Source organism: Camellia sinensis, chromosome 7 (assembly GCF_055761805.1).
Source record: "Camellia sinensis isolate YWXY chromosome 7, ASM5576180v1, whole genome shotgun sequence".
NCBI classification, from domain to species: Eukaryota; Viridiplantae; Streptophyta; class Magnoliopsida; order Ericales; family Theaceae; genus Camellia; species Camellia sinensis.
In genome coordinates this window covers 154,310,422-154,454,600 of record NC_138967.1, presented here as the reverse complement: position 1 = coordinate 154,454,600, position 144,179 = coordinate 154,310,422, and the positions used below count along the sequence as shown (strand labels likewise).

Sequence of the window (144,179 nt, the reverse complement as noted above, 5' to 3'; positions counted from 1 at the left end):
CACAAGTTTCTTTGGAAGAACTAATGATCAAGAAAGAGGAAGAACTCAAGTGTGCTATGGCTACTATTGGTTTTTGGAACAAAGGATCAAAGACTTTGGAGGATATCATTGGGTCTCAACAAATGAGTTGTGACAAGAGTGGCATTGGCTTTGGTGGTAAGAAAGAGCAAAAACAGAGTGCTTCAACATCTCACGATACAAGAACTCAAGGAAAGGGAGAACAAAAAATTCAACATAAGGATGGACTTCTTAAACTTTCTAGAGTTGGAAAGGTAAAGAAAAAAAAGGTACACCCTATACACCCTATTTTTATTTGTCATCATTGTGGTATGTATGGTCATATTCGCCCTTATTGTTATAAGCTGCATGGGAAAGTGTATTTGCCTGGACCTAGGAATAGAAAGTTGGAAACCATGTCGAGACGGGTTCCTATTGCAGGGGAAAGGAACCACAACGTCAAGACACCACCCAAGAACTGCAATTCTCACAACTTTGTTCGTACTAAAGCAGTTTGGGTGAGAAAACTTGACTTGTGTTAATTTGTTTATTTGTTTTAGCTTTTGGGTTTTTGTGTGTTGTTTTTAATGAAAAAAAAAAGAAAAAAAAATGTGTGCTTGTTCATTTTTTTTTGTCTTGCTTTATTTTTGAGAAAAAAAAAAATCCCAAAAAGATTTTCTTAGTATGGTTTTGCAAGCTTGAAATTTTTGAGTGGTCCTTAGTGCATATTGGATTTGATGAGAATATCCATTATATGTTAATATATGTGTGCTTTCTGTAGTCATTACTCATTTTGGAGTGTGTGTTTTTTAATTAATATGTCTCATTCTGTACACACTCTTGGATTAGCAAATTTTGAAGTCTTTCGCCTTAGTGATTTTTTTCTTTTTTTGGACTTCTGGCATTGTATCTTTTGCTTTTCTAGAGGAATTGACCTATACTAGCATATCTTGGGTGATGTTGAGTCTCTTAACCACCTACCATCCTTTTGCATCTCCATGGCTTTCCCCTTAATTCTTTGTAGTCTAGCCATGAGGAAAAGGCTACCTCAGAGTCACCAACCAGGCTATCCTTATTATATCCATGCTTCTCTGGTTCGGTTTCCATACTCTTGAGCGTGTCAGCCACCAATGATTGTGCAAAAGAAAAAGAAAAAGAAAAAGAAAGAGAAGAAGACAAAATATGCAAAAGAAAGAAAAAAATGTGCAAAAGAAAGAAAGAAAAAAAAGAAAAGATTCATTGATTGAGGGGGAGCCTCCGCCTTTACTCACCAAATACCCCTTGATTCCTAGTGGTTTGACTTTCCTTTGTCGTGCTTAGATTCTCTTGTCGGATGTCCAGCTTTCATATCACTACTAGGATTGAATCTAGTTTTTGTCGAACTTCAAGAGTCACACACACACTTTTTATCATGGGATCTATGCTTTTCACATAATGCATCACTTTCTTTCATGAGGAATCTTCTACAGACTGCGCACATTGTGTTTTCTTGTAATGGTGCTTCTTGGATAATCTTGTGTGTTTTTAAGGTACAAATCTGAAATTCCTTGCTTGCTCCACCATAATTTCTGTCGTTTTCTTCTTGTTCACTATTTTCAGTGATTGTGGTTGCTTTTAGTGAGAGGGAGTTTGGTTCATCTTTTTTAGTGTTTGTGGTTGCTTTTAGTGAGGGGGAGTTTGGTTTATCTTGACTTGGGTTGGTTTATGATCTTACTTTTGTTGTTTGAGAGTTGTTTTTCATGAGTCTTAGTTTTCATCTATTCATGTTTTCCATTTCATGTTTCAAAATAATCTTGTCCTATGTTTATTGTTTTTTCTTATACTCTTGTGGGACTAATAGTTGTTTTGGAGATTGTGGCACTAATAGCTGTTTTGCAGATCATGACCTTGATAAAGAAGTTTGTTTTTGTTGGCTGTAATGGGTTGGGGTGTTTAAGATTTTATTTGTTTGGTGTGTTTTGTCACGGCATTGCCAAATGGGGAGATTGTTAGGTTTAATTATTGGCAATCCCGTTTGACAAAAGATTTCTTTAAGAAGTTGATTTTCTTTCAAAACTAGGATTACTTTTGGTTTTCTATAAATAGCTGGTTTTCTCCCAAAACTATTTAATTCCTCCGGATCTTCTTTTTGGTTATTAAGATTTACATCTGGGAATATTTTGTGAGTTTTCTTTGATGTTTTGATTGAGTATTCAACTCATGTTTTAAAGAGTATACATCAAAGGTTTTGTTTGTTCTACAAAAGAGAAAGTTGTTCTTCGGTGGATTCTGAAGAATTCGAGCCTGAAGCTTTAGTGGATTCTAGGGTGGCTCATCGTAAAGATAATTCCGAGGTGAAGACGGGTTGGAAGAGACACATAGAGGTTGGTTCAATTAGGCGTAGATTCGCTAGGTAATTGAGAGTATACCTGTGTAATTCCTTTAAATTTTCTTAGTGGATTGTTTTGTGGCTGTTGCCCGTGGTTTTTTTAATCACAGTTGGAGGTGTCCAATTGTGGTTTTTTCCACGTTAAAATCGTTGTGTTGATTTGTCTTGATTATTTGATTGGGATTGTTATATACTGCTTAAAATTGTTACATAATCACAAATCAATATCTAGGGGATTTCTAGATTTTTCAAGTTGATTTTTTACTTATTTATTTATTTATTTATTATTTATTTATGAAAAGATGTACATAAAGGTAAGTAGAATAGTTGACTTTTTGACTATTTTAGGTAGGGATGCAACCTGGATGGGCTTAACTTGAGCCAATTTTTTTTGGGACCTGGGTAAAAATTCAAAAGTCTGAATTAAATTTGAGTAGGCTTGGGTAAAGATATCAAATAGTCCAAGCAACTCAAAACTCTATAAAAAAAAATATTAAATATACATATAATTTATTAGCCATTTGATGATGTGAAAGTAATTTATATTGTTAGATTATATTGAATTTATATTATATACATAACTAACACAACAAAAAACCTTACATTTTTCGTTTTCTCCGAAATTGTACACAGCATTGGAGCTTCACATTGCGTTTTCAATTCTTAATTCTCTCACATTATATATATTAGCGGGTGATACATACGATACGTATACAATTTAGATAACTAATAATAAAAATAAATAATAAAGAATTTATAATAAAATAAATTCTTTATTATTTACTTGAGATTTTAATCATGGAACTCATATTTCATTATTTATTGCAAATTTTATTATTCAGATTAGATTTCAAATTCAACAAAATTGATAGATTTTTTAATCCTACGATTGATAACACAAAATATACATATAATTGAGATTATATATTTTTATATCTATTGCAAAACAAAGGTGGATAAAAGTAAATTATATATCTCACTAATTTAGCTGGACAACCAATTCAGTACTAAAGTTACGAATTATTAATCCCCTCACTATTAATCATACTAAGGCTGTTAGGCCTTATTTGTTTTGGGTTATAGAGGAGAGGACTCGATTCATAGGCATTGTTTGGAAAGTTGGCTATTTTAGTTGATTATTTGACTTTTTGATTATTTTAACTTAACTAAAATAGTTGTGTTTGGAAAGTTAGTTAGTTGATTTTATTTTTATTTTTTGTAATTAATTTGATGGTTGTGAAAGAAAAATTAAAATAATTTTGGATTAAATGTGACATTTTGTTGTATTGATTATTTTAGTTTATTTTGTTTTTTAGTGAATTATTTTAGTCCAATAATCTTTCCAAACACTCTTATAGCGAGTAGGGACTACAAAAATTCATGTTTATTTGCAAAATGGAACTTGATGTTAATCGTCTCGTCAAACTAGCATGGATCTTGGAGAAGTGGATTAGCAAACGCCTCAAAGGGTTGAGTTCCAAAACTAGTAAGAAAATTAATTAAAAAAGTCTATTTTACCCCTATTGTGTGTTTGTGTGTGATTTTTTGTTTTGGTATTATGGCATATATAAATATTAAAATAAAAAATATAATTTTTAATATTAAAATATATCAAAAATATCACAAGATATTTATGGTATTCATGTAGTTAATCTCCTTATTAAAATATATTACAAACAAATATAATTTTTCTTAATCTCTTCATTAACAAGCTCCACAAGATTGTTTGGGATAAATATATTTTTTGACTTTTTTACAAAAAAAATATACAAAAAAATAAAGAGATGATATGACTAAAAAAAATAAAAAGATAAAAAATTACATTTCTATAATGTTTCTCAAATACTCTTTAACAATCTCACTCAACTTAACTCCAAAAACAAATGAGCTCATATATGCTTGCCAAAACACCCCTAAATCAACAAAATTACCTAAAATCCTTATTATTATATAGCATTAAGCATAAAGATCTTATTAGTATCAATGATGTTACATATGTCAATTAATATATTAATTAATGTATAAATTATCAATTAATATTATGATATTATTATTAACTCGATTTATTATATAAATATTTAAAATCTCTAAAACGATATCTCATTACCTATTAATATATTAATTAATACATCAACACTGCTACAGACCCCACTTGGGGTCGACCCAGTGACGTGGCGCAACGCCATTCGTCAATTTTTTTTTTTTTTTTTTTTTTTTTTTTTTTTTTTTTTTTTTTTCAGCCAATTACCCACAACTACGTGGGCTGGGGATAGCTGGGAGTCGCCCCTTACTGGGTCCCCCGCATTTTCCTTAATACATATATAATATTATTCTATTATTACATAGCATTGTTCAATGACATAATTGCCGTGGCCAACCAAAATGAAGCAGCATTCATTCCATTCGTAAATGGCGGCCCTCACACGGACCGCGTGGAGTAAATTATGACCTAGACTAGTCCCATATGAAAGAAAAATTATGACGGTGTTTGGTATGAAGTTCTAAATATAATTTTATATTTATATTTAAGTGTGGTATTTAGATATAATTTTTAAAAATTAATTTCATATTCACTTTTAAAAACATGTTTATTTGATCATTTTTCCGGATGTTTCTTCGGACGTCTAATCAGTTGATCGAAATATATTTTTTAGATATCTGTTATTTTTATATTTTAAATAAAAAAATATTTTTGGATTTTTTTTTAAATTTTTTTATGAGTTTTGAATATAATTTTGGGTTATGTGTTTGGTTATGAATTGTAAGTTTTTGAATCAAATATTATATGCCACATCAAAAAATTCAAACTCAATTCAAAACTCATAGTCAAACAAATTTTCTACACTCAAATCATAATTCTAAAACTTACAAACTCAAAATACAACTCTATTATTAAATCATAATTTTAAAATTCTACCAAGCTTTACCTATAATTATTGGTTAGTTTAAGAGCATTACGTGATGATATTTTTTATCAATCATAAATTATAATATTATTTTATATTTTTTAATCATTTAATATAAAATCGTATCTCTCATTTCATTTATCAATGACGGGAAATTGTTTAATATTTTTGGAATAATACATGTCTATATACCTTAATCAATTATTATTTAATATGCCATCATATTCTCCGATTACCTAACACAATTTCACACTTACTCACATTTTTCACCAATTATAATATTATAAAATAAAATAATACTATATATATTAATTAATGTATTAACTAATATACTAACATATAATATGACATAATTTTAAAATTTTTAAATATTTATAATTTATATAATAAATAAGATTAATAATAATAATATAACACTTATTAATACATTAATATATAAATTAATTAATACACATAAAATATCACATGTCTCTCTTACGATCAATGACAATACCGTTGCCGACCGACTAAATTATATTCTTTTACATTTTCGTCATTTCACTTCCTTCGCAGATGGCTCCCCTCAACTGTCTCCGCGTCCCTCTCTCTCTCTCTCTCTCTCTCTCTCCTCTCCCGGTGAAGGGTGAATAAACACGACTATTTCCGTGATGTGTTTCGTCAATGTAGCCTCTCCCTCTTAACTCTCTCTCCTCTCTTCTCGCTCTTCTTCAATCCTTCTTCTTCAATCATTTCTCTCTCTCTAGTCTCTTGATTTTCTTTCTCCAGTCTCTTCCTTTTCTTTCTCTCCTTCCTGTTTGATATTGGTCTCAAGACCCAATTCGTAAGTTGATCCAAACTATCATATCGTTTTGTTTATTTATTCTTTGCATTAATTGAATTTGTTTGTGATCTGGGTATTCTTCAATTAGTGTTGTTGACCTGTTTGCTTATACGGTCTTGTCTTTAATGCTGCTCAAACTTTGATTCATCCAAAGACATTTGCTTTATTTCACACAGATCTGATATGTATCAATGTCATTAAGTGTCGGATCTGATAATTGGGACTTTGATCTCCATGGTTGGGAACCATGGATTAATGTTTTTGCTTCCTGGATCTGATAATTATTTCTCAACTGTTTCAAATGACTGTTCGCTAATCTGCCTCTTGGATCAGTTAATTTTGTGTAATTAGATTAATGTTTTTGCTTCCTGGATTGGATTTTGAAAACCCAGTTCGATTTATGCTCTGATTGATTTTTTGTTGTTTGAGGTTGAAACATCTGAGTTACATGTATTTTTATTCCAGATTTGTACAAAAAAAATCTATACTAGTTGCTGTTAGGATCTAGCTTTGGAATGAATTGGAGATCTAATAGTCATGTTAAATATTTGTAATGGTGTATGATTTTGTACAAGTCTTTTTCTTTTTTCCTTTTTTGGGTTGCTTCTATTTTTATCTTTTGTGAATTGGGTTTTGTTTTATTATAGCATTTCTGCACTGATTGATACTTTGTTGTTTGTTATTGAAGCATTTGAGTAACATGTATTTATATTTATATGGAAGATTTGTACAAAAATTCTGTGCTACTTGCTGTTAGGATCTTGCTTTGGAATGAATTGGAGATCTAATAGTCATGTAAATTCGTAAGTGTAAAGATTTGTATCAGTCTTTTTTTCTGTTTTCTTGTTAGTTTCTGCTATTTGGTTCTTCAGTGAATTGGGTTTTGTTTTTCACAGCATTTTTTGGATTCCATATCATTTGATTTGTGGTTCTGATTTGAGTTGTGTAATTTGTATTGAATAGAGATTGCTCTGACATGGCTCCATATACTCCGAAGAACATCCTCATTACTGGGGCTGCCGGATTCATTGCATCTCATGTTGCTAACGGCCTGATCCGGAAATACCCCGAATACAATATTGTTGTTCTTGACAAGCTTGATTACTGTTCGAATCTTAAAAATCTAAACCCTTCTCGATCATCCCCAAATTTCAAGTTTGTTAAGGGAGACATTGGCAGTGCTGATCTTGTCAATTTCCTCCTTATCACTGAATCCATTGACACAATAATGCACTTTGCAGCCCAGACCCATGTTGATAATTCCTTTGGCAACAGCTTTGAATTTACCAAAAACAACATTTATGGTACCCATGTTCTTCTTGAGGCTTGCAAAGTCACCGGCCAGATCAGAAGGTTTATCCATGTGAGCACCGATGAGGTCTACGGAGAAACAGATGAGGATGCCGTGGTAGGAAATCACGAAGCTTCTCAACTCCTGCCTACAAACCCTTACTCAGCAACAAAAGCCGGGGCAGAAATGCTTGTTATGGCTTATGGGAGATCATATGGGTTACCTGTGATTACCACTCGAGGAAACAATGTTTATGGCCCAAATCAATTTCCCGAAAAATTAATCCCAAAGTTTATCCTCTTAGCTATGCAAGGAAAGCCTCTTCCGATTCATGGTGATGGTGCTAATGTGCGGAGCTATCTTTATTGCGAGGATGTTGCTGAGGCATTCGAAGTTATTCTTCATAAGGGTGAAGTTGGTCATGTCTACAATATTGGGACAAAGAAGGAAAGGAGAGTAACCGATGTTGCCACGGATATATGCAAGCTCTTTTCGATGGACCCAAAAACAAGCATTAAGTTTGTTGAGAACAGGCCGTTTAATGACCAGAGGTACTTTCTTGATGATCAGAAGTTGAAGGTTTTGGGGTGGTCAGAGCGGACTACGTGGGAAGAGGGTTTGAAGAAGACAATGGAATGGTATATCAATAACCCCAATTGGTGGGGCGATGTATCTGGAGCTTTGCTTCCTCATCCTAGAATGCTTATGATGCCTGGTGGAGCCGAGAGACATTTTGACGAGGCTGAAAAATGCAGCAATGGATCGTCTCATCTGTCTAGTTCTTCTAATCAGATCAAAATGGTGGTACCAGTTTCCAAAGGCAGTGGCTCTCCTCGGAAACAACCCTTTAAATTCTTGATTTATGGTAGGACCGGGTGGATTGGAGGTCTACTGGGAAAGTTATGTGAGAAACAAGGAATTTCATACGAGTATGGAAAGGGGCGTTTGGAGGATAGGTCGCAGCTCTTGGCAGATATTCAGAATGTTAAGCCGACCCATGTTTTCAACGCTGCTGGTGTGACTGGCAGACCCAATGTTGATTGGTGTGAAAGTCATAAAACAGAAACAATACGTGCCAATGTTGCTGGTACGCTAAACTTAGCAGATGTTTGCAGAGAGTATGGGCTTTTGATGATAAATTTTGCTACTGGATGTATATTTGAATACGATGCTGCTCATCCAGAAGGTTCTGGAATTGGGTACAAGGAGGAAGACACGCCCAATTTCACCGGTTCTTACTACTCAAAGACCAAGGCCATGGTAGCTTCACATTTCTAGCTTTTATTTCAATATCATTCTAAAATTGTGTTCTTTTTTTGGAAAATCAGACTCACAAATGATTATTCATAATGGTTTGTTTGATTTTGAACCAGGTTGAGGACCTCTTGAAAGAATACGACAATGTATGCACCCTCAGAGTCCGAATGCCCATATCTTCAGACCTTAACAACCCGCGTAACTTCATTACCAAAATTTCTCGTTATAATAAAGTGGTCAACATTCCAAACAGCATGACCATCTTGGATGAGCTTCTACCCATTTCGATTGAGATGGCAAAGCGGAACCTAAGGGGCATATGGAATTTCACAAACCCAGGCGTTGTGAGTCATAATGAGATTTTGGAGATGTACAAGAAATACATTGATCCCGAATTTAAGTGGGCCAATTTCACGCTCGAAGAGCAAGCAAAGGTTATTGTTGCCGCTCGAAGCAATAATGAAATGGACGCGTCAAAGTTGAAGAAGGAATTCCCCGAGTTGCTACATATCAAGGAGTCATTGATCAAGTATGTGTTTGAACCCAACAAAAAAAATTCCGCGATATAAGCATTTTAGAGCTTTAAACCACATGGCTGATATGGTTTTTGATTACCTTTACAATCTGTTTTGAGCCGCCATTTGTTCTCAGCTTTGATGCATTGTTTCTGTTATCGGTGAATTTAGATATAGCGATCAGGATTCAGGATGGCCCTTAGAAGATGTTTTTCTGTTCAATGTTTTGTGTTTTCATGAATTTAGATAGGCTCTTCATATATTTGTATCGTCTATGAGTTTGTTCGGGTGTAACTTTTAGATTCTAATATACAAATCTGTTTGTTTTTTGAACATTTGTATTTCACATTGCTTCATTTTTTTAATTAGACACTTTGCTCTTTTCTTCTGGCATTGGAGATAACTGAAAACTTGATTGAATTGATGTTTTATGTTGTGTTCATTAAAATCAAGAAAGTCATTTTTTTTTTGATAAATCGTTGAAGATTGATAAAATAGTTACCAAGTGAATAATGCTTGGCAAGATGGGGGTTAAAATTGCTTTTGAAATTGTCACAGTTGTTCAGTTGTGGGAATGTTTTTGGAATTTGAACTTGTTCTAAAGAGCAAAGAGCACAAACCTATGTTTGAGCATGTATATTGGACATCTTTTTGGAAGGAGTGATTGGGGAGGAAGTATAAAAAATAATCGAGAAAGAGAATTTTTTTTTTTAATATGTAAGTATTAATTTTTTTTATGCATCAATTTCCTATTAAAATAGTGACATAGTGGTATAAAAAAATTAAAAATTATTTAAAATAGTGGCATAGTGGTATGCATAAAAAAAATTAAAATTTATTTACATAATTCATAAATTTATATATAAACATATTGTTAGGGAAGAAAAATTTCAACTTCTTTTAGGCTAAGATCTGCAACAAGATAAAATAGCTAATAAGACAAAATATCACATCAAACACATAATCATTTCACTTTTTCTCTTACAAATATCACATTCAACTACAAAAAAATCCGATCATCTTTCTAAACACAAAAATTTTAGCCTACTTAAATAGGTAAAAACTAAAATAACTTACTAAAATAGTAACTTCCCAAACACCCAACCATAGCAATGTTTGACAATTAGTTAATATAGTTGAAAATTTTTATTAAAATAGTCAAAAAGTCATTAAAAAAAGTGAAAGATCCATTCTTATTCGTGTAATGTTAGAGATCCCAAAATTTTACTAAAAATTTTATCAAATGCCTCACATGGATGTGGGATCCAAACAATGTGAGTCCCATGTGGATCCTACACCTATATAAGACATTTGGTAGAATTTTTAATAAAATTTTTGAGACGTCTAGAGTATTTTTGTTCTTATTCTCTCTACTTTTTGAATGTTTATGTTAAAAAAGTCTTTCTCAAAAACTCTAATTTTTATCGCCTCATATTTTAGTCAAAAAAATTAAAAATCCGTTTCTCAAACCAACCCTAGAGACACTTTCACTTTAAGATACTTTTATCAAAAATGCTATAATCTCAGGAATTTTTATTTTATTTTATTTTATAAAAGTGTCTAAAATTTCACATTAATGATTAATATTCATTTAGAGTGACCCCACAACATTAATATATCATTGATCTAAAATTTATGATAATGCTTTGGCAAGCATTGCTATTTTAACTAAAAAATTAAACACACTTTTTAATAAGAATAATGTTTGGGATCCCATTTTAGGGAGACCCCACCACCCCCACACTAATGTGGATCAATGACGTGTTTGCATTATTTTTTTTATTTTCTTCCTCTTTTTTACTTAGAATCAAGAAAGTCATTTTTTTTTTTTGATAAATCGTTGAAGATTGATAAAATAGTTACCAAGTGAATAATGCTTGGCAAGATGGGGGTTAAAATTGCTTTTGAAATTGTCACAGTTGTTCAGTTGTGGGAATGTTTTTGGAATTTTGAACTTGTTCTAAAGAGCAAAGAGCACAAACCTATGGCTGAGCATGCATATTGCACATCTTTTTGGAAGGAGTGATTGGGGAGGAAGTATAAAAAATAATCGAGAAAGAGAATTTTTTTTTTAATATGTAAGTATTAATTTTTTTTATGCATCAATTTCCTCTTAAAATAGTGACATAGTGGTATAAAAAAATTAAAAATTATTTAAAATAGTGACATAGTGGTATAAAAAAATTAAAAATTATTTAAGAGGAAATTGATGCATAAAAAAAATTAAAATTTATTTACATAATTCATAAATTTATATATAAACATATTGCTAGGGGAGAAAAATTTCAACTTCTTTTAGGCTAAGATCTACAACAAGATAAAATAGGTTAAAATAGTTAATAAGACAAAATATCACATCAAACACATAATCATTTCACTTTTTCTCTTACAAATATCACATTCAACTACAAAAAAATCCAATCATCTTTCCAAACAAAAATTTTTTAGCCTACTTAAAAAAGTAAAAACTAAAATAGCTTACTAAAATAGTAACTTCTCAAGCACCCACAATGTGTACCATAGCAATGTTTGACAATTAGTTAATGGGAAATGTTTGGTAACTCTAAAAAAAGTCCCCCTAATCCCCCTAATTTCCAATTTTGGAAACTGTTTTCTTTTTTTCTTTCTTTTTTCTTTTTTTTTTTTTTTTTTTACCTGAAATGGAATTTCGGGGGATTCGGGCTCCCCCAATTCGGGGGATGAACCACGACCCTTAGTTAATATAGTTGAAATTTTTTATTAAAATAGTCAAAAAGTCATTAAAAAAGTGAAAGATCCATTCTTATTCGAGTAATGTTACAGATTCCAAAATTTTACTAAAAATTTTATCAAATGTCTCACATGGATGTGGGATGCACAGAATGTGAGTCTCATGTGGGTCCTACACCTATATAAAATATTTGGTAGAATTTTTAGTAAAATTTTTGAGATGTCTAGAGTATTTTTGTCCTTATTCTCTCTACTTTTTGATTGTTTGTCTAAAAAAGTCTTTCTAAAAAACTCTAATTTTTATCGCCTCATATTTTAGTCAAAAAAAATTAAAAATCCGTTTCTCAAACCAACCCTAGAGACACTTCCACTTTTAAGATACTTTTATCAGAAATGTTATAATCTCAGGAATTTTTATTTTATTTTATTTTATAAAAGTGTCTAAAATTTCACATTAATGGTTAATATTCATTTAGAGTGACCCCACAACATTAATATATCATTGATCTAAAATTTATGATAATGCTTTGGCAAGCATTGCTATTTTAACTAGAAAATTAAACACACTTTTTAATAAGAATAATGTTTGGGATCCCATTTTGGAGAGACCCCCATTACCCCCACACTGATGTGGATTAATGATGTGTTTGTATTATTTTTTTTATTTTCTTTCTCTTTTTTACTTGGATGAATCACAAGTGAGTGGGGGTTGTGGGGTTAATATTTTATGGGGATCTGAATCATTATTGTTTTAATAATGTGACATTCTATTAGAATATATAAAATAACTTTTTTTTTAAAAAAAATTTCTTTAATCATTAATTAATTATTTCTATTATACATTACTGAATTTTCTATATATATATATATATTTTTGATACAATAGACTTTTATAAGAAGACACTCTGCAATCCGAAGATGGGTTGAAAGTGAGACAGTTGTAGACGTGTGGAATGTAAAAAATTGCACATGCAAACGGGTATATATATAACATTTTGGGGAATGATTTGGGGAAAAGTTGGTACAAACAAACAAAGCTTGTGGATGACACCCTCTAATTTGGTATACGGCTTTGATGCAACTAATGCCGGGTAGTGCTATATTAAGCCCTAATTTGGTATGAGGTGTTTTGAAGGTTGAGGGTTAATTTAACTATAAAAAAATAAAATAAGTTAAAAAATTAATAAAATAAAATGTTATAATTAAATTATAATTATTTTTTTTTCTTTTACAAAAGTTAAAAAGTCCAACTCAAATTAACGTTTTACTCCTAGATTAAATTAGTCAAAAAATTAAAAAATTAAAAGCCAAATCATTTTTAAAACGAAGCTTTAATCAAAAAAAATTCCCCCGAATTAGGCCGAATGATATGGATGGTCTAACGTGGCTGCAACGTGGAAAATAAAATAATTATTACTATTATTATTTTATTTATTTATTTATTAAGATATTAAATCAAGTTATTGTTGATAATATATGGTTTCTTGTGAAATTTTTTTACTATTTTTTAGTAAATTTTATATCTTTAGCAGCACCTGTATTTAGTAAATTTTATAAAAAAAATTACATCGTTACTGACAGTTTGCTATTAGTATTACCACTTGATTACGATTTAACAATAAATCTTGAACATAAAAATGGTGATAACTACTCATAATTTTTTTTTTTTTTTAAAAAATTGTTGTTCTTGTCACTTCTTATATTTGTAAGATGCTTTGATTTTAGACTCACTGTACTTTCAAAATAAAAACAGAATCTAAAGATTTCGACTATTATTTGAATGTAGTCGGCGTAGGGCTCTGGCGTTGGCAAGTTTCTAGTTTACAAAGATAGCTAATCAATATTTCCTTCCTTAGATCAAGCTCAACATAGATCTGTTTCATTTCCTACCTAGACTGTGACTTTAGAAGTTGTTCCTTTGATTATGTAGGAGACCTAAGATTAATAACTTGACATATTGTAACGCCCTCAAAATTAACCCATTATATATATCATAAACATGCATTATTTAAAGAAGACAATTAATTAATTCATTCATCAGAGTATTACTAAATAAAGCATTACATGTAACATCGAATAAAATGCCCTACAGGCTTACATCTTTCCAAGCCAACACTTGGATTCAAAAATATGAGTTCTAATCTCAATACAAGAAAAGCCCTAGGCTTGAATGATTACATGTACAAATAAATATCAACTATTAACTAAAGATAGTCTTCTTCAATCCAGATGCCAAACCCTCCCAAGCTAAGTCCTTGGAGGTAGTTTATCGCCTGAACCTGAAAATGATGTTCCCATAAAGGGTGAGCCACAGCCCAGTAGAGATATACTAAACCACATATAAGCAATGAATAAAGCAATAGCATTCAACAGATGGTCAACCAAAATAATCAATTACTTCATTTTACAGACTCATGACACTATTGCCAAAGATACGTTTTACTTTCCAATTTTATTCATATGGCTCAGAACCTGGCCAAACTTACAACAGTGAATCACATATATCATATTCACATCCTTCCATTATCAACAACAAATGAGACTCAAGCTCATATCAAACACTTCATACTTCCAGATTGATACACATTTTAGTGCTGTATCAATAAAACACTTCTATATAAATAAGCACACATAAAAGTGATGCTAATGGAGTCCATCCCCTATCTCCTCCCAAACAAAATCCGGTTTAGAGGTCCATCCCCTATCTTCCCCTAAACCGTGGAGTACATCCCCTATCTCCTCCCACACAAAACAATATATGCAAATGCAATGCTCAATCAATACACGTATTTTCTGTATCAATGCAATAGTCAAAATTAATGACTTAACCAATGTGATTAGTTTCAGTTATTCCTAATCCACATGCAATGTCTACAACAATCACGACTATCCTCCACCGATAGCCCAAAACAGTTATTTCTAAACTGAAAATAACCATGTCAACAATTCAATAGACAAATGATACCAATTACCCAATTATGCCACTTAATCAATAAATTCCCCAATTCCATGAATTTTAACCCTCTTTTCCCAATTCCATGAATTACTTATACAAATTAATTCAATAATACAACTAGGGTTTTTCCCAAAATTTACCAAAGTATTCCCAACATATCAAAATACCAAAACTTAGAACAAAACCTATAAAATGGAGTAGGAAATCCCTACCTCAAAGAAAATAACCCGAATGGAGAAGATAGAGATAAATGCCCAAATTCCAATGTGCTCCAAATCACCAAATGTTCAGATTAGAATGAAGCCCAAGCCGTCCTCTATCTTTCTAATGAAGGATCTAGGGTAGAAACACACCATAAGTAGATCAAATCTAAGAGAGAAGGTGAATAGGGAGAGAGAGAAGTCGGACCTAGGGTTTGGAATCAAAAAGAATGTGAAAAAGACTGATCAAAATCCGCTGTTGCGTATATAAACTGGACAAGCTCGCTCGAGCGAAGACTTGGTCGCTCGAGCGACCAGACACAGAGATACTACGCTCGAGCCAAGGAAGCCTTGCTCGAGCCAACAAGCCAAAAGCTCGCTCGAGCGAAAGAAAGCTCGATCGTGCGAAGAACTCAAACCCTCAGGTCTGTAACCAGACACACGCTCGAGCGAAGGAACAATTGCTCGAGCGAAGAACGAACTAACTCGCTCGAGCGAATAAAAGCTCGCTCGAGCCAAGAATGCAAAGCTACAGGTCCAAACCAGAAACAAACTCTCGCTCGAGCTACCAAACCCCGGCTCGAGCGAAGAACCAAAAACAACAGCTCGCTCGAGCGACAAACTCCTCGCTCGAGCGAAGATCCAAAATACTGGACAGCAACACTTGATTTCCAAACCCAACCAACCTGAAACAAACCTGCCCAACACATCCTATAATTCCAAATGAGAAAAAAAGAGACAACAACAACCGTTATACAATGACAGAATCTACGGAACCTAAATCCGGATACAATAATCAAATGGGAGAAGACCGGGGTCGCTATACATATAGTAGTAACACGCTCTTTTCTGGAGATGATTTTTTTTTTTTTAATTTATTGAACAAAAATTTACAAGGAAAATAGTGCATCTAGAATGTTAGATTACTAGAATATTGTTTGTTCTATGAAGGCTTGAGAATCAGAATTCTTTCTTAGTTTCGAGTATACTCTCAGTAATTTGTGTCTCCTTTTTGCTCTCCCTTAAGACTTTTATATAGGCACTTGTGAACTTCAACCTAATCTATAAATATAAAATATTTTACATATTATATTTTATTGTTGATAAAAAACAAACAAAAAGTGGTCAAGTGATCACATGTTATTGAGGACAAACTTTCAAGTATACTCTCAGTAATTTGTGTCTCCTTTTTGCTCTCCCTTAAGGCCTTTATATAGGCACTTGTGAACTTCAACCTAATCTATAAATATAAAATATTTTACATATTATATTTTATTGCTGATAGAAAACAAACAAAAAGTGGTCAAGTGATCACATGCTATTGAGGACAAACTGGTGGAGTAATCACATGGTTGTGTAGTCTATTTAGCCATTGGTTATGCAAATTTGCCAATAATTTTGTTAATCCATTGCATTCTCTAGATTCCATACCCCTTCATCACCCACGACATCACTAAGGTCATAGTTCTCATCATATTCTTGAAACATTTCATCACATCCCTTTAGATCTTGCTCTATCAGATAAATATGTTCATGAATCTACTTGTTCCAATTAATCATATATTGATTCATAAGGCAATACTTGAACAAATATTTTTTCTATCAAGAATGGTGTTATTGCAAATATGGTCCTTTCATAATGAACTAATTTAAACCCAATCTGAACTAATTTTGTAGTTTTGTGAGATATTATGAAAAAACCCTCTTACCATTACTTCTATTGGATCAATCATAAAAGGTTCTTCCCAATTTTTAACCCAATTGCATTTGTAGGGGATCACGTCATTCTTGTCTTTTACTTTTATCAGATAATGAGTAGCATTTACACGTCTACCCTTTACCTCTTTTTGTGTAGTTGTAAATGTAATGGGTACCATACTTGGATATTCTTTATAGATTTCATAAATTTTCTTAAACATGAGTTATTGGAATTTGGTAAGTTGAAAGAACATGGTACTCTGTGGGTGAGATGGAACGTCAAATGTATTGACTGTTCCTAATTTCCACATTTAAACCAGAGAATCTTTTGGGTTGATGATCTTGTCTGGATCGAATGAAACCTTTAACATTATATAATTGTGCAAGGTTATTCGTTCATTAAAGTAGCACCACTGAGTTCACATATGTGTCACTTGTTTCATACCATTTGAGAAATAATTTAACAAAATTACATTCTCTTATTTTATTTTGGATATCATAAGAGAGTTGAAGAAACAAACATAATACTTTTAATCGTAAAAAGGTTTTGCCAACTAAATAGGCGGTCCTAATGAGCTCGTTCATGGAACGACTCTTCCCTGCTACTTGCATTTTTCTGATATTTTCAGCGTTGTCTTGTATTACCAAGTCCAACACTTCTTGAGTATCTACCAAGAGTGTTTCCTTTTCTGACAGTATGAGTCTTGTGGATGTGGAAGCCATTTACCAGTTCTTGAGTTAGAGTATCTGCTAAACTATCTATACTACCATTAATATGTTCTATATCAAAGGTAAATTGTTTTAACCAGAATTGACATCGTAAAAGCCTTCCTTCATGTTAGAAAAATTCTTATTTACAAAGCCTTTGCAATAAGTTCCTATTAAAAATGATTTTGGAACAAAAAATATTAAAAAAATTTCTATTCATTTTATTATGACTAATAATTCTCTTTCCATTGTGGGATAATTACATTCAACTTGATTAAAACTTCCATTATAATACCTACATAATTTATTATTATTTTTTTTATTTCTAAAATTGCGCTCTAGTGACTGTTACTTGCATCGATTTCTAGAACTAGCTCGTCAGTTTTATTAGGAAGAGTTAAGGTAGGTAAATCTTTATATTTTTCTTTTAAGAATTTTAGTAATATGGAGTTGGCTGAGTTCCAAGTCTAACTCTCATCCTTTTTTTCATTTCCTTTGTAATGATTTTCTTACTTTAAGTAAATCTTTTATAAAATCTGAGGCATAAGTAAAACATCCTAAAAAATTTTCTAATTGCTTTCTATTCGTTATTTTATGTGAAAATTTATTAATTTTTTCAAGAACATGATTTTGCATTTTTATTGACCCTACATGATTTCAAGTCCTAAAAATTCTATTTCCTTTTACGCATACACACATTTCTTTTCACCCAAAACTATTCCATGTTCCTCACATTTCTCTGATATTATTTCGATGTCCATTCTATGTTGTTCTATAGATCTATAGAAAATTAAAATGTAACGCCCCCAAAATAATTACCATAATTCAACTCCGAGCACCATCACAAAGTGGTATAGATACAATAAGAAGCTTCTATTTATCAGAGTTAATATATAAAAGGTGACACATGTTATATACATCCATAAATCGTTCATCTTGAATCTACAGTATGTGTTACAAGACGTAAATAAAGAATGAAAGCTAAACAATATTCATATGTCCTAATGACTCACATTTTTCCAAGACTGTGGTTGGTTACAACAAAATGAGTCATAAGCTCAGTACAAATAAAGCTCTAGGCTTGTACAAAAGGTAAATACAAAATAAACAAAAGTGAGCTTTCAGCTCTACAATCCTCCCAAGCTAAATCCTTGGCGGAGGCATATCATCAAAACCTAAAAATAGTTTTTCTTAAATAGGGTGAGCCAAAACCCAATAGAAATAATCTATAGCACAATATATGAATCTTAACAAAGATATAAGTATAATGTGCATATACAATGTCTGCGATAAGATCATTCATAATTTACAAGATCATAGTATGTTAAGTTTTATATCTCATTTCATTCAATCACCCAATACTGAGAATACAACTTATCGGGTCTCAAATCAATATAATTGTCATACGAACACATTCATTTGCCATTTTACGAAAATTTCGTCCGCGGGATCGGCACCCATGTATACAAGTGGTTTTCAGGACTTTTACTCTAGACACACAGGCCAACTTAATTCCATGGAGTCCATTCCCTTTCTCCTCCCAAACATAGAGTACATCCCATTTTTTCTCCCAAATATCATACATATACAATGTATTAAAATACAGTCATGTTCAATGATAACCAATAAGAGATTAATTTCAATTCACGTAATTCTCATGCAATTTCTACAACAATCATAGTTATCCTCCACTGTAGCCCAAAACAGATATACAATCTTCATGATAGATAAATTATCTAAATTTTCATAGTTGAGAGATAATACACATCCAACTCCACCATTGATATCAACATTCGTCTAATTTCAGATTTCCAATGCCAATTTCATTATTTATACAAAATAATTATTTTAAACATTTTAGGGCAAAACTCTATTCTTTCCCAAAACTAACATATGTGTCAAAATCAACAAATTCAACATAATACATCCTCATATCTATACCCACAGCCATTTTCAATTCATTCATTTGAAAACCCCTCTTTCGATTTTAAACTAAAACCCTAGGTTTGTCTAAAATCCTCTAAATCTCAACATTTTTTTACACAACAACAAATAACTAAGTTAAAAATCATAGGAGCATGTAAAAAGTCCATACCTCGAGCTTAGAACACCAAGGAAGAAGTGGAGGCACTTCGAAGACGTTAAAATCAAGATCTATTCAGATCAAAACGGAGCTCTTGAGATGCTCTACTTTTTCCCCCAAGACACTAAGGTAAGGAAACCAACAGATCTAGGTGAAAATATAGAGAGAGAGTTGGTTTTAAAGAGAGAGAGTCCCGATCTAGGGTTTAGAGTGAAAAAGTGATGTAGAAAGGTGCTGTTGCGAACTGATATACGTACAGTCCGCTCGAGCGTAAGAGTTGACACTCGAGCGTCAGATACAATAAGTTGTTTTACTTGAGCGCAAGAAACGACGCTTGAGCACAGAATGCACACTCCTAGTAGTTTTACAGACAACAGACCAACACTCGAGTGCAAAAAAGGCCGCTCAAGCGTAGAATACATTATCCCAATAGTTTGCAGACCTGCAAAGGTACTGAGAGTTTGTAAAGCCCGCTCGAGCGCAAGAAGTGCCGCTCGAGCAGTGGAGCAAAAATCTGGGCAACAAAAGTTTGGAAACTAACCAACCAACCTGTTCCAAACGCAACTACAACAACCAAATAGCCAAACTCAAGTAAGAATAAGGAGAGAAAGACATGGACAACGTTCATAAACTATAAAACCTGAGTCCAGAAAATCAAATGGGTCGGGTCAAACTAGGATCGCTATATAAAATATCATCTATATATACATAACAAATGTTATTTAGTTTTTTTTAAAGATAGTATCCATTCTTTTTTGAAATATTTAAGATGTATTTTTTAATCCAAATGGCATTACAAGCCATTTATAATGTCCCTGTGGTACACTAAGACTGTTAGTGGTATATTTTCTTTATCCATTTTGATTTATCAGTATCCTCTTTTACAATCCATTTTGGAGAATCAAAAGGCATCCTATATTCTATTAAAAATGACTTGCTTATTTGGAATATAATAACCATCTATTTTGATAATATCGTATAATTTTTTGTAATTTATTACCATTTTAGCTTTTTCTTTTTTAATTTCAACATGATTCCTAACCATAAAAGCTGGACTACTATGTGGATTGCTACTATCTCTAATTAGTCCTTTTCGTTTGAGATCTTCTATCTCTTTTTTGAAATCATCTATATCATTATAAGTATATAACATTTGTTTTACTCTAATAATTTTGTTAGGGCTGATTAGGTCTAATTTAGTTATACTTTTATCTTTGTGTCAAAATTTTAAGGGATCATCTCTGTATAAATTTTTACATCTTTCGTGTCGTTCTTTTTAAATTTTTTCTTGAATACTAATTCCGTTGAGAAAATATCATTTTACCCTCCAAACTTTCACGCATTTTTCAATTTGACCCCCAGACTTCAATTAATATTTATTTTACACCCAAATTTTTAAAATTTTGATCAATTTGGACCTAGTCGCCACATTCCGTCTACAATTGGATGGAATGTGCTGACGTGGCACTAAAGTTCATTTCAAATTTCATTTTATCCCCCAAACTATACCTTAAAAATCAATTTGCCCCCCACATCAACACATTCCGTCTAATTGTAGACGGAATGTGATTGTAGCGGCCAAATTGATCAAAAATTTTGAAAATTTAGGTGTAAAATTGATATTAATCGAAGTTTGGAGGTCAAATTGAAAAATGCATAAAAATTTGAGAGGCGAAAATGATGTTTTCTCAATTTCTTTAATACTTAGTGCAGTTTCGCACTTAGTTGGAGAGATTACCTCCTAACTACATTTGCTGTGGACGAAGTCAATACTATGATGTGTTGCTGCCGTTTTTAGATTTAAGACTTCAACTAATTTATTGTTATTTATAAAGATAACTGAGTGTAATGTTTGAGCACAACAGCTATATAATTGTTAAAAGTTATTTCCTGTGATTACATCATGTGATGGTTGATCGGTGGCCCAAAGTTTAGGAATGATAAAGTTGATGGAATTAATTTGTATAACTAAGTTTTCTATGTCATTATGGATCATTGTACTATTATTAGCTATTCAAATAATTAATGATGGATTTTACTTTTTTCACATATACTCAGAAAAGAGTTTCATTTTCTCAAAGCATACTGAGCACCCGTTGTCTAAGTAAGTACATAATTCGTAATTATTAAATCCCTCTATGCATATTTTTATGGGTATATATGCTATTAACATTAGTATATGTTAATGACATTTTATTTTCTTTACACTTTTTACTGTATATTTTTATAAATGTGTCATATTCCTTTTGTGCCTCTTCTCCATCTTCTGTTGTCCAAGTCATAAGATTTTCCTTATCTTCATATACTTGTACATTTGTAGTTTTATATCCTATTATTCTTTTACTAATTGAACTCTTACCGGATTGTATACTAGAATTATCTATAGAATATCTTCCTAATGACATACTTACATTATCCATTTCATCATTATTTTTTAAGGTGCTAGGAGTTTTTATTTTAATATTCTCGATATTATCACTTTTTAATATATATATTTTCTCTTTGTAATATTTTTAGGATTGTTAAAATTCTCTATCAATCAATTATCTAGTTTAATCTCATTAAGATTCATTCTTTTAGGAATAATTCTATCTATTGGTATTCTATTAGTTGGTTCAAATTTATCTGTTTTTGTAATTTTATGTTGCATTTTAGGATTTATGGTATTATCTAACTTATATATTATCTTTCAAAATATTCTTAATGGATATGTGGTTTCATGCATATCGATTCCTACAGTTTTTATTTTTAAAGTTAAAAATCTATTTATGAATCCATCTTTTAAACTAATATAATATCTTGGTCTGCAATTAAAATCTAATGGTCCTTTATATATATTACTTTTTATTTCATTGATTATGGATCATCCATAATTTCATTGTCTAATATCACACAAAAATGCATATATATATATATATATATATATATATATATATTGTTATTTATCAAACAATGGCGTAATTTGTATTTGTACACTTCCTATATGCATGCATATATTTATATTTATTATTTTTTAATATCTTTTCATATTTTATTAAATTTAGTTCTCCTACATCATATTCATAATCTTTAATTTCAATATTTCATTTTATTCTTTCACATATATATTTACTTTTTAATTTGAATATTGATTTTTGATATATTTCATGTTTTCATATTATTGATAATATCCAATATTTTTCTTGAGAATTTTCTATGACAAATGGTTCTCCTCTTAAGTTCTGTATACTTGTTTCTGTCATCATAAGGCTCAATTCTTCATCTTCATCGCTATAATTTTCATCTTCTATTTTTATCTCTTCTTCAATTAATTCTATTACTCCTTTATTATTTTCTAGAGTCAATTCTAATACTTCTTCTTCTTCTTCTACATAATTCAAACTTCCTAAAGCTTCTATCATTTTATTATTATTTTTATTTCTACATTGATTTGCAAAGTGACCTATTTCTCCACGTGCCCAACATTTACAAGCATTTTTTTTTTCTTTTTGGACAATAATTATTTTTTCTAAAAAATCTTCTTCTTTTGTTGAAATTGTAAGGCTTTTTATAATATTTTCTTTTATATTTTTCTCCTCTTTGTTTGTTAAAACTTTTTCATTTTATAAAATATTTTCTTTTTCTTATTATATATTTTTCTTCTTGAAGATTCACAACCCTATGCATTGGATGTTTGCCAGCAATGTAATATTATTTTTTTCATTTTTCTTCTTTATTTCATTTTCATGCATTCTTATTCTACCCATTCTCTTAGATATCTAATTCTATGACCCAAGGTATTGCTTATGGCGTCTCCTAATTCTTTTAATCATTTTTCTTATTTTTCTTCTATATTAACGTTTATAGGATATGGTAATTTATGAAAAAATATAGTTAAATGAATTTTATTTCTACCTATTTAATAGTAGTAATTGGAATATTCACATGTATAATTTTCTATATATTCCATATTACATATTTCTATATTACTTAGTTTTTTGACACATTCTCTTTTTCTTTTATCCTCATCTCAACATTTTCCTACGAATTCATTTTTAATATATTTTACAAATAAATTTAACATATTTTCTGGGATAGTCTCCGCCGTTAATTTTTCTTTGTCATGTTCCCTTAAGTTGTCGTACCAATTATACCTGCGAAGTTATATTCAATATAATTTATAAAACTTTGGGCGCTCCAGCTGTTGTTATGGATATTTAAGACATGATGCATCCCTCTTTTTCATTGTTTTATTACCTTACTTGTATTTGTAGCAAAATCAATATTTAATAAGTATCCTATATTACTTATTGGTTTTAGTGGTATTTCTTTTAAAAATACTTCATTTCTAGGGGTAAAGTTTGCATAATTAGACGTTTCCTTGGCAAATGATTCTTTATTTAGAAAACTGTAGTTTCCCGTTCTTCTTCTATAGTCATAATTTCTAGTATCATCTTTCAATTGTTATCTGGTGAAATTCCTAAAATCTGGATGATTTGGATTAGGTAGGGCGAAAGAACTACTTCCTTATGTTTTTACTATTGTCATTTCAGTATCATTAACATTATTTGTTTCTTCGAAATCTTCTAAAACATTATTTTTTCTTTTTCTTTTTCAGCTTCACTATTTTCCATTATTTGTTTCAAGTCTTCAAAGGAAATGTATTCCATTTCTTCCAGACTAATTAACCCTAATTGTTTTTATATATATATATATACATATATCTTCTTCTAGTTCTATTCTATTATTATTTATTTCTCCTATTATTTCTTCATCCGCTCTATCTAATTGTTCAACTATTTCTAATATTATTTTATATTTTATTTCACTATCGTTTTCTTTTTTAGCCATTTCTTCTTGCTGTTTTAGATTGTATTTACTTAACTCCATTATTTTTTTCATTTTTAGGTGAAACTAATTCGAATGGTTTTTCTGGATTATATCTCTTATACGGATAAGGATATAGATATTAGTTTTTTTGTTTTTTTTCAAAAATAGCTACTTATTTTTCTGGATCTAGTAGCAAATGTCTAACTTCGTTTATTGTTTCTAATTGATTATTTCTAAGATTTTCACTAATTTCTTTTAATAGCCTAATTAAGGTATTATTTTGTTCTATTATTATTTGTAAAGAAGTATTATTATTTAAGTTATCATATTCTACTTTTCACTATATTTAATACTCATGCAAATGTTATTGACAAGGCCAAGAAATCGGGATCTGATACCAATTTCAATTGTGGATTTTCAGATTTAAGTTAATAGTAATTCTTGCAAAAACTTTCGTTGGTAATCTACACTTCTATTTTTCAAGGATATTTTATTTTTAGTGCTAACAATTTTCTAGCTATAATTTATTATAAATTATCCGGACGCAATAGTAACTGAGAATTTAGTCAATTTAGCTCATTTTCTAATTCAAAAATATAATCTAAAATATTTTTTATTTTAGCTCTAAGTGTTGTAATTAAACACATATAATTTTTCTTAATATTTTTTTTTGTAATTTTTTAATTTTATAGGGGTTTATTTATAATTATCGAAACTTAAGGTTGATAGGGTTTGGTGATGTGGAGTGAGGTGTGTTCTACCTAGGATTTGGGGGATTTGGTCCTCGTGAAATTCGGTGGGTGAGGATTTATTGAACTAATGTCTTCACACGACAACATTCTAGAAGGGAGCACATGTTATGCACGTTCTATTTTTTATTTTATTTTATTTTATTTTATTTTTTTTAGGATGAATTACATTGACACCTTCTGAGATTTATGTTTATTACAGTTCATTCCCTCACCTTTTAGAAATTACATTCTTTTTCCTGAGATTTAAAGTTTCATTACAGATTGCTCCCTCCAGCAATTTAATTTTTTTAAATACCAATTTTGCCCTCACTGGGTAAATTACATTGACACCCCTCATATTTTAAAAATTACAATCCCCTCCCCAATGTTTGAATACCAATTGCCCCTTTGATTAGTATTAGTTGGAAAAAAAAAATTTGAAAAAAAATTTGTTAGTCAAATTTTTAAATTTCTGTTTAAAAACCAACATAAGATAAAAATTACACTGAAATTCCTTGAGGTTTATATTTATTACATTCGAAAAATAAAAATTATATAAAAATGATAATTATTTTTTATTTTTTATTTCTTAACCAAATTATTTTTAAATTTTTAAATTTTTTTTTTAAAATCAAACCATACATAGCATAAGAATCTTTTGATAAGTCATTTCTTATGTTGGTAACTTATTTAATTATTTGTTAATTTTACGACATTTTTACCATCTGAGGCCTGTTTGATAACTATTTCATTTTCAGTTTTAATTTATATTTACAAAAATTTTAAAAACTATCATAAAAACTTATTTGATAATTTTTTTGGTTTATAAATGGTTGTCTCAGTTTCTAAATTTGAGAAAAAAAACGTAAATTCAAAAAATGAGTTTACGTTGGTTTTTAAACAAAAATTAAAAAATTTGACTAACAAATTTTTTTTTTCAATTAATTTTTTTTTTCAATTAATTTTTGTCCAATGAATTTTTTTTTTTTCCAACTAATACTAACTGATGGGGCAATTAGTAATGCTACTTTAAACCTTGAGGAGGGGATTGTAATTTCTAAAATGTGAAAGGTGTCAATGTAATTTGCCCAGTGAGGGCAAAATTGGTATTTAAAAAAATTAAATTGTTGGAGGGAGCAATCTGTAATGAAACTTTAAACCTTAGGGAGGAGGATGTAATTTCCAAAAGGTGAGGAGGGAAACTGTAATAAATATAAACCTTCAAGGGGTGTCAATGTAATTTACCTTATTTTTATTACAAGAACAAGGGGGTAGCTAGGCTACGTCAGCGGGAGCTTCTATCTACACACACCAAATACCCTCTTTGCACACACTTAATGATATTTAATTTTATTGCAATTGTATCCCTAAGTGAAATTACTATTTTAGACACCATTGTTAATTCAAAACATCTCAATGCACACCTCCCTCTAGAGTTCACATTTGTTGCATCGTGTTTGTAGCTTCATTGAGCTAGAAGTGAAAGCAGAGTCATTCATAGCTTCTTCCAAGTTCATTGAGCTAGAAGTGAAACCAAAGGGCTTTGACATTTCCGTATTGCACATGCACTACAGCTTTTCAATGCACTCATTCATCAACCTTCGTCATTCGTAGGGAAAACATGATTGTTATGGAGGATTTGCCTTCTGAAAATCAGCAAATAAGTGTTCATGTGAAACAAAGCGAAGGAAATGTGAGTTTATTTTTTTTTTCCCAGCGTCGTTCGGATAACCAGGGCCGAATTGTGTTATTTGGTTCGGAAATCTACTACCGAAATAATTATTTATTTTCGGAAGTTGTTGTTCGAACAAAGTAATAAATTTCGGAAGTTGTTGTCTGAACAAGGTATTTAAATTCGGAAGTTGTTGTCCGAACAAAGTTAACTTTTACAACATTCCGAAATTTGAAAATAAATTCGAACAACTACTTCAGAATGAAGTAAATTTTTTTTTCCCCATTTTATATTCCAAATTTGCAAACTGCATACCAAATTTACAATTTCAAATTGCAAATTAATCTTTATAATGCCATTAAAAATTTGTAATGTTATACAAAACATGCAGGAATATGTGTCAACTCAAAGAAGTCAGGTTTGCGCGGATTTTGTGTTAGATTACACCACTCAATTCACAACTGAACAGGTTCACTCTACGAAATTATAACGATTATGTTTTGAATTACTCACCAAATGTAAATGTTTGATAATATTTATTTAACTTTGTAGGTATTCAAAAGTAAGGATGAATTGCTCAACTGGGTACGTGAAGTTGGAAAGAGAAATGGTTTGGTCATTGTAATCAAAACATCAGACTATGGTGGAGGGAAAAAAAGACCCAGGATGTATCTTGCTTGTGAGAGGAGTGACCAATATAGAGCAACAAAGAAGTTAAAACATGCTGGCAACAATACATCAAGAATAACCGGTACGAAGAAGTGTGGTTGTCCTTTTGATATGAGGGCTCACAGGTTTACCACACATGATAAATGGACATTGACCGTAGTATGCGGATTGCATAATCATCCACCTGCAGAGCACCTCGAGGGACATTCATATGCGAGGAGGCTATCAAAGGATGAGAAAATATTATTAATAGATATGTCAAAGAGCATGGTTCGGCCAAAAGAAATCCTAGTAACCTTGAAACAGCGAGATGCCCTCAATGTAAGCACACTTAAAACCATTTACAATGTACGCCATCGAAACAGGGTGGTACAGAGAGCTGGAAGATCACAGATGCAACACTTATTGGGTGAATTGACCAAGTATAATTACATTGAGCGCCATCGGTCTGAAGAGTCCACGATGGCTGTAACAGACTTGTTTTGGGCACATCCTACCAGTTTGGACTTATTTCGGTCTTTCCCACGTATATTAATTATGGATTGCACATATAAAACCAACAGATATCGGCTTCCTCTTCTTGAAATTATGGGAGTGACATCAACTGAAATGACATTCTCTGTAGCTTTCACATACTTACAGTATGAGAGGGTCGATAACTATGCGTGGGTGTTAGCTACACTGCGTGATGTCATGGATGGGTTTGTTGTGCCAACAGTTATTGTTACTGACAGAGAGCTAGCCTTGATGAATGCCATACTGAAGATATTCCCAAGTGCCAGACATTTATTATGTCGTTGGCATATCAGTAAGAATGTGTTGACCAAATGTAAGAAAATATTTGAGACACAACAGAAATGAGAGAAGTTCAACCATGAGTGGAACTCTGTAGTGTATTCATCTTCTGAAATTCAATACGATGAGCGTCTTAAATCATTACTTAAGGAATTCAGTAGTTATCCTGATGCAGTCAAATACGTCATGGATACTTGGTTAGTTCCTTACAAGGACAAATTTGTGACGGCATGGACAAACACGTGTATGCATTGTGGCAATGTTACAACGAACCGATAAAATTACTTTTCTTCAATATGTTATTAATAAGTGCCATGCACTTGATTTTAACTTGACTTACATTGAATTGAACAGGGCTGAGAGTGCACATGCAAAACTTAAAAGACAATTGGGTTCATGTCAAGTCTCATTTCAGGCATCATTTGAGAAAATACACAGTCTGCTTGAGTTGCAACACACTGATATCAAGGATTCATTTGAGAAAAGTCTATCTGTTGTGCAACATCAATTTAAACCTTCTCAATTCAGGGAGTTACGGGGTAATGTGTCTATCTCTGCATTGAAGTATTTGCTTGTAGAGAGTAAGAGAGCCAATTCTATTGGTATTAATGTTGAAGCTTGTGGATGCGTCCTTCACCACACTCATGGTTTACCTTGCCCCCATGAGATTGCTGACTACATCAGATAAGATCGTCCTATACCACTTGCGACCATACACTCACAGTGGAGGCAACTTCATATCTCCATATGCAAGAAAGAAGAGGAAACGGAGGTGACTTGTCATGCAGAAGTAGAGTTGTTTGTAAACAAGTTTAATGAAAGTGACAGAACTATGCGGTTGGAGCTTTTGAAGTAGTTGAAAGAGATTATATATCCGGGAAGCACTTTTCTTGTTGAGCCGGAGGTGAAGCCCAAAACACGTCCTCGGGATCATAAGAAGATCAATGTTTCTACCCGTCGTGACCCGTGTGCATTTGAGTTAGTGCAATCTGGACATGATTCCTTCTCACCTAGGGACACTCAAATCACTACATTAGCTTCTACTCTGCAAACCAAGAAGAAGTGACTTGTTAAGGGAAAGGAGAAGGTGAATCCGAAAGGGAAGGCATACATTACTAGAACAGTGAAACCTGGTGCATATGTTGATGCTCTCCCTGCTGGGTTGAAACCATACATTAAGTTTGTGAAGGATGTAGCTACAGATGAGAATTGTGGTTTTAGGGCTATAGCTGCTTCAATTGGTCATACAGAAAATGATTGGGCTCAGGTTAGGCGTGATCTATTGGGTGAGCTGCACACGCACAAAGAGGAATACATTACACTTTATGGGTCCTATGAAAGGTTTGAAGAATTGACAAGCATATTGTCATACTTTGAAGACAGTCCTGGATACTCAATTGGATGACTATGCCAGACATGGGGCATCTTGTTGCATTGTGCTACAATCTTGTGTTATACTACTTGTCTTTACAGCAATGTCTCACCTTTTTACCTCTTAGAACAGTGCCAGTACCTCAACTTGATAAACGTGAGATTGCCATTGGGTTTGTCAACGGAAATCATTTCGTCCAGGTATAACAGAAACTTATCAATTGGGTTTGTGCATGTACAAGAAGTTATGAGGTATGACCACTAAGTCAATTGATATTTGGTGCAGGTTTTGTTGCAGCCAGGCCATCCAGTTCCTCCTATTGCCACTAATTGGAGAAAATACCGTCACCCTTGCACTGTCGACTGGGATGATGCATATGTGCGTCGCATTCAACATTTCAAGGACATTATTCATGATAATGTAGCTACTCGAGAGACTTTTGATGTTGTTGATGTCGCATGACACATATATGCATTTGACAATGTTAGAAATATGGAAGAAATTAATGGATGTGTTTTTGATGTTGATGTGTTATGTTTTGCAATGTGGATTGAATGTTGTCGACCATTGTTACCATTCCATCAGAATAAGAAAATATCATTTACAAAATCAACGACCATTGTTACCATTCCATTCTAATAATAAAATGTCATTACAATGTCATTACAATGCCATGGTTGCCATTCCATTGTAATAAGAAAATATTAACCATTGTTACCATTACAACAATGTCATCTTACAAAAAATACCAAAAAAAATTCATCAACTAACAAAATAACATGTAACAAAATAACATGTCACGAATCAGCTGTATGCCTACGCCTAGGCCTACGACTGTATGTCAATGTCGAAGATGGAAAGCGACCTCCATCAGAACTAGGTCCAGCTTCGTCAATGTGCTGACCTTCAAGGACACCCGTCATACTCTCGATAGCCTGGTAAAGTCGATAAGGATGTCGAATCCCCTCCTAACAACCAGCGTCAATAATAGGATGTGAAATCTGCAGTGCATGTGCAATACGCTGCATTTGAAAAGAATATCACATTATATCAGAAAAAAAAAGTAAGTTACATATGTATGCATAAGAGAGGATAATAGATTACATCCGCCTGTTCGCTGAAATCCTGATGGTCATGGACACGCGGTTCATCAGTGTGCTCGACATATAGGTGCGTGATATTCTTATACCAATCCATGTAACTCGGTACACATTGCCAAGGCTGACGAACTGGTGTGCTCCTCCGTTGCTCAGATAACACGTGGTTATCCCAAGCCTCCCAGATCCTATCCAAGTATCTGTACATGACTGTATATCGTACAGATATGTTGCCTCGCGCACCACGACTGGGAGCTAGCGGTGCATTTGGGATGGTTTGAACCCTGCCAAACTGCCTCAAAACTTTATCTGGATGATAGAGTTCGACAACGTCTAAGCACTTTAAGCATCCATGGTAGAACGTAACCGGGTTACATGGATGCCGGTCTCTGCAGCTGTAGTATGGATCCCAAATAACCTGTAAACGTAAAGTGTTTTTGAATTAAAGTACATAAAGGGTAAGATAAATGGAAGTGTTAAAATTATTGTAGGATGAGTAAACTTGCATCAGTAGCTACCAAACTGTTAAGCTCGGTTCGAAAAGATTTCAAATGCTCAATGGAGGAACTCGCCTCTCTCCTAGATGCCCAATGGTACACGTGTGGCATGTCTTCATTGTAGCCCATGTTCTGATAAGGTCGGAATGCTCGGAAGTGCTCATAAATCCACGCCTCCAAAAGAGTCATATAACCATCCATCTGCTTAACCCCAAACCGGCTAGCATACCCCAACTGTCTGTATAAAAATGCTAATGCAGCAGCACCCTAGGCGTAAGTATGTATGGATTCCAAATCCATCAATAAGCCAAGGTAAACAACGGGAACCCTGCCGCCACTCTTGTCACTGAAGAGTGTACATCCCAACAGAAACAACAAATAAGCTCTAGCAGCGCACTGTCTAGCCTCCTCGGGGTCTGAATCTGTGACACCAGCAAACTGACTTTGCAACCATTCAAGCCTGACTGAATTGCCACCAGCAGAAGAAACCTCTTCATGTGCTGCACGTTCAGTAATCCCCAAGCCATAAATGAGTAATGTAACTCCATGATGATCTGTCACATTTGGTATGCTGACTGATTTGCCAACAATGGGAAGGCTAAGAATAGTGCCAACATCATCCAGGGTCAAGGTCATCTCACCAACTGTCATGTGAAATGTGTTCGTCGCAGGTTGCCATCTCTCAACAAAACTGGAGATTAGAAGCTTGTTGACGAACCGATAAGTGCAACGAGCTAACTGTGACAGTCCAGACTACTCAATAATGGCTTTGAATCTGGTGTTGTTCTTTACTAACCACCATGGCCATGCAAGGATCTTGGAAGAGTGATTATGACACTTTAGGGGCCCTCGTTCCTACAACACAAATGATATGTCATTACAAACTCCCATATAACACACAAAAAAAAAAAAAAAAAAACTCATATACAAATGAATTTCACTTTTACTGAAGAATGTTTACCTCCCCGTGCCAAATAGCTACAGCCACATGACTATTGAAACTCCGCAATATTGATAGATCAGTCGGTCCACCTGGAAAAGCATGAGTAATGTACTCTTCCTGGACAGGAGGAGAATCAGGTAAGGAGGTATCCTTCACAGCAATATCAGGCATATCATAACCTTTAACTCGTCTTTGGCTTCGGCTCCGACTTTGACTGGCACTGGGAATATCATATTCTACCGAAACTGGATCACGACCTCGACCTCGACCACGACCACGACCTTGACCTCGTCCTCGCCTACGCCCTCGTCCCTGTTCATGGTCTACATCCAATTCACGACGTCGTCTATTTGAAGCAGTAGATGGGACACGTTGTTGATATTCAGAATCCATATTATCTGCAAAAAATAATAAGTGTGTATAATGAGTGTGTGTGTAAATAAAGAGAGTGTGTGTAAAATTAATGAGAGTGTGTGTAAAATTATAATAAGTGTGTGTAAATTATAATAAGTGTTTTAAATTATAATAAATGTTTTAATTAAGTGTTATAATTAAGTGTTTTAATTAAGAAGGGGAGAAAAAAAAAAAACCTGTTCGGAAGTTCACAACCGAAAATACATATTCTGTTCGGAAGTTGAAATCCGAAACAAAAACATAATTTCAGAGGTTGAGTATTGTCCAAATTTAATTTTTTCGAAAGTTGACTATCGAAACAATGTAACATTTTCGAAAATCTACTAATGAAATTATTGATTATTTTCGGATTCCTACGTCCGAACACATTGTTATATTTCGGTTAACCAGTTCCGAACGACGGTTCCAAATCAAAAACTCTACATCCCAAGTGAAAAACTCTACATTACAGATGAAAATGAGGATTGAATAGGAATGATGATTCAAAAGTAAACTCACCTAATGAGGATTGAAAATCTGATGGAATGCTTCAATGGGATGTAGCTTCGTGGATGAAATGCTTCAATGTACTTGCACACCTGGGTTGCACACGGTAATGAGATGGAATGCTTCAATGTATTTGCACACGATTGAAGATGTGCTTCAGTTTGAATAGGTGCTTCAGCTTGTATGTGATGGAATGCTTCAAGGTTGAAGATGTGCTTCAGATTCAATAGGTGTGTGTATTTGGGGTCGGGTGTGTGTATGCGCGCGCCCACGTGTGTGTGTGTGTATGAGGGTACATTTGGAACTCACCGTGTGTGTACTGAGGAAACTAATTAAGAATTAATTTTTTCATGTGTGTAGTGAGAAGGATGTGCAAAGAGGGGATTAGGTGTGTGTATATAAAAGCCCCCTACGTCAGCCCCCAATCCCGGGCTAAGACCACGCTTTAGACGAAGTGCAAAGGCGTTGTCTGAAGGGCTACAGAGTGTTAAACCCGAGTCAAAACAGTTTTTGGACCAACACTTTACCGCTGAACCAACTCCCATTGGCAAGCACGTCTATTTTGTGCATTGAGATCTTTGTTTTTAAAAAATTAGGAAAATTACAAAAATAAATAAATAATACTTATTCAAAATAAATTTATAATTTTGTCAATTTAAATTTAGATTTTTTTTAATTTATTTTTAATTTAAACTATCTTGTCTATTTCCATTAAATAAAATTGATGAAAAAATAAAATTTTAAACTGACAGAAGTGAAATTGATCCAAAATATAAGTGACTTTATTTAAGAAATAAAAGTTGAATTGATTTTGAGTGATAATTTAGGGGTAAAATGAAATTATACCTCAATATTTTAATTCATATAACATTTAAATATTTTTTTCATCAATAATTTATTAAGCCGTATAAATGAAAAACAATATTATCATCTATTTTTAAATAACATATATATATTTATCTTTATTCATCCACCATCTACATTAATTTCCATGTAAATATGTTAAAAGTGTACCACTAACTATGTTTCCCTAAAACTCAACCGAGGTAAGTGTAATTACTCAAAAAAGTAATATAAAGAAAAAAAGAGAAAAAAAAAATGGAAAAAAGAAGTAAACTTTTGATAGATCGCATTTAGCATTTGGTATTTTTAAACTGTTATTCCTATATTGCATAACAGAGCTTTTGATCATTCGTTCAAAAAACAAAAACAAAAAAAACAAAAAACTGAGCTTTTGATCATATACCCAGGTTATGTGCTCTTCCCATATGCTAAAATCTAATTAAAATGCCTTTGTTAAGGTTGTGTTACAACTCCTAAGGGCCACCATGCCCTTCAAATCCAAACCACATTTCCTGAATTGTGAATTAGTTGCATATGACAATTTACAAACAAAGAGACCATGACATGTCTCAAAGCGACAATGTTGGGCTTGAGACAGATAGCCCAGCCAGTTCCTTCATAAAAGCGACAACATCACCTGATGAGTGAAGAAGATAGCGAGCATTGGTACGAGTCCGGCCCACAGAGCAAGAGAAGTAATTCTCTCCCTTGAGGTCGAGCACGTTCCACGACATCTTTTCTGGAGATGGTCGACGTCCACTCCCACATACATGGTTGTTGGTTTTCTTGTCTGAGTTTGGCAGGGGTCGTTGAGTTTTATTCTGAGATGATGATTTAGAGCCACTTTTGCTAGCTGGAAGCTTCAAAGGTGGCCTTCTCTCCCCAGATAGCTTTAGTGTATCAGTTATCTTGGTTCTTGGAATGCCTATCGTGTCGGAGGGAAGCTCTGGCTCAAAAAATGTGTAGACATCCTCATCCTGAAGCAAAGATAAAAATTGTAAGGACAAACGATTTAACATTATAATCAACTATCTTAGAACACAACCAATCCTTCAGATGCAGTTTATTGAGTTGCTTCTTGCTACTCTTAGCAATGCCCGGTTTTTTAGTAGGATAGAGATCTTTTGCTGTACAAGGATTGTGCACCCCCTTGGTGTTTTTTTGAATATAATTATAATTATCATAAAAAAATAAAAAATATAAATTGAGGAAGAAAATGAGGTCCACCTCCACTTTTCATTTTTCTTAGAAAGTAAAAACTAACTCTATATTTCAAACTCCAATTCTGTTACTGTAAAGCTTTACCCTAAGAAGCATGGGCACTTCTAAAAAAGTGGCGTATCGGTGTCGTGTCCGTGTTGGACACTTTCCCGACACTTGTTCGACGTTCATCCAAAAGTGTCCTATTTTTTTTAAATAGAATTTAGACTCTAACACTATTTGAAGACTTGGAAAACACACATGTTCATTACTTAAACACACGTATCCATTACACACGAAACTAATTATAAGTTTGAACGAAATAACTTAGAATATAATGATAAAAGAAAAACAATGTCAATTTTTAGAAATTAGTGTTATGTTATATTTTTTTTTATTATCTTAGATTTATTCATATAAATGACACATAATAAATATATTAAAATTATATATTATGTGCATATCCCCCACGTGTTATGTCATGTATTTTTTAAAAATTGTCATGTTGGCGTGTCCGTGTTATATTTGTGTCGTATCACGTGTTCGTAATTCTTAGTCTTTACCTAAGTCCAACAATATAGAATTGGATAAACAAACAAGTTTCCCATCTGGTTCATTTATGCTTTGTTTGGATCATGGGTTTGGATAGCAATTTAGAAAATGAAAGTGAAATGAAGAAAAAAATTTAGCTTATATTTCATTCACATTTCAATCACATGTTCCTTTTCCCTTTCCAAATTCTTTCCAAATCTATAATCCAAACACAACATTAGAGACATGAGAAACAAAATGCAAATGGAGAGACCTGAACCAAAGATTCTCCTAAATTGAACTCCGAAATCATGTTAGATCACTACTGGTCCCAAAAACTTAAGCTGTTAGGAATAGTGCCCATCAATGCATATCACAAGCTCTTCAACATCTTCAACCTAGGAACACCATGGAGCTCCCCCCCCCCCCCCCCCCCCCCCCCCCAAAAAAAAAAAAAAAAAAAACACTTTGGAACACTATTTGTTTCCTTTTTTCAATGTTGATTGGAGTTCTTAATCAGGAGTTCTTAATCAGCACATATCTGAGTGAGGATGTTGGGCTTGCCAGACAGCATGAGAAATAGAGAAGATGGGGTTACTTCTGGATTATGCAATAGCATCATAGAAACAAAGGGAGGCGATGCAGAGCATAAAAGGGAGATATCTGAAATTCCGTATGGGGCATTATTATGAACATTGTATAATTAATTTGTTTTAATTTCAACTAGTATGCTGCTGGATTATATTTATGCCTCAGTAAGTTTTGGGAGTCAAGGGTAGTTTGGTAGTTTCAAACTTCACTAGACATGGTAGAATGGATCTTATTAGATGCCAAGTTATATTCTTTGCCATCATTTGTAATCTTCACTAGGTCAAGGATGTTCTAGTTGATCTTTATTTTTATTGTTTTTGTAGCTTCCTGTTCTCGAGTTAGTGGAATAGAGAAAAGTAACCATCCAAAACATTTAGTCTATGTTTCGATTGGTAGATTTCAGCTATGAAAATTTGAAATCCCAGGCCCATATCTATAGTCCTTGTTTAGAGTAAATTTTAAGTTAATCATTTCTTTTCTTATCAACTCCCGTATTCTTCTTGGTCGTCTTCTATATTTCTTTCACCACTCCCTATGAAACAGACATAGACAAGGGATGCAGACACGTCAACAAAAAAAATTCTAAAAAAGTAGGACACAGACAAGGCACAGACACAAAATTAAATGTTGATATAATATTATCTAAGAATAAATTATATTATATAGTTATATATGTGCATAATATATACAAAATTAAATAATTACTTTATACAAAGTAAATCTTGTATCTAATTCTCTTACATGAATTTTTGGACTATTGAATTGGACCACAGTAGTTAAAAATTAGACAAACTATAGAAAATATATATAATTGTAACATTTCCCTCATCCTCCTAAGCCATATATTACACATTTTTTTAAACGAATTATACATTACGTTATTCTTAAGAATTATACATTGTTTTTAAGAATATAAAATATTTATGTCAATTTCTCAAACTTTGAAAATCATACATTAGCAAATGTCAGCATTGGTCTCATGTTTATATTTTTAATGATAAGACATGGATAAGAAGTGACGGACATGTAAAATGAGTGTCGGACACATGTCTGAAATTAATAATTTTAATTTTAATGAGGGACACAAAAAAGAGTATCGAACACGTGTTTGAGGAGTGTCGGTGTCTGACACGGACATGTCGCCTCTTAGAAGTGTCCGTACTTCTTAGACCACTCCCTATTTGGATCAAATCACTCCTTATAGGTGCATTCATTGATCCATGATTCACATGTCTATACTCTATACCATCACAAACGGTGTAGAAATTTAATGTATAAAGAGAAATAGAGAATTGTATTATTGATTGATTTATATTGATATCTATTACAATGATTCATGATTCCTATATATAGAAGAGGGTGAGTGTGTAGTAGGTAAGGAGTAGGTGAAGTGGAGGTGGTAGTGGTAGTGGTGTAGTGGGTTAGGTTTAGTGGAGTAGGTGAGGTGGTAGTGGTGTAGTGGGTTAGGTTTAGTGGAGTAGGTTTAAGTGGGTGAAGTAGGTGATAGGTTTTAACAGCCTCCCGCAAACTCAAGGGGGATAGGAACTAGCCAACTTGAGTTTGGAGAGAGTAACAAAACAAGAAAAGACATAAAAATAAAAGAGGATAGGAGACACTGTATGGTCGTGTCAGACCATTGGTGAAGACACTGGATGGTGGTGTCATAACGTTGTAGAAGACACTGTATGGGGGTGTCAGAACGTTGTAGAGGACACTGTATGGTGGTGTCATAACGGTGTAGAGGACACTGGATGACGGTGTCAGACCGGTGTAGAAGACAGTTTATGGGGTCATGTCGGACCGTTGTAGCAGATAATGCTGTGACAGTTGTTATGACAGTTTACGGAGTCTTGCTGGACCCTTGTAGAAACTAACCGGAATCAATGTCGGGACAGTTTACAGAGTCTTGTCGGACCCATGAAGGAGCTAACCGGAATCAATGTCGGGACAGTTTACAGAGTCTTGTCGGACCCTTGAAGGAGCTAACCGGAATCAATGTCGGGACAGTTTATAGAGTCTTGTCGGACCCATGAAGGAGCTAACCGGAATCCATGTCGGGACAATTTACAGAGTCTTGTCGGACCCTTGTAGAAACTAACCGGAATCCATGTCGGGACAGTTTACAGAGTCTTGTCGGACCCTTAAAAAGTCGCACCCTCAAAAGGTGTGCCCAATCTTTCAAAAGGCGTGCCATCAAAAGGCGTGCTCAATTCATCAAAAGACGTGCCTGACAGAAAGCGTCGAGCCATCAAAAGGGGCGCCTGACACGCGGCGATGCACGTGATTGACAGAGCGCGTGTCGGCCTCGTCGTCTCTGTCTTTATAAACCAAAGCGAAGTCTGAGGCTTGAAAGCATAACAAACCAGTTGAAACCTCTTCGTTCTCTGTAACATTCTGTAACCAACCCTTCTCTGAAACACTCAGCAACCCAAAAACATGGCTTCTTCTTCCCGTTCAGCTACCCAGAACATAGCCTCTTCTTCCCGTGGTCTGCTCACTCTCTTTCCCGACCTCAACGAGTCAACAAGAGAGATAACTGGTGCGGTGGCCTGTGAACCTCAACCAAACACCTCTGGTTTTGCTTCGTTGAACTTTCCGATGCGGTCGGTGGAGCAAAAAATGGCAGTGCAAACGGATATTGAAGCTAATCAGTATACATTGAAGTCCTGTGTTGAAACTATGACTGCGGTCACAAACTTGTCACACCGGCTGCAGAGTAGGACAAATGAGGTGCAGCAGTTAAACGCCCAACTGGCTCTGCTCCAACGCATGTATAAGGATGCGCGAGCAGAGATAAGTGTGCTAAAGGCGGAAAATAAGGAGCTGAAGCGGAAGGCAACCGTTATGTTCCGATTTGGAGGTCCGCCATATGCTGTAGTGGAGGAGCAGGGTGGAGTGATCGTGCCCAGTGGAGTGGGAAACACGGAGGCAACACCGTCAAGGGCCGCCCAGGACGGAGGCAAGAAGAAAAGACCGGCGGAATAGGCGAAAAAGTGAGGTCGGTGGGTGGCCGTCTGTAGAAAAGAAAACAAATCTTGTGGTGTTGTGGTTTGTGTTGTTGTGGTGGTTTTTTTTTTTTTTTTTTTTTGTTAAAATTGTGATCGGGGTTGATCCCTGAGATGAATAAAAGATGGTTTGGTGTGCAAAGCTATATGGTATGAATGGAATTTGAAAAAGATTAAAAAATAATGTGAAAGAAAAATAAAGAAAGAAATAATAAAAATATATTTGAAATCAAAATGAAAGATGGGGGAAATAAGGAAAGTGGTTTGGAGAAAATAAATAAAAATAATGGATTTTGAAATTAAACGGAGGAGAGAGAGGGGACAAGCCCATGTGAGAGAAAGAGGGGAAAAATGATAGCCGATGCACCCAAAAATAATCTAGCTGCTATCCACAGGCGCTTAGGGGAAGGAAATGGTAGCAAGAGACGGCCAACACCATATATGGCTATAGCAAAGAAATGGAGTATCAAGCTCAATGGGCTAGGATTTAGACCAGAGAGTAAAGCCACTGGTCCTGTTGAACACACACCTCCAAGGCTCAAATAATCAAAACATGCTTCACGCATTTCCTTCCTTGCTTGATCAGGAGATGCACAAAACACCTTATACAGGGCTCCAGTCATTCCTCCACCAGTTAAAGGATGACGCATGTTGAAAGCATCACCTATTAATAGTGCTCCAGGAGTAGGGTAAGGAGCAGCTGGCATACTTCTATTGGGCATTGTTCTAATACTTCCCTTATCAATTGCAGCTATAAATGAATCATGCAGCTCAGGTGGAACCTGGGGAGCCACCAGAGGGAAGCAAAGCCGAAGGCTGCTGCAAAGCCGAAGGCTGTAAAAGCGAAAAAGGAAAAGAAGGCTCCGGCTAAGACAAAAGCTGCTACGCCAAAAGCTAAAGCCGCTGTGAAGCCCAAGCCAGCGGCAAAGGCCAAGCCAGCTGCGAAGCCAAAAGTTGCTGTGAAACCGAAGGCTGCCGTGAAGCTGAAAGCTGCAGTGAAGCTCAAGGCTGTGGCGAAGCCCAAACCAAAGCCGAAGGCGAAGGATCCTAGCAAGAGGCAAATGAGCATGGAGGAGAAGCATAGATTGAGTGTTGGGTTGCAGAGTTTGCCCCAGGAAAAGATGTCACAGTTAGTGCAGATTATGAAGAAGAGGAATTCATATTGGCCTCAAGAGAGAGGATTTAGGCAGTGATGGGAAGGTATGTGTAGAAAATAAGCAGAATAGGTTGAGGTCCGGCGGGCGGCCAAGGCGAGGTTGCCGCCCGCCGGTGAAACGAAAAATACTAAGTGCTTAACTTTGCTCTGATACCATGTAGAAATTTAATGTATAAAGAGAAATAGAGAATTGTATTATTGATTGATTTATATTGATATCTATTACAATGATTCATGATTCCTATATATAGAAGAGGGTGAGTGTGTAGTAGGTAAGGAGTAGGTGAAGTGGAGGTGGTAGTGGTGTAGTGGGTTAGGTTTAGTGGAGTAGGTGAGGTGGTAGTGGTGTAGTGGGTTAGGTTTAGTGGAGTAGGTTTAAGTGGGTGAAGTAGGTGATAGGTTTTAACAAACGGCTTATCTTTAATTTGCACCACTTCTAACTTCTTCCTAATGGATTTAGTTTTTAATTTTATCTTCTGAGGACTACACTAATTATCCCACTAAACATTCACCTATAAAGAGATCTGCCTCGTAATCACCAGCAATGTTTAGAAGAGATGAAGTGGCAAATATCCATCGACGTTTTGAAGTCAAAGAAACAAAAACAGGAATAACTAGGCAAATGATAAGTGTCTCGTATAACTTTTATCATCACTTCATTAATCATGCCCTTTCTATTAAAATTTTGTTTCTGGAATAGCATGACTAAAAAACTCATGACAGTAAAATCCTAGAGTTGAACAAGAGAAATGCGTAAGGTTTAGAGAGAAGAAAAGTTATACCTTCCCTAGAAAATGCCCGATGCATAGGACATAATCAATTGGTGTAGAAATGGATTTACTGTGAACTATCTCTCCCAATATACGATCGATTGCAGCTCCCTGCAAAAAGCAGAATCCGTGATATAAGTAAACAAATACCTCAACTGCCAATAGACTACATAAATTCATACGATTTAAACATTTCTAGTATAAATTGAAATCCATTCACCTTTGTAACACCAACTGCTCGGACCTCAACAGAACGGCTACCTTGGACAACATCAACAGAAGCATTAGAAATTGGGCCTGTCCAGAGATGCTGCAGCATATCCCTGGCTTGCAGTTTTCCAAATTCAGGATCTACAAGTACAATAAGATGACATCAAAATGAGAAAGAGAATTAGAACTACTAATGCTTAAAAATTATTATTGGAAGCTAAGAAGCACAAACACGGATACACGACACAACATAGACACGCCAACACGAAAATTTCAAAAATGTAGAACACTATGTGGGAAATACGGGCAAAATATATAATTATATTTATTTATTATGTCATATATAAGAATAAATATTTATTTTATGTCATCTATATGAATATTTAAGTCAAATATAATAATTTTTTTTTAAAGAAAAAATAACTTCTTTTAAAGTTTAAAGGAGGAGAATAGGAATAAATTTATATTGTTTTTATTTTATCATTGGATTCTAAGTTATTTTATTCAAACTTGTAATGTGTTTTATGTGTGTCAAGTCATGTGAGTGTCCGACACAGTGTTGGACATGACACATTGCCTTATTATAATTGTCGGTGCTTCTTAGATTGGAAAAGGAAACTGAATAAAACAAAATTGAATTACCTGCATACTTGTAATTCCATACAAGTGAAGTTTCACGGGGTTCAAAATGTGACCGAGGTGTTCTTTCAGTAAAATACTCAAAAACATGCTGAAAAAGTGTGGAAAGCATTAGAAATGTGGAAGCTGGAAAAATATACAAATGGAAAGAGAAACAACAGCACGTACCTTAACACTATCAACCCATTCCATATTTAAATGCTCTGGCATTGTTGTCATCCATTCACCCTTTGTAAAGCGAAGAAACATTCCGTTTTCTGCTGCCAGCCACATGTTGTACTCACCAAAGTTCTGTGAAAGGATTCACTTCAGGATTGGAAATAGTAGGGAAAGAAAAGAAGACAGAAGTGGAGTTAGATGAAATACTTCATCTAAGACTCGTCTTCCACTTGCACTGAGGACAACAATGGTCGTCTTTGGATCACTACAGAGTGCTGTTAGGTATTCTTTTAGCTCCGGATGTAATTTAAGTTCCATTTCTCTAATTTGATCCCCCCCTCTTCTTCCTGGAGTATCCACTGTTTCAGTTAACGTTGCATTGAATCCCTGTAGACCGGCTCAGATGACAAAAACAAAATAATTAGAAACCAATGTCAAGTAAGATAACTGAAAGAATGCAAGTGCCGATAACCCTTCAAGCTTTAAGACACCACATCACTCTAAAGCCACTGAATGGATAAGAAGTGACAAACCTCAAATAGCACAAAGTAGCAATATTTGACAACTTGCCTTACAAAAAGAAATTATTGAATTAAAGTTATATAAACAAACAACCAGCGGTGAATGGTTTAATTTAATATGTGCCAGAAAGTAGCCATGATCAATGTCAATACACCTAAATGCCACGCAGACATTTATTCACTATCTAGATGATGTTCTTACTTGCAGCCCTTAATCAACTAGTTGCCACAGAAAACATTAAACATCATTTCTCAGCTAAGTAAAATTACTCTAATTCATTAGTCAGAATATGAAGCAAAACATACCAGTATAAGTAATCTATTATTGGATTGCAAGTAATGTTTGATTGCATCTTTGACCGGAAGTAGAGGTGGAACTTGTCTTATCCTTAGCTGAGCTTCAACAACAGTATCATTCAGTTCACTGCAAACACCAATAAAATGTAGCACATAATTCAGGTAAGAAAAAGGTATATTACTTCAAACTGCACAGATGTAAAACACAAATTACTTAAATTTTCTTTTCCAGTTGCTAGTGTCCTCATATAATTTGGAATAAAGAAAAAATCCGATGTGTGGGCGGTCATTGCTTACTGGGCAGACCCTAGGCCCTTTGGGAATTATGGTAGGCACTAAGATGGAGCAGGATCACTGAAGGTGTAGAGGGAGAGAGTTGAGGCAACCTTAGAGAGAGAGAGAGAGAGAGAGAGAGAGTGGCAGTGAGAGAAACCTTGAGCGTGGTATTATCTTACACACAATTCCCACCAAGATAATTGTCCAATAGTCCACAATATGTGCAACTCTCCCATTCTTAGGAACCAAGGCAATCAATGAAGCATTCAAGACTTTTTTGAATTCTTGCTACTCAAAATAATCATAAGAACAACCTACACATCATTTCTCACCACACTCCAACACTTGTAAAAGAATGCCTAAGTGAAGCATCAAGGCCAGAAGCTTTACCAGCAATTCAACCTACAACCTCTCATAAAACTCCACAATACCGACTCCTTTGGAGCTTGTTCCACCTCATCAAGTCACCAAGTCTCCCTTATGTGATTGCTCCTTTTGTGTGCATTTTCCATCTGGAGTTTTTTTTTTTTTTTTAATTTTTTTTTCTGTTTGTTTATTTATTTTGTGTTTTTATCCCCTGCTCAATGCCAAAAGGATCTAGCACGTTGCCTCCATCTAATTTCCTCCAATATCATAAGCATTCCCACCTCACTACTCACCCTCTCTTCTAAGGATAACTCCTCCCTGCATTCTCATCTAATTCATGATATCTTCAAGAAGCTTCTCAATCCTCACTTCCATCTTGCTTAACACTTCACAAAGTGCATAGAGACCTAAGTAATACGCCTCTCATCCATAAATCACCAACAAAACTATGAATTTTTGTTTTGTAAGTGAACATCGAAAAGAACGGATTGGCATTTCACTAGAGGCTGAATTCATCTACAATGATTCCAAGAGCCAACCTACTCAAACCATCCTGTTTGAAGCAGTTCACAGAAGAAACCAAGCCATGAATTGATAAAATATTCGCCCCAAACCTTATAAAGATTAAAATGGAGGCAGAATGGGAATAAAAACGCCTAGTAGAATTGAATTGCAATATATGCAAGACAGATAAGAAAATGAATCACATGCATATTAGTGTCCATGATGCCTACTCAAAACATGAAAAAGTTCAAGGCAATTCCACTATTTGTTGAGTAAATGTCTTTTTCACTGATATTTCTTTGCACTATACGATTATTTTCACTCTTAAGAAAATTGCATAGCATGAGTTTCAGATACGTACTTTGGCATAGCAAGAATAAAAGGCCATTCTTGTGGCAGTTTCACAAACACAAACAAGAAAAGTATGATACAATCATACAAATGCTAAGAAATTATTTATTCAGTTGCCAATTCAAATGCATATCATGATACTGCTGTATAGTTGTATACCTGACAAAAGTTTCAGCCCATTCTTGAGCAGTGTGGGTAGTCACATGCACAAAGTTATGTCGGTGACGCTTCTCTCTTTCTTCAGCTGACATGTTCAAAGCTTGGCCAATTGAAGAAGCAACTTCAGTTATATTCCAGGGGTTCACAAGAATTGCTCCAGCACCCAGAGACTGTGCAGCACCTGCAAACTACAAGTATGCAAAACAGATGATAATATGTGCTAAAAATGGAAAACAGGAACATCCCTCAATTAGGAGAAAAGATAGCACACTGTATTAACCAAATCAATTAAAAAAAACAAAACAAAACAAAAATCTCAAGTATCCAGGGTTGTCAGTATCGTACAAAACAACGAATATGGCAAAAACTTATAACTGCATTAGATAAACTTTTCAGCAGTATACAGAACAGAATAGTTTATTCAAAAAACTCCAATGGAACCAAAGATCTATATTTAAGTTTCGGCATTATAATATTGTCTAACATGCCACCAACTACAAGCCATTTAAGATAGGTGTAATTTCGGAAAAGATAATTGCACCACAAAAGTAACCACCACTTACAAAATTTCCTTTGTTGTGAAAACAGACAACATACTAGAGCTAGATTAATTGTGCAAAAAAAAAATATATATATATATATTAGAAACATTTCATACTTGGTTATTTCTAAACTAACAAAATTCTGTCTCAGAGAAAAAATAGAGGATCGGAAGAGTTTTCAACCTTGACCTGAAATTCAAGAATTTTGCTAAAGGTCACCTAGATGTGACATTTCAGAGTTGAAAACCTTTGTCCTGGAAATTCTTAAATCTGGACATATAAAAATATTTCCTATCCTTTAGAAGCAATAGGTGAGAGAAAATACGAAGAATTTTTTGACACTTAACATAGAAGCATTAAAAGCCTTTTTTTTTTCAATATATATCATCACAAGTAATATACCTAACCATTTTACCAATTAATCTTACAGCTTTTTTTTGGTAATTGAAATTTAAATTTAGACCAAGGAAAATATAGTAAAAGAGTAGTTATGCCTACGATATTTGTAGAGTTTCATCTTCAAAATCAACTATAATGGAATGGGAGTTGGTACTGCTCATCAGTTGCTTCACTTTCTTTCTTTTTCTTTTTCTTTTTTCTTTTTTTCTGTCTCCCCCTTTTTTTTTTAAAAAAAAAAAAAGTTGGCTTAAACTTTATTTGCACTCTCATCCAAAAACAGTTACATCAATAAATTTCCATTGCCTATGTATTTTCTAGTTTTACTTGGTCAAGTTTTCCAAATTGCCTCACGCTATTAAGTAGTAATTACAAGGATACCGTTATATAATCCATTCTTCCCAATCTGTCCTTGACATCAATTTGCTTTCCTCTTTATAGCCTTACCATCAAGTGATAATAACTATGATGCGGCTATGTAACTAAATTTTAACATTATCCAATCTTATCATTTAATCCTTATTATAATGCCTTTAGAGTTTCTCCTCGATATTAATATGACACAATTACATACTTCTTTCATAATTAATAAACAATTATGCTTAAGCTATCAGTTAATATGGTTGTTTTACTCCATCTTACCGTTGATTGTAACAAATAATAAAGCCATTAAAGATGCATGTTTAAAAGATTATTTCTATTCTTCTCCCTAAAATTAACAAATAATACTAATGGTGGTATATTGCCTATATACCATGTTTCCATCATTGCTCTTAGCAATAATAATCAAGCCAAGTAAACTTAACAAACCCCAATTGCTTTGGGTCAGTGGCATGGATCTGTTTCTCCAACTGGCTTATTCAAAGCATACTCTCAATTAAATTTAAGATGATTATCTCCTATCCTATCTCATCACTCTATGTCCTTGATCTTTCTCCTATTCTTTTTGGAACCTTCAACCTACATTAACACCGCTCATTAACACATAATTGCTACATCTACTTCTAGCTTCCAATAAATACATTGATTTCTAGCCACATCTGCTTTAAATCACCAATCATTCATCTCAATCTGTTCATTTCAATCATTCTCATATCCTAAACAAGTTAGTTATATAGCACTAAATAAAAATAGAGCCATTAGATATACATACAAGCATACACATATATACATAAGTAGATATAACAAGTACACATCTTTTACTCTAATGGACGAAGGGCAACGATGTGAATGGCTACACACAAAAACATGCATACAATGTCCATGCTGGCTTTTAATAGTAAACATCAACAACAATTGTCATTAGCTACTATAAATGCATACAACAAATGTTACTATAATCACAATTAGTATTGTCATATTATTTAAAATATTATTGGCATAATCATTATTCTGAGTGCTCATATTATAATAAATTATTTCATCAAACTATATCTTTACTCATTTTGTCATATTGATAACCCATAATTCAAAACATAAGGAATTCTCAAACACCCTCTCATAAAAAAGAAGAAAAGAAAGACGCATGCAGACACAAATTATTGTACATATATTATCTAACAAGCACGGATAAGGACGAGATAAGGGTATTACATGAAACGGATATGTCAATACAGCAAATTCTAAAATAGTAAGACACGGGTCCATCAAGGACATGACCATATACATTATGCAAGTACATAAATTAAATATATATAGCAACATATTTTATCAAACTATTTATCTTTATTTAGATACAAAACGTTCTTAATTTCAGATTTATAATATATTCACATAGAAAAAAGGCTATATTATGTGGACACAAAGTTGAACCTAATTTGACATGCATTAATCACAATATTTCCAATTTTTCTTGAAGAAGTATTCCTAACAATTACACTCTAATACTACCCATAAAAAAAATAATAATAATAAAAAAAAAAAAAAAAATGTCACATCTAAATTTTGAGATGGGTCGGGAAATGACCGTGTATATCCAAAAGTATACAATTCTTCAAAAACAAAGAAAATTAATTCTAAATTATGGAAATGTTTATGAAGTATCAAATGTGCATCCATCGGAATATGAAATTACCAATATCCAATTCATGAAGGATCCATACTTTACAATCTATTATACATTATTTTCTTTTTTTATGGTAAATATAGTGCAAAAATGTATGTTATGTTTCAATTATTGCACTTGACTTTAAATGACGATACCCAATGTCAATAACAATATATACTCTTTCATTTCAAATGAACCTTAAATTTTGGGTAAATTACACTGACCTCCCTTAAGGTTTGGAAAAAATACAATAAGCCCCATAGTTTTGCCATAATTACATTGAACACCTTAAAATTTTAATTCATATAACATTTAGTCCCCTTTCCATTAATAATTTGTTAGTTATACAGATGAAAAAAATGATATTGTCATCTCATTAACACAGAAATGTATACTTTACATTGTTTACTTTTGTGTTTTAGCACCATTTGTATTAGTTTTGGTCCATTTAATCTTCCTAAAATTCATATAACATTTAGTCCCCTTCCCATTAATAATTTGTTAGCTATACAGATGAAAAAATGATATTGTCATTTCATCAACACATAAATGTATACTTTACGTTGTTTACTTTTGTGTTTTAGCACCATTTGCTTTAGTTTTGGTCCATTTAATCTTACTAAAAGGGAGGTACGTGCAATTATGGCAAAATTGTGGAGCTTACTGTATTTTTTCCAAACCTCAGGGAAGGTCAATGTAATTTACCCTTAAATTTTTATAGACAAACTCAGTAATTCCCTAGCCTACATCAATAATAGAAATCACGTTTATTTTCTTTAATGTAGAGGCATTAAAGAAAGCATCAACAACAGTGATCATTGCCCCCTTTCTGTCTTCCTCGCTTAGTTCCCTTGATCCTTTAAAAAAGCCTTCTCATGCTCCATATGCCTATTATTTTTGTGTCACTTATGGCTCCTTGACTTTGCTATTATACTAGAAAGTAATATTACATTAGCCATCCATCCATGTTCTCTCTATCTTGAGGGGACTAATGTCCCTACATGAGGTCATGCTAGTACCCACTTCTACAAAGGCTGGGCTTAATAGTAGCAAGAGACATGGTGGCAACAACCAGAATAAAATTTAAAAAGAAGACTCAAAGAAAATCTTAGAAGTTCTATCTAAAATCGCTTAGTGGCTTATCCTAGTCTCAGTACCAAGCAACCTTACTAATAAGGGAAAAACCATTAACTTAATTAATATTACATTAGTATAAAGTTTAACTTAATTAATTTCCGCCTCCATTTGTTTGTGTCGCTATGATGTAATGTGTAGTCATTCTGAGTCAACAGAATGTATGGTATATCGAGCAACCTTACTAATAAAGGAAAAACCCTTTATTAATATCACATTAGTATGGTATAGCAGAAGGATTTTATTATAGTGTTCAGTCCTTGTTCTTAAAGGGAAGGAAACAAGCAATAGCACGATAGCAAAAAGAAAGTGCAAAGTACCATATAGAGCGGAGGAGTCCAAATGCAAGAAAGGCAAAGCATGAAGCTGCTTGTTCATTCCTTTCCCAACTATAGTTGAACGTGCCTGAAGGAAATCTTTGATCTTCTTGTCAAGAAAGAGTTTGGTTACCATAAGCGAAAGTGAAAACCTTGTATTGAAGATAAATAGGATAAATAACCCCAAGGGTTTGGCCTGGTGAATAAGGCCTGGGATTTGGGGATTTGCCCCCTCCAAGGTCTTAGATTCAACTCCCCTCACCAGCAAAACTCTTGGGACCACAGACCGCAAGGAATAAAACTTGTTTCAGAAGGCTTGTTCAGGTTTTAAGGATTTAGTCTGGTGTGCACAAGCCAGCCCAAGATACCCTACATATCAAAAAAAGAAAAAAGAAAAAAAATCCATTTGGGTAGATAGTATGGAATCCGATTTCCTTGACTATGGAATCCGATTTCCTCGCCATCATCTATCCCTTGAATCCTGGTTGGCAGCAATATTTTGAGCTATGGATCCTACAATTCCCTATGAAGCTCCTTGACAACCCCTTTAATCTATCTTCATCTTGGCTGGCAGCCTAGATTGAGCCCTTGAACTGATCTTCCAGTTCGCTTTGCTACAGCCAGGTAAATCCGCTTATTCTAGGAAAAGTTATCCTGCCCGATGCAAGGGGCGGCCGGAACATAAGAATATGAGTGGGATGGCTTGAGGGCAGTATCGCCATAAACTCCATCTTTATATAGAGGAATGAAAAATTCTTATGACATTGAATAATTAATTGCTACAAAAGCCACACACAAGTCTTGGCTGAAGCAAATATTGATTTTTAGTAGCCAGAATCGCTCAAATCCCAGGCTGTGGTCAAAATCCATTACTCAAAATTTTGTCACAGATTACACCAGATTCCACCATATGTAGACAAACTCATAGATGGCTCTCAAATCCACTTCTCTCCGGTTAGCTTGGGCATCCCACTAGTATTACTAGATTTCGTGCATCAAATCATTTGTGTTGTGTCATGTCCAGTGCTGCATAGTTTATAATAAAGAACTGGCACCTGTGTAAGTTCTACTTGCATTCTCCCTTTTCTCCACAGTGAGCAACGCAAATTTACCAAGTTTATGAGTTTAAGGAGAGACAACTTCCACCAGATCGTAAAAGAAATTCCGAGAAAATCTGGTCAAAGTCTATCGTGTCTTTACCATGAGTTATTTTCCCAGCTAAAAAATAAATAATTAAAGTTTTGAACGTGCTATTATTTATTAATTCCACTATAGCAATGCCAAGGAGACAGACTGAATTTTTAGATGATTTGAGGAATTCAATACATTGTTTTGTGACTCACTTCCATTTTCAGCCACAAGATGTATAAGACAGTCTGTATAAACCAAACATGATGCAATTGTTTGTGTGCCATCAAAACCAATAAATAAAGGATGAATAAATCAGTTGACATATACAGAGCTAAGCTTGTCAAATTGAGGTGATTCATCATCAGTTATATATCCTGTTTAATGTACAAAATTATTTCTTAACCAGTTAAAAAAAAAAAAAATCATAGTTAGCTATTAAGAAAAAAATATATGCTTTACTTAACAGCATCTAGATGAAGTTAAAAATAAAAAATAAAAAATAAAAAACTAAAATAAAAAAAGAAAAGGAAACGTAAAACATCATCATATCAAAGCTTATTTGACTTAAAAAATCAAATCATTTTATTTATCTTCTCTCAATAATCTTAAACCTTTAGTAGCACCAAAAACTAGTCTACATTCAGACAATTAAGTTGTAAGGACAAAACAGTTGCAAGGAATTGGCAATTACTTCACTAAGAATGAGAACCCCTTTCTTTGCATCTTGACAGGCCACAAACTCATAGCTGACGAGATTCATTCCATCTCGCAAAGATGTGACAAGTGCTACATCTGACCAGAAGAAAAGAAAATACCAATTACCAGTCTAAAATCCTCCATAAAAATTCCTGGCTATTTCAAAGAATTTTCAAGCAGATAATTCGCAAAATAAACTGCTGTTATAATATTGCTGGAGTATAATTGAAATTAAATGATGTAAATAAGAGCAAAATAGCTAATTAGGCAGAGTTTGCAACTCAAAATTTGAGGTCAAAAAATCTTTAACAATATTTACAGAATAAACTCCACTTAGGATCCTCCACAATTTAACCACTCCCAAAATGAAAATTGAACGACTAGATTTGATTGCAAACTGTTAAAATCCACCTACTCTCCACCTACTTCACCCACTTAAACCTACTCCACTAAACCTAACCCACTACACCACTACCATCGCACCTACTCCACTAAACCTAACCCACTACACCACTACCACCTCCACTTCACCTACTCCTTACCTACTACACACTCACCCTCTTCTATATATAGGAATCATGAATCATTGTAATATATATCAATATATCAATCAATAATAATACATACAATTTATTCTCTCTCTTTCTCTATACATTATTTCTTACATGGTATCAGAGCTGGTTTAAAACCTAGTATTTTCGCTTCCCCGGCGGGCGGCAACCTCACCTTAGCCGCCCGCCGGACCTCAACCTATTCCGCTGATAAAATCAACAAAGATTTGTGCAACTGTAGTCATGTGTGAGGCTGATGGAGAAGAATTCTTCACCTCATATGACGAGACAGTCTGGAACTGGAAACACTGCAACATTCTGCTCTGGAGTTCTGCAGCAGCTAGATTATAGCTTGGTTGAGTGCCAAGCTTTGGTTCTTCCACCCACTCTTGAACTTGCCCAGCAAAGTGTGAAGGTTCATGCTTGTGTTGGAGGGACTAGTGTGCGCGAAGATCAGCGCATTCTCTCCAGTGGGGTTCATGTTGTTGTTGGTACTCCTGGTCGTGTGTTTGACATGTTGCGGAGACAATCACTTCGCCCTGTTTACATCAAAATGTTTGTCTTGGATGAAGCTGATGAAATGCTGTCACGAGGTTTTTAAAAATCAGATCTATGATATTTTCCAGTTGCTGCCACCCAAAATCCAGGTTGGGGTGTTCTCAGTTGCTGCCACCCAAAATCCAGGTTGGGGTGTTCTCTGCCACAATGCCACCAGAGGCTCTTGAAATCACCAAGAAATTCATGAATAAGCCTGGAAAGAGAAAAAGCTCATGCTAGGATTTGCGAAGTGATTCGCTGCAGGAATTTTGGCTTTGGATGAAACCCTTACCATACTCCACTCATTCTCTCCAACTGTTCTAACTTTTTATTTTTATTATTATTATTATTATATCAAATAATCAATGCACTCATGTTCCCCACTAACAGTGTCCACTTTTGACCCAAACCATTTTCAATCCATCATTTCTCCTTCACCTTTTGCACCCCACTCACCGACTCTCTCTCCACTTTATCACATGGGTTTGTCCCTCTCTCTCCTCCATTTGATTTCAAAAATCACTTATTTTTATTTATTTTTTCCAAGTCATTTTTCCTCTTTTTTAAATACCCCACTTTATTTTGAAACAATCGCACTGATATTTTTCATATAATCCATCTATAAATATTTTTTATCTATTTTCTTTCTCCCTTGTTTTCTTTCATTTTATTTTTATTTTTTCAACAAAACACTCCCAAAAAAAAAAAAAAAAAAAAAAACAACATTTTACAAACTTGTCATTTCTTCATGCCGGGGATCAACCCCGATCAGCATTTTACACCATAAAAAAAAAATAAAAAAAAATAAAAAAAATAAAAATAAAAAAAACACAAAACAAAACAAAACAAAACACAACCAACATAAATCGGAACAGTGGGATTTTTCTTCTCGCCTATTCTGCCGATCTTTTCTTCTTGCCACCGTCTTGGGCGGCCCTTGCCGGTGTTGCCTCCGTGTTTCCCACTCCACTGGGCATGATCACTACTCCCTGCTCCTCCACTGCAGCATATGGCGGCCCTCCAAATCGGAACATAAAACTGGCCTTCCGCTTCAGTTCCTTATTTTCCGCCTTTAGCACACTTATCTCTGCTCGCGCATCCTTATACATGCGTTGGAGCAGAGCCAGTTGGACGTTTAACTGCTGCACCTCATTTGTCCTACTCTGCAGCCGGTGCGACAAGTTTGTGACCGCAGTCATGGTTTCCACGCATGACTTCAAAGTATACTGATTCGCCTCAATATCTGATTGCGCTGCCATTCTTTGCTCCACAGACCGCATAGGAAAGGTCAACGGAGCAAACTCAGGGGCGTTTGGTTGAGGTTCAAGGGCAACAGCACCGATTATCTCTCTTGTGGACTCGTTGAGGTCGGGAAAGAGAGTAAGCAGACCACGGGAAGAAGAGTTACCTGGACGGGAAGAAGAGGCCATGTTTTTGGGTTGCTAAGTGTTTCAGAGAAGCAGCGATTACCGATTGGTACTGTCAGACAGGGTTGGTTACAGAGTGTTTCAAGATTTGCAGCTCTTCGAGACAAGCTCTCTGAGAATGCAGAGGTTTCAACTGGTTTGTTATGCTTCCAAGCCTCAGCCTCCGCTTCGGTTTATAAAGACCCTGACGAAGAGGCCGACACGCGTTCTGTCGGTCACGTGCATCGCCGCGTGTCTGGCGCGCCTTTTGATGGCTCGCCGCTCGATGATTTCTGTCGGGCACATCTTTTGATAAAGTGGGCGCGCCTTTTGAGGGCGCAACTTTTGCGGGCTCGATATATATATCTACATGTATATCTTTTGGGCAGCCTATATACACACTCATACAGTCTTCTACAGCGGTCCGACATGACCCCATAAACTGTCTTCTACATGGGTCCGACAAGACTCTGTAAACTGTCCCGACATTGATTCCGGTTAGCTCCTTCATGGGTCCGACAAGACTCTGTAAACTGTCCCGACATTGAGTCCGGTTAGCTCCTTTATGGGTCCGACAAGACTCTATAAACTGTCCCGACATTGATTCCGGTTAGCTCCTTCATGGGTCCGACAAGACTCTGTAAACTGTCCCGACATTGATTCCGGTTAGTTTCTACAAGGGTCCAGCAAGACTCCGTAAACTGTCACCACAACTGTCACAACATTGTCTGCTACAACGGTCCGACATGACCCCATAAACTGTCTTCTACATCGGTCTGACACCGCCATCCAGTGTCCTCTACACCGTTATGACACCACCATACAGTGTCCTCTACATGGTTATGACACCCCCATACAGTGTCCTCTACAACGTTATGACACCACCATCCAGTGTCTTCACCAATGGTCTGACACGACCATACAGTGTCTCTTATCCTCTTTTATTTTTATGTATTTTCTTGTTTTGTTACTCTCTCCAAACTCAAGTTGGTTAGTTCCTATCCCCCTTGAGTTTGCGGGGGGCTGTTAAAATCCACCTACTCTCCACCTACTTCACCCACTTAAACCTACTCCACTAAACCTAACCCACTACACCACTACCATCTCACCTACTCCACTAAACCTAACCCACTACACCACTACCACCTCCACTTCACCTACTCCTTACCTACTACACACTCACCCTCTTCTATATATAGGAATCATGAATCATTGTAATATATATCAATATATCAATCAATAATAATACATACAATTTATTCTCTCTCTTTCTCTATACATTATTTCTTACACAAACATACGAAAAATATTCATAAACTCATTCCACTTTTGCATTGAATGACACATGATGTATTGCCACTTCCATCAAATGGCTGAAGAAGTAAACAAAGCCATAGATCCCACAACAATGAAGCCCTTTTGGTCCAAAGAAAAGTGTTCGCAGTAGTTTTAGAAGTCTTAAATAATTCTACTTTAAATTTAATATGCTTCTTGATAGATTTATTTATAATTTGTGCAGTTTTAGTAGACAATAATATTATGGCAATTTCTGTTTTGCTGGACAATGATTTTTTATTGAATGTGTGGGTGACTTTATGGATGAAGTTATGTTTTTGGTTCTTATATGTGGTTTATATTAGGTCTAGAATATTCTAACTAGTCACAATTTCTTAATTTCCTAATTTTGAGTTGTACTTTTTAGAAAATTAGAAGAAGTCTAGCAGCAAAAAAATATCTTTGTAATTCTTGTATTCAAGAGAATCAAGAGAGCGTTGAGTTGAAGAGAGTTTGAGAGTCTGCATGTGTGGACCTAACCTTTGCAAAGGGGAAGGGCTTCTTCTTCCTCTCTTCTTTTTCTCCTCCCCTGCACAAATTTAGCCCCTAAAAGCTTATGAAACAATCCCTAACCAAGACCAAACCTTTCACCTATTATTCGCCTTCAATTTAATAATTAAAACCTCAAATTACCCACCGTCCAGACTTTCCAACAAGCTGCTACTATTGAAGCTAAATTAATTATTGCTAATTTACGTTCTACTTACCATGGAATTTCTACTTTACCTTTTAAAACCTTGACATTAGAAGTTTTCCAAACCCTGAACTCACCACAAATCCTTATCCACTTAATGAAAACCTAGGCTAATTTTCCCAATCTGCATTACATCATAATGTAACGAAATAGTTGAAGACATAGATACTCAACCTAGCTATGAAACACAAACCAAAAGTTACTTTTTTCGTTTTTAATTGATGAAGCATAGGTCTTTCACTCTGTTAACAATTTTGTCAATTGAAATATATTATTGGAATCTAGGACATATGTTATTGAAACATGTTCAGGTACAAGTCAAAAAGCTTTCAGCTAAGAAAAAATTCCTGATTCAATCGTCTGATCTCAATTGCAGTGCACTGTTAATTTATATTGCATGAGAAGAGGTCAAGTGGGACACATTTTAAACAAAAAAATTCATAATATCCTTGGCAAACCAAAATTAAATGTTAAAGCATAAGAACTAGTACCAGTAACAGCATAGAGTGCGCATAATGCATAGAAATCGAGAGAACGATCCTGCAGAAATAGAATAAGTTGCTTTAGAAAAGAGTAAAAATATATAAAATATACAGTTTGACAAAAGTTTAAAGAGAGAGAACATGAAATGAAACAGACATTGCATGCCAACAAAAAAATATACAAGACAAAGCTGCAAATGTCAGTCACACTCCGTAATCCACCTGATATTGTATGCTTGCTTTTTGGAAAAGAAGCAAAGAATTCAGAACATCTGATTTGGGGAGGAAATTCTATAAAACACACCTTAAAACAGAGATGTACCATATGCCCAGTTATGACTTTTGTGGTTCTTGGTTATGACTCATTATGGTGTTGGTTATAACTTAGTTATGACTACAAATTGTGGTTGCTATTTTAGTTATGATCGAAGAGGTGTTTGGTTATGACCCATTTTGATATTGGTTATGGCTCATTGTGGTGTTAATTATAACCCATTGTGGTGTTAATTATAACCTATTGTGGTCATTATTTTGGTTATGACCGGAAAGGTCTTTGGTTATACCTCAACTGGTGTTTGGTTATGACCCATTGTGTTTCTTTCAATTATGACTGAAAGTGAATTAATTATGACATTTGAGGTATTAACACTACAAATTGTCATAAATTGCATATAGTACACACCCCAACGAGTGATGTGTATTGTAGAAGAACCCTGGATTGATCTACTTATCACAAAGGAAACATGATTTTAATTATGAGCAAATAACATCCTTCTCCCCTTCACTGGCTTTAAAACACTATCAAATGGATAAATCTTATTCGACATTGGTGGATTTTGGTTAATTGGTGTTGTGTATGTGATAGGGATGCGGACTCGGCGTCTCATCTTCTTCTTCATTGCTCTGTGGCATCTTTTCTACGTTTAGGATGGTTTGGGTACAATAAGGTACTGTCAACGATGGCCATGTTTGGTTTGGTTTTCAGAAACTTTTTCTAAAAGGCAAAAAATTAGTCTGGTAAAATAAATAAATCAAAAACACTATCATTTTTACATTATTTTATCTTTTGGAAGACTAGAAATAATTTTTAAATTTCGAGTTTTTTTTATATTTATTTTTATAAAATTAGTTTTTTATTTTTTCAAAAAAAATTCTGAAAAAGAAACCAAACAAGGCTGATGTTTTTCACAGCTGGAGAGGAGGTAGGCTTGGGAAGAGACATAAGAAGGCGTGGGCTCTTGCGCCTCTGTGTCTGATGTGGATGATTTGGCTAATCAGTGAATTTTCAAGGGGTGGCTAAACCTGTGGCTTATATGAAGAATAGGCTTCTGGTGATTTTGTATAGTTGGGTTATGGGAAGAGTGTCTCCGGATTTGTTTTCTTTTGTGGATTTTATAGATACTCTTCACGTTTAGAGGTGGATTTTTTGTGTGTTGATTCTTATCCTTTGTATTTGTTAGCATTGTCTTGATGCTTTTGATTAATAACATTAACTTTTATTTCTCAAAAAAAATAGGAAGGCTGTAGGCACCACTTATGACAGTGATTCAGTTGTTCCAAAATGATTTTGGACAAATACACATGCATTTGAAAAAGAGTACTGTTTGTTGAGGGCAAGACCAAGAAAAAAGAAGTACAAGTGTGCTGTCGGGACACAGAATCTTTCGTTGCATTTCTGTGTGGCGTCTCAACTCTGTGGATTGATTTTGCAGTGTTTGGTTTGTATTGGGTGCAACCAGGGTGTGTGGTGGATGTCTTGTGCAGTTGGAGGGGGGTTCAAGTGGGGAAGAGACGTCGGAAGGCTTGGGAACTTGCACCAATGTGTTTAATGTGGATGGTTTCGCTGGAGCATAATTGGCAGATTTTTCAAGGGGTAGAGGTCTCAGTGCCTCATTTGAAGAATAAATTTCTGGTGATTTTGCATAGTTGGGCGTCAGGTGGTGTGATTCCGGATTTGTTTTCCTTTGTGGATTTTATTGATTCTTTGCACATCTAGATGTAGGTGTGGGTGCTGCTGGTTGTAATTGTTGCATCGTCTTGATTCTCTTTTCCTAATAAATTTACTCTTTATTTATCACAAAAGAAAAAAGAAGTACAAATAAGATACCCTTCATACCAAATTATCAATTAAGCAGAATAATAACATATCAAACATATGTCAGGGATCTAGCAGATTAAGTAATGGACTATGAAATCAAAGATTCACCAGATGATGTATTGGAACAGCAGTCAAAGTCCCAAATCTGCCATTAATGCGTCCAACAATTTCATGAACCTGGCTTGTAAGTTTTTGATCTGTGAGAAAGTATATAATTCAAAAAAATTAAAATTAAAAAAATGAACTTCCATATGCTAGAATAAAATTCAAGTATGACATTTGCATGCACTAAGGAACACTGTGTTAAGTTATTGGAGAGTCACTAGAGATTGTCACTGGTTGTGCAGATATGCAATTGTTTCAGGTAAAAAAAATCTTCCTAAATGAAGCACAAATACTTTAGAAGAGAGTTATATTTGTATTGTATTCATATCAGAAACTCATGGTTAAGTATCAAATACTTCCTAAATGTATACATAATTAAAAATTAATTTTCTTTAATTTTGAATTTTAGTATCAAATACTTCCCAGATACTCTAAGTCACATAGCCCACCCATCTTAATTTTGAGATGTCAAAATATTTTTTCTTTTTTTTTTGAAAAATAAAAGGTAAATTTAATTAAAAGAAGAGTAGCAAGATGATGCTAACAAACACACCATCAACAATCAACCCCCACTCCTAGACAAATAAAGTATCTATAAAATCCACAAAACAAATTTAAAGCGGAGCCACCTTGCATTCTCATTAGAGACGAAAGAATTGGAAAATAGTGAGATTAAATAATGTCAAATTTGGTTCAAGTTTGTGTGCCACATAATATAATCTTAATCTTTTATTCACGTGAATATATTATAAGCTTGAAGTTGAGAATATTCTATAGATACTTAAATACAAATAGTTTGTTACAAATATAATCTGAAAAATTTAATTTTTAATACATATATACCATGTTTATATGTATATATCACCATATACTTAATGCATCCGTATTTTTGTATCTTACCTGTGTCCCATATCCATATCCATGCTTCATAGATGTCTTTCAATCAATGCAGCTAGACATGGCAAACTGAGATGGCATAGGCTTGTGTACAAACAAAAGATATTTAATCGGACAAAGTCACTTTCCGAACAAAATATAAGAATGCTAGATATTGTAATCTTTGTTAAACCATCAGATGAAGACATGTACACCAACTCTTGTAAGGAACTACAGCTATTATTCTTTCTCAGGAAGAAAATTAGGTGGGTTATCAATTATCATGAAGACTTTGGCAACATCATGATTTGAAATTGCATGTGAATTTGTCCTAAAATTCATACTGTTGAAAAAAAGATGCATATTTTCTCTAACCATCCCTCACGTGAAAACTATCATACATACACAATCAGACAAACAGAAAGAATCAAGTGAAATTAGGTAGCCAACAAGTATTAAATGCAAATGGATAACTTTACAACAAGACCTCCCAGTTTAGTGAAATCAAATGTAAAGCAAAGCTTCAGGTGGAGAATGAAAAGTTTATTGGATTGTAGACGGGAGAATATCAAAGTGAAAATTGTGCTTTGTTTGATAGCAAGATTGCCCTCCACCTAAGTTTAGATTCTCGAAAAGTTTCTACATTAAGGCCAGGGGCTACAGGGGCATTCTAGACCCCAAACAACACTAATAAGACACAATGATCAATTTTCTTATACATTTGTAAAAAATAAATGTATTATTGATTGATGAGTTGATGATTGATATTTGATTCTGTTTCAATTGATTGATTATATAGATGTAGGTTAGGTGGTGGTAGGTGAGGAGTAGGTGAGTGTGTGGTAGGTGATGGTAAGTGTGTGGTAGGTGATGGTAAATTCTAACAGCCCCCCGCAAACTCAAGGAGGATAGAAACTAACCAACTTGAGTTTGAAGAGAGGAACAAAACAAGAAAATACATAAAAAATAAAAAAGGATAGGAGACACTGTATGGTCGTGTCAGACCATTGGTGAAGACACTGAATGGTGGTGTCATAACGTTGTAGAGGACACTGTATGGGGGTGTCATAACGGTGTAGAGGACACTGGATGGCGGTGTCAGACCGATGTAGAAGACAGTTTATGGGGTCATGTCGGACCGTTGTAGAAGACAGTTTATGGGGTCATGTCGGACCGTTGTAGCAGACAATGTTGTGACAGTTGTTGTGACAGTTTACAGAGTCTTGCTGGACCCTTGTAGAAACTAACCGGAATCAATGTCGGGACAGTTTACAGAGTCTTGTCGGACCCTTGAAGGAGCTAACCGGAATCAATGTCGGGACAGTTTACAGAGTCTTGTCGGACCCATAAAGGAGCTAACCGGAATCAATGTCGGAACAGTTTACAGAGTCTTGTCGGACCCATAAAGGAGCTAACCGGAATCAATGTCGGGACAGTTTACAGAGTCTTGTCGGACCCATAAAGGAGCTAACCGGAATCAATGTCAGAACAGTTTACAGAGTCTTGTCGGACCCATAAAGGAGCTAACCGGAATCAATGTCGGGACAGTTTACAGAGTCTTGTCGGACCCTTAAAAAGTTACACCCTCAAAAGGTGTGCCCAATTTTGTCAAAAGGCGTGCCATCAAAAGGTGTGCCGGCCATGATGGCGAAGCACGTGGGCGCCTTGGCTTGCGTGCCCGATTGTCGGCTGGTGGCAAGAGGCGCGCGATGCGCGTGGCTGCCTTGGCTATTTAACCAAGGTTGATGCTGAGGCTGAGGCAGAGAAAAGCTGCGAAAAACCTCTGAAAAACTTCGTTGTGCTGAGAGAGAGTCTGAAAAAACTCTGTTGCGAGAGAAAATGGCCTCGTCCTCGTCTTCCCGTGGACTGCTCACCCTCTTTCCCGACCTCAACGAGTCAACAAGAGAGAGAACTGGTGCGGTGGCACTGGAAACTCAACCAAGCGCCCCGGAGTTTGCTCCGTTGAACTTTCCGATGCGGTCGGTGGAGCAAAGAATGGCAGTGCAGTCGGATGTGGAGGCCAATCAGTATACTCTGAAGGCATGTGTGGAAAGCATGACGGCGGTCACAAACTTGTCGAACCGGCTGCAGAGTAGGACAAATGAGGTGCAGCATTTAAACTCCCAGCTGGCTCTGCTCCAACGCATGTATAAGGATGCGCGAGCAGAGATAAGCGTGCTAAGGGCAGAAAACAAGGAGCTGAAGCGGAAGGCTACCGTGATGTTCCGATTTGGAGGGCCGCCATATGCGGCAGTGGAGGAGTATGGGGGAGTGAACGTGCTCGGCGGGGTGGAAAACACGGAGGCAGCACCGTCAAGGGCTGCTCAGGACGGAGGCAAGAAGAAGAGACCGGCAGCAGAGTAGAGACGAAAAATCCCACTGTTCCAATTTGTGTTGGTTTTTTTTTTTTTTTTGTGAAGTGGTGTAAAATGGTGATCCGGGTGAGCCCCGACATGAATAAAATAAGTTGGTGTGCAGTTGGTCTTCTGCCTCTTTTTTTTTTTTTTTTTCTTTTTTTTTTTTTTAATGAAAAAAAAGATGAAAAATAAAGTGAAAGAAAAATAAAAAAGAAAGAAATAATAAGAAGAGAATCACGTGGGTTGCTTGTAATGGAATCAGAGAAATGATGAAAGTGGGTTTAGTGGATAGAAAAAGGGATGAGAGAGAGAGGGAGTGGATGGAATTAAAAAATAAAAAATAAAGAAAAATAATGTTATCAGAAAGGGCATGTGCAAAGCTGTGTCGTGGGCCTTTAGAGAGAGAAGGTTGGGCGGTTGTCCAATGTGGAGGACAAACATAGTGGGTTATATTATATGCAGAAAGTGGGCGGTGAGATGAGAGAGTCATGGGATGCTTGTCGGAAAGGGTGCTGTCCGTGTGTATGATGATGGCTCTGAATCTTGCAGCGGTGGTGGAAAGATTGATAGGAGTCGGAGGTTGATCAGGTTGCTTCTCCAACTTAAGTTTCTCTATGGATGTGTTAGGTAGCCAAGAATGGAACTTTGAAGGTTCCGAATCTCCATCGCAAGATAGATCTGTAAATTTTCCAGAACCTTCTCGAAGTTCTGGTGGAGTTTCAAGTAAGGTTCCACAGGCTTTGAGAAATCTGCCCTCATCCTTGAGCTCCCTGTTGTTGTTGCCATGCTCTGGAGTCCTCAAGGCAGGATTTTTTTCATCCTGACATGGCAATCCTTCTTTATCATCGGCAAGTAGTAAGGATGACAGAGGATTCCGAGATACAACAGGTTTTCTGAGATTCGAAGGGAGTGGTTCTGTTCTTTCACACCCACGATCCATCGACACCATTATCTTTGGGGAAAGCTGTTTTATGAATCGAAGGAGGGAAGGAAGCACAGGAAGGCGATTCGAACAAGCCCAGATAGGAATACTCACGGCAATTGCCTCGTCCGGTGATCGGACAGGAGGGATTGAATAAGAGCTTGGGTCAAAAGCATCGAAATCGATGATATGAACACGGCCGCCATAGCCAAGAGCTTCGAGGATTGCTTGGTTAGAAGTGAAATTCATGAAATGGGTAACAGGGGAGGCTTCAGAGAGCAATTTATAAGCACCCATTTTGAACAAAGCATCAAAGGGCGTAGAAGTTCTAGGAGGTGTGGGTGAATCTGGACCGTTGATTCACGGGTTGGGTGATGAATCAGTTTGTTGAGGAAGGAGAAAGAGAATTAGAAAATTTTGGGTTTGTCCGGCGGACGGTCAAGGCGAGGCTGCCGTCCGCCGGTGAAGCGGAATCACTAAATTCTCAACCTTGCTCTGATACCATGTAAAAAATAAATGTATTATTGATTGATGAGTTGATGATTGATATTTGATTCTGTTACAATTGATTGATTATATAGATGTAGGTTAGGTGGTGGTAGGTGAGGAGTAGGTGAGTGTGTGGTAGGTGATGGTAAGTGTGTGGTAGGTGATGGTAAATTCTAACAACATTCTAACAAAGGTTGAATCCATGCGTCCTAAAATAATTCAAAAAATTTTATACAGCTAGTTTTCTTCTCTTTTAACGTCCACAATTGGTCTTGCGGCTTGATCCATGTCAAATGTTATCATATGTTAAGCCTGTAAAGCTCTGATTTTCTTTCCCTACTCATAATTGCTGTTGAAGGTAAATGTTGCTACTTCTGAACAAGGTTAATTGTTACAGCAAATGATAAATTTTGCAAGTGATCCTATATCAATTTAAGAAGAGAAATGGCATTCCGAAAAAATAATCCAGATCTCAGTCCGAAGAACTGTGTTGGTGTTGTGAAATGACTTCATTGTAAGCTAATGAATATGTGGGGCCTAGAGACAGTGATGCTATTAATCTCATGGATGATGCCAGCAAATTCAGATTGCAGTTTTGTACTACAAATTCGGACAGTATTTCAGTGCTCATTTAGAAAGGTTTTGACTGTTGAACTTCAGAATATAATTCATCACATCTTTCACACATACTACAGCATCATTAAGGGCTTAATAATAAACCAATGTGCCTAACGGGGGCATATATTTTTGTTGTTGCTGTCCACCCTGACATGCACACTTCAGATAGATTAACTTTTTCTGGCCAGCGGTAATAATCAAACTCTTTTTTTTTGGCTAACAATAAAATTCAGACCCCTAACCTCACCACTCCCTTCAGATGCCACACCCTCACTTTAACTGCAGTGCTGCAATGGCTTTGGTCCAAGTTTGATCACTCTAATAAGAGGAATGACAACCATGCTACAACATTCAATAGTTTAGTTGAGGCTTTTTCCAAGTAAGGTCCAAGACGATCAAGCTCAAGGGTCAGAGGCAAGCAAATTTCAGGGGTTCCAATACAAGGTTCTCCAAGAGCTCAAATCCCTTAGCATTGCATAAAAAATGATGTTTATCTTTGGAATTATGGCGAGACTGCTATTCTAAGAGTTCAAATTTACAAAAAGAACCTTCACAGAGGGTACCACTTATGGCAAGAAGTAGCCATATCTAAGGGCAACTTCATCAGGGCAGAAGGACTCAAGTAATATCTGACAAATATCTACAGTTGGAGAAACCATGGCATCATGTACCAGAAACTTAACATGTTCCTGTAAACAACTGCCACATTTAATCGTTAATTGTCTACATAGCACGGTGTATGCCAGTGTAAATCCTCAACTTTCACAAATAAAGTCCTAACTTCTCAATAAGACTCTTCTTTTTATTAAATAAATAAATAACGGACACACATCAGATCTTCTAGTCTGAAAAATATAAGTTAATTCCAGACAAGAAACTATTTGACATATAACGATTCCAATGATAAAATCACGTCAATAGAAAGATAAGATTGAGCTGGTTACGTAAATAGCATACATTCAGGAACATCTGTTCTCGTTGGCACAGCAATTTGCAGCAAAACCACTTTATCACGCCAATTCGGGTTTTCCTCAAGGAACTTTTCAAATGCCAGAATCTTTTGAGGAATTCCTTTGATCATATCAAGGCGATCAACACCTAACATCACCTGTAAAACAGCAACAAATCTAGTAAACAGAGCCAAAGTCTAACCACAAAATACTTACAAGCACAATAGATTGCTGTTTGAGGCTTGATTTTTTTTTCAAATAAAAGAATAAGAAAAACGGAACTATTTTGTCTATGCACAAAAACATCTTATGCATAGCAGTCCATCAATGAAAACAACAACATAATCACATCGGTGACATAAAAATAAAACACTCGAACAACATAAAGTCAATAGAATTATCTGTTTTATTTCTTTTCTTTTTTCCTTTTCGTCTTTTAAATCAAAGGATAGCATATATTGGTTGAACCTTAAATGCACTGAGGAAATTGCAAAATATTTAGTAAGCAAAATTGGTATTCATATCTATTCCCACCCAAGGACACTATCAAAGAACACGAAACTAAAAAATCAAAAAGATAAGTGAATGTTGTAGTATCATATACATCTCATATATGTGTGTTCATATCATAGTTGTCAAATCGGGATTCAAATCGAATCGAAATGGAATTGTACTAAATTACGAATCGAATCGTGAATCGTAAAGATTCAGTCATCTTTTTTAAAATTACATAGAAAAATATATCTACACACTTAGATATTAAACATATCTAATAAATATGAAATATTTAGACTTAAATCAATAAAAATATTGTTTTAAATGATGATCATGCGGTCTAGGTAAGAAGCTAACACAAGTTCCCATGTTACCACTTCACCTTTTCCCTTTTAGATACTATTTCTTATCAACCATTCTTAATAAAGAAAGCAAACAAAGACAAACTTTCAATTTTCAAGTACCAACAACTCAAACAACAATGTTTTTAACTATTTACAAGGTTAAAAAATCAAAATTTTCAAACTTTTTAAAAAATCTCACTTGATGCCTCCAAAAAATTCATTTTGTAAATGCAAGTATGTAGATAAAATTGAATATGTAAGCCTAGAATATTGTAGAGAGAGAAATTTCATTTTTTTTACTCTAAGGTTTGAGTATTTGAGAGTAAATAGGGAGGGAGAAAGTCAAAAGATAGCATATATTAACCCTAGAGACCTTAAAAAGGTTGTGTGAACCCTTTTCCAACATTAAAAAACCAAAAAAGAAAGCCAAACATCGATTTTAGTGAATTGAATCGATTCATGATTCACCGATTCAGTTCACCAATTCACTTACAATTCATAGCTATTTGCAATTCACACAACCTATTCGTATCGATTACCCCCTGAATCGAATCGAATCGTACGATTCGAATCACGAAAAGTACGATTCTAACAACAGAAGTTCATATCAAATATATATATATATATATATATGTAGAGAGAGAGAGAGAGAGAGAGAGAGAGAGAGAGAGCAATAGTTTGAAAATCCAATGAGTTATAATTGCAGCTCTTTGCGACTTCTAAGAAATGAATAACCAATCAATTACCATATAAGTAAAAAGCAAAAGCACAATACACAATAATTTAACTCAAAAATAAGCAAACATGCACAATTGTAAATATACTTGCACATAGCCGATACATAACCTTTAATATGTATCATCTTGTAATGAATGAATAATTAGGTCATCAAAATAGAAACGGAGGAAATTTATATCTCAACCTCTGTTATCAAGATCTTACAATTTGAGATTCATGCATAGATCAATATGAATCTGAGTGAATCTATTTTGGTATAAAACCTATTGTGATTTGCATGATTCACAATCAATTCACAATTCATGCAATGATTGAAATTATTGTGTCCAACAGATTCCGACTTCTTTTACATTTTTTTTAATTGAAAATGATATAATACAATTTCTGAGAGTGTTTAGTACGAAAATAACCAATACTTATGTATGATTTGTTGTTATTTTAGTTTGAACTGAGAATGTGCAGAGAGACACAGTAGCTCAAAATTTATCCAGAGGTTGTAAATTAGAGCTTTGAACTGAGTTTTTTACAAGTTAATGTAAAGTTCAACTCTAAAATTTAATTTGAGGTATTAATGTAAAATTAACTGAAAGTTCACAAGAATAAACAGCACCAAGGAATATAGCACCAACCTTTCTCCCAGCAAATCTATCTTTTAGTTCTTTGATGTGTTTCTGGACTTCAGTATCCTCAAGTGCACGAATGAACCGATCTGAATCTATCCCAATAGGAAACTGGAATTCAATGAACATTAAAACAAGAATAAGCTTAACAAAGTTGGCATCAAAGTAGTTCAAAATGGAATTTTAAACACTTAAGTATGTTAGCAAATTTATGCAATACCAATATATAAGAAGTGATTTGAAGAATCAAATAGAATGAAGAGGTAAGAATGCACAAAATGAACAATGTAGTTTTCAACATACCGCAGCCACACGAGTCAGCCTTCCTTGATCCTCTACTCCTTCAGGTGTGCCTTCAAGCCCAAGAATTCGAGTGCACGCACTAACAAAATGCCTAGCATAGTCATAGGTGTGGAAACTGAAATACAAAAATCAATTAATTCTCATTTTGCAAGTTCTAACATATGATGATCTCAGTAAGAAAATTGATTGTCGCAAATAAAATATGCAGAGATATTATGGTTAAAAAAGAAAGACTAAAGAGAGTAGCATAATAAGGATCAACTCATGCAAATTCTGCCAAGGTTTAGTATCTTAACCTCAAGTAGATAAAGATAGGAACACAAAGACATGCAAATGGGGGAAAAAAAATAAAAAATACATGTAACTGGGGAAAAATAAATTAATTGTCAATGCACAATAAGGGTTAACTCATGCAAATTCTGCCAAGGTTTAGTATCTTATCCTTCAATTACTTTGAGATGGTGGTAAGTAAATCCATTAGTTAATTAAAAAACAACGCCCAATTAATACACATTAATGTGTGTTTGGGAGGGAAAAGATTGAGTATACACCTAACCTTTGGCATAATGTACAAAGTGGTTGCCCCAAGACTTGAACCCATAACTTCAAGGTTATCAGGCCAAGGTTTTACCATCGAACCAATGGTCACCCCTAAATCCATTAGGTAATATGTGGATAAAAATGATAATAATTGCAGAGCTTCTATGAGAACTTAATCATGAAGAGATCCAATACCCTTAACATCATACTATGAGCAAGAGAACTGCATGGTATGTCATAGTTTTGGAGAAAACTATAATCTTGGTGGCAGAGATGGAAATTTTCACATACAAACATTGCCTGATTGAACAATAACGAAATAAAACTTTACTATTAATATTCCAGCATGCATCAAAAGTATCCAACTATTTTGGGCTGGCAGTATGGTATGAATCATTAAGGTTGAGAATTTCTCAGGTCATGATATTTGTATTCTCTTCTTTTCTTTTGTTTTTTCATTGAGTCTACAGAAAAGAAAAACTAAGGAAGGCAATATGAAAATTTTGAAATTTCTCAGTTTAATTCATTCTCTTTCTTAGTTTCATATACCAGTCAAGAAATAAACAGCTCATTAATTTAAATAATAACAAGGCCTAGTGAATTCTTGAAGTTTTACCATCTCATAATAGCTTCTATCAATATAAAGATTTTAATTTTACAAATTCAATATATACATAATGTCCAATTTAAAATATAGCAAATCTAAGGTGCAAAATAAATGTCCATCATTGAGTTGAAAGTTGGACCACACAAAAATACTATGTGTGAAACAGATTTATAAACCTCCCACATTACATACTCTACCATACAGCCGAAACCTCAAAAATTGGTTTGATTAAGAGAAGGTTAGTTTTTTTGAACTCTTCAATTGGCAGATTGAACTAAAGAATATACAACACTGGAAAACATGAAGAACAAGATCAAGAAAAACATGAGTGCAAATGGACACATTCAAAGACAGATCTCCCAGCTGTATCCTTCTCATGCCAACAGAAGCCAATGAGATATAGACATACAGCACAGTTGCACCTCAATAAATCTCAAAATTCAACATATTTGTCAACAGTTCGACATGAATAAATTTATATCAAAGCACATAGGCAGCATGATTCCATGTTATGTGAGTGATGATGCAAGATGCAAGTAGCTTGTTGCCTTTGACAGAATAACCCACATAGCTTCTGACTTTAGGAAATATTATAGATAGTTAGCAGGCATCAAGCATTTGACAGTTTAAAGAAGAAATGTGTTCTAGTGATTGAGAAGGCACTTGCATAAGTTTAGAAGTTTGCAAGAGATGCCAATTAATCTGAAATACTATTGCCAGTCTAATAATATTCACCATGTTAAATGAGGAAAAGTGCCATGAGATAAAATATTGGTGTAGAAAACTACAACTTACCCAACCAGGTCAGCAGCAAGAACTGCACGCAGCAGCTCTTTTCGAGATGGCAGCGTCCTGTGGATTTCAGAAGAAGGAAAGGGTGTGTGAAGAAACCAACCAACTTTCATTTTGCTATTGTGTTCCTTCAAGCATTTTGGAAGAAACATGAGGTGGTAGTCATGGCACCACACAACATCACCCTCTTCATAATGCTGGTTTACCACATCAGCAAACATCTTATTTGCTTTCATATATGCAGCAAACTGAGACTGAAAACTTCTGGTAGTGGCAAGACGATCTTCTTGCGGAAGTCCAAGATAATGAAAAAGAGGCCATAATATGTTGTTGCAATACCCATTATAATATTGATGAACAATATCTTCATCAAGAAATACTGGAATACATCTCTGCAGTGAACCCAAAAGGAAAAAAAAATCAGGAATTTAATGATGCTCGCAAGAATTCTTCATAAATCAAACTCAAATATTTAAAATATCGATGTCACAAGGCTAGAAAAGATTGTGGCCTGAAACTTTGAACCTTTTCAGCCAAAGCTTTAGTAAGTGCCCTCTGTCCAGCCTCATCTGGCACATTAACACCAGCCCACCCAATCCATCTTGCCTCGAACTCCTTCACACCTATAAAAATTTCAATTAACATGTATTAGGTTTCTCGATGAGGGTAGAAACACAATCTATATAACAAACCAAATGAGACCAAGTAGTAAATTCAATGCATAAGGATGTTGAGATAAAAAACAAGAAAAAGAACTCAACCTAAACTTACCCAGAAGAGCAGTGACTAGACCCCCGCCGCTTATCTCCAGTGACCAGGACTCCTCACCTCTTCTAACTGCAGAGACAGGTAACCTATTGGCCACCACCAACAGTCTTTGCCTGAAGGGTCTCCCATCTGGCCTTTCCCATCCTTCACCAAGCGCCTGTGCAGCCGAGGCCCCTTCCAAATATTGTTCCACATAGGAAGAAGCCCCAAAGTTATCGCCTTCTCTCGAGCGCAGTTCAATCCCTTTGTTATTTTCAGTAGCCTCATTTGAATGAGAAGCCTTGTTGCTCTTTCTTATCTCTCTATCTCTCAAGAGCCTTTCTAATCTACTTGTGGGGATGGCTGGGTTGCCGTTGTACTTGTTCCCAGGCATATGCTCAGTCTACAACTAAACCTCCACCACCAACTTTAGTATGAATTCCAGGCTTTCTAGAGAAAATTAAGTTTCCTACATTTTTCATTAGAGCAAATTAAGTCCAACAAATCTTGATACTAAAGCATACAAAAATTTATAATAGAACAATTTTCGAACAACGAGTAAATAGGCAATTCTACAGCAGTGGAACAATTTTACTTCAAATTCATACCAAATAGACTTGTCATCCTCAGTAATAAACACATCAAAACAAGAGAAAGGCAGTAAGGGTGTATAGAAAGAGATAATACAGATAATGGGATCCACACAGAAATGTATGGGGGAAATGAATGGGGTCTACCAATGAGTCCTGGTTATTTGTATTCAATAATTTTATAAAGCCACATTCTACACATTGAGATATGAAATAGCACAACCATCCTTAATGCCATAAAGCAAGAGAGAGAGACACAGAATGACATATGGGCAGAGAGAAATGAATTATAAATCATATAATTCTCTATATATATACATAGAGAGAAGCTGGATAATGGGTTAAATATAAATTCTTGAGGCGAAAAACTAGTTTCTGGTTCTGCCACTGACAACTACAACAAAAACTCACAACATTGCATGGGGAAATTCAAAGAGTTCGATTAAGTTGAAGCAACAAGACAGCTTTCGGCTAAATTCAGAGCTATATCACCTCCAAAAACTCACAAATTTCAAAAAAAGAACAGAACCAAGAAACAAGAAATCTAACAAGAAAAACAATACGGCCAATATGGGTTCACCTAATTTCGATCCAAATGTTGATTTCTTGAAATGGGTTTTCAATCAAAACATTGTGGGATTTCTGGGTGGGTAATGAAACCAATTTGGGTGCAGTAGGGAGAGGGAGAGAGAGAGAGGGGCAGAGAGAAATGTCGAGATTGTGGGGTTGGCAGAGGATTATGTTAAGGTAGTGAGAGAGTGAAAAAAAAGAAAAGAAAAAAAAAAGAGAGAGAGAGGAGCAAAGGAGACTTCGTGTCGTGTAACCTTTACAAGGTGCACGCCGCCTTACAGCCATGCAGGTAACACCAAGGATTTGCTGAAAAGGAAATACATATATATATATATATAATGGAATGCTTACGCAAGAAGAGAGAATCTCATCAAAAACCTCATAGATTATTTGTGTGTGATTAATAAGATTACTAATATGCAAATGCAATCAATGCAATTATTCTCTTTGCTCCGGTTGGCACCTTCCGGTGGACTCCGCTTCCGGTGGGTGCTCATTTCTCCTGGTTTTTCGTTCCGAATCATTTTCTCACCTTTCGTTTTTGGAGTTTTTGGATTTTGGATTCCTACATAATTTACCTAGGGCAAATTGCAAAATAATAATAATAATAATAATAATTACAAAAAAAAAAAATTGAGAAATGAAAATAATTATAGTATACATAAAAAGATTAAAAAATAATTACAAAAACACGATAAAATGTGGGTTTTCACTTAAAATTTTGCCCTCTAAACTTCTCTTTAGAGCATCTCCAATAGTTCATCAGATTTTTAATCAAATCTGAGTAAAAAAAAACGATTTCCTCTATTTGATATCGCTTGCTCTAACGGAGAAATTTGGCTTTTCATCAAACTACCGGCCGATTGGGCGGACGACCGGCCAGTCGACCAATCAATGCAAAAAAATGAAAAACTTGGTTCTGATCTCTCTATTTTCCTTTTCTTTTTTTTTTTACTAAGAAAACAAAAAGGTGATCAACCGAGGGGTGGACCGGGTGGTCAACCTCCTAGTGTAAAATTTTCATAAAATTTGGCTTAAGGTGGTCATCCGGGAGGACGTCCAGCCGACCATCCAATGGGTCCCACACTCAACGACTACGCATAGTAATTTGGTGAAAAGTGCAACACATCTTCAGTTTGGTGAAAATTTAGGGCTATTCTCAATTTAATATCAGTTTGATAAACCCATTAGAGCCAAAAAAGTTGTACTTATTCATCAAATTCAAATTTGGTGATACATTTGCTTAACTGTTGGAAATGGTCCTTCTTTTCGCCCTCTTTCTTTTTTCTTTTCCACCCGAAACCATCTTCAATCAGAGACCACCCCTCCATCATTCTTAGTCGCTAGCCACCTCTCTCCTTCTTTTCTTGACCCCAAACCCTCTGTGCCCACCCCTATTTACTTTCTTGTCGTTGACCAAACTGTCTCTCAACCCCATTCTACCTTATTTTCGTTTCTTACTACCATTACTATAACACCCGAGCGATACTCCAACCATTTCCTATATCCTTCGGCCCAACTCTAGCTCCTTGTTCCCATCGTTACCACAACACCTCTAACTCCTCCTTAAACCACCAAGCACTTCCAACCTCCCTCCTAGAACCTTAAATCTCTCATCGTTAAATCTCTCTTTCTCTATTTCTACCATGATCTATCTTATTGAGTAAAGTAAGGTAGGAAAGGGCTAGAGATGGACAGAGGGGGTTGGAAGAGGGCTAAGATGGTATCGACAACAATGAGGAAGATGGTTGATGGCCAAGATGGTTCGGAAAAGGCTAGGGTAGACATAGATGGTTGGGAAGAGTTAAGATAGGGTTGCGGCTAGGGATGGCAAAATGCCTTGACCTGCCAGGTCCCTGACGCCCCCTAACCCTAATAAGATGGGTTTAGGGATGGTTAAATAGACTAGAGTTGAATTTGAGAAAATTTTTAAAAAATCAAATTTGGTTTGGGCTAGGGGGAGAGAATTTTTTTACTCGAACCCTACTCGACCTGCAAATATAATAATAAATAAATAATAATATTACATATATATATGTGTGTGTATAATATATTATTAAATTTTTATAAAATATATATAATATCTATTGAGTTTTTATCATGTTATATATATATATATATAATATAATTTTAATATATATACAATATATTATATATTTTTATAATTATAAATAACATAATTGTTAAATTTCCTATTGTGTTGCGGATCGAGTAGGGTTGGAAATGGGAGTTATATTTGTACGTTTAGATGCAGGTGGAAGAGAGTTCCATAAAGGCCAGGTTGAAGGTGGGAGCAAGTAGCAAAAATAGGAGTGCGATGGGGTAGAGGGTCTCCGACTCATACCTAGCCCGATGCCATCTCTAGTCGCAGCAATTAGAAAGGGTGAGAAAGAGAGGTGGTCACTGCCTATAGAACATGGGACACAAATAATATAAATAAAAAAAAAAAAAGATGCAAATAAAAGAGAAGTTGCAAGGCAAAAAAAGAAATGACAAAAAAACAAATTTCACCATAATTTTGTAACTAGTTTTTAACTTTCCGTTTATAGCTATTATTTCCAATTGCCCACATTTAATTTCTTTTATTTTTCTGCAATTCTTTCAATTAATTTTATGCATTCATTTAATTACTTAATAAGTAAAATAATAAAATTAAACTAATGAATTGGCCTGATAAGTTAAACTAAGGTAGCCAATCCTTGGCCAGGTGTGATGTATGACAAGTTATTTAGTAGTGGAGCACTAATGTTCTATACCATTTAACACTGATACTTGTTAGATAATTTCTTAACATCATAACAAAAAGTAGAGAAAATTAATCTACGCTCTCTTTTTCATTTTTTAGTAATAGAAAAGATCTACAATATTATTTTGTGATATCTAAGGTCTTTCAACCCCACACTCATATATCACAGAAAAATTTGATTCTCTCAGATCATACCTTGAGAGACTAATGAATCGCCGTACTCGATGCCGTAGACGCAGGTGTTGGTGAAACAACGAAAAGCAAAGCTGGTGGTGAAGGAGAGTTGAGAGCTACAAGTGATATTGGTGCATGTGGATGAGAGAGAAGGATCGTAGATTGGTTCTTGTTGTTGATTGTAGGAACCGAGACATGACTAGCATTGAGTCCAGGTGAAATCGCTGTCGGTGTCAAAGATGAGGGTGAAAATTTTTTTCGGAGGCGGCGCTGTTTCTAGCGAATGCCAAGCAGACCTACCACATACTTCTGGCATAAAGTATCCCATTCGCGGCGAGAGGAACCTCGATGTTGCCGCCAAACAAGAAGCTGATCTTCGAAATTGACACCGTACTGTACTTGCTCATATCGTAGCAAGTATTGAGAATTGATAGAGGTTGAGTCATCGAATATTGCTTCATCTGTTGCTGGAGAGTTGACCGGAGAGGTGTGCACGTAGCTGGAGCGAGTCGAGTGATGACGGTGTTGTTCCAAATAGGGAAATTACTTCTCATACTGTCTTCTTTCAACAACGAGCTCCTCTGGATACCTAACTTTCAGAAACGGAAAAGGAAGCTCCACTAGATTATCTCTGCAATTCAGTCCATTGCTATCAAACTTGCAAGCTTCGTCGTGCTTCTTTGATATAATCGGAATCAAAGTTAGTGGCCAGACATTATCAATCTCACAGTCGGTGTTCAGGACCGCCGGTTCTATAATCAATTCCAGCACCGTTCAGCAAACCAAAGTCAGAGAAATTTTAATTTTCTTTGAACAAAACCAGAGAAATTTGTAAACAAAGTCAGAGAAATTTCAATTTTCTCTGAATTTCTCTAGTTTGAATTTATAGAAATTTCAATTTTCTCTGGTTTGAATCCAGAGTAATTCTCTGCACGTTATGAGTCAAATTTCTCTAGTTTGGAGAAAATTTCTCTGGTTTGGAGAGAATTTCTCTAGGAGGAATTTCTTTGAATCGATTTTTTTTTGGATCGATTTGAGAGACCATACAAATTATGAAAATATTAAATGTCCTTTATGTTATAAAATTTTAATACCAAGGACCCTTAAAAAAATCTCCCAAAAAGTATTGAGTCTTCTAATTTCAACTAAAAATATCAAATTAGAGTACCATATGATAATAGCCCTGTTTGGTAAGGCTTATTTTCAGTTTATTTCAACTTTTAGCTTAATTTAAGCTATTTTGGTGTGTTTGGTTCAGCTTAATAATACAGATTATAGCTTTTTATGAGCCAAATATCAGCTTTTTCTTTGAGTGAGATTGGATAACCTTTTCCGAAAAAGCTTAAGCGCGTAGCTGCCATTTGAGGAAAAAAGACTTAAATGCCCCTCACAAATTCAAGTTATTGCAAGTATGCCATGTATATAAACCAAAACACACTCATTTATGTCTCTAGCACAAATCAGAGAGGCAATTTCCGACGAATATAGGTGATTTCCAGTTTTGTCTATCTCTCTCTCTCTCTCTCTCTCTCTCTCTCTCACCAGTGCTCTCCCTCTCTCTCACACTCTTGAACTAGAGCTCTCTTTGCGATCGAGCTTCTGTGTCTGCGATCTCAATTAAGGGTTGAAACCCTAACCATCGTGATCTAAAACCCTAGAGTCATGATCGACTGCGCAATGATCGACGGTGACGATCAACCGTCCGTCGTCGTCCCCCATCTCCCATTGCCGCTGTGCCTTTGACGATGACGATCCCTCGGGTTTTCAGTGTTTTTTTAATAATAATAATAATAATTAAGCATTTTAAGCCATTAATGAAATAAATAAATTTTATATTAATTGATACTAATTAATAATTTTAGTGGTAACTGATACTAATTAAGCCATTAATTGATAATAAATTAAGCAGTAAAATGAAAAAATAGTGGGAAAAAATATTGTGTATATTGTATATTTTTCTAACGAATTAATAAATTAAAAAAATTAACAATTTTTATGTTATCAACAGAAGAGTGTAATTTACCCATTTTATTTTATTTTTTTATATTAATTTTGTTGGTTCATCTTTAAATAATTAATATGTAAGAAGAGAAGAACAAAAAATAAAATAAAATAAAATGAAATGAAGAAAAAGAATAGCAAAAAATAAAGATAAATTCAGTTTATAACTACCAAGGGTAAAAAAGACATTTACACAGCAAAAATCTACTTCACAGCTTATTTAATAAACGCTATTCAGCAACTTAAATCTATAATCCAATAATTATATCAAACAAATTAATAACTTCTAATTAAAATCATAATTTATAATTTACTAAATATAATCTATAATTTATTTTAACACACACCAAGGCCAATGTCCAAAACCACCGCATAATTTTCCGTGACGTATCAACAAATTTTATTGCATACCATTGTCACCTCATCTTAAATTCCAAGGAAATGGATGAAAAGGGAAATAGTTAGATTAGAGTCACTGTCATTGAATTTGAAAGATCATTTAGAGTGTGTTTAAAGAATAAATTTGAATAGAAATTTTAATATATATATATATATATATTAATGAAATATGAATTAATTTTTTTTTTTAAATTTTATATTTAAATTCATAATTTAAATACAACACAAATATAATTATTAAAAAATATCATGAAGCGAATCCGAGGAGGTGGTCAATTTAAGCTTTTCATGCCGTCTTTCCTAGGTCACTACAAAGGAAATATTTTATTGTTGAAGTTCTCAGACAAAAGGATGAAACTCCTCCCCCCCCCAAAAAAAAAAAAAGTACGATAGTTCCTCTATTTCATATTATTTATTTTTTTGGAACAATATTACTATCGTACATCCATTCATATAGTCCCCACCATGAAGCGTCAGATTCTCTTGTGCCCAATACTTTGTTGGAGCATTTCTAATGGAATTTCATAACTTTGGTCAAAAGTTAAAATTCTTCAAATCTTGAAGAAAAACAAACTCTCCTCCGATATCGTGTGAAATTTTTTGCCAAATCATTGTCAAATAATTTGACAAAGATCTATGTATCCATCTCTCTTACAATGGAGACCACAAATTACATTTTTATTTAACATTTTGTGAAAATAATAAAATAATAGTATTTATATCATTAAAATAAGATTGTCAAATTATACTCCATAGCATATTAATATTTGACTTTCACATTATCATTTTGACGTCAACCACATAAGCTTGGATGTTTTTACCACAATGGCTATTTTGCGGATATAATTGATTGTTGTCAGAGCAAAATATGCAATTCGATGTTTGTTTTGATTGGAGTAATAGAAAGGAGATTGAATGCGGAGAGAACATGTAAGGTCTATTGGATTATTAATTTTGTATTTGATTGTTGGATAAGAATAAAGGAATTAGAGGTGGAGATCGTATGTGTCCTGTTAGGTTTTATTTCTTGGCAATCCCGTTTGACAAAACTCCTTTGAGTTGTACTTTTATTCGCATTTTTAGTTCAGTGAGGCTATGAGTTGTTAGATGCGAATCCAACCCGAATCAAGCATTTCAGAGAAGTTTGTGATGATAAAGCTTTCAAAGTTGCCTGTCCGAGCATGTTATTTTTTTTCCAGTTTTCCAATTTTGGACTGTCCGCTCGAGCGGGGAAAGGGACGCTCGAGCGTGAATTGGAAGTTCTCAGCATCTCTGCAGTCGCCTGTAAAAATACTGGAAGGTGTGATTTTACGCTCGAGCGGATTCTCCTACGCTCGAGCGCATCTCAGTTTGTTCGCACGCAGTTTTTGGTCAGTCCGCTCGAGCGGGCTGTGTTGAGCTCGAGCGGAGATCGCGGGACAGATTCTATAAATTCGCGTGTTGGGTCAGATTTTAAGTATAACTTCTCCAGATCTTCTTTTTGGTTTCTAGGGTTTATATCTGGGGATACTTTGGGAGTTTTCTTTGATGTTTTTATTGAGTATTCAACTCATGATCTAAAGAGAGTACATCAAAGGTTTGTTTGTTATACACAAAAGAGAGAGTTATTCTTCAGTTGTGGAGTCTGAAGAATTCGAGCCTGAAGCTTTGGTGGAATCCGGAGTGGCTCATCAGAAAGACAATTCCGTGGTGAAGATGGGGTTGGAAGAGGCACATAGAGGTTGGTTCAATTAGGCGTTGTGGATTCGCTAGGTAATTGAGAGTATACCTGTGTAATTCCTTTAATTCTTCTTAGTGGATTGTTCTTGTGGCTGTTGCCCGTGGTTTTTTTATCACAGTTGGAGGTGTCCAATTGTGGTTTTTTTCCACGTTAAATCGCTGTGTCTCTTTGTCTTGATTGTTTGATTGGGATTGTTATATTCTGCTTAAAATTGATACATAATCACAAATCAACATCTAGGGGATTTCTAGATTTTTCATGTCCCATCCAATCCCCTATTTGTTTTGTATAGTACTAAATTTTAAATAATTTAAATGCTGATATGGATGATTAAATAGACAAAAATAAAAAAGATTAATATTATCATAGGTAGTGTGGTATTAGAAGAATGAGGCCTCATCGAATTTTTCTTCTTCCTCGTCCAATGGTAAAAAATAATTATATATTTTTATTTCATCCTAACCAAATATAATATCTCACTCATTCTATTCTTTTTTTCTTTTTCTTTTTTTTTTTTGGAACATGTAAATTGGAAAGACAGTAAGAACAAGAGACCACAAAACTAATAAACTTCTAACAGAGCTGCTAGAGAACGAGGATAGACAAACACCCAATCAAACGGAAGTTGACCTTTAAGATGTACCTGGGCAACCCAATGAACAACCTTGTTAGCTGACCTACGAATCCACGAAAAAACAAGATTTCCTTATGCGGCCAACCTTTTAACATCAAAGAACATAGCCGCACAATCCCATGGGGGGTTGATTTCAGAAACACTGAGCTGAATCACAGACTGATTGTCCCCTTCAATCACAACATCCGATAGATTGCAGGCCTTAGCCAACTGGCAAGCCAGACGACAAGCAAGAGCTTCGCCTTGAAGAGCCGAGGAACAGGGCACTATCATCACCCTTCCATCTACAAGCTTTCCTCCCCAATCCCGAAGAATAACTGCAATCGACGCAACTTGTGTACCTTTTCGAATAGCCACGTCGCAATTTGCTTTGAAACTTCCAACGGTGGGAGGATGCCACCGTGAACTATCATCAATAGTCGCTGCAATAGTCTGGATTGACGATACAGAGTGAAGGCTAGAAATGTTATCAAATTCTTCCTTTGCCACCTTGATCCGAAATAACATTGACAAGGGATCCACAGGCTGCTGATTAAACACAAACTCATTCCTCTCTTTCCAAATAAACCACCCTGTCTAAGCGACAATACTGAAGAAAATGTTATGATCCTTTGAGTTATCAAACCCCTCCATTAAATCACAAGACCACTTTAAGACCAAATGAATAGGCCGCTCCTCAATGTAGAAATTTAATTCCCCACCAAACCACATTACTTGAACCCACTCATATTCAAATAGCAAATGTTCAACAGTTTTCTCTTTCACATTATAGATCAAGCATAGTGCAGAAGTAGCACACTTACGATGATAAAGATTTGCCTTAGTTGCAAGGACATTCTTACACATCCTCTACCAAAAGTGTCGAATTTTCGGAGGGACATTTAGGAACCAAATAAACTTCCAAAAAATTTTGGGGAGTTAGAAAGATGAGGATAAGCGAAGTGCCAGAGATTGCGATCTCTCCAAACCAGCAATATGATACCCATATTTGACAGAGAAAACACCAATAGCTTCATGGTGCCAGACCAAAGAGTCTTCTTGATTTTCCATAGATACTGGGATCTTGCAAATAGCTTGACACTCCATATTAGAAACAACATTTTTCAAAGTATCCACTTTCCAATTTCTGGTAATGTGATCAACAACATCCTCTACCTTATGCACCATACTGTTATACAGTCGCACAGAAGATATTTTGAATCTAGGTAAATTAGGAACCCACTTATCTTTCCAGAATAATATGGATGCCCCATTATGGGCCTGCCAACGAACTCCTTCCAATAAAAGTCTTCTTCCTTGAATCAAGCTGGCCCAAGCCCAAGAGGCCCTCCGTCCCCGAGAAGCGTGTAGGAAATCAGAATGAGGAAAATAAATACCTTTTAACATTCTAGCGCAATAAGAATTTGGATATTTCATCAATCTCCAACCTTGCCGGGCTAAAAGAGCTAAGTTAAAGTCATTGAAACTCCTAAAACCCAATCCCCCTTGACTTTTAGACAAAGTTAAGTGCCCCCAATTGATCTAATGAATGCCCTTTCCCTCCGGGTCACCACCCCACCAAAAATTACTAATGTAGGAGTTAAGTTTTTCGCAGAAATTTTTTGGGAAATGCAAAGCAGGCCATGGCGTAGGCGGGTATTGATTAGACAACTACTTTAATCAAAATTTCCCTTCCCGCATGAGATAGCACTTTCATTTTCCAGCCTTGTAGTTTTGATAATACCTTCTAAAAAATGAACTCATAGGCCTCAGCTTTAAAACGCCCCAAAAGGAGGGTAAACCAAGATATCTGGCATCCACTGGCGAGATCTTAAGGCCTGAAATCGCACAAATCTTGCTACATAAATCCAACAGAACGTTTGAGGAGAACTGCACACTTGACTTCTCGAAGTTAACAACCTGACCAAAGGCTTCACAATAAATCTTTAAGACTGTCAGAGCATTCGCACATTCTTGGACATCCGCCTTAAGAAACAGAAGAACATCATCGGCAAAGAGTAAATGCGATAAAACGGACAAGTTCTCGAAATCCGCAAACCAGAGATCATGTTGTCTTGGAGACTCTTTGCCAACAATTTGGACAACACATCTGCTACCAAAATAAACAAATATGGGGATAATGGATCTCCTTGTTAGAGCCCCTGAGAAGGAATAAAAGAGGTTCGCTTCTCTCCATTGACAAAATTGAAAAACTGACAATAGAAACACATTGCATTACCCACTGAACCCATTGTGGATGAAACCCCATTTTCTCCATAACAGCTCACAGGAAATCCCATTGGATTTTGTCATAGGCTTTGTTGAAGTCCAGTTTGATTGCCATATGTCCTTTAGTCCCCTTCTTTTGGAGTTTCAAGAAATGAAAAGCTTCATGGGCCACTATAATGTTATCCTGAATCAATCGTTTTGGCACAAAGGCCGATTGATTTGGGGTTATTAACCTTTTCAGAATTTACTTTAGCCGGTTAGCCGGAATCTTGGAAATCACTTTCATAATAAAATTGCAGAGGCTAATCCGTCTAAATTGCGAAAGCTGCACCGAAGAATCAACCTTTGGAATCAAGACCAGATTTGTTTGGTTCAGTTCTTTGAGGAGAAAACCACCCTGAAAAAAACTATGGACTACACGACAGACTTGGCCTCCTACTAATCCCCAATATTTGTGGTAAAACACACCTGGAAAGCCATCCGGCCCTAGAGCTTTGATAGGGCCCAGTTGGAACACAACAGCTCGAATTTCAGCCTCACTGATAGGAAGCATCAGGGTTCTATTCATATCATCTGTAATCTGATGTTCCACAATTGACAAAGTATGTTCGAAATTTCACTGCCCACACTAGAAAAAAGAGTCGAGAAGAAACCATGCAAATGAGAGTCAATAGCTTGATCAAAATTAAGCCACAAACCAGACTCGGTCTGTAATCGAAGAATTTGATTTCTTTGCTTCCTTTGAATCAGAGTTGCATGGAAAAAGGTCGAATTTTTATCCCTATAATTCAGCTAGCGGACTCTAGATCTTTGGTGGAGAAACATCTCCTCTCTCAACATAGCATTTTCCAATTCAGACTTCACCTGGGCCTGTAGCAACAAATTTCCTTCCGAAGCAGATTCTGCCTGAAGCACAGCAAGCTCAGTCTGTAGTTGAAAAATTCAAGTTTGGTTATTCCCAAAGGCTGCCTTACTCCATTCCTTAAGGCTAAATTTACAGGCTTTCAGTTTCTTCACCAATTGAAACATTGGGGAGCCTAAATGATTCACGTCCCACTTTGCCTGAATAACATCCTCACATTCAAGACTAGTAGTCCACATAGTTTCAAACTTGAAAATTCTTGGAATCTTTTTCAAAGGATAACAACAATTAATGATCAGAGGACAATGGTTTGACCCAAATTGGAGTTCATGAAAAACCTGAGCACAAGGAAAGAGGGTTCTCCACTCAATAGTAGCCACCGCTCGGTCGAGTCTCTCCCGAATATTATCTGCACCCATTTGATTATTGGACCAGGTATAAGGGGCCTCTTTAAACTCCAAGTCTATAAGGGCACAATCCGACAATAGTAGAGAAAAGAATTGTAATTGACTCATTCGGCATTCCGCACCACTTTGTTTCTCCCAAGTTGAGCCTATCTCATTGAAATCCCCAATACAAAGCAAAGGTACTGACTTTCGTGAATCATCCTTTCAAACATATTCTAAAAACACCTTCGAGGCCCTCTCTGAGGAGGGGCATAAACAAATAGTACTGACCAACAACAATGGGAAACAAAATTCACAACAGTACTTCGAATTAGATTTCTAGATGTAAACCTGATATCCAAATGCACCGTGTCGGACCACCACAGAGCTAATCCACCCGAAATACCTTCAGGATTGACATAACATTTATTAGGAAAGTGCAAACCTCTTCTAATCCGTTCCAACCATGCTTATTTATTTTTTGTTTCCATAAGAAAAACCACTGTGGGTCGATGGGTTGAGACCAATCGTAGGATCTGGACTGTCAGAGGTCGACCCAACCCTAACAATTCCAGCTGAGAATTAGCATGGATTTTGTGGCTATTCCGGGCCAGCCACCATTACCCTCATTTTTTATTCTGCCGCAAACGCAGAATGACAAGAGTCAAGAATATGTGAACACCCATTATCGTCCTTTGTTAGGGATGAACAGTCCGCAGAATGAAGCAAAGAATCCTGAACAGAAAAAGATTTATCAGTGATTACCTCAACTTGAAACAGCTCAAACCTCCCTTGTACTCTTCATTTTCCTTTAGCTATCTTGGTCTGACACTTCGGAGTTTTTCTAGAGTCATCAAAGTGGGTTTTCATGGGGTAAGAGAACAGGTAAGTAATAGTTTTAATGCGTACAGAAGTCAACCCTTCCCTCTTAATTGTCTTTGCCCGATTCTTTGTTTCCTCAACACTGCCATAGGCTTTCATTTTCAGTGAGAGAGAGGTAAATACAATGGACATACATTCATCAATGACAATGGTTTTAAGATCACACCTTGGTGGGCTAGAGTTTGGGCTAACCTCTTCAATCCTAATTGGGCTAGTTAAAGAGTTGGGAGAATGGTTAGCACGGCCCATTGTTACAATGCCAGAGTATTTAGCCGGTTCAGTAACAAAATATTGGGGCCCAAAGGGAGTTCTGGGCTCAGATATCATTGGTCCAGCTACTACCCTTTTTTGCACCATCTGGTGTATCTCATCCAAACATAAGCTGAAAGAGGGATTTCTCTGATCCAATACACTACTCCTAGGAGCCTCTGGAAGCTGGTCCATGCCACTTGTCATCATCTCATGGTGCACATTCAGAATCACCCTCCAACTACTTGTTCAGTAGCACGTTCATCCGATCGTGGATGTATTACAATATCAGGAGCCGTTGCATGACCCTATACCTTTCCTGCATGCGCCCCTTCACGCACCGCCATAGGAGATTCTGGTGTGCAATGGGGCCCCTTCTGGTGAATCAATGGCTTAATTCTTGCTTCCAAAGCATCCACCAATTTTCTATAATGCTCCACCAGAAGCCCCGTACTACAAGCAATCCCTGTCCGCAATGCTGGTCCATAACCAAAGTTTCTACCAGCTTCCCGACTGACGAATTTGCAGGCGGTCCACTCATGCCCAATCCTCCCACAATCAAAGCAAAAGTCCGAGAGCCTTTCACATTTAAAAGAAATCCACAAATTCGATCCGTTCTTTAGAAGATGGCCTCCCCGATTAAGAGTAAAGCTCTAGGCAGTGGCTTAGAGACATCCACCTCAACCCTGATACGCAGAAAATTCCGATAGAGAAGTAAACCTTCACAATGGGCTTCTACCCTAATAAGCTTTCCAATCTTCCTACCAATAATTTCATTGTTTGCCTTTGTGAGCTTCTCCATAGGAAGACTATGGACTTGTACCTAAAAAGGACTCCTAGAGAAATCTATTTCTGCAACTGGAAGCCTTGTGACCAAAGGTTGAAAGATCAACAAATTTCCCATAACTGACCATGGAGCTTCTTGCATTACCCAACTTCGATCATCCTCTTCGTCAAACTTGAACAAATACAAATTATCATTCCAAGAAGAAATAGAAAAAGAGGCTCTAGCTTTCCCAGCCCCATGTAAGATTGATGAAACATCTTGTTTGTTTAGCTGCTTTGGAGCCAAAATCCTCCCAATCAGACAACGCTTAGACACATCATCATCAACGCCGCACCCATCCTCCAAAGAAATTTCATCCATACTGAAACTTGTATCCGAAGAGTGAGCGATCCACACCGTCCGCAGAAAATAGAAAACTAGAGAGTAAGTAGCCAAAACCAAGGTAGAAAAAAAGAGGGCTGAAGAAAATATTGTAAAAGAAAGAAAATCTGAGAATCAAGTAATATTAGAAAAGATCTCACTGAAGCTTAGACTTGGGATAAACCCAAAAAACAAACCCTAGGGCAGAGAAGCTCCCATTCTTGAGAGAGAAACTCCCATGTTAGAGGGAGGAAAATCTTCAATTTAATAAAATGAAAAAAAAAATTTAATAGCTCACTCATTCTATTCAATTATATATCCTATCTATTATCTGTGATATAATTCTATCATATATTCAATCATTCCTTTTATCTAATCCCATAGTATAATTTTATTCATCACAATTCTATGAATAATATCATCCTCAAATTAAACCAGCAACAATCGTTATTACTCCTACAATAGTGGCATCCTATGTCCATCTAGGGTCATATTTTGTTTATATTAACCTGAAACCTAACACTTATCTCAGCCACGGTCCTCTCACATAGTCCCCCTAAAAAAAATAAAAATAAAAAGACGATTTTTTTTTTTTTTGTGTGTGTGTGTGATTGATATTCTGGTGTTTTAAGCGTAGGGAAACCACACTAATCCATCTTGAACTTGATGGTTAAATTCTATTATGGTGACGATATTGTAAGGGAGGTCCTACAAAAAAATAACTCGATGCCATAATGATATAATAAATAATTTTACTAATAACAATGTTAAATTTTTTTAATCATTTAGAGATGTCTGACATTCACAATTCTAGACAATTGGGCTAAATCTTGTACCTCTTGTTCATTTACTCTACCCAATGATGCATCTAGGGGTGTAATGGGTGTTGCACTCCCTAAAAATGTTGAAAATTTCTTACATTAAACTAATAATTAGTGAAATAATTTTAAAATTATATAATTTCTCAACTCCAAATATAGGCAATTTTGCACCTCCAAAATTATAGAAGTTTGCACTGCTAAATTAATTATGTAACAAAATTTTTTAAATAAATTTTTAGTCATTTTTTTTTATCAATTATTAGTCACCTGTATTATTCCCAATTTGCATATATTGAGTCACAAAATTGTTGATTTGGTCTCAAGTTATGAAGTTTTTCGAAGTCCAGAACCACAGAGAGTTCGAAGCCTAACTTTACAAAAAAAAATTGCAAGAAAATAAATTTTCTATTCTATTCAACACAAATACAATTCTAACAATACACGTGCCTCAATTCTTAAAAAGAGAATTAAATGAAGACAACATTTCCATACAAAAGCAATCAAGATATAGCATCATAATCAACCATGAAAATAACATGCTAGCATATATAATTTACTAAATGCACAGCACAACTTTGAAATTTTTTAATATTTCTTAACACAACTTTGTTAGATGAGAAACGAGGTAACCTTCTTTTGTAAGAAATCCCTATTATTCTAATTATAAATAAATAAATGATCAAGATATAAATTACTAGTATCATAAGAATTATATAAAAATTCCAGCAAATTAACACAAACATGCAACAAATCCAAACAAACCCAAGAAACACCCTAAATATATGCAAGAGATAAAAACAAACATAGAGATAGTTGAATCCTTAACTTCCTAATAAAATGAAAAATCTTTGGACATTAATTTTTATGAGCAATGTAGAAATTTAATGTATAAAGAGAAATGATTGTATTATTGATTGATCTATTCATATGATTGATTAATTACAATTCCTATACAATCTATATATAGAAGAAAATGTGGTAGTAGGTGTAGTGGAGGTGATAGTGGGTTAGGTGAAGTGGAGTGTGTGGTGAAGTGGAGGTAGGTGAAGTGGAGTGTGTAGTGGAGTAGGTGAAGGTAAAGATGGGAAATTCTAACAGCCCCCCGCAAACTCAAGGAGGAGAGAAACTAACCAACTTGAGTTTGGAGAGAGTAACAAAACAAGAAAATACATAAAAATAAAAAAGGATAGGAGACACTGTATGGTCGTGTCAGACCGTTGGTGAAGACACTGTATGGTGGTGTCAGACCGATGTAGAAGACAGTTTATGGGGTCATGTCGGACCGTTGTAGCAGACAGTTTACGGGGTCATGTCGGACCGTTGTAGCAGACAGTTTACGGGGTCTTGCTGGACCCTTGTAGAAACTAACCGGAATCAATGTCGGGACAGTTTACAGAGTCTTGTCGGACCCATTAAGGAGCTAACCGGAATCAATGTCGGGACAGTTTACAGAGTCTTGTCTGACCCTTGTAGAAATTAACCGGAAACAATGTCGGGACAGTTTACAGAGTCTTGTCGGACCTTTGTAGAAACTAACCGGAATCTATGTCGGGACAGTTTACAGAGTCTTGTCGGACCCTTGTAGAAACTAACCGGAATCTATGTCGGGACAGTTTACAGAGTCTTGTCGGACCCTTGTAGAAACTAACCGGAATCTATGTCGGGACAGTTTACAGAGTCTTGTCGGACCCTTAAAAAGTCGCACCCTCAAAATGTGTGCCCAATTTTGTCAAAAGGCGTGCCCAATTCATCAAAAGGTGTGCCGGACATGATGGCGAGGCACGTGAGTGCCTTGGTTGGCGTGCCCGTTTGTCGTCTGGTGGCAAGTGACGCGCGATACGCGTGGCTGCCTCGGCTATTTAACCAAGACGGAGGCTGAGGCCGAGGCAGAGGCAGACAAAAAACTTCTGAAAATCCTCTGAAAAAACGCTTCCTTTGCTGAGAGAGAAACTCTGTAATACTCTGTAACGAGAGATATTCTGTAACACTCTGTTGCCCAGAAAATGGCCTCGTCTTCCCGGAGTCTGCTCACCCTCTTTCCCGACCTCAACGAGTCAACAAGAGAGAGAACTGGAGCGGTGGCACTGGAACCTCAACCGAGTGCCCCGGAGTTTACTCCGCTGAACTTTCCGATGCGGTCTGTGGAGCAAAGAATGGCAGTGCAGTCGGATGTGGAAGCCAATCAGTATACATTAAAGTCATGTGTGGAAACCATGACTGCGGTTACAAACTTGTCGAACCGGCTGCAGAGTAGGGCAAATGAGGTGCATCAGTTAAACTCCCAGCTGGCTCTGCTCCAACGCATGTATAAGGATGCGCGAGCAGAGATAAGTGTGCTAAAGGCGAAAAATAAGGAGCTGAAGCGGAAGGCCACCGTGATGTTCCGGTTTGGAGGTCCGCCATATGCTGCAGTGGAGGAGCAGGGAGTAGTGATCATGCCCAGAGGAGTGGGAAACACGGAGGCAACACCGGCAAGGGCCGCCCAGGACGAAGGCAAGAAGAAGAGACCGGCGGCAGAGTAGAGAAGAAAAATCCCAACTGTGAATGTGGTTGTTTTTTTGTTTGTTTGTTTGTTTGTTTGTTTGTTTTTTTTTTTTTTTTTTTTTTTTTTTTTTTTTTTTTTTGTAAAATTGTGATCGGGGTTGATCCCTGAGATGAATAAAATATGGTTTGGTGTGCAAAGCTAGATGGTATGAATGGAATTGGAAAAAGAGTAAAAATAATGTGAAAGAAAAATAAAGAAAGAAATAATAAAAATATAGTTGAAATCAAAAAGGAAAGATTGGGGAAAGAAGGAAAGTGGTGTGGAGAAAATAAATAAAAATAAGAGAGTTTGAAATCAAACGGAGGAGAGAGGATGATGTTTTTTTTTTTTTTTTTTTTTTTTAATATATAATAAAAAGAGATATATAGATATATATATATATATATATAAAATAAAGAAAATGGGGAACAAGGAGTGCACCAATTAAGCTTTAGAATAAAAAAAAAAGTTTGGGTGGTGGATGCAATGTGCTGATGGTGTTGGGTGGAAAATAGTTTAAAATGGAAAAGTATATATAGAATTAGAAGAAGAATAGTGAAGTAGGTGCAATGTGCTGATGGTGTTGGGTGGAAAATAGTTTAAAATGGAAAAGTATATATAGAATTAGAAGAAGAATAGTGAAGTGGGTGGACCCAGGAGGTTCAATGCATGTGCTGAAGTATTTATTTATTTTAGTTGGCTTCGGTAGAGTGGATCACATGGGTGAGGAATGATAATAAAAACAAAGGGGTTATTACCGAGGGAGGGCCATGTATAGTGCAAAATCCACCACTGGAGTAACAAATCAAGCTTCCTCTCCATTGGAAGAGATATATATGTAGTGAAATCATATCCTGAAAGGTTGGTTTCCAAAGCTGAACTGGTCTGTCTTCACTTTCTTCAACTTTGTCTTCTTCGTTGCAATTTCTTGGAATGGATTTGGTCCACCAAATTCTATCTGGGAGCACCTCACCTTCTTCCTTTTTCCCTTGTCGTATTCTTCATCCCATTCCTCGCCTATGTACCCAATGCTAGCAGCATCTACACCACTTGATCCTGTAATCCGAGATGAGGGCAGTTCAATCCCATTCATAAGAAAGCTCTCACAGCTTGTACAAATTTTCAACTACAGAGGTTTAGAGGAGACAATTATTGCACGTTGGGTTGCTGAGAAGCCTCAGGAGGATGCAACAGATGTCAACAAGGAGAACACTGCAAATGAGGCTGGAGGAAAAGAACCTGAGGATAAGGAGATGACACTTGAAGAGTATGAGAAGGTGCTGGAAGAGAAAAGGAAAGCGAAGGTATGTGTAGAGAATTTTAGTGGATTAGGTTGAGGTCCGGCGGACGGCTAAGGTGAGGTTGCCGCCCGCCGGTGAAGCGAAAAATATTAGGTTCTAAACCCGCTCTGATACCATGTAGAAATTTAATGTATAAAGAGAAATGATTGTATTATTGATTGATCTATTCATATGATTGATTAATTACAATTCCTATACAATCTATATATAGAAGAAAATGTGGTAGTAGGTGTAGTGGAGGTGATAGTGGGTTAGGTGAAGTGGAGTGTGTGGTGAAGTGGAGGTAGGTGAAGTGGAGTGTGTAGTGGAGTAGGTGAAGGTAAAGATGGGAAATTCTAACAAGCAACTCCTACAACGTGAGGCATTTGGCCTAACCAAAGTACATATTTTTTTATTTTACCTAATCATTTTAGCTAGTGTGTACGCTAATAAATCTTTTTATAATTAGTTATTTAAAGTAACTTGATCAATTATCAAAAGAAAATCATTATATATACAAAATAAAAAAAAATGTTACTTTTTTCGTAATATGCCACATAAGCACATAGTTTTGAAATGATTGCTAATATGAGGTTTGTGTCAGCTCGTCAGGCATAATGCCACGAATACTTAACTAGAGTTATACATTTTTTTTTGTCACTCGTTAAAATTTACAGTAGCCTAATCTAAGAGAAAAGATAAAGAGAATCAACCCAACACCCTACATGGAACTCGAACCTGCAACTTTTATGGAAGTTGGAGAGTATACTACTATAACACAAGGCTATGGCTGCTAATGTTGTGATTGGACAAAGTGCAAAAGTTTAATATGAAGAGTTTGTTGGGGAATTTTTTTTTTTTTTTTTTTTTTTTTTTTTTTGCGTGTATTTTTCACCAATTATAAATGCATATGCTGCACCTCACATAAATGTAACAGATTTTGCTATCAAGCCAATCATAGCAGAGAAGAGTATCACGTGGCATATAAAAAATATCCTGCTGGAGATACTCTAAGAAAGTTATGAAAAGAAGAAAAATATCTCAAAATTTTATCAACTTGAACGAGTAAGATGTCCATTCAGTGGACCTAATACAAAGAATAGGAAGGATGACAAAAAAATCCTACAAAATGAGACTAGATTTACGAATATATAGGCCACCGGGGAAAGTAAATTGACAGAAAAAGACCCTGATGTAATCTTGATCATTTTCTGTGCTGCCAAACAAAAAGCAAGTGGTGTGAAGGCATTATTTTTGTGGTAACAAATATAGAAGCTCAGAGTAACAGAACCCGTGAAGATGCCACAATGAATTTGAAGTTTAAGCAGAAAACAGAAACAAGGGGGCGTCTTTTTCTCCAAAAAGCCATAGATATGTCATATCCCATGCACAAGGGTTGGAGCCTAGTGCCCGCCTATAGGAGTTCGATTTTGATGGTGTGTGAACAAAACATAAATTTTTAGTAGTACGAAATAGTGGGATTCGCAACTTTCGACAATGTCAATACACTTTTTAATAGGATTGAGTTTTTTTCAAGCTCAAAATCTAAATTTGACAATCATATTTGGACTTGTGAAACCCACCATGGGTGAGTTTCAATTATCTGCGCCGTTCATTTTGTAAACATTCTGTATATATCATTGATGAAAAAAATTAAGTCTATCCGATAATTATAACCTCTTTATTTGATATTTGTCTCTGAAAAAATGAACGACAATTATATTATTAAAAATAGACATCCACTTTCTTGGAGACAAAAACGATAAAATAAAAATATTACAATTATTAGATAAATTTAAAAGTTTTTTTTGTTTTTAATAGAATCCACATTCTTTTAATATGAGGCTCACAATTTTGGATTAATCACCATCTGTGTCTTATTCAGGCAAAATGTAAGCAAATTAATTTTCGGCAACTAGTGATGTTCTTTTTGGGACGGTGATAAAGTTGTCAGCCCACCTTTTCATGTCTGGTTTGGCATGTAATATTTTTACTTTAAAAGTCAAAAAATTATTAAAAAATTAAAAAAATTATTTTTTATTTTTTGTATATTTTTTTGTAAAAAATTAAAAGATCATTTTAAATATATTAATTTTTTTACCTTACATTTTAACTAAAAAATTAAAAAATTATTAAAATAACTGGTTCTCGAAATCTTAGTATCCACAGGTGGAGAATACTTAAATGTTGTTTGGGATGACCTAAATAAGTGTACTTTTTATCTTTTTATGAAAAGATATACTGAAAAGTAGAGAAATGATGTGATAAAAAAAATAAAAAAATAAAAAAATAAAAAATGTGTGCTTATTTTGAATGGCTAAACTTGGCCTTACACTGGGGTTCTGGACTGTAGCTCCTTTTAAAGTGCAAGACAACCAGAAACAAAGGGAAAATATCTACCAATGACATCAACTATAACAGAACGTTTTGTCATGTGAGGTGCATTCCCACTGGACTTGCTTATGATTATGAGCAAATTTCATTTATACCTTTATATTTTTACATGATTTTTAACACCCTTTTAGACTATTCTTATTTTTACATATATTTTATACTATTTAAGTTACTATCAATTTTACCCCTGTCGTTACATTTAAAACAGAAAAAGTTAAAAAAAATTATATTTTGGCCTTAAATTTCAAAACAAAGATGTAGACCCATCATTTTTTACTAGGAAACCACCACCAACAACTCACCACTTCAAGCCCTTCTATCTCTTTCACCATAATTCATTTTCGCCTCATTTTTACGTCATTGGATTCAATTCACGGTCTAGTTTTCGTATCGCATCTCACATGTCTCGTTCTTTCTCTTTTTGCATACTATCGAAGCTTCGAAAGTTGATAAAAAAATAAGACTTTTCTTCGAGACATCTTTCAGACTTCATATCTTTCTCGATTCTTTACGGTTCTACTTCATTCTTTTGCCATTTTCTTCACCTCATTTCTTATGTCGCCCTACACTACCTCGCTTTCTCACTTCTTCGTGTAATGGGCGATTTTGGTATGCCGAAAGTTGTCTAAAAACTAATTTTGAAAATTTCAAAACATTCATCTTTTGTTTATTTCTCTTCCATCTTCCTCATTCTTCTTATTCTTCTTCACTTATAACATAATGTGGAACATGGTTCTAGGTGGTAATGGAATTGGTGATGGTGGTGGTGGCGGTAATGTAGTTCGGTGGCGGTGAAGTTGGTGGTTCGAGTAGTGATCTTCTTCTTCTTCTTCAATTATCCATCTAAGTTTTTTCTTTCTTTTAGTGGGAAAGATGAGAGAAAACACAATTCAATAATCATATATTTTCCACTACAAAGAGATCTAGAGAGAGAGAGATGGCAGATATTGCTATGTTGGTTACAGAGGAGTATGAGGGGAAGGTAAAGAAATCAAGACAAAATGAAAATGGGTTTGAAAGTGATTAAGTGATCAACTTGTTTTCTGTTGTATCAATCTTGGTTCATAATCGGAGGAGGCTACATGATGATGATGATGGGTTTTCTTGGATCATGATAACGATGAAGAATTTTGGGAAAGAAGAGAAGAAGAAGAAAATCATGGAGCTATTTAATTTCAATAGGGTTGTTATGTATGTATATATATAGAAAGATGATATATATCTCTTCATCAATTTCATCATCTTCATCAACTTCACCAACATCACCACCCGAACCACCAACTTCACTACCACCGAACTCCATTACTGCCACTATGAGCATTACCATCACCACCACCTTACAACACCAAACCCAACTTTTTCACAACCAAGTTCCATTACCGCCACCATGAGCATTACCATCACCACCACCACCACCACCACCACCTTACAACACCAAACCCACCATCATTGCCGAACTGCCACCACCTGTGAAGATTATGTATTTTATTGTATTTTATATTAGTCATTTAGGGTAGTTTCGTCTATTAGATTATTAGGGTTTATTTTATTTAGGTTATATATATTTGTACTCAAAGATTCATTCTATATACATAAAATATATGTTCTTTGTTATCATGGTATCAGAGCAGGTTCGGAGTCAAACCTCTAGAAGCCCCTGAGTCAACTTTTTCTTCCCTGTGGTTGTCTGGTTCGACTGAAGGCTTCTTGCAACCAACAGTTCTCTTGTAACTGCCTCTACCTGGCTTCGAGACTTGACTGCCCTGTCTCGCGACAACCTCAACCGTTCTTTTTCATAATTGTCGTTCATGGTTCTCTCGTCAATTTTAGCTCCAAGTCTTCGATGTCGTTCGTGGTTCTCTTGTCAATCGCGATTGCCTGACTCTGCTTTGATCTCTTTGGTCGTTCGTGGTTCTCTGGTCGTTGGGATTGGGACTCTCTTCTTCACACTTCCTCATCGTGGTCTCTAATTCAGTGTGTATCTTTCTGTCTGGTACTACTCTCTCTTTTTTTTGCACTTCCTCATTGTGGTCTCTGGTTCAGTGTGTATCTCTCTGTCTGGTACTGTTCTCTTTTATTTGCACTAGGTTGTTTGATTATAGCAATATGGCTGATGATAAATTGCAAGCTATCACCACTAAGTTGGATGGCACAAATTATTCTTATTGGTCTCATGTAATGAAAAATTTTATCATGAGTAAAGGCATGTGGAACTACGTTATTGGTGTGACTACTCGACCTATGGAATCCGAAGAAACTAAGACTGATGTTGCTAAATAAAAATGCATAAATTCTTACTTGGGTTCATAATTCAGTTCAAACCACCATTGGTATGAATTTCTCCAAGTATTCTACTTCTAAACAAGTTTGGGACTATTTGAAAACTATGTACCTTAAGTCTAACTTTGCAAAACAGTATGAACTTGATATGTCTATTCGCAGTACTAGTCAGAAAGATAAGTCTATTCAGGAATTTTACAATAAGATGACTACTTATTGGGATCAGCTTGCTCTAATGGAATCACCAGATTTGCAGTTACTTGACAGTTATACCAAGTATCGGGAGAAACAACGTCTTGTTCAATTTCTTATGGCCCTTTGTGATTAATTTGAGCCACTTCAGGGCGCTATTCTTCATCGTTTCCCCTTGCCTTCTGTCGATGGTGTTGTCTGTGAGCTTATTGCGGAAGAAACTCGGTTCAAGGTGACTCGTGGTACTCCTCATTTCCAATCAATTTTTACCACTCCTCCGCTCTTGCCAACCCCACTATCTCCTTTATTTCAAGTTACTGGTAAGCCCAAGCCTCGGGTTTCTATGGATGAGTGCAGCTTCTGTCATCAAAAAGACCATTGGAAACATGTTTGTTCTAAGCTGGTGCAGCCCAAGGGTTGTTCATCTGGTCCACTATCCTCTAAGCCGACATCTTCGGGATCTTGCTCATCTACTGCCTTTTTTGCACCAGTTTTTTAGAATGGTCCATCTTCCAATATGCAGTCTATGTTTGAGTAGTTCAAGTCTTTCATGGTAGCCAATCCAACTCTTTCGTCCCAAGTTTCCGCTATGACTACCACTCAGTTAGGTTTGTCTGGTTCATCCTCTTCAAGAAATATCCATACTTCGTGGATTTTTTATTCTGGTTGTTCACACATATGACCCCTGTTGTATCTCTCCTTAGTAATTGTGTCTCCCCTCCTTCTCCTATCACTATTGCTATCGCTAATGGTTCCTCTATGCCTATATCCTTTATTGGTTCTATTTTCTCTTCCCATTTGTCTCTTTCTCCTGTATTTTATGTACCTCACCTCTCACTCAGTCTTATTTCTATTAGTCAATTATCTTATTCCTGTTTTGATGTTGTTTTCTCTTCCTCTCATTGTGTTGTACAGGATCGGGTCTCCAAGAGATAGATTGGGATTGGGAGTAGAGTTGGAGAACTATATATCTTCAATAGCTTACATGTTCCTTTAGATATGTCTTCTTTTTGTTTAAATAATAAGTCTTCTTTATTTTATATTTGGCATTGTAGGTTAGGTCATTTGTTGAATGATCGTTTGAGGATGTTAGTTCAGTCTGGACATTTAGGCAATTTTCCCATTGTTGATATTTCAGAGTGTCGTGGTTGTAAACTAGCTAAAATGTCCACTCTTCCTTTTAATAAAAGTAGTTTTATTTTTTGTCTTTCCCATATAGTTACCAAGGGAGGTTCGCAATATTATGTGTCTTTTGTGGTTGATTACAGCCGATTTATTTGATGACACGAAAATCTAATTTTTACAAAATATATTCCAATTTTCACTCCATGATTTGCACTCAATTTTCCACCACCATTAAAGTTCTTCGTTCTGATTTAGGGGGTGAGTATTACTTGTCTGAGTTAGAGGAGTTTTTAGTTACTCATGGTATTATTCATCAGTCTTCTTGTTCAGACACTCCTGTCCAAAATAGTCGAGCTGAGCGCAAACATTGCCATCTCCTTGATACAGCTCGTTCTTTGCTGATCTCATCCTTTATCCCTTCTGTCTTTTAAGGAGAAGCTGTGCTCACTGCTGCATATCTTCTCAATCGGATGCCTACTCCTCTTTTCTTCGGCTTATCTCTATATGAGCGTCTTCATGGTGTTACTCCCAATTATTCTCTTCTTCATGTTTTCGGTTCTACATGCTTTGTGCTCCTTCCTAAACAGGAGTGCTCTAAGCTTAGTTCTCATTGTGTCCTATGTGTCTTTTTAGGGTATGGCATTAATCAGAAAGGTTATCGATGCTATGATCCTGCCACCAAAAAGCTTTATGTGTCTAGGCATGTCACTTTTTGAAAAAATGACCCTACTACACTATACCTTCCACCTTTGTCCCTATTGCCAAGGATGAATTAGATCACGTTGACCTATTTCCTTCTGATGTTTCTCCCGATGAGTTTGTTTCTGATCTTGAGTTTGTTTCTGATCTTGAGATCTCTACCTTGCCTCTTCCTAGTACATCTAATATCCCGCAAAGCACTTCTGAGCTCACCTGTCTCTAGCTCTACTGTCCCTTTAGCTGTTTCTTTAGATCTCGCTCCTCCTACACATCACTTTCCAACGCGTGACCATCATCCTCCGAACTGGTATGATTTTGGTAATACATGTTTTTCCCTTTCGTATCAGTCTTTTCTTTCTTATCTTCATACTTATTTTGAGCTTAGGTCCTACAAGGAAGCTTGTCATGATCCTAATTGGATTAATGCCATGAATGTTGAGTTAACTGTTTTGGCTAACACTCAGACTTGGGATTTAGTTCCATTACCTGCTGACAAGAATGTTGTAGGTTGTAAACTAGGAAGCATAGATACAGATATGAGATACGGATACGGCACAATATGGATACGGCTATACGACAAAACCTAAAAAAATAGGATACTAGTACGGTTAGGATACGTTTGTGAAAAATATATTTTTTAAAATTATTAATAATGAGTTACACATAAGCTAAAGAACGTTGAGAAACCACAATGTAATTTTATAATGCAAAATACTAACCTTTAAGAATTTTGTACTAATTTAAGCTAGTAGCTTGTTTACTTTTTAAATTTTTAATAGGTCTTGCAAATATTTCATTTCAATATCAAGTTTAATATATTTATATTACAATAATAGAACAATTCACAACTTGTCCCTATGCTTTTTCCTTTGATTCTAGTGAAAAATAAACATGACTTGGAGTATTGTGTATCAGATACTCCAAAATTAATGAAAAAATAATTAAGAAGTATCCGATACTTTTAATAAATATTCAATACGTATCCACGAGTATCCAAGGAGTATCGGTATCCGATACAGATACGATACGGATACGTCACCCTATTTGAAGTATTTGTGCTTCATAGGCTGTAAATGGGTCTATAAGGTCAAAACCCTTTCTGATGGTTCTTGGGAACGGTACAAGGCTCGTTTGGTTGCCCAAGGTTTTTTCAAAAGTATGGGATTGATTACGATTAGACTTTTGCCCCCGTTGCCAAAATGACTATTGTTTGCACTCTTATCTCTATTGTTGCTACCTATCATTGGCCTTTGTTTCAACTCAATGTCAAAAATGCTTTTCTGAATGGGCATCTTGCTGAAGAAGTGTATATACGCCCTCCATTGGGTCTTCTCACCCTCCTGGTGTGGTTTGTCATCTTCGACGTGCTCTCTATGGTGTCAAGTAATCTTCTCGTGCTTGGTATGAGTGATTTCACTCTATTGCACTTCAGCTTGGTTTTTACCCTAGTCATCATGATTGTGCTCTATTTGTTCGGCGTACTTTTGTTAGCCTTGTTCTTCTTCTCTTATATGTGGATGATATGATCATCATTGGCTCTGCTTGTAACACTATTGAGGAGGTTAAACATCAGTTATTTCAGGAGGTCGACATAAAGGATTTGGGGTCTCTTCAGAATTTTCTTGGTATTAAGGTTGCTACTTCTCTTATTGGGTATCTTCTCTCTCAAACTAAATATGCTCGTGATATTCTTTCTCGTGCTAATTTCACTGATGACAAAATTGTCGACACACCTTTTGAGTTGCATGCTAAGTTTTCTACTTCAGATGGCGTTCCTCTTGAGGATCCCACTTTGTATCGTGAGTTGGTTAGGTGCCTTGTTTATCTCACCGTCACTCGTTTGGATATCTCCCCTATGCTCTGCACATTCTCAGTCAGTTTGTTTCTGCTTCTCGTTCCACACACTGGGCTGCCTTACTCCGTACTATGCGCTACCTTCAGGGCACTTTGTTGCAATGTCTGCTGTTATCTGCTCTTCGGACTTGACTCTTCGTGCCTATGCTAACGCTAATTGGGCAGGTAACATCTCTAATCGCAAATCCACTTATGGTCTTTGTGTTTTCCTCGACAATTCTCTCATATCTTGGAAGATTAAGAAACAGTCTGTTGTTGCTTGTTCCACCGCTGAGGCTGAGTGTCGTGCCATGGCTCATGCTACTTCCGAGATCACTTGGCTTTGCCGGCTTCTCTTTGATATGGGTGTCTGTCTTTCTAATTCGACTCTATTATATTGTGATAATCGAAGTGCTGTTCAGATTGCCCATAATTCAGTCTTTCATAAGCGAACCAAGCATGTTAAAATCGATTGTCACTTGGTTCGACAGCATCTTCAGGCTCGCACTATTACTCTCCCTTTTGTTTCGTCCCCTCTTCAGTTGGCCGATTTTTTTACGAAGACTCACACTGTTACTCGTTTTCATTTTTTTCTTAGCAAACTTTCGATCCTTTCTACACTCACATCCTTAGTTTGAAGGGGGGTGCGAAGATTATGTATTTTATTGTATTTTATATTAGTCATTTAGGGTAGTTTCATCTATTAGATTATTAGGGTTTATTTCATTTAGGTTATATATATTTGTACTCAGAGATTCATTCTATATACACAAAATATATGTTCTTTGTTATCACCGCCACCATTACTAGTTCCATTACCACCTAGAACCATGTTCCACACCATGTTATAAATGAAGAAGAAGAAGAAGAATGAGGAAGATTGAGAAGAAAGAAACAAAAGATGAATGTTTTGAAATTTTTGAATTTAGTTTTCGGACAACTTTCGGCATACCAAAACCGCCCATTACATGAAGAAGTGAGAAAGCGAGGTAGTCTAGGGTGAAGTAGGAAGTGAGGTGAAGAGAATGACGAAAGAATGAAGTAGAACCGCTAAGAATCGAGAAAGATATGAAGTCTGAAAGATGGCTTGAAGAAAAGTCGAAAATAAGAAGAAAAGTCATAATATATATATATATGTATATATATTTATCAACTTTCGGAGCTCCGATAGCATGCAAAAAGAGAAAGAACGAGACGTGTGAGATGTGATACGAAAACTAGACCATGAGTTGAATCCAACAACGTAAAAATGAGGCAAAACAGAGTTATAACGAAAGAGACAGAAGGGCTGGAAGTAGTGGTTGGTGGTGGTGGTTTGCTAGTAGGAAATGATGAGTCTGTATTTTTCTTTTAAAATTTGGAGTCAAAATTTAATTTTTTTTTTGACTTTTTCCGTTTCAAAAGTGACGGTAGTGCAAAACTGATAGTAACTTAAATAGTATGGGAGTAGGCGTAAAAATAATAGTCTAGGGGTCATTGGAAATCATGTAAAAGTATAGGGGTATAAATGAAATTTGCTCTATGATTAATTATGGCTTGGTTTGGGAAGTGGGTTGGCTTTTTGACTTTTTTGGCTATTTTAGCCTGGGACTAAAAAGTCTGGTTTGGTAAAGACTTTTGATTTTTTTTGACTTTTTTGTAAGAGAAAAAATGTAATGATTATGAATTAATGTGATATTTTTTCGTATTGGGTTAAAAAGCTTATTTTGTTTTTTGTAACTATTTTAGGGCCAAACCCACCCAAACCCACTTCCCAAACAATGGCTAAGTGTCTAAAACATTATCTTTAAATTTATTTATAATAATCTTAGTTATTAATTTATTTACAAATCAATCAATTAGGAGTATTTATAATGAATATGTTAAAAATATTTGTTAAAGTGTGTTATATTACAAAACGGATAAAATGGAACCATTTGAGTATGTTAAGATGTCATTTGGTAACATTTATAATATAATTTTTTTTAATTTACAAAATACAACAAATATGCTTATATTTATTTTAGGTAAAAATGAAAATAAAAAATATATTTTGCACGTAAATATTTTAAAATTTTATTTCGAGAAACAAGAGAGGGTGGTTGTGGGAGATGGTTGTCAATTATCAAAGGTGGTGGTGGCTGAATGTGGTTGCCATCAGTGGAAGTTGGTTGGCAATGGTTGAAGGTGATTTGCAGCCACGGAAAGTGGTGGCCGAAAGTGGTTATCGACAGTTGGAGATAGTGGATGGTCGGTTGCCAAAGGTAGTGGTCGAAGGTGGTTACTGTCAATGGGAGGTGGTTGGTGGTGGCAGAAATTGGTGGTTAAAGGTGGTTATTGATTGCCAAAAGTAGAGGCCGTAGGTGGTTGCCACTAGTGGGATGCCAACCACGGGAAGTGGTGGTTGAAAATGATTGTTTGACAGTGAAAGACGGGTTATCGCTAGTGATAGGTGATTGGCAGTAACAAAAGGTGATAATAACGAGCAATTGATGGTGGTCAAAAAGTATGGTTGAAAAAAAAAAAAAAATACACAATTGAAACCAACCTTTTAATATTTACAATTTTTTAAAAATCAAAATAAAAAATTAAGAACATAAATATTATCAAACAGACCCTAATTGTTTTGTTACTTCAATAAATGAATTGGTTTTTCAATAGAGGTGTTACAAAATGTGTTAAAAGGTGTGTTTGGTGGGAGTGAGATTTATTTAAATGTGTACATACCGACAATAAAATGAATAAAATTATATTTAAAAAGGATATATGCCAGGCTGCATCAGGCTTGGGAGCTCTCTCTCTCTCTTGCTAAAGTATTTTAGTTTAGTTCCCTTGCCACAGTGAAGAGTATTTTAACATCTAACATGTTTAAAATGCTTAACAAGGACCTTCACAGTTCCATTGGATAATAAATAAATGAACCAACCCAAATCAGTGTCCTTGCCACTAGCTAATATCTGATGCCAGTGTAGTGTTAACAATTCCACTACGAATGCTCTAAGATCCAATCTACTGTCATGTTAGTGTGCATAAATTTAAAAGTGATATTTTAATTTTTTTATAATTAGTTATTTATGCTTTGAGTCGTTTTGTATTTTTATTGTAGATTTAGATTTATTATAACGAGCCTTTTTCTTTGGACTGAAGGTTGATGCGGTCTATTCTCAGGCCCACACAAGCTCTGAGGCCCCGGATCTCAAATTTTGGATGTAATATTTATTTCTACTTTTTGGGCATGTTTTTTGTACGGCAATAATGTTAAGTTACTTGTGCATGGCGAATTTTTAATCTCTTTCTTCCATCAACTGTAAACACATTACTAAATCTTCACTTATATATTGTGTCTTACATGTTTATTTTTTTATTTTCTATACTGTTTTGTGAATTGAAACCATACTATTATAATAGTTCAACTAAAACTATCATTTTTTCTGTGACACTCAAGTGTTCTTTTGCATAATCAAATACAAATACAACTCTTAAAATAGGAGAAAATACCTATAGCAGACAACTCCTAATTTAATGATTTGCAACAATGCTCTATACTCAACGAGAGGACACAAAATAATATATGGAGCATGCCACATAAGCACATTTAAGGTCTTTTAAAAAAGAGCTTTTCTCCACTATTGTCATTCATGAGTACCAATATAAACTGAAAATTATGAGTCATTTGTATACGCACTACAAGTGCAGTTAGCGTATTTGAAACATAGTTCTAAATTGCGGTATTTGAATATGTAACGTTATCAATTGTAGTATATAGATATCGGGAGTATCGACCGATACGCATCAGAAATCGATTGTCATGGTTGTGAAATTTTAAAAATCATTAATAAGATGTAATGGTTGTAACAGGAATGTACCCGGCTGTAACAGGAATATCGTGGCCTGTATCAGGATGTAGTGGTTCACCGTAATGGTTACAATCCGATAATTAGCCAATACGGCTACGAAATCAGTTCACACATCTAACTTGGGACCTCGAAAAGTCGTCACATGCTACTTGATATCGTACGTAATGGCCAGTATTTAGAACTATGGTTTGGAAACAATTTTAAAAAGTCATTTTTTTTCCTAAACTTTTTTGTTAATGAGTTTTTTTCAAAATTATCTTAGGCCATTTTGTTTGGCTCTTTTGGAGATAGGGGAGGATTGGATTAATAGTCTGTGTGACTCATCTAAAGAGTGTTTAGTCGGACACATGAGTGAGGGAATTAAGTATTTTCTTAGACTAGTAATCTCCCCTATCAATAAGACTACTAATCCCATAGGGAGATTGGGATTAGAAATTGAGTGAGAGGATTAGTGAATTTTTTAACAAAATTTATAATTTTTAGAACAAAAAAATAATTAAAATATTAAAAAAAATCGAAAAACTAAAAAATATTAATGTTATATATTAATACTATATAAAGTATTACTAAAATGATGGTGTACAAATAAATACTTTTATCCTACATCTCCAACCTAATACTTTTACATTAATAATCTCCTCACTCAATCCTATTGTACTCTTTAATTTCCTCCAACTATATAGCCAAACAAACGTGATCTTAATTTTTTTTTTTTTTAAATTCATCTTTTTCAGACGAATCTAAAACGTTAAAACAAAAATTCCAAAGTTTCAAAAATATACAAAGCCTCTGTTTGGCAACTTAGGTTTTGAGCTTTTTTTGACTATTTTAGCCACAAAAGATAAAATAGGCTATTTTAGCCATAAAAAACAAAACATCACATCCAACCCATAATCATTACACTCTTCTCTCACAAAAAAAGTCAAAAAAGTCAAAAAATCAAAAAGCCAAAAAACCCTTCCCAAACCAAATTTTTTAGTCCAAACTAAAATAGTCAAAAAAATCAAAAGGCCAAAAAACCAACCCACTTCCCAAACCAATCCAAAAAAAGCAACGTTTGCTAGTCTCCCTTTCTCTCTCTTATCATTCCCTTCGCTCTCCCACGTTTTTTTTTTTTTTTTGGACATCGGAAATGATTCTCTCTCCCACGTTTGCTAAACCGATGGTCACAAGCCATTTTAACTACTATCATGCTCAGCTCCATTGGAGTATAAAAATGCTTCCATTTTAACAGGTGACACAAAAATGAACTTAGCATCTCCACTAAAGATGGCCTAGGTAAACACATTATTTGTATTTAGATCATAAATTTGTATGTAAGATTCAAATACACATTCTAGTTCCATACGTATAATAAAAGACAAATATGATCGAATGCAATAGGATTGATTGAAGTGGAAAAAAAATTTACAATCAGTGACCGCTCATCAAGATCCAATTAATAGATTATGTTGTTTATCAAATTCTGATGAACTAAATTAAAATTAGAATTTAAAAAAAAAAAAAAACAATTAAAAAAATCAGAGATTCACAAAAAGGAAAAAGATGAAATCGAGTATCAGTGTTATCTCAAAATCCTTCCAGACTAATTAAGGTTTCGTATACAATAGGCGTCAAAAATGATATCTTTCGATCTAATGGTATAAAATCACAACAACAACAACAGCAACAACAAAAAAGAGCAAACAGTGAAAGAATTATTTAACAAATTGCATTTTCACGTAATCAACACTTCCACAAACTAATTAACACAAAAGTGAAACATCACAAGTTCATCATCAACCAGATCTATCATTCAATCAATTACATTTCAGTTCTTCCCGTAGTGATCAAATTTTTGACTCGTTTAATCAAACTACGAAAAAAGAGCTGATTCTAGAAACTCACTATCTGTCTACTCTTCTCGTTTGTTGAGTTATATATATATATATATATATATATATGGTGTTTACACTTGATTATAGAATTGAGATATTAAATCTGATTAAGAAATCACAAAAACATCTTTACAGTATGATAGTTTAGCATGAGCATAATCCAATCGATAAAATATTTAAGTGTAAACAATTATTCAAACACTACTTTGTAAAATATATACACATATATACATACATCCATAGAGAGAGAGAGAGAGAGAGAGAGAGAGAGAGAGAGCTGACCTCTAGGTTGCTGAATCGTTGGACGACGCTTCGGTTCTACGACTCGCCTTTGCAATGTGCCAGACAAAAGTTACAGAGATTGCATTTGTAGAGGAGAGAGAGACAGAAGAGAGAGAGAGAGAGAGCTTTATAGGTGTATGTATATGCGTCTGAATGTAAATATGTAGGTATGTAATTGTATACGCTATATGTTTAACATGTGAAGTTAGGGCTATTTTAATGTTAAAAAAAAATAAAATAAATTAAAAAATTAATATGGTAAAATATCATATTTATATTATAATTATTTTATTTTTTTTATAAAAATTAAAAAAATAAAAAATTTACCCTAAAAAAGACTTTTTAATCTGATCCAAAATAGTCAAAAAAAAAAATAAAAAATAAAAAATCAACTCACTTCATGGAAGAAAAGAAAGAGAGAGAGGTGATGATTTGCCTGATATGTCGTCATTTTATTTAGATAATATTATTTTTTTATTATATTATTTTAATTTTAATTTATATTTTATATATTTTCATAAAAAATTAAAAAATATATTAATTTGACACTTCCGACGCAACCCTGAGTTGAGAAATGAAAGATCGAAAAGTAAAAATAAATTGGGAGACATGTCCCGCCAGACTAGCCTTTAATTTAAGCTTCCGTTCGTGGTGATGGCTTTTTTTTTCTTTTTTTTAAAAAATAAAATAAAATAATAATATCATAATACTCCCTTCATTTTAAAATAATAATTTTTTTTTAGAGAATTTAATTTTTTTTGATAATATAATTATATTTTAAAAATATTAAATTTTATGAAATTAATAGTACATTATTTTAGGAATGTCAATTGTCATAATTGTGTACTTTTTATATTATTAATGAATTTTAAAAAAATGCAAAATAGTAAATTTATATTATTTTATTTATTGATTTTTGAAAATAAACCAATATTTTAGGATAATGAAAAATAGAATAAGGAACTAATATTTTGGAATAGAAAAAGTAGTAGTTATTTTTTTTATATCATTTTGTAAAAAAATCAAACAATCAATTAAAATAATTATTTTTATATTTCTTCCGACTCAATTTATTAGTCTTTTTTTTTTTTTTTTGGAGATTCAACATTTTAAAGGACGTGCAATTATTACATTTAAATTTAAATTTTAAAATATTCTTTCACTAATGCTCTTATTTTTTTTAAATTTTAATATATCTATATATTAAGAAAAAAAAGACTTTTTAATGAGAATAGTCTTGTGAAATTCAAAATCCTCATATTATTTTTTTAGAATTTTTGTTTTAAAATAATTAAAACTCTTCTATTAGCTCACTTTTATTGAAACATTTAAAAAAAGTCTTATTATGCATTGATTTACACATTTCAAAAAAAAAAGTTAATTAATCTATTTATAAATTTAGATTTAGAAATTTGAATGAAAAGTTAACTAATCAGTTTTAAAATTTTAAAAAAATCTTATAGTTTTTATTGAATCATTTAAAAAAATCTTATTATGCATTGATTTTCACATTTCAAAAAGAAAATTAATTAATCCATTTATAAAATTAAATTTAGAAATTTGAAAAGGAAAATTAGCTAATCAGTTTTAAAGTTTTAAAAAATCTTATAGCTTTTATTGAATCATTTAAAAAAAATTTATTATTTCTTGATTTACACATTTAAAAAAGGAAGTTAATTAATCCATTTAAAAATTTGAAAAGGATCATTTAGATTTTTACATCACTAAAATATAAGAATCAATTCACATTTTTTATAGATTATTTATCTTGACGTTTAATTTTTTAAATAATTAAACAAATTTTTATTAGCTAGGTTTCTCTCACCAAATATTATATAGACTTTTTATACATAGTGTATATCAACACAATACGGCATCCAAAACTTTTTCAAACATTGATGATGTGTTTGGTTCATGGTTTTGAGTAGAGATTTTAAAAGAAAAATGAATGGGTGTATGCAATTAGGTAAAACGTAGTTATATTTCATTTGCATTTCGCCTATCTTTTTTGTTTTTCATTTCAAATTTTTATCCAAATCCGTGAACCAAACATAACATAAAGTTTGGAATATATTTTTCATATCAACAATGCTAGGTGGCCCGACAAAATCATAACTCGAATGACTCAAAACACCCAAAAGGACGTCATTTTGAATTTAAAACGACGTCGTTTGGACACATCCGAGCCATTCGAGCTACAAAAATTCGGGCCACCAAACATTTTCCTTTTCAAATTGAAAATTTTGAATTAATACTACTTTTTTAAATTGTATACTACAAAATCTTATTGCACATGTCTCTTCATATAATAATGATTTAAATTTATTTTAGTTTCTATCTCAAAGATTAGTTATAGAGCCAAAGAAAATGTGCAAGTCTTAAAATTTTAAAATAAAAATTTTAGGTTAGAATTTGTTCAAATGTAATTCTCTTAATATTTATAAAAAAAAATTATTAATTGATAAAAAGCACCGCAAACATTAAGAATTATTTATTTATTTATTTATGATATTGAGTTATTAAAATATGATGTATTATAGGGTGAATTCAAGAATTGTTAAAAAAAAAGAAAAAAAAGATTTGAACTAGATTTTCTAGACTAATTTTTAATATTTAATCCAATATTTAAACCCCCCAAACTAGCTCATACCGGTCACGAATTGATAAAGATAATTTTTAATAATTAGGTGAAGGTCACAATGACATAAATATTGAGTCGAATAGTTTTTAGGTCACTTTTAATGTTTAGTCCAACACCACAATTCAATCCTAATCCATTGTCACGTAAGAATTATGACATACGACAATTTACAATTTTAAATAGACAAATTTTTAGGTTTTACAAAATAAGAAAAAAATTAGTATATTAACAAATGTAATTTATTACTATCATATAATAAATTAAAATTACGAAACTTATAGAACGAAATATATTTATATTTTTATCATAAATATAAATTTTATAATTTATTATTTAATTTTTGCCAATTAAATTATGACATTAGATTTTCATCAAGAACTTTAACACACACAATTAATGACATCATAATCAAAATCTTCTATTATGTTTGACTCTGATAAAAATAAATAATATTTAATTGATTATAAATTATTTTAATTTAAAAACTAATTTTTGATTATTTATTTATACTCCTGCATAACATGAGTAATATATTAATTTATAATTATTCAAAAGGAATAAATTTAAAAAATAAAATATTTTTTTTTTAACTTTGACTTTGCAAATGAAATTATCATTTTAAAAATAGTAAATCAACAAGGCAAAAAGCGTAGATTACGTTTTTTTTTAAAAAAAAATGTAAATAATCAATTAAATTAGTTACTTTTCGACTACTCCTCGTGGGTAATTATATAGTAATTTTGGAATATAGATACGTAATATTTTATAGTATTATGGTTAGTAGAGGAGGTAGATAGATGATGTATTGTATTGGGTGATTGTAAAATATAAGAGGACATATGGGGTGTTTTTGGAACATCTTAAAAAAAGTTAACTTTTTGGCTTTGTAACTTTTTTATACAAAAAAGTCATTAAAAAGTCAATTTTTTTTAACACAAAAAAGTCAGAAAGTCACAAATGAGTCAAAAAAATAATTTTTTACTAACTTTTCAAAATACCATTAAATAATAATTAATTAAAAAATATAAATATATGATACATCAAAAATATTGAATAATTTCCCTCTCCGAGAGAGGGAGAGAGTACCAAGGATCCTCTAGAGTATTTTTTTCTTAAAATTTTTTAAAATGGTATATTATGTGGTTGAGATTTAATACTAAAAAATTGATATAATTTGTCATTAAATTTTAATCACATAATACACTATTCTAAAAAGCTTTAAAAAGAAAAAAACTCTAGAACATCCATACTCGGGAGAGAGGTGCTTTGCTTGGCTAGTGGTGCTGCCCAATCATTTGGAGGGAATTTGTTCTACTTTCTTTTTTGGAATTTTAAATGTTTTAATAATAATATTCTCACTTACATCGGCACACACATTTGGACTGCGGCTTGTAAAGCACGTTGCCCCCTATACCTTTTTGTTGATACCTCCCAAATGATAAAAATAACAAATTAAAAAAAAAAAAAAAAAAACTAATGCTCCGGCTTAAGTCCTCCGTTTGGGAAGTGGATTGACTTTTTGACTTTTTGATTTTTTTGACTATTTTAGCCTGGGCTTAAAAGATTGGTTTGGAAAAGGCTTTTTGATTTTTTTGCTTTTTTGAGTTTTTTTGTGAGAGAAGAATGTAATGATTATGGGTTAGATGTGATATTTTATTTGTTATGACTAAATAGCCTATTTTATTTTTTTGTGGCTAAAATAGCCAAAAAAAACCCAAACCATGGCTTCCCAAACAGGCTCTAATGAACTCTTATGGACTGTCAATGGCACTCCTATGTGCTAATAATAAAAGTACAAAACGTAAAATTATTTATAATTTATTCTTATATATTTCAAAACACTTTCACAAATTTTATTACATTTTTTATATATTTTTTCAAACTAATATAACAGCCTTTAATAAAAAAAAATTCTTTTTAGTTTAACATTTTTTCATTTTTAATAATTTTTTTTTTAAATTATGTCTAATTTCTTTACTTTTTAGATCCGTCTTAACTAAGCAATCCGTCTCAAATATTTTTTTTTAATTTTAAAATTTTGATATTTTTTAAAAATTGACTCATATTTATTTAATTTGTGAAATCGTCTAGTTGATTTATTTGTTTTATTTTATTTTTTTGACTCAAAGTAAAGAAAATTTAGAAAGTTAGCTTTAGTTTTAGCCAAATGAAGAGTAGTTTTTTTTTTTGTCTCGGTTAGGTTTCGTTTGGGAAGTTAGTTGTCTTTTTGACTATTTTATCGTAGGCTAAAAAATCTTATTTGGGTTGGTCTTTTTTGGTTTTTCTGACTTTTGTAAAAGAAAAAATGAAATGATTATAGTTTAGATGTGACATTTTGTCTTACTAACCTTTTAATATATTTTATCTTTTTTTGACTATTTTAGTCAGGTAGTTTTATGCCAAACGAGGGCTTAGTGAATAAGGCAAAGTGAAGGCTAGTAAAATTATTGCATCCAAACAAGGCATTAATGAGCTCTTATTAATTGAAAAACTAGAATGATTGTTGCACACAATGATATTTGTAGTACCTAAGATTTGTTGTTATAGCAAATTATTATAACTTCATAGTAAAATGGAGATATTTATTTTAGCTATGTGATTGAGTGATGATTAAAACTTATTTTAAAAATAAAATGTCACATCAAATTCATAATCATTTCATTTTTTTTCCACAATATCACATCTAATTACAAAAAAAAATTCAACTATCTTTCTAAACATAAATATTTTAACCTAATAAAATAATCAAAAATTAAAATAATAAACTTTCCAAACGAAACATATAGTGGTTTATAAAACTCATTTGACTATGGGTTTATCTTTGCATTTGTGATTGAATTAATTGTGAATACCACGTTTCTTCAATTGTTGGTAGTTATCTAATTGTCTATTGGGTCAAAAAAAAAAATTTTTTTTTTTCATTTTCTAAAATGCCTTTTGTTGAAACTAGAATACAAATTCAAAGATAAGAACATTAGGTTTGGCAAAGGCTCAAAAGCCGACCTTTTTACTTTAAAAAAAAAAAAAAAAAAAAAACACTTTTCGCAAAGATGTTGCTAAAAAAGTATGGGGCAACCAAGTAAAAACCGATTTTTAAATTTATTTTTTTAATAAACATAAAAAAGCTCGTAAACCATATCAAACATGAGTTTTATGTACTATAAAAATTAAGAAGAAAAAAAAGTACTCTTATCAAAATGGTCAAATTGATTTTTTATGTTTATTTATTTTTTCAATTTATTCTAAGTTTCTAAGTTTAGAAATTAAAAATTTATAAGTAAAGTTTAAAAAAACACCTCTTTCCCAATTCTAGGCTTCCTACTCTTTTTTTTTTTTTTTTGGGCAAATTACATATACCCCTCGAGGTTTGGCTAAATTACAGATACCCCCTGAGGTTTCGGAAATTACATCCCGCCCCCTGAGGTTTGTATTTTCATAACAATTTGCCCCCTGAGATTTATATTTCATAACAAATTACCCCCTAAATTCTTATGCAAATATAGCATTCAGGGGGAAATTCGTAATTTCTCAAATCTCATGGGGTATCTGTAATTTAGCCAAACCTCGAGGGGTATATGTAATTTGCCCTTTTTTTTTTTTAAACTTTCTGATTAGTTTAGGCCTCGTTTGGAGTAGGTTATTTTAGTAAATTTTTGATTAAAATATGAGATTAAAAAAACTTGTATAGTTAGAATAATTTTTTAATTTTTTTACGAAAAGATGTACAAAAAGTAGAGAGAAAAATAAATATTTGACTTTTTGATATAGGTTATAAACTTTTTGATTTTTTTAGTAATTTTTTGACTTTTACGCTATGACTATTATTTTCCAAACAAGGCCTTAGTCTAGTAAAAAAAGTTTTATTTGGAATAAATTTTTGGCTTTTTTTATTTGGATGTGATGATTGTGAAAAAAATAAAATGATTATATTTGGATATGATATTTTTATCTTTTTTTAATTTTTTAGCCTATTTTATCTTTTTATAAACTAAATTAACCAACATGCCAAACAAAGCCGTAGTATTATTATTGTGGTTGTTGTTTTTTTATTTTTTATTTTTTATTTTTCCCTTTTCTTTTAGGATTCAAGCAAAACTAAACTTAAATTTTGTGTCTCACTCAATTAAAAGTGAGGTTTGCATATAGCTCACCTTAATTGATTGAGACGAAAAAAATTTGTATACTAATAGAATATCAAATAGTATTATCTTTTCACCAATCACAAATATAAATATTCCTTCGTGTTTCCTAAACACCCAATAATATGGCTTATATTTCACTACCTTATACCAATCATAATAGTAAAAAGTACCACATGAATATATTTTATACACATAAAAATCACCCAATGTTTAATTTGATTGAATTAAAAATTTTAAATAAAATAATTTAAATTACACCAAACAAGTGAATCCCGGATTAAAATTGCTGGGACCTACCTTGTCAAATAACTAAAATGAAAAAAAAAAAAAAAAAGGAAAGAAGAAAAGTAAGATTTTATTCTATTGACTTGTCTAGTCAAGATTTTTCTTTTTTTCTTTATTTTTTTTAATTACCCCACCTTTTTATGTGCCTGTGGACCATTTGCATATTTGCAGGGTTACAAAATCCACCTAGATTGCACCTTTGTATGTAGCTTTGTCTCTTTGGTCTTCTTTGTTTCGCTATCAATCACGTGAGATTGCATTTTATACTCCTATTTGTTGTTTTTTACCAAAAAAAAAAAAAAAAAATACAATGGACTACAAAAAAATTAGAGGTGATTTAGAGTTTTGCAATGATTTTTTTGATTTTTTACAAAAAAAAAATATGTAAAAAAATAAAAAGATGATGTGATAACTTGTAACAAATAAGTAAATAAGCGGCTTATTTAGGCCTATTTTGGGAACATAAAAAAAGTCAATTTATTGACTTATTTGAGTCACATTACCTCTCTACTTTTCTGGAGATTTTTTTAAAAAAAAGGTCAATTTTTTTTTTGCTTATTTTCCAAAACAAGCCTTAGATTGTTGCCAATTTGTTTGGAAAGATACTTTTTTAGTAATTTTTTTTATTAAAATATAAAGTGTTTGTCAATAATTTTTTACTAAAAAAGTGTAAAAAATAAAGAGAATGAGAAGGAGTCTTCAATTTTTTTAATGATTTTTTTATTTTTATTTTTTTGACTAAATTAGCCTATTATCAAATGATACTATTTTGAAAGTGAATATGTGGTGAGATTTAAAATTAGTGAGATGTGAATTCTATACATATTAAGAGAGTGTTTGAGATGCACTAAAAAAGTGCATTTATTTATCTTTTTATTTTTATTTTTTTGATCACATCACCTAATTATTTTTTTACATATCTTTTCATAAAAAATCAAAAAATACATTTATTTACGCTTCATTACTTATATTTGGAAAAAATATTTATCATCTACTTTTTTATCATCTTTAATAAAAATATAAGTAATGTGGAAAAAATATTTCAAAATTTGAATTAAAACGTAATGTGGCATGTATCTTTAATAAGTTCGATTTTGTACAATAAACAAACTAATTGGGACGGATGGAGCAAATTTTATTCATTTTTTATCAAAATAAGATTTTTATTTTGATGTCATTAATTGTGTGTTATAAGTTTTTTGATAAAAAATTGCAATTCATAATTTAATTGGTAAAAATTAAAGAAAAAATTACAAAAATTATATTTATGATAAAATATAAATACATTTCGTTTTATAAATTTTGTAATTTTAATTTAGCATATGATAGTAGTAAATTACATTTGTTAATATATGTAAAACCTAAAAAATTGTCTATTCAAAATTGTAAATTGTCTTATATCATAACTCTTTTGTGAAAATAGGTTAGGATTGATTTGTAGTATTTGACTAAACATTAGAAGTGAGTTAAAAGCTAATCGACTCAATATTCATGTTAATATGGCATTCACCTAATCATTAAAATTTGTCTTGATCATTAAAATTTGTATTTATCTGTTCGTGACCGGTATGAGTTAGTTTGGAAGTTCCAATATTGGATTAAAAATGAGTTTATAAAATCTAATTCGAGTCGGTTTGTTTTCAACAATTCTTGATTTAAGCCTATAATATATCATATTTAAAAAACTCAATATTATAAAAAAAAATAATGTTCATGTTTACTATGTTTTTTATTAATTAATAAAGAATATTTATAAATATTAAGAAAATCACGTTTGAACAATTCTAACATAAAATTTTTACTTTAAGATCTACACATTTTTTTTTTACTCTATTGCTAATTTTTGAGATAGCAACCAAAACAAATTTCAATCATTATTGTATAATGAGACATGTCTGATAAGAGTTGTAATACACAACTTTAAAAAGTAACATTAATTTAAAATTTTAGGAAAAATAAATAAAGAAATTTGAAAAAGTAATGTACCAAATTTTATGTTAGGTTTGATTCATGAATTCACGTAAAAATTTGAAAAGATAAAAAATAAAATAAAATTAAAAAAAGGATAGTAGGTGAAATGTGAATTTTATCTAATTTTACACATTTTTTTATTTTTCCTTTCAAAATCTCTACCCAAAACATGAACTAAACATATCATCAATATTTAAAAGAAGTTTTGAATCCTTTATTATATTGATATATACCATCTAAATTTTTTTAATAAAATCTTACCTTAGGCTATGGAAGTATAACTTGGGGGTTTAAGAAAACAAAATTACCCGTCTAAAAATATATTAAAAAAATGGAACAAAATTAGAGGAATCATGGGTCAATAATCTTGTAAAAATCTTTCCGTTTGGCAAGAAAAAGCCCAGGCTTTTTTGGCTAAAATAGCCACAAAAAACAAAATAGGCTATTTTAGCCACAAAAAACAAAACATCAAATCCAATCCATAATCATTACAATCCTCTCTCACAAAAAAAGCCAAAAAAGTCAAAAAGCCAAAAAACCCTTCCCAAACCAGGCTAAAATAGCCCAGGCTAAAATAGCCAAAAAGCTAAAAAGCCAAAAAGCCAACCCACTTCCCAAACGGAGATGAGGTAGGTTAATTGGTTATGGAACACCCTTTTTTATCATCTTTTCATTTTATCATTTTTACCCTATTTTTTACCCTTCTACTTGAATTTTAAAATGTGTATAATAATTTATAGTGGGCAATTTCGGAAATAGAAAAAAATTTTAGTATCTTAAAATAGAAAGTGGACAAATATTTTAGGACATACTAAAATGGAAAGGTGGACCAACAAAATAGGACGGAGGGAGTAATTGATTATCAATAATTTTTAATACATAGTTTAAATAAATTTTGTATTTTTTTTAATTTAAAAACTAATTTTTGATTATTTAATATACCGTGCATGACATAGATAATATGCTAATCATATAATATAAGTAAAAATAGATAATACATTTACGTTATAAAATAAAAAATCTATGTATTAAAAAATTAATAAATATTTCATACATAAGACACTAATCTTATTATTAAAAAAACACTAATCTTTACGCATCAAGTAAAGTAATTTTTGTATTTTTTATTTCCTACTTATATATTTGTCGTAAAATCTAAAATGTATTTATTACAAAATTAATAAATATTCCATATTCCATACATTAATTTTTGGGTGAAACACCAATAAATCCCTAATAGTGATCTTATGAACTGTTTGGTTTTTTTTAGACCCAAAAGTTTCATTTTAGGCCTCGTTTGGGAACAGTCTATTTTAGTAACTTTTTGGCTAAAATATGAGGTAAAAAAAAATAGTATGTTTGGGATGACTTTTTAGTTTTTTACGAAAAGATGTGCAAAAAGTAAAGAGAAAAAGGAATCTTTGATTTTTTGATATAAGTCGTTGACTTTTTAGTTTTTTTAGTAACTTTTTGAATTTTAGGCTAAAACAGCCAATTGTCAAACGAAGCCTTAGTGTGAATTACATAAAAGACCAAGCATAAATGTGCATATGTTATGTATTAAGGGGGAAATGTGAGCTTTCTCATAATGTTGAAATTACTAAGCATAACACTTGAAAAAAAAAAAAAAAAAATTCCTTGGTATACTTTTTCTAAATGTAACACTTCAACCTAACACTCAAAAAAACGTAACACTCTAATATAACATACTAAAAAACTCTTTAGTGTATTTTTTTTTTCAAACATAGCAACGTAACATTCTAAAAAAATTTGTTAGTGTAGTTTTTCCAAACGTGACACTCCAATCAATGTAATACATATAAACTCCTTAGTGTACTTTTCCTAAACGTAAAACTCTAATGTGTAACACACTAAAAAACTCATTAGTGTATTTTTCTCAAATGTAACAATTTAGCATTCCAAAAAAATTCCTTAATATATTTTTTCCAAACGTAACATTCCGATCAATATAACATATAAAAACTCTTTAGTTAACTTTTTTCAAACGCAACACTATAATGTAACAATCCAATATAAAACTAGAAAACTACACCAACAGAAATATAAATTTCCATGCTTGACTACCAATATTTTAGCCACCAATCCTTTAAAAAAAAATCTTCCATACCTCATATTTCCGTTCTCATCACAAAAAATGAACCACAAAAGGACATTAATTTAAACTCAAGTGGCACCAAATCAAATAAATGCAACTTTTTAAAACAAAAAAGACAGCCTCCGTTTGGGAAAGTGGGTTGACTTTTTGTCTTTTTAACTTTTTTGACTATTTTAGCCTGGGCTAAAAAGCTTGGTTTGGGAAGGACTTTTTGACTTTTTTTGACTTTTTTATGAGAGAAGAGTGCAATGATTATGGGTTGAATGTGATGTCTTGCTTGTTGCGGCTAAAATAGCCTATTTTGTCTTTTGTTGCTATTTTAGCCACAAACCAACTTGCCAAACAACACTCATTTATAAAAAAAAAATTAAAGACTGAATGGATCAATATTCCTCCGTATAGAATTTTGGAATAAATTTTCCCTAATCGTTACCTATCGAGTATGTTAATTTTTTTAAAATTTTATTCCAAAACTATATCTATATGTATCTATCTATCTGTATATTTGTACTATATATTAAACAAAATAGACTTTTCGCGAAGAGCCTTGTAAAAACTATAACCCTTCTAATTAAATTTGTGAATTTTTTCAATTAAAAATAATTTAAAAAGCACTGTTGACTAACCCATTAAACCAATAATTATAAAAATAGTAATGATTTCAAATTTATGTTTTTCATAAAGAAAGATAAAATAATCTCCTTCCTGATTTACCCAAATCTATTTTCTCTAATAAAATTCAAAAGAAAAAAAATTAAGAGATATCCAAAATATTAATTACAAGTTTTTCAAGTATTGATTTATCTACCTCATTTAATTAAAATCTATATTATTATATAAACAAAAACATTGTCAAATATTTGAGTTTTAAAGTGTCAATGTAATTTTTTTTTTCAATTTTAAAGATGCGAAAATACACACCTCATGAAATTATTAGATATTTAATCAATATGCTAATATATTGGACATTTAAGCTTACCTCTTTTAAAACATTGTTAATTTGATAAATATGGTAGTATTATAATTGATATTTTATCTTAACCCTCTTAAAATATTCCATATATATAGCAGTTAAGTCAAATATTTTAACTTTTCAATTTTTTTTAAAAAAAATTCATTATTGTATTCATCAGTATAATAATATTGTAAAATTTTCTTAACTCATAATCTTGTGAAAACTAATTTTAATTTTAATTTTTAAAATTTATATCTATCTATCCATCTATATTAAAGGGTTGTTTAGAGTGTCCTAAATAAGTGTACTTTTTGTCTTTTTAAACTAAAAAATTGAGGAAAGAAATATGGATGTTTGGGTTAACTTTTTAACTTTTTTATGAAAAAATATGTATTAAAAAATTCTATAAATTAGTGTGTAGGGGAAAATTAGAATTAGAAGTTGTGCAGCCGTAATGTTTGACTTTTGATAAATAATAATAACTTTTTAATTTTTTGAATATTTTTTTAAAAATTGTCAAACTTGACCTAAATTTAATCGATAAAATAACTTGATTAAAATATAATTTATTAAAGAGCGTGCATATGCTAGTATTATTATATTTGTTATAGATGCCAACTTAGGTAGCCTCCTTTTTGTTCTCATTTTTATTTATTTATTTTATTTATTTACGTACACAAGCAGCCCTCCTTTATGCCTTTGCACAAAGCTTGCCTTTTCATTTTGGCAAGGATCAACTTGCAAAAATCTCAAGATTCCATTAGCTTTACTGAAAATAAAAAAACAATTTAAAAAAAAAAAAGAAGTAAAAAAAGACTTTGTTGGCCAATTTTATGATACACAACACACTAGTCTAGATTCCATAAGCTTTAATAAATAAATAAATTAAAAGAATCACGAATAAAAATAGTGGAACTAGATATTTGACTTGAGAGGACGAAATTAAGATAAAGAATTTTTTTTTTTTTTCAAACCCAGAGCTGGCTCGGTTCAAGATAATTTGAGACTTAAAATAATAACTTTTAAATGAGTTTTCTTTTTTAAAAAAAATTTAAATATATTTTTGTGATGTAACATTGATAATAAATAAAATTTATGTTCAAGTTTTATAATTTACTTTTTTCACTTAATAATATGACTAATTCATTTAATCTTTCTTGTCATATAATTGATTTCAGGTATGCTTTTATTATTTTTTTTTTTTGAAATTGTTATGAAAAAATATTTCAACAATTTTAAAAAATGATATAGAAAAAATATCTCAAAATATGAGTTCAATCAGGTGATGATTATAAGATTTTCACAATTTATTTTGAGATTTAATGTTTGTGCTAAACAAAAGTAGAGTTATGAGGTAGAAAGAATAAAATGGGCAGATACTATATTTTTATTTCATTTCTTAAAAGTTAACTAATATAATTGATTTTGGGCCTTCCTTAAAAGATTAAAAGAGGGGCCATTTTAAGGCTTTGTTCATAACAGGATAGTTGGTTCAGTGATTTATGTAGCTATTTCTTGGGTTAGTGTGAAGGTCAAAAATTTAGGGCTCGAGCCAATATTTTTATTGTAATCTAACTTACTAACTCCTAAAATTCTATCGTATAGGCGAAAAAAATAAGACTTTGTTTCAATTTTGAATTTGAGTAGGGAGTTGTGAAGAGAAAAAAAAAAGGTAATAATGATAAAATATAAGTTTAATTTTTGCTACTTTTTCTTTCTTTTTTTCTCATTCATTTCGCAAATCTCTACTCAAATTTAACATCCAAATATCTATTTTTGTTTTTTAAAAATTACATTATATATACTAAATGGAGATGTCATTGCTCGCACTAGTGTCTACACAGTTCCGCCACTACCTAATTATGATTTAAAATGATGGTCAAATCAGATTGGATCCGTTTTAATTATGAGATTAAGTGATATGTGCAAGACAAAATAATATTGAATATGATTTATATCTAGTAATTTTGATTATGATTCAAAGTGACTATGATTAATCTCAAAAATTATATTTTTTTGATCTAACAAGTTTTGAAAGTATTTGACATGCACCATTTTCCAGTGACTAATGTTTAAAAATAAGCGAACAAAAAAAAAAAAGAAAAATGTCAAAAAGTTACATTATTTAGTAAACTGGTAACTTTTTAACTTAAGCATATTCGAAAATCTCTTTTATCAGTTCTTTAATTTTTTACTATTTAAGGATACAATTGTTGCTGTGTGGGTGATTTTCCGACCACACTGCCTGCTTAGTAACCAGCTGGAGAGCACTGGCAGAATAGATGGCACCTGACTGACCTGCAACAGAAATATAAGAATCCCACGGTGGTTTCGACCACCCGGGGGCACTCCGACGATCAAGTCAGTATATCTCTCAAAGATAAATCAAGAACTAAACTCACAAGCTTGAGTATCAAAAGCATACCTTAGACCCATGGTGGTGCCTCTTTTTTATAGCCAATACAATCCTAGTCCCAATAGGAACCTGGCCCTAATGGACTTAGGATTACTGCTAATCTGGGACTCCCAGTGGGATTAGGATAAACTCTCTAAGAGTCTTATCTTTACCCAAACTGAAGTCTTCTCCAAATCTAGGACTCTTGTCCATATCCAAGTTGAGTTCCCTCTTCATTCTAGGACTCTTGTCCTTTATCCGCTTATCTCGGATTCCGATGTCTTTGGAGGCAACCTCGGCCTAGCCGAGATGACCTCGGCATCACGACCAGGACATGTGGCACCTCGGCTGACACGTCGGTGTCACCTTGCCACGTGTTGGTACTCAGAAAATATATCCCCACAACTGCCCCCTAGGTTCTATTACCTCGGCATTCTGAGGTGATGGAACCTACACTGTTCGTTCATCTGTGCCCCTCTGTCCGAGATCAAATTCGCCGACCTCAAAAGTTCCCTGGACCTTACTGTCCACCTGTGTCAAGTATCAAGATTCATGCCTTCCAAGCTGCTTGAAATCGCACCTCCTAGCCGAGGTTCTGGTTCCATTAATTTGTAAACGCCAAGAGCTTTGCAACTGCTCCACTCATACTCTCTGGTGAGTTCCCGATTTCCAGTCATCTATTTGACTCCGGCGATTTTCATATCAGCGTTCATTTCACTTTGTAGGTTCATAAACTCTTACTTTTTTATTAAGCTCAATCTTTCATAACTCTTCTGTTTTACTTTGAATCTGTTTATTTGCCATCTGTTGCCTTCTATTTTCGTCTGTCTTCAAGTTTTTGATTTCTTATTGCTAAAATGCCGGAACTGTTCTTTGTCATATCCGCTTTCGGTTGCTAGCATCATGTCTGGTTCATTACTTTCTTGTTCTTCACATACTTACTTAGGGCCTGTGTACTTGGCTTTATTCTTTAACTTTGTTGTCTTCTTGACTCTGAATTTTCTCTTTCTACCTCTTTTCAAAAAATGCTCTGCAACTGTCTTCGTTCCTCTTCTCCGGTGAAGCTTATGTGATTCTGTTATTTTCGCATTCGTCGTCAGACTTCGGCAATTCTCATTCAAGCTTCCCTCTTTCTGGTAGGCCACTTTTCCTCCTGGTTTTATTTCTTGTTGCTTTCCAAGAAGCTCTGCTTCATTGTTAATCACCATTGCTTGTTTTACCCGTTATTTCCAAATCATCTTCTTAAATACACACTGTTCACACATCTGTTGATTTCTACCACTGTTCTTGGCTTGACACACTTGTGCAATCTTTTTGCCTTGATTTCTTGATAGCTTCATCATCATTCTTGATTACGAATTACATTCATGTTTTTGTTTTCTGTGTCTTTTTCCAGATTCTTACTTTCAATCTTTGCCTTCAAACTCCGAGGTGCCAATCGCCAAGAAGAGCTTTGATCAAACTCTTCAGGAGGTCGATGCTGAGCTCGTGGCTGAGAAAGCTGCCGAGAAGTTCTTTCCAACTGTCTTCTGAGGGTGAGACACAACCTACCACTGAGGCCGAGTAGTTTGCTTCCTTCTTGAAATTGATGCCGAGGTAGCGGTAGAGAAGCTCCTCCAACTTACTGCCGAGGCTGAACCATTGTCGTCCGTCGAAGCAGATTAGTCCGACGTTCTTGCTTTCAGTCCCTAGTTCTTTAAGGTCTTCATTTTTGTACTTGCCAACCTTCTCAGCTCTTAACAAGCTAGTTGGTCATCTCGGATGATCATATCTCGGAAACGTCTTTCAGTGTTATCTCGGCTATACCAAACTTGTAAATTGCTACAAATTTTAACAAGTGGTAGACTTCATAATCTTTGGTTAACTCATCTTGTAATTTGCTCAAAAATTTCAACAAGTGTAAACATTCCTTACTCCTTAATTATCATTCCTTCCCCCTACACCTTCTCCCTGCCTCCTAATGTGAACGTGAGTTGTACTTAGGATCACATTAGGGAAGTGGGCTTCATGCTGTAGTCACAGACCTGATGTGTTCTTCTTTCGCCGATGTATTAAAACTTCTGGTATTTAATTCACCCCCTTTAGACCCTTTTTCTCTTGGCCTTTGCAAACTATCATCGCTGTTTCTTGAAGCATTTTATTCCTTTCACAATTCTGGTCACCACTTCTGGCGGGCACTTAGTGGTTCTAATCAAAACGACGTTTGACTCCGGCGAATCTTTTCCCGACATTTAACTTTGTGCACTCTCAGAATTTCATCATTTTATTTTAACTTCGGTTTAAGCATCATCTCCGTTTAACTTCGGTTAAACATCATCTCGACTTAACTTTGGTTAAGCATCACTTCAGTTTAACTTCGGTTAAACATCATCTCAGTTTTTGAAGTTTTTCCTTTTTTTGTCGCTTGTACTCTTGTACCTTTTTGTTCTTTAGATAATGTAAGCTCTGCATATGGCCGATGTGCCTTCTTGTTCTTGAATGTCTAATTCAACTTTCCTTCTCTGAATGAAGCGTTCTTCGTCGCCCTCCTGGACGAGGATTTTCTTTAGTGTCTCTTCACTCTTTTTGGCTGGCTCCTTACCGACATCATCTAGGACCTCCATGTCCTCGTCTTCAATCTCTGCCTTCCCTGGTTCCCGAATGTTGCAGGTAGTTTCTATCGCTGCCATGGAGCAATTATTTGCCTGCAGTTGGTCTCCTCTGACTTCTTTGATCCCATGTTCTGTGGGGTACCGCAATAGTTGATGCAACGTTGAGGGAACTGCCCCCATTGTATGCAGCCATGGCCTTCCCAAGATGATATTGTATGGTGAGGGCGTGTCAATCATCATGAGTTCTGTCTTAATCTTCTAACTGCTCTTGCATGATTCTATACTTAGAATTTTTTGCATGCCTTCCATACTTTGCCTCCTTTGTGCAATCTTCTCGGGGTTACGTACCTCGGGTATAATAGCTACAAAACTTTTACTTCGGCAAGATACTGACCTGCAAACTTTTCATGAATTCTAACAAGTGTGAAACATATACTACTCAATGTTTAACTTTGCAAACTTTTTCTCAAGTTTCAACAAGTGTTTAAACGGTGATCTCGGTCTAGCCTACTTGTAAATTGCTACAAATTTCAACAAGGATTAACATATACTGTAAATTTTTCTCAAGTTTATAACAATGATCTGCTTGTAAATTGCTACAAATTTCAACAAGTGTTTAAACAATATACTTAGCTTTTACCTTAACCTGTAAATTGCTGCAAATTTCAACAGATGATCACATGTCGGCTTAACATTATCTTGTAAATTGCTACAAATTTCAACAAGTGTTAAGCATCTTCTCTGGTTTAACCAACCTGTAGATTGCTGTAAGTGTTTAGCAATAACCTCGGCTTCACTTCGACTTGTAAATTGCTACAAATTTCAAAAAGTGAAGAGAAACAGTAATCTCGGCTTAACTTCAACTTGTAAATTGCTGCAAATTTCAACAAGTGAAGATAAGGAACCGTCTCAGCTTAACTCCAACTTGTAAATTGCTACAAATTTCAACAAGTGAAGATAAGGAATCAGCTTAACTCCAACTTGTAAATTGCTACAAATTTTAACAAGTGAAGATAAGGAATCAGCTTAACTCCAACTTGTAAATTGCTACAAATTTCAACAAGTGAATTAAGGAATCAGCTTAACTCCAACTTGTAAATTGCTACAAATTTCAACAAGTGAATTAAGGAATCAGCTTAACTTCAACTTGTAAATTGCTACAAATTTCAACAAGTGAAGATAAGGAATCAGCTTAACTCCAACTTGTAAATTGCTACAAATTTCAACAAGTGAAGATAAGGAATCATCTCGGCTTAACTTCAACTTGTAAATTGCTACAAATTTCAACAAGTGAAGATAAGGAATCATCTCGGCTTAACTTCGGTTAAGCATCATCTTCGGCTTAACTTCGGTTAAGCATCATCTCCGGCTTAACTACGGTTAAGCATCATCTCCGGCTTAACTTCGGTTAAGCATCATCTCCGGCTTAACTACGGTTAAGCATCATCTTCGGCTTAACTTCGGTTAAGCATCATCTACGGCTTAACTACGGTTAAGCATCATCTTTGGTTTAACTTTGGTTAAGCATTATCTCGGCTTAACTTCGACTTGTAAATTGCTACAAATTTCAACAAGTGGTAAACGCATTCTTCTTCTCTACGCCCCCAGTGTGAACTTAAAATCCATTTGAGTTCTCATCATACATGTAGCTTCGACCTTGTCGCCGAGGTTGAATTCAAGCCGAGGTTGTCGGCCTTGGTTTTTCTATTGATCTTGCTTGGCTCTAACCTAAGTTTGATTTTCGGCCTTGCATCGGCGAGCCGTTTCTCTTTTCTCGTTCCGACACCTTTGTTCCCGGTATGGCCTCCTCGGCCCTAGTATACTTCTCAATTCTGGCCAACTTTAGTCTGATCTTGTGTGTTTCCTTTTTATCTTCTGGGATCTGAGATCTGCTCATTGTGCTCTTCTCTTCTCGGACTCAGGTGTCAAGACCTTATCTTCTGGAATCTTGGATCTGCTCACTCAGGATGAGTTCTTCTATACTTGAATGTTATCTCCTTGGGAGCGCTCATCCCCCCTGTCTTTGCATCCTTTCTGGAAGGGTCTTCGTTCCTCCGCAGGTATCTATCCTTCCATACCTGGAGGTCTTCTTCGTTGCTTCGATCTGTTGTCTTTGGTGCGTCACCTTCCTGGCCGGCGTCTTTTACTCCGTGACTCTGGTCACGAGTTTCTGTGTTGCTATTGTCCCCTTCAACGTCGAGATCGATAGGTCTTCCACTCCCAGCAGGAGCGTAGTCTCTAATCTGATCATTCTGTCTGTCATTGGCCATCTATTCTTCTTTCTTTCCCACAGACGGCGCCAAATTGTGTGGGTGATTTTCCGACCACACTGCCCGCTTAGTAACTAGCTGGAGAGCACTGGCAGAATAGATGGCACCTGACTGGCTTGCAACAGAAATATAAGAATCCCGTGGTGGTTTCGACCACCCGGGGGCACTCCGACGATCAAGTCAGTATATCTCTCAAAGATAAATCAAGAACTAAACTCACAAGCTTGAGTATCAAAAGCATACCTTAGACCCATGGGGGTGCCTCTCTTTTATAGCCAATACAATCCTAGTCCCAATAGGAACCTGGCCCTAATGGACTTAGGATTACTGCTAATCTGGGACTCCCAGTGGGATTAGGATAAACTCTCTAAGAGTCTTATCTTTACCCAAACTGAAGTCTTCTCCAAATCTAGGACTCTTGTCCATATCCAAGTTGAGTTCCCTCTTCATTCTAGGACTCTTGTCCTTTATCCGCTTATCTCGGATTCCGATGTCTTTGGAGGCAACCTTGGCCTAGCCGAGATGACCTCGGCATCACGACCAGGACATGTGGCACCTCGGCTGACACGTCGGTGTCACCTTGCCACGTGTTGGTACTCAGAAAATATATCCCCACAGTTGCTAAAAAAAAGTTAATACAAATACTTTTTATATCTTCATAGGCAATGTTTGGTACAACTGTTAAAACAGATTATAAATTATAGCTTTAATTATAAGTCGTTAATCTGTTTGGTGTAACTGTTGAATTATAGATTTAAGTTGTTGAGTAGTATTTGGTAAATAAATTGTGAAATAGCTTTTTAATGTGTAAATGTCATTTTTAACCATGTTAATTGTAATTGAATTGACCTTTGTTAGTTGTGAATTGAATTAACTTTTATTTTTTGTTATTCACTATTAGTCAACATTTCTCATTAAAAAGAAAAAAAATCCATTAGTCCATTTGGGTCTTTTTCTATTTTCAAAAAATAAAAAATAAAAATAAAAAATCTAAGGGTATAATCGTAAATTAGTATGCCCACTACATAAATTGATAATCAGAAGTAAAGGGTTGACAGCTTCTTAGAATCAATTTTTTTGAATTAAAATTAGTTGTTAGAATCAGAAACTGTTTGAAATAAATTTAATCAAATAATCCAAAATAACTTTTCCAAAACTATAATGTATAAGTTGGCTAAAAAATGTCATACCAAACAAGCCTACTTTTAAAAAATTTACTCAAGAGAAAAAAAGTGATATTGTTTTCAATGGTTAATTAATTAAAGAAAAATGATACACAAACTTACTTTTAAACATATTTTTCTAAACTCAATGATGTATAAGTTAGATGATTAATTGATAATTAAAGAAGATATGAGAGAGAATTACCTTAGATATTCTAATTGTATCGTTAAATTTGAAAAAGAAATGTAATTTTTGAGATAGAATAGCAATGTCCTTAATTAAATGAGCTACAAATAAACTATTTAGCTTTTTTGTACTTAAATAAATAAAAAAGTGATTAAAATCTTATAGGCAAACACTGCCTTATTAATAGAATATTATATATTAATAATAAAACCATATCAATCATGCATCCATGAGATCAGTTTAATTTTTTTAATTTTCAATTTCTAGGGAGAGCTCCTTTCAAAATCAAAAATAGTGTTAATTATATTAAAATCTTCCCAATTATTAGTAAATATTACTTTATCTTCTTTATTTATGAATTTGTATCATATGTATTGATTCTTCAATCATAAAAATCATACAAATATACATATTTTGAAGGTGGTTTGGAGACTACAAAGGATGAAAGTAATATATTTTCATAATTGAGGGATCAAAATGTATTAATTTATAAATGAAGTGGCAAAATGATCTTAACTAATAGTTGAGGGTCTTTATATAAATAATTAAAAAATAAATAAATTCAGAGAGACAGGAGCAAAGCCACGTGTTACAGACATCGCGCTGGAAAACATACAAACCGGGGGTCCCTAATGGTGACATAATGATAGTTTGTTGATTATAATGCAATTTTCCATTTTTCATGCATGCATGGATGCAGTAAAATTTTTTAGGATAAAATATGTAAATTGTTTTTATAATTTATACGGTGTGTCAATTTGATCTTTGTTATTTTAATTTATTTGATTTTGTCCCTTAATTTAATAAATTGTGTCATTTGAGTCTAATAAATAATGGTTGTTAAGTTTGGTGGATGGAAAGTTTACATAATGTGTCAATTTGGTTCATATAGTTTACACAATATGTCAATTTGGTTCCTATTTTTTTAATTTGTTCGATTTTGACAAGGACCAAATTGACACATTGTGTAAACTACGAGAACCAAATTGACACATAGTTTTACTTTTCGTCTACCAAACTTAAACAACTGTTATTTATCAGATTAAAATGACACAATCTATTAAATTAAAGGGCAAAATACAGCCAATTGAAATAACGGAGACCAAATTAATATATCATGTAAACTTTAAGGATTATTTGTATAATTTACCTAATTTTTTATTTTTTATTTTCACAAATTTGTTGTTGATGCAGACATTTACCATTTTCTCGTCTCATTGTCATCAGTCAAGGAACCTTATCCTAAATTTGTCTAATGCTTTTGTAAAAAAATAGTATATATTATAAATACAGTCTCTAAAATTTATTTAAAATAAAGATTCTTCTTTATAATTTTAAAAATTACAAACATTTCTTTTTTTAGAATTTTTTATCTAACATAATTAATAGAAAAAAATTCTAATTAATTTCTTATACAATAATAAAATTATCTGAATTATTAATTGAAATATATTTTTGATATTATCAAAAATTATTAATTGATTTAATGATTTATTAATGAAATGAAATTGGCCATTTGTTATATTATTAGAAACTTGAAGGAATGAGATATAATTTCTAGTACCATAAAAACAATTTGTACTTTAAATAGACCTCAGAGTGTGTTTGTAATTTATCCTAAAATTAATACATTTTTGTAAAGTTCCCTTAGTTACTTGTTTTATTATATAATTATGAATTATTAAAATTTCATAACTCACGGACATGATATCTATTACTTGATTAAATCTATATATATATATATATATATATATATATATTTTAACTTATTGATAGTTTGTGAAATATCCTTTTACTAAAAAAAATGAAAAATTACACTTTACATCATCAACTACGAGCCTTTGACCCAAAAACAAAATTCATCAACTATGAGCCGTTTGTCACTTAATTCTCTCTTTTATAGCGTCTCTAATTTTTTTTTTTTTATCAAATTTAAATTTGATAAAATATGTGTACTTTTTCTATTTTAACGTTGACATTAAATTCATATCAAATAAGAAAAAAATAAAAAAAAAATTCATCTTTTATAAAATTTAAATTGTTACCGTTGGGTCAAACATCCTCTTGGATTAGGGATGTAATCAGTTCGGGACGGTCGGTATTTGAATAAAATTTTACACCGAACCGATAATGTCGGTTTTATTATATTGAAAATCAATGCAGACCAAATTTTTTATCAAACCGCACCAAACGGTACCGATTCAAACGGTTCGGTTCAATGTGGTTTAATCGGTTTAAGTACTTTCAAAATTAAGTCATTTCTTAAATTTGTAGTATAATAAATAATTTATATAAAAATATTAAATTAGCCATTTGTACACAATTTTAACCATATCTAATTTAACCATTCACAAAAATACAAATAAAAAAATTAATAAATGCTAAGGCTTGAAGCTTTTACTGAATTAGAATTAGAAACAAATTATAATCTCCGAACCAAAGTCTTGACATCAAAACAAAACCAAAACTTAAAACAATCATCCTATAAGTCTAAACCACAAGTCTATCAAATAGAGTCAAAATATTCATTATATATTTAATATATATTATATGTAAATATATTCGGTCGGTTTCGGTGCATATCGGTGTATAGTATATCAAAACCGGCACTGAATCGAAAACTGAAAAAAATTAATTTCCAAAACCGAACAAACCGATTCAGATTAAAAAACCAACCAAATATGACTGGTTCGATCCGGTTTGATCGGTTTAGTCGGTTTTTTCAGTTTTTCTTACATCCCTATCTTGGATGTTCACCCAAGGACAGCTTTGACAGCCTTTTTTGTTCATATCCTGATGACCCCCAAGACATCCGTCTGAACGTCCTTTCGGACAATTGAGGATGTGAAAAAATCTGATGAAAATTCTAGTGCAACGTTGGAGTAAATGTTATCAAATCAAAATTTTTTAATTCAACATTGGAGATACTTTAACTAAAAAGTATTTACCTTTTTTGGTTTATACTATTTTTCTGAAAGTTGAATTTTTTTCCGTATTTTTTTGATTTAAATAATTTTTTTTTTTATATTTTACACAAAATTTTTAAATAAATTATTCTGCAACTAATCTAGATACACTTAAAAGTATAATATTTGGAAAAAAAAACTTAAAAAAATTTACTAAATACAAAAATAAAAAAAAATTAGAAAAATTCATTATATTTTCATATTTTGTTGTATTTAATGAATTTTTGCAAAAAATTTATACTTTTTGAGTATATCAAAATTAGGTGAATCTAATTTTTTTTAAATGATTAAAATATTTATAAAAATACAAAAAGTATAAAAATACGAATTGAAAACTCATAAAACTATTTTTGAAAAGTCTAAACCAAACAGAGTGATTATATTTTGCTCTTTAATTTTTTGATTTGTTTTAATTTTAACTTTCTATTAATATTTTGTTGTGGCAAGGGAATGAAAAAATGACATATGAGCAATACATGCCAATTTTAAAACAAAAATATTTATTTATGAGGTGATTTATCTATACTTTTTTTTTATGCCAAGTGACTTCCCTGTGTACCTTTACTTCTATAAATATCTTCAATTTTACTTAGATTGTAATTACGTATCTGTAAATCATAATTGCAGATTTGAGTATGTACACCTTGTAATATACATGCATGTGATAGACGTGCATGTATTTTTCTATGTTCTATTTGGTAATAATAAAATTGACAATGTGCAGTGAAGGAGGTACACATCATATTTTTATCTCAATTTTGCCCTTTATTTAATTTGAAAATATTTTTAATCTAAGTAAAATAATATTTTTAATTGTAAAAATTATGATATTGTATTAAAAAATCATAAATCACAATGAAAAAATTATCAAAAAGTTTTATTTTGTTTTGAAAATTATTATTGAGTTATATCAAATTTCAATATTAACAAATAAATCTTATTTTTTTTCATAAATTTTTATATGTGAAAAAAATCTCAATTGTTCATAATAGTATAGTATATTTTCTTTTCATTTTATCTTTTCATTAAAATATGAACAAAAAAGTTCATGAATAATTTTGATTTATTAGAAATTTTATAGTTAAATTATTTTTTATTGTTCAAATTAAATGATTTTTCATAAACAAAATTATAAGCATAAGATTAGTAATTCTTACAATTAAAATTTTAAATTTTAATTAAGTTACAATTATTTATAAAATTGTTGTTCATATTAAATAGGAAATCTAAAATTGGGATAAGACACACCATTATGGAGTAATGAATTTTTTAAGAACCTTTTATCCCAAATAGGGCTTAGTTGTCCATATTAAAATTTGATAGAACTCATTAGTAATCTTAATAGCAAAATAGGACTTATTAGTTATTTTTCCTTATAAATACGGGCAAATCTTACATCTACCAGAAATTATTTAGCAGGTCAGGAAGATTACGTGTTCATGTGTTCGACTAATTAAATGTTATAGTTTGTTTACCATCTCCTTGTTGTTAGGGTTATGTATTCATTTAGTGCACACAACCAACATGAAATCTGTAATGCCCTGAAATAAATACCAATCGCCCAACTCATAACATTCCTTACAAATGATCAATAGTTTCATGTTTTACATTCCATTTATAAACTTGATCATACAAAAGATGACATATGTAGGTATACATTCATAAATCTTAAATTTTGAATCTATAACATATGACATAGATACATGAATTAAAATAAAAGTAAAATTGAATAATTATATGTCTAATGGTTACATCTTTCTAAGTCGATACTTGGATATATCAAAATGAGTTCAACTCAATACAATTAAAACTCAAGGCTTGTATAAAAATAATTACATCAAATAGAAAAATGAAGCCTTTGGCTCCAAATCCTCCCAAGCTACGTTCTTGGTAGAGGCATATCATTAGCACTTAAAAGTTGTTTTCTACATGGGTGAGGCAAAGGTCAGTAGAGATACTTTAACACAATATATAAACAAAGTCATAAGGTGAATGTACATGCATACCATTTGTCAAACATTTCTCATTTCCATATCAAAATTATGCAATGCCAGATCATATATCAATCAAGAAAATAATCCTTTTATAACAGAAAATAGGATAGTAGATACAAAATATTGAAAATCTCTAGGTACGTGTTTGCCAGTAGGCTATACAAACACTACCAAAGTCATTTTACTAGTACTAATTAGAAGGATCAGCACCTAACCGCGCAGGTTTCTGGACTTGCACCAGGGACACACAGGTTAACATAATAACCACAACCACACCACCCTAACCAGATTCATCAAGGCATTTACCGTTTTTTTTTTTCTCAAAACAAAACATTTTCAATGTTTAAGTATGCAACAATGCTCAATGCAAGATGTATGAATGATTAGTTTTAATTCACCTAATGCTCATGCAATTTCTACAAAAATCAAAGCTATCAACCACCGATTGCTCAAAACAGATATTTCTATACAATAGATAATTTTCAACAAAAGATATAATCAATTTTACATATCCAACTCCACTATCATCATCAACATATATATTGTTCCATTCTTACAAAACCTAATATTATTTCCATTCTCTTTTACAAACCAATATCCATGATTTTAGAACAAAACCCACTTTACTTTCAAAAATCAATTTTAAGTAAAGAAATCCACTATTTTAACATATCTCAACCAATAATACATCCTCATAACCTTTCTCAAGAACCCATTTGGAAAACAACTATTTTCAATTCAAAATCAAACTTTAGATTTAACTCAAAATCCTTAAATCACTAGATTTTTTCAATAGACAAATAATTAAGGTAAAAATCATACCAAGGTTGAAGAAAATCCCTATCTCAAAAGTAGAAGACAAGAGAGAACAAGAGTTGAAGGTTGGCGGAGTCGAAAAAGATAACTTCTCCGATTAAAACAAAACTTTTAACGTGTTCTATCTTTTTCTCCAAAGGGCTAGGGTGTAGAAATCAATAGGTTGGGAATATTTGGAGCTTGAATGCGAGAATTAGAGAGAGAGAGAGGAGAACTATGGTTTTTGGAATATTTAGAGAGAGAGGAGAACTATGGTTTTTGGAATATTTAGAGAGAGAGAGAGAAATTAAAAAAGTGACTTAGAAAATCCTTTTCTCGAATTGATATATGCTCAGACTGCTTGAGCAACCAAAATATCGTTTGAGCGTCAGACACAATAAGCAACATTGCTCGAGTGGCCAAAAATATTGCTCGAGCGCACAATGACTCCCTCTTAGATGTTCAAACTTGTAAAAGACCGCTCGAGTGCAAGAAAAACTGCTCGAGCGAAGATATCTTATTTCTAGTAGTTTTACAGACTATAAAAGACCACTTGAGCGCAATAAAGACTGCTCGAGCGAACAGGAAAAATTTGGACAACAATTCTTTTGAAAAAATAACTCCAAACTTATTTCAAACACAACCATAACTCCCAAATAATCAAACTCAATTCACAATAAAATGAAAATAAAATGAATAATAGTTACGGAGATAGATTCTCGAATTAAAAAATAAGATATGAGTCGAATCTAAATCAGAACCATTATATTGAAATTCCTGAAAGTTATGATAATTACTGCTACACCTACATTCTCTATATAACCATTTCATTAATGTCTCTTAGATATTGTTAGATATTGGAGGACTAACTTTGATATTGGAGTGCCCCGGTCATCTGCCAGCCAAACACTTACAATGTTTCTTTTGGGAAGAAGAATTTTTGGCCTTTTTAGTTAAAATAGTACTAAAAGATAAAATATGTTAAAATAATTAATAAAATAAAATATAACATTAAATTTATAATTATTTCATTTTTTCTCTCACAAATATCACATTTAATTAAAAAAAATTATCTTCTCAAACATAACTATTTTAACTAATTAAAATAAACAAAAATAAATAAATAATCAACTTTTCAAATGGGACCATAAAGGTGTGAATCTTGAATACATAGCAAATACGGTCATCTGCATTGGATTCACATCATTAACCAGTATTTTATTCTTTGACATGCATAGATTTTCTCTCACATATTTTTTTCATAAGATAAAGATACGTACACATTTTCTTTTTGTCTACACTCAAGAGTTTTTAACAAAGTAATGGGTAGTCATTGATTACAAATTTTGCTCTCATTTCTTAAAAAAAAAAAGAAAAAGAAAAAAAAAAAGTAAAATTCAGTGATATTTTTGGTACTCACGTAAAAAAAAAATGTTTATTTTCACTTCCCTTTTTCATTGTCCAAACAAGGCGCCATGATAGTCTGCTTCTCAATCCTGAGCAAGGATCCTCTAGAGTGATTTTTTCCTAAAGTTTTCTAGAGTGTTTCATTGTGTGGTTGAGATTTACTGGCAAGTCACATCAGAAAAAATTGATGTGACTTGCCAGTAAATCTCAACCACACAATGAAACACTCTAAAAAATTTTAGGCAAAATTCACTCTAAAGGATCCTTGGTGCTCAATCCTACCCACTTGTTGAGCATGTGTAATTCTTGAAAACTGATGCTGTCACCACAATTGACAGTTAAAGTAAATGGGTCTTGCGAATTTTTAAAGCTGTTAAAGAAGAAAGGAGGCAGATCCCTCCGGTACAAAATCTACATTGGAAGACGTGCTTGGATATGTAGGGTTTAGTACGGAACTTATTTTAAAATTTTGAAATACTTATTTTGTTATATATTTCGGATATTTTATTTACATAAAAAATTAAATTGATCCGATAATTATAATTTATTCAATTTATCGTATTTGTCATAAAAAAATAGACGACAATTATGTTTTCAAAAATAAACTATACATTTTGTTGGTAACAAATGTTGATAATTTGAACAAATTACAATTATTAGATCGATTTAAATAAACGATTCGAATTATCAAAATATGACCCGTGTTGAGGGGATTAGGAATCACACCTCGCAAGTTTTATTCAGACCATATTTTGATGATTCAAGCTGTTTATATTATAGGATTCGTTGAATATATCATTTATATAAAAAATAAATTTAATCACATGAGTATAACCCCATGATCAAATTAAATAATAATCTTATAAAATTATTAAAATCATACTAAGTCTCCGTTTGGAAAGTGAGTTGACTTTTTGACTTTTTGACTTTTTGGCTATTTTAGCCTAAGACTAAAAAGCTTGATTTGAGAAGGGCTTTTAGCTTTTTGACTTTTTTGACTTTTTTTGTGAGAGATGAGTGTAATGATTATGAGTTGAATTTGATATTTTATTTTTTGTGGCTAAAATAGCCTATTTTGTTTTTTGTGACTATTTTAGCCCCTAACCCACCAAAACCAACTTCCCAAACTATGCATAACTATTTATTTTTTCTAAACACAAATGTAATTTTATTGTGAGTTACAAATATCTATTTAATTTGAATTTTTTCATGGATGATTTACTCAACAAGCCCTACAGTATGAACAGTTTGAATTATAAAAAAAAAATGTTTTGAAGCTCTAATTCTTGAGCTCTAAAACCAGCTCTAATGATCTTACAGTGGGTCCCACCCACTATGATGTAATGTTTTAGTGTTGGTTTGTTTATTTATTTTTTCTCCTTGTCATGTCATTAGTGCTCCATTAAAGTACCGAAATTAGTGCTTTGAATCATTGCTGATTATAAAAAAGGTAGTGATAGAGAGCTCTAACACTAGAGCTCTAACATGAGCTCAAGTGAGATGCCAAACCACAAAAAAAAAAAAAAAGAAAAAAAAAAAAAAAGAAAAGAAAAGTGAGCCAAAACAGCCCATCATTATGTGGGACTTATCATTAGAGCTTTATTAAAGCTTCTAAATATTATTGTTATAAAAATAAATTTGAGACATTCTTGCAAATCACAATACAGTATTATATCGATAAAAGATAGCATCCACCTCAAATCTCGTGTTGATTTCCACGAGCCCAAAGGTTGTTTTGAAAAGTTAGTCAAAAGTTAATTTTTTAATTTTTTAAAAAACGTATAAAAAATAAAAAAAAGAATCAGTGTGTTTAGTTTGAATTTTTTGAATTAATTTTTTAAAAATTGATTTTTTTATTTTTTTTTTGTCTTTTTTTGTTTTTAGTAAATATTTTTAAAATTTTAAGTATTTTTTAAAACTTTTTTATATACATCTTACTTAGATGTGTCTAAAAAGTAAAATATTTATGAAAAAATATTTTAAAAAATTAATAAATACATAAAAATACGAAAAATGTATTAAATTTCTCTATATATATATTTTTATATTTTTGATATTTAGTGAATTTTTTTAAATTTTTTTTACAAAAATTACATTTTTAAGTATATTTATGTTAGGTATGTCTAAAAATTTTAAAAAATTATTTAAAATATTAAAAAAATTCGGTAAAATTAAAAAATATAAAAAACAAAAAAATAAAATTTTTTAAGTAACCAAAGTAAATATAATTCAAAATAAGTTAAAACTCAAAAAAAACTTTTAACCCTCCATTCAGAAGAGGCCAAAAACGCCTCCACGGCCCTCGTACACACCAATTCATCGAACCAAAGGCAATATCTAACATATCTAGATGCTGTCAACTACCATGAAAAGAAAGGTGGATTCATTCTCATGAACAAGATTTGAAGACAAAGGCTTAAAGGTGCAAAGAAAATTATGGACGGACTGTTTCTTCTGATTTGATGTTTTACCTGCCTTGGTGTAGCCTAGACATAGACCACTGTCACTAGATTAGATTCCAAAACTCTCTAGCATGTACTCCATGCCCTGAAACACATGGTCATCCTACTGTACCCAAGATTCTAACTTAGGATATAGCCTCCAGATGTTCTTGATTATACCCAATTGCCTCACCCTTTTTAATTCACAATAGGGTGTCTTTTAGTACACAAATTATTCTAAAATTTGGAAAAATGTTAAATCTATCAAAATTATATGGTTGTCTTAGGATAAGTTGATATAGTGTTTTAATTTAATTTTTATTAATTAAAATAATAAAATTTAATATATTTTTATTAATTTTTAAGAGATAATATAAAATGTGCCATCGATAAAAATATAATAAAAGAATGATAAGTTTAATTGGCTACTCACATATATTCTTAGAGCCCTGTTACAGACCATTAGTACCCCTAGCACCCCCACACATTTGTGAGAGAGAGAGAGGGAGGAGAGAGGGAAAAAAAATGTGTGATCACAAATTAATTGAAAATTGTGAAGGTCAAAAATTGTGCAACGGTGCTAGGGACCCCAGTGGGGGCACCCTACTAGGCCAAATTTTTTTTTTTTCCCCCTTCCAATCACGCGGCACTGGAGGGGAGGGGGTCACTGGGGGTGGGGGTCTTCAGCTTTATTCAAAATTGTGGAGCTTCCAAGTATTTTTTATATTCTTATCATGGAGGTTAGTGGGTTAAACATTGTCAAAGGCAAATACAGTATTTTTTTTGGGTGGGTAAAAGAAAAATATTAATTGTGATGAATGTTGGACTTTTAACTATGTTTAAAAAAAAAAGTTGTTGAATTTTTAATTATGTTTTGTTAGAATACAGTTGTTGAACTTGATATTAATTATTTTTGCATTTCTAATTAATTTTCTAACGATGAAAAAAGAAAAGAAAAAGAAAGTAAGGAGGCATTTGGTATAACCCTTATGGGACATCTTCTAGATTAAGGTCAAGTTTGGGAAGATTAAATAAGTGTATTTTTTAATTTTTTTATATTATGTGTAAAAAAGTAGAGAGGAGATGTTGATTGATGTGACCTAAAAAAGATAAAAAAATAAAATAAGTGCACTTTTTTAGATTAACCAAACTTGATCTAATATTTGCTTTTTTTACTTTTCCGAATAGAATGAGATTTGCTTGCTTTCACTTTAAAAGTGGAGTGAGGACTTTACTAGCAAATGCGAAAGGTATGGAGAAACAATTCTCATTCTTTCAAACCCTTCAATGAACATATTCTACTTTTTATGATATTTTTCCGTATGAAAATTGCTTCTTATTATTCTACTAACTTTATCGATTTGTAAGCGAAGTGTTTTTTGGACCCTTTTTGAGAACCCAAGTACTCTCCAAGGTACAGATCAAATTGCATTTCCCTTCCTTATGCAAAATTTTAGATTATGTTTGGATTATAAATTTGAATAGAAATTTGAAAAAGAAAACAAAAATGTATAAAAAAATTTACTTTTTATTTCATTCACATTTCTCTCACTTATTATATATATATATATATATATATATATATATATTTCCTTTTTAAATTCATATCCAAATTCATAATCCAAATGCAATCGTATTATCAAGATTAATCCTTGATGATACAAATACAATCCTTGACAGTAGTCATAGGAAAGATCACTAGAACTAAAAAACCTCTCACTCTGTTTAGTTTTGCTTTTGAAGAATTTTGGTTAAAATAGATTAATAAGGTCAAAAAAAATAAAATAAAATAGTCAATAAGACAAAATATGATATCTTATATTAGGACGCTGCAAAATATTGTCCAATCTACTAAAACCACACCAATCCACATCGTTCTATCCGCTAACTGTGGATTAAATTTTAAAATTTATAATTCGTCTTCAAAACCGTTTCGCTTCGCTATAGTTAATATATATATATATATATATATTTATATATTTAACCTCTAATGAAATATCAAAGTAAAAATGAGTGTGAGAAAGATTTAAGATGTAAAATTTGTTACAATTAGTAGTTATATATATATATATATATATATAATATTATACAAATTAATGTTATATTGTTGGCTTTTTGACTTTCGAAGGTTATTTTTGTAATTATGAGCGTGCCAGCAAGGATCAATCAGCCCTTACAGAATTTTGATTGCCAACCAATTATCAGACGATTGTGTTGTAGTTCTTTTAGCCTCAATGAAGAGGACTTTTACTGGTGGCTTGATTTAGGAGAATTTAAGCACAAGAACAGTTAAATAAAGAGCAATTGAAGTATTTCCTTAGTATGAAAAACTTACAATGATTCAAACTCAGCCTCGTAGAGGTTTACAGCGACAATCTACTTGAAACTACTCCTATGAATGAAGTGCAGTGCAGGAATTTAAAATACAGGAATGTAAAGAATAGGAGATATAAAAACTAGAACGAAATATGTAAAGTAAGACTGGTTTCTTGGATCTGAGTCTAGGGGCTATTTCTGGGGTCTTCCCTGCTATTTATACTCCTCAAAGATGACCATCGAATTGCATTTCAAACCGTCGAACTGCCCCTCCGTGGTCGTTGATCATGCTGCCTTATAAGTAGTTCCACTACGCCATCACTTGCAGTTGGGCTTCCCTCCTATATTTGAATTTGAATGTGAATAACCGTTGAAGCCACGTCACCTTGCATCTCTTTGTTGATCCATTGCTACTCAGATCTCATAACAACCAATATTAACTGCCACGTGTACGATTAGGATCGAAGACTTGAATGGTCTCCCCATATTACCCTTACTTTGCCACGCGTTGAATTGTAACTGGCTTGCACAAAATATGTAGCCAACATTACCCCCCGCAATAATATACCCAAGACTTGGTGATATTAGTGGATCAGGGTCGTTTCCCCACGTCTCAGAACGTGCATGGGTTTTTCATCTTTCAAAAAATGCAACTGTCACTCACCATCTGTATTAAACTCTCGTTTAATCCTTTGAATACTTCCATCGTCTTAGCATTCGAACAGACTGATACATTTCATGGCCGAATTACTTTTTTTCTCCAGCGATCGAGCACACGAAGAGTCATATGTCGATGTTGTTCCTCCTCGAAAGAACGTCCATGCATTTATTAGCCACTTTTACCCACCTTTCTATATTCAGGTCATGGATGCCTTTGCCAATTATCAACCCTTGGACTTCGAACATATTGCCCTTAATCCTTCGATCCAGAAACTCACAAATATGGACATGGGAGGTTCTTCTTCTGTATCACCCTTGGACTATGAACAAATTGCTCTCAATCCTTTAATTCAGAAAGTTACAAATATGGACATGGGAAATTCTTCTTCACAATCCTCTGTATGGGGCAAAGCTGCAACTTCTCATTCTTCTGGGGGTTCTGACTGGACAAGCTGGTCAACACCTGAGACCTGTGATTTGAGGGAGCGAATCAACCATCATTTTGTTGAGTTCACTGACCCTTTAGAGTTTCCTTCCTATGCTCGAAGTTCAGTGGTTTACCCCTACGTGCCCATTGACGTAGTCTGGAGGAGAATCTGCTTGTAGCATGGTATACATCCTCCATGCCTACAAAGATAGTGCATGCTGCCCGACGCCTAGAAGAAGCACAAGGGTACAACCCATCATTCTTAGCCCAGAAGGCGAAGATTTGTTCTTCTGATTGGCTCGATTATATTAATGCCTTTGTTCCTTCTACTTCCACGCCACCTTCCATAATAGAAGCATCCACACATTCTTCTCCATCTCCTGAAATTGAAGCATTCACACCTTCTCATCTACCAACTCTTTGCTGGACAGAGAGACTGAAGCTTGCCCTTTCCATGGATAACGTCTTTCCACCTTACAAACCTCTACCTTCCCCTACTCCAACTGAGCGGAAACAAGCCCAACTTCTGCTTGCAGCTTTCTCTCACTTGCCCTTCAATGTTCTTGAGGACGAAGTTCCTCTCAAAAACCTTCGATGGGCTTATGATATTCTGACTAGGGGCCATGTCCTTAATTCCCTTGCCCAAGCAGAACTTCATATGTTCCTGGACCAACTTCCATTGTTCCTCTACTGGCATCGAAATTCTATGGCCACTACACAATCTTTAGACCAACTTTCGTCTCTTCGAGTTCATGTCCAGTACGAAGCAGAGAACTTTATTGAAAAATTCGGTGATTTCAAGAATAAAGATTCTGCGTATTGGGATGACTTGGACATAGACGAATTGGAACAAGGATTGAGGGAGGCGGCTTTCGAAATGAAGGCTGAAGAGCTTTACTATGAAGTGAGAGCACATCAACTCATACAGCCAATGTTAGAAGACATAGAAGATAGAATAAAGAAAGAACAACAATTCATTGATCATTGTTGGACTAAATTTCATGATCTTGTTATTTATTCCATTCCTTATTTTTATGAGCTTGAGCTTGTACCCAAATAGGGCCATTCGATGTAACTGCTTTTGCTTTAATACAAGACTTCTCTTTGTTTGATATGGTTTGATCTTGTCTCTATTTTGTCTTTAAAAGCAATTATAGAGCTTCGAACTGAATAATCTTTTCCTTCGAACCTGGATTTGATCGTTTAAAATGAATACTAACAACACGACCATGAACTTTTCCAATTTAGGGAATGCAGATTAATCAGTTCTAAATTGATCTTTTCGTCTTGAACAACAGTCCATATTTTCAAAAATATGGAAGCTCCTTTTGAGGGCTGCACTGCTTTAGTTCAAAATGTCAACTTTTATAAATATATATATAAACCAACTATGGGTTTCGATGTTTCGAATGACAATTTCCCTTCCCAAGGAATTTCAAACTTTACTTCGAAGAACATCACTGTTATTGAGAAACCTAAAACAGGTCTTTAGTCCTTTTGAAGTAAACGAATACTTGAGCATTCTTGTATCCATTGAGTATGGAATGCGTTTCGAAGCCGGCTTCTTAGTTTCGAAGCCGTTGTTATTGGTCTTTTGGCGCCAAAATCTAGTGTGTTATGTTTTGAACACCAATTTCCATCCTCACGGGGTCACAAGTTTTACTTCGAAGGTCATTATTTTCATTAAGAAGCCCAAAACAGGTCTTTAATCCCCTTCTAAGTGAATGAATACTTAAGTATTCTTACATTCTTAAGCATGGAATGTGCTTCGAAGCAGGCTTCTTAGTTTCGAAGCCGTTGTTATTTGACTTTTGGCGCAAAATCTGGCTTCGAAACCAAACATTCTACTTCGAAGCTGGTATCAACATCTGGGGTATGTTTTTCCCTCCAAGAGTATCAATATTGAAGAAAATTATTCATATTCGTACTTTTAGCACTTAACGAATTTACGCGATGTATCTTTTAGATATAAAGGCTTTTGAAATCCTTTTATTCCACATTCTGAAATCACTTGCTCACCCAACATACAAAACCCTTCACCTCTATTCGTTTCCCACTTCTTTCTACTTCCTTTTCCAGCTCCGTCCTTTGAGAAAGCGTTTTATCAATGGCTTCCTCTTCATTGAAAGTGCCAGTTGTAGAGCGTGCGAGTCCATCTGTAGCCCTAAAAAGGCTCATTGATGTAGAATGTGAAAAGTACAAAGCTGGGGAGAAAAGTGTCATTGACGGACGCATCTTCATTCCTCGTCGTCATGTGCAACAAGACTATGTGTTTGGTCCCATTTTCAAGGAGATTCCTATTGAGCTTCCAGCTCTATACCCTCGTCTGGAAGACCATTGTCTCCTTTACGAAGGTGGCCTCGACTGGAGTAACTGGAAGACGAATCGCCCCCACAGATGCTGGCCCACGGTAAGACCGGAGTGGCAAGAATGGTATGATCGAGTTGTCCCTAGTAGGACCCTGGACCTTCAAGAACTCTGCCTCCTCGACGCCCTTCGGCTATCTAGGTTAACCATTTTAGAGGACCCTTTTTTAGTTCCGGCTGCTCTGTGCTTTTGGAATTCTGTTTTTAATTTCTTCCAATTCAGATGTGGGATGATGGCCCCTACTGTGCTTGACATTTGCCATCTTTTAGGATTATCTCCCATTGGAACCCCTATTGGACCAGATTATAGCAGTCCCTTTTTTCCTCCCCTCTCTTAACTCATCCTATAGTGACTTTGTCAAGGCTGAGAATAGACGGGAGGGTCTTGTGGCCGATAGGGAATTCTTTTCTTTTTTACTATATTGGCTTTGCAAATTCCTTTTCTGCACCTCTTCTCAAAGAATTATGCCTGAATTTGCTCCTCTTGCCAAAGCCCTTGTTTTACAGAAGAAGGTGGCTTTAGCCCCATACGTTCTAGGTCACGTATACAGAGTCTGCTCTCTTTTTTGTGAGAAACCCTTGGACGTTAATCAAGGGGGACCGATTTGGATTCTTCAGCTTTGGCTTTTCGCTTATTTCCCGAGTTACAATCCAAATGCCTTAAATTTTTTGAACCAGACCCTCCTACTCATGGCATGAGGCTAGCCAGTGCTTCTCTTTATCCTTTTACTTTTGCTTTTTACTTCTCTTTCTTCCATCAACTTTCAGCCTCTCCTCTTTCCTACTGCTTTCGTCCCTTCGAACCCACTACTATCGGCCCACTTTGGTTAAAGAATTTCCTAAGTGATAGGCTCTGTGCTTCACCTGTTCACAAGGATATATGGGCCTCCATTTTAATTACCAGAGAATTATTCATCGGGACCATGAACCCCAGAGCTTACAAATGCATTGCTGAGCCCTATTGCCCTGCACAATTTGCTAGACAATTTGGCTTCACTTAGTGGGTCCCAATACCTCTCTGTAGTAACACCAATCTAAGTCTTACCACAAGGGATGTGAAAGTTCGAAGGTCTAGACTGGAAGAGGCAACTTCCAAATTTATGCAGGACTTAATCGATTTTGAGTATATCCCCTTCCTTCCCCAAGGTAACATTTTGAAGAGATACCAAAATTGGTGGGTGACCAATATGGAAGTGCACCTGGCCATTCCCCCTCAAGACCTGCTGACGGTGTTAGACGTACCCAAGCCCAAAGGAGCTGGAGCTGCTACTTCTTCCACTGTTCTGACCACTCCAGTTCTTGTGTCTGCCTCTATTCCTAGAGTTACTCAGGCCACCTCGAAGAAAGGCATATACTCTCATCTCTTCTCTTTTACCTTCTTTATAAGGCTTTCAGTCTTATCTTTAGTTCTTCTTTTTGTGAAGGTGGTGTAGGTACCTCACATGGAGATTCTCCTCAAAAGATTCAAGATCTAAATCTCCTCAGAAGCAAACATCAACAAAAGAAAATGAGACTTTTACTTGAGCCTGAAAAGGAAGTTTTTGAGGTGCAAGCAGAAGAAGAAGAAGAAGCAGAAGAAGAGTTAACTCAAGAGCAAGAGTCTCCCCTGAAAAGAAGGAAAAGAGTGGCCGTCCTTTCTTCTGGTTTGGTTCAGGATCCCATGTATGAGACAATGGTCAGAGTGGAGGAACTTACTTCTGAGGAATCTAAATCCCAAACTGGAGAGAAAGGAGTTGAGGAAGAACAATCAATGCCTGCACAAAGAAAAAGGAGAAAGAAGATGACTGTTTCTTCTTCTGATTTTGTTGGAGACCCTATACATAAGGCAGCTGCTAAGGCAGTGGAACAAGAGCATTCCAAGGCCATAATTGTCTTTGAGAGAGCTGAGAAGAGACGGCAGCAACAATTTCTGAGAGATGAAGCTGCTGTTGTTGATGCATTACAAAGGGAAATTGCAAGAAGGCAACAAACTGCCAGACATTACTCCCTTCGTAGTTCTCCCATCATTGCCGACACTTCTGGAGCGGGTAATTTCTTTCATACTTTTGCTATTTTTCCCTTGTCAGCCTTTGGTATTAGAGTTTAACACTTCTTCACATTTCTTCCTCTTGCAGCAGCAACTACTGAGTTCATCTTTCCAATGAGGCCTCCCTCAGTTTCACTTGAGGTTGATCAGATGCAGGATGTGAGGGTCATTCAAATCATCCTTCCACTTCCAAGGTCTACACTTCCTACACTTTCCCTGAGGCCAAGCATTCCTGCACTTCTTTCTCTTGGTTTGACTCCACATCTTTCCCACTTGACCCTCGACTTTCCTCAATGTACTTCTTTATCAAGCCTTGCTCCTCCTCCTCATTCCAAGGAAATTCTAACTGCTACCCCATCTCTGATGGCAGTTGATTCCCCTATTGAGGGTGCTGGCAGTTCTCCAACCCGTGGTTTATCACCTTTACCTAGCTCTAGCCCCTCTTCACTTGATTCATTGGTGGCTAGGACCATAGAGACTGCTAAAGATGCCTCACCCATTTCTCCTATCCCTATGCAGTCTTCTGTGTCTTCCACCACAACTCTTTCTACGCCCCTTATGTTTAATGATGAGGTTGATGTCTTCGAGGCAAGACTAGCTAGTCTCTTCGACATCCCCTCTACTTCTCCAGCATTCGATGAGGAAGCTGAGCCATTAGTTTTGGCTGACTCTTTGCTAGAAATCTTTGAGAGCTTCTTTTCCTCTAGCAGCAAGCCTTCTGTACCTTTGATAGACTTAGACACCTGCCTGGAACTGTTAAATTCCTTTTCGAGGACTCCCTTCGAGGCTCTACAAAGGCCTATAATCAGAAATGGGTTTCTTCAATGCTGTAAAATTGCTGAGCAGTCCGGCATGAATGTCTCAAGCCACCTATCCCAGGCAGCAGCTACTATCGACTTCTACATCAGCATTTGTCATGCTCCCAAGGCTGCGGATGAGAAATTGGTTAGAGACCAGAGTTTTGTTTCCCAAGTGCATACTGAAGTGTCAAAGCTTAAGGAACAACACTCCTCTGCCTCTCACTTTCGAATTCAGCTACTAGAGAGAAAAGCTCAACTCGAAGAGGAGCTTTCTGCAGTGAACCAGGCCTTAGTCCGAACTGACATCAAACTGCAAATCACCAACCAAGGACTGGCCGATCAAAAGGGAGACATGGCTGCAGCTATTTAACTATTTTTATCATTTACCAATAGGAAATCTGTTGTACAAAAACAATTAAAACATTGCAATGATTTTTGGGCCAATTTGTGGCACGATGTACTTAACTCTTTATGAAAAAATAAATTCTTGTTTATCATTTGAGTAATCTTGTGTTCTTGTACTTAGTGTTTATTTTATTCCTTGTGTTTCCCAAATAGTTGGAAAATAAGGCTTCAAATACCTGCCATTAATCTTTTTGGGATGCACATAACCATTCAAATTTCTCAAATGGTATGCTCCAAAAGGCAGAACTCTATGAATTTGATATGGTCCTTCCCAGTTAGGTGACCATTTGCCAAACTTATGACTTTTAATTTCTACTGGAAGTATTGTCTTCCATACCAAATCACCTTCATCAAAGCCAATGTATTTGACTTTCTTATTATAATTTTTGGCTGATTTATTCTTTTGCAAGAGAATGCTATTTAACGCCAGAATTCTAGCTTCATCTATGCTTTCTAACTCCAAGCACATACTCTGATGGTATTGCTCAGGATCCAATTGGTCTTGACATCTTACCCTCAGGGACTTAACATTGATCTCTACAGGTAATACTGCATCATGCCCGTAAACTAAGGCATAAGGAGTGACTCTTGTGCTTGACCTTGGGGAAGTTCTGTAAGCCCACAATACATCCAACAATAAGTTATGTCAATCCCTAGGATTATCTTCCACAACCTTTTGTATTCCTTTCTTTAAAGACTTATTGGATGATTCAGCTTGTCCATTGGTTTGTGCATAATATGGGGTGGAATTAACAAGGCTAATTCCAAACTCGGCCACAAAAGCCTTCACCATTTTCCCATAAAAAACAGTCCCATTATCAACCGTTATAGTTTGTGGGATGCCAAATCTATGGATCAAATCTTTAATGAACCCAATAACCTCTGTCTGGTCTACAGCTTTGTATGGCTTAACTTCAACCCACTTAGTGAAATAATCAGTAACCACTAGTATGAAACAATGGTGCTTCGAAGAGGGTGGGTGTATTTTCCCCATCATATCCATGGCCTATCCTCTAAATGGCCAAGGCTTTACTACTGCATGCAGGTCAGTTATGGGCACATGCCTTATTGTGCCATGCTTTTGACATGCCTGACAACCCTTTGCATATTCTATGCAGTCTTTAAGGATAGTTGGCCAATAATAGGAATGTCTTCGAAGCAGCCATCTCATCTTCACACCAGGCTGATGTGCACCACAGATGCCTTCATGAACCTCAGCCATAGTTGTTAATGCTTCTTTTGGGCCTAAACATTCCAGCAATAAGCCATCTCCCCCTCTCTTGTAGAGGGCATTACCATATATCATATATTGCATAGACTGCAATTTAATTTTCCTGTTGGCTTTCGAAGATGGACCAGCCAAGTAATGCATTATTGGATACCCCCAATCTTGTTCTTGTAAGTCATTATTATTGACTTCCAAGACCATATTTCTTTTATTCAAAGGTGGTATTAACTCCCGGTATGTTGTTTGGCTTATGTCCCTTTGGGCATTATCCCTTCTCTTGAAATTCGAAGCTTTCTGAGTCACATCATTAGCTCTATTATTCAAGAACCTTGGGACATGAGTTACATTTGCTATTTGAAATTAAGAAAGCAGATGTAATGCAACAACATAGTATGGCAAAATACTTATGCTTTGACACTTGAAAATCCCTTTCACTTGATTAACCACCAATTGAGAGTCTCCAAATATGTCGACTGCATGA

General features: G+C 34.0%; 5 protein-coding genes and 1 long non-coding RNA gene across 13 annotated transcripts; 3 read left to right on the top strand and 3 right to left on the bottom strand.

The window, feature by feature from the left end:
- Window positions 1-5,736: 5,736 nt before the first annotated feature.
- On the top strand, window positions 5,737-9,487 carry LOC114305915 (trifunctional UDP-glucose 4,6-dehydratase/UDP-4-keto-6-deoxy-D-glucose 3,5-epimerase/UDP-4-keto-L-rhamnose-reductase RHM1). 2 transcript variants are annotated; one of them, XM_028251051.2, is made up of 3 exons: window positions 5,737-6,091; window positions 7,055-8,642; window positions 8,756-9,487. In XM_028251051.2, the coding sequence occupies exons 2-3, from the start codon at window positions 7,068-7,070 to the stop codon at window positions 9,206-9,208; spliced, it is 2,028 nt and encodes a 675-aa protein (XP_028106852.1). In that variant the 5' UTR covers window positions 5,737-6,091; window positions 7,055-7,067; the 3' UTR covers window positions 9,209-9,487. The 2 variants fall into 2 exon arrangements, with proteins under 2 accessions (XP_028106852.1, XP_082735739.1); XM_082879613.1 differs by having other exon boundaries at window positions 5,737-6,894.
- Window positions 9,488-27,386: 17,899 nt separating this feature from the next.
- LOC114305895 (protein FAR-RED IMPAIRED RESPONSE 1-like) lies at window positions 27,387-29,589 on the top strand. The gene is made up of 4 exons (XM_082881269.1): window positions 27,387-28,197; window positions 28,282-28,381; window positions 28,539-28,812; window positions 29,260-29,589. Exons 1-4 carry the CDS (start codon window positions 27,387-27,389, stop codon window positions 29,587-29,589), a joined length of 1,515 nt encoding a protein of 504 aa, XP_082737395.1.
- A 4,521-nt stretch (window positions 29,590-34,110) lies between these two features.
- On the bottom strand, window positions 34,111-103,473 carry LOC114305917 (alpha,alpha-trehalose-phosphate synthase [UDP-forming] 1). 7 transcript variants are annotated; one of them, XM_028251052.2, is made up of 18 exons: window positions 103,152-103,473; window positions 69,465-69,909; window positions 69,219-69,316; window positions 68,697-69,085; window positions 66,755-66,869; window positions 66,461-66,562; window positions 64,262-64,412; window positions 58,046-58,134; window positions 55,849-55,897; window positions 50,830-50,930; window positions 44,572-44,759; window positions 42,925-43,042; window positions 42,305-42,484; window positions 42,107-42,229; window positions 41,942-42,029; window positions 41,310-41,440; window positions 41,102-41,200; window positions 34,111-34,813 (listed from the first exon to the last, which is right to left on the bottom strand). In XM_028251052.2, exons 2-18 carry the CDS (start codon window positions 69,832-69,834, stop codon window positions 34,406-34,408), a joined length of 2,799 nt encoding a protein of 932 aa, XP_028106853.1. In that variant the 5' UTR covers window positions 69,835-69,909; window positions 103,152-103,473; the 3' UTR covers window positions 34,111-34,405. The 7 variants fall into 7 exon arrangements, with proteins under 7 accessions (XP_028106853.1, XP_028106859.1, XP_028106857.1 ...); XM_028251058.2 differs by lacking the exon at window positions 103,152-103,473 and adding an exon at window positions 70,952-71,188; XM_028251056.2 differs by lacking the exon at window positions 103,152-103,473 and adding an exon at window positions 71,064-71,185.
- Window positions 39,230-41,158, top strand: LOC114305918 (uncharacterized). Its single transcript, XM_082879612.1, has 2 exons — window positions 39,230-40,650; window positions 40,693-41,158. The coding sequence occupies exon 1, from the start codon at window positions 39,928-39,930 to the stop codon at window positions 40,354-40,356; it is 429 nt and encodes a 142-aa protein (XP_082735738.1). The 5' UTR covers window positions 39,230-39,927; the 3' UTR covers window positions 40,357-40,650; window positions 40,693-41,158.
- On the bottom strand, window positions 78,347-79,120 carry LOC145796222 (uncharacterized). The gene is made up of 2 exons (XM_082881268.1): window positions 78,932-79,120; window positions 78,347-78,850 (listed from the first exon to the last, which is right to left on the bottom strand). Exons 1-2 carry the CDS (start codon window positions 79,118-79,120, stop codon window positions 78,347-78,349), a joined length of 693 nt encoding a protein of 230 aa, XP_082737394.1.
- Window positions 103,474-128,479: 25,006 nt separating the features above from the next.
- Window positions 128,480-129,952, bottom strand: LOC145794828 (uncharacterized). The gene is made up of 2 exons (XR_014334769.1): window positions 129,650-129,952; window positions 128,480-128,758 (listed from the first exon to the last, which is right to left on the bottom strand). It is a non-coding gene; the product is annotated as an uncharacterized LOC145794828 (long non-coding RNA).
- Between the last annotated feature and the right edge of the window lie 14,227 nt (window positions 129,953-144,179).

Bases quoted from the DNA above. Each gene is read 5' to 3' on its own strand.
- LOC114305895 (XM_082881269.1), top strand. From the start codon at position 27,387: ATGTATCTTGCTTGTGAGAGGAGTGACCAATATAGAGCAACAAAGAAG. The intron at 28,382-28,538 runs GTTAGTTCCTTA...TGAATTGAACAG, and splicing joins AAATACGTCATGGATACTTG to GGCTGAGAGTGCACATGCAA. The intron at 28,813-29,259 runs GTCCTTCACCAC...TGACTTGTTAAG, and splicing joins ATGTTGAAGCTTGTGGATGC to GGAAAGGAGAAGGTGAATCC.
- LOC114305917 (XM_028251052.2), bottom strand. From the start codon at position 69,834: ATGCCTGGGAACAAGTACAACGGCAACCCAGCCATCCCCACAAGTAGA. The intron at 69,086-69,218 runs GTTCAAAGTTTC...GGTTCACTGCAG, and splicing joins CTAAAGCTTTGGCTGAAAAG to AGATGTATTCCAGTATTTCT. The intron at 58,135-64,261 runs GTATGCTATTTA...ACTTTCTCACAG, and splicing joins GAGAACAGATGTTCCTGAAT to ATCAAAAACTTACAAGCCAG.
- LOC114305918 (XM_082879612.1), top strand. From the start codon at position 39,928: ATGCAGCTCAGGTGGAACCTGGGGAGCCACCAGAGGGAAGCAAAGCCG.
- LOC114305915 (XM_082879613.1), top strand. From the start codon at position 6,863: ATGAATTGGAGATCTAATAGTCATGTAAATTC. The intron at 6,895-7,054 runs GTAAGTGTAAAG...TGTATTGAATAG, and splicing joins TCTAATAGTCATGTAAATTC to AGATTGCTCTGACATGGCTC. The intron at 8,643-8,755 runs GTAGCTTCACAT...ATTTTGAACCAG, and splicing joins ACTCAAAGACCAAGGCCATG to GTTGAGGACCTCTTGAAAGA.
- LOC145796222 (XM_082881268.1), bottom strand. From the start codon at position 79,120: ATGTGTAAGAATGTCCTTGCAACTAAGGCAAATCTTTATCATCGTAAG. The intron at 78,851-78,931 runs GTCTTAAAGTGG...ATTGTCGCTTAG, and splicing joins AGGAGCGGCCTATTCATTTG to ACAGGGTGGTTTATTTGGAA.